Here is a 144,179-nt window from a genome sequence, read left to right as displayed (position 1 = left end):
TATGGCCACCAGATGAAAAATACTTTGCTGGAGAATATACCTTTTCTTTTAAAAAAATGAATCAATGTTTACCTTTGTAATAGTAAAATGCTTCTTGCTGAGATTCAATTATGCCAATGAATTATTCATTCACAGGATTATTTGAATCATAATTATGATTTATTCATTCACATGGTTAACTATTGAGAAATCCTTTAAAAACAGCTTTTGGGAGGGATGGAAGAGCTTCTAAGGTTTATAAGAGGATACAGGGCATGTTTCCATCGCAATCACTGCTGCAATTGAGCTCATCCTGTACCGGGTTTAAACGAGCAAGCTTCAAGCAGCACAGCAGAGACAGTGTGGAGCTCTGCAACGATTTGCAGGACGATTTTCCAGCCCACGCAGACTTTTCATGCTGCCACAGCTCTGGTCTTCACGTTACCTGAGCTAGCAGTGTTACAGATAGCTGAGGGGCCTCCACGTGAGCTGCAGTCCCATCCGGCCATGTCTACCTGTTCTGCCCACCTCCTACCGCAGTCCGTCTCTGAGGAGGCACCCAGGCTGCTATGTACTGCTTGTGCTTGCTCCTGAAAGCCCTTAAAAAGTCACTGTGTTTCTCTTAGTGTACTTAAGCTGCACCTCAGACTCAGTATTAAACCCATGAGCCTTTGCAATGTGCAACTAAACTCTTTTTAGCACACAGCCTGTTCCAAACTGATCTGCACCACACTGCCTGAGCAGCCACACCCCTCACTGCTATATTAAGAGGCGATGCCAGCTGCCACCGTTCAGCCTCCGTGCGGATCTTGCTGGGCCAGCATCTTGAGATGGTACACAATTTGCAAAGCTGAAGAAGAACAGCAAGGAAGATCCAGAGATGTCAGGGAGGATCAAGAAGTGAACCCCGAAGCAGCACTCAAGAAAGCCACACAGCAGTACCATGACACTCCCTGCAGAGTTATTCGGCTGCTAGGTCTGAAGCCGACACCACAAGACCAGTGCCACCTAAAGGTGCCACTAAGCTTCTCTTTGAGGTGGTGACTGTGTTCACATCTCCAAGCTCAGGTATGTTGCTGTGCTTCAAGAGTTTAGGATGACCACATCCTCCCCCAGGCCTTATCACAGAATCCCAGAATGGTAGGGTTGGAAGGGACCTCTGGAGATCATCTAATCCAACCCCCCTGCCAGAGCAGGGTCACCTAGAGCAGGTTGCACAAGAACGCGTCCAGGCGGGTTTTGAATGTCTCCAGAGACGGAGACTCCACCACCTCTCTGGGCAGCCTGTGCCAGTGCTCTGCCACCCTCAAAGTAAAGAAGTTCCTCCTCATGTTTAGGTGGAACTTTCTATGCTCAAGTTTGTGCCTGTTACCTCTTGTCCTGTCCCCGGGCACCACTGAAAAGAGCCTGGCCCCATCAGTCAGTAATATTGGTCATATTGGTCACTAATTCCAAGATGCACAAAACCCCCTTTATAGATACATGGGAAAAACTGTTGCTGACTCTAGCACAGGAGGACACCTGATTCTGGGATCCCATCCTACTCCAGAAGCTGGAGGGACATTGTCTCCCTGGAGCCTGGTCCTAACAGGCACCTATCAATATACGGTACAGCAGAGCAGCTTCAACAAGCCAAACAGTTCCTTGGATTTTTAATTGACCCCTGAATGTGGGTCATCATTTTGGGTAACACTGCCACCCTTTAGATTCCTTTTAGCTCCCTTTCATTGGCTTTGATGTGCTCAGCACTGCAGCTGCCACAAAATTATGGGAATGTAGCATTTTCTCAGGAAAGCCAAACTCAGAGACCCTCAAGGTAAGCGCTCCAGAACTGAGATACCCCAAGTGGGTATCTAGATTTGCATCTAGCACATGCAGAACTTCTTATCCACTTCCTGCCTTTCTGGGTTTGCCAGGCACTCCATCTTCTCCTGAACTTTCCAGTTCTCTCCTCCATGGCTCCTGTGCTAACCTTATCTCCTGCTTCGCACATGCAGGTACTTTTCCCAGTTATGGAGCATATCCTCCCTCTGACCCTACTAGTTCCGTCACTTACTTGCAGACCAGTGGCCTCTGGTATCAAAGTCGGTATACTTTTCATATCCCTTTTGCAAAAATTCTATTGGGATGGGACCTGCCCAGTAAGCACTGAAGATGGTGGCTGACTTCCCGACTCACTAGAAGGAGACACTGGGCAACCAGGAGAATAGCTAGAGATGCTTTGCTCATGTGACCTCTTGTAATTCTCACCCAGTCCAGAAGAAAAACGAACAATCCTTCATACTTGCTGTAACTTTAGTGAACTACGGAGCTCTGAAATGCATCATAAACACCTTATCATGCAGTCTAAGAGGTACAATATAACCCCCCCCAGTCTTGAGGCCCTGGCTCCCAGAAGCCAAATTATCCCACGTGTAAAACAAATCCCAATGGTCTAAAAAAACCAATAGCCAGGGAAATTAAAAAAAATGTAATAGCTGGCAAAGCATCCACATCTGAAATGGTCATTTACATTTATGCACAGTACCAATTACAGCCAACTTCGTACCTCCTCCCTACTTACTCAGAGTCATAAATCTATAAAGGAGAGTGCTAAACAGGAGAGGGAAGCAGAATTAGGTTATGCCCTGAAGCCATTAGCCATACCACTCAGAAACAGAAGTTCTCCTGTTTTGTTCTCTTACCAGAAACCAGGAACAAACCTATGTGTTTATTAACCTCTTTTCAGGCACCAGAACAGCCAACCGATATGCTATCAAATGTTAATGGCCAAATTCTTTAGTGCCTTCAGCCCTCTTTATCCTAGTCTGAGTGAAGGCATAGGTCTGAAATATTACTGTCTTCATCTGGCAGAATGCTAGACAGACTTATGATATGAAAGATGAGTGACTTCACTGAATATGGGAAATGAAGCATTGTCTTTCATACTCACATTACACTGTAACAGGGAAGAAAATACTTGAGGACTTCTCAGTTTGTGTAACTGCAGGTGTCCAAGCATCAGATGGAAACAGGGTGAGTGGGGTTCGGGCAGTTAACAATACGCTCTTCACCTATCTGCTGCGCTGCTGTTGCCCCCGTTACCCAAATGGCCAGTGATAAGACTTCCCAGTTTTCCATGACAGAAGCAACCCTGACTATTCTCTGGTAGGAAACCTTCCATCCCAGTTCTCTGAGCTGCTGTCTCCTTTCATTCATTTCATATAAAGTCCCCTCCTTTCACCATTAGTTACATATTTGCAGCAAAGCCAGCAAACTCAGTGGAGATGTTACTATATAGATATGGCATCAGCCATAGCACAACGAATTCACACGTGTGTGCGCGCACACACACATACACGTGTGTTCACACACGCACACTCGAACAGTCTCCCTGTACCATTAAGATTACAGTTCTAATTTCATAACCAAACAGTGTATAGCTTCCGATGCTCTCATATTTACAAAACACTACACAGGCTGTCTCTGCACTATGCTTTGAATGGGATGCTTGTGCCACCGTTAGCTGATGGAGGAAGAATTACACTTCCATGATAAGCTGAAGATGACAGTCTCATTCACTATATTACCCAGGACTATTCCTGGAGCACGATCTTTTCTGTGCATTGAATGAGGACAGGTTCTTGTACTGGGAAAAATATACCACTGTGTAACTAAAAATTGTGTCACAATACTGGAAGAATAAAGGGAAAAGGGGAAGGGAAATCAGGTTGTGCCAGAAACTTTCATCCGAGCATTTCCTAGCTTTCAAGTACTTACCTCAGTAAAAATAAAGTGCCTTTAATGCTGTGTTTGTCTTGGGCTTTCAAAAAAAACTAAAATTGAAAATAAAATTCCCCAACTTTTGTCCTACAGACGAGTAACTTTTCAACCTCTTTTAAACATTTTTTAAGCCTCTATTTCCAAATCCTTTAAGTATTTTCCGTGTAAACCTGTTTTTTCTCAGATGCCTTCCAGGGAGAGAGACCCCCTAGAAGTATTCCAGGGACTCCAGGGCTCTATTTATCACAGGATGAAAAACACGCTGGCGTGCCAGACAGTCACAATTTTTAGGCTCACAACACAACCCCCTGCTGTGTAAGCAAATGAATGAGCGGGACAGAAGATAACAACAGTATGCAGACCCATGACCAGAAAGAAAATGGAGGGTTTCGCAACTATTTGATAGGGATCTTAGAGTTACCGAGGCATACAAACGCTATGTCCAAATTCAGGTACTGTGGTGTCAGACACAACTCCTCTGAGATGTCTGTCCACCCTTCATCTGGACTTTGTCCTCTTTTGGTTCCATTCAACCCCTTTTGGTCCTGGAGTCTGCCATTCAATTTCCATCCCTTACTTTATTTCTGTCCTACAGTCCCTGAGCTGGTCCCAAATTTTTATCCTGCCATCATGTGCCTCGCTTCCTGCCCATGACCGCTCATCCTGTTCCCATCCTCTATCCTCTCCAAACCTTTTCAATTCATTGTTCTTATCCCAACTCGTTTCCCCAGCCCTTCTGCTTCTAATCCTTCTGTATAAGTCTGGCTCAGTTCCCCAAATCCCAAATATTTCAACACAGCCCCCCTTCTGTGCCAGAGAAGAGCATTATTTCCAAAATGACAGCACTTCTTTAAAATCCTCTGTGACATTTGATACATCTGCGTTTGTGTGCAAGTGATATTTACAGCCCTTCTAGTTCTTCCAAATGTATAGTGAGGAAAATTATTTTAGCGCGGGTACAGAAAGCCCTTGCTAGGAGTCTTGGCTAAGAGCAGATTGCACACGCTGCCAGTGGCACCTCTAATGCTTTTTAGCTGGCGGTGTTTGCAACAGAAGGTTTTATTGTAGCCTTGTGTTTGCATGCATATAATGCAGTGGAGGTTTGAGAAAGCAGTATTGTACAAAACAACAACACTACCCGTTACTCATTATTGAGCTCGTATTAACAAAATGAGAATATGTAGCTGTATGTTGGGAAAGAGAAATAAGTGACATCGTTACCTTGTAAGGGATCCTGTAACTTTCTCCTAAGTCCTCCTGTTAGCGATTCCTCTCAGTGCCAGATACCCAGTGTAAGGGTATGTGGAAGGAGAAAGCATCTGCCTCATTAAGATAATGAATCAAGGCCCCTTTCAATGCAAAGGTGATAAAGGGGAAGAGAGAAAGAACAGAGGCACAAATCTGTTAGATAAGTGTTGCGTGAAACGGGGCCAAGCGGTTTTGGCAGAAGATAAACCCCCTTGTGTTCTAACACTCCTCACCGAGGTGGGAGGCTAGGTGCGGCTAGGTTTAAATTCTGAGTGATGCCCAATTCAGCACCATCAGTCCAATCGCGTTTAATATGTATTAAACTGTTACGATTTGGATACACTAATAGTGGACTGCACCTTCAGTCTAGTCGTGCTCCTGAACTAGCACGGCCACTCTCGAGTCTTTGGTCGCGTTCAGTGAGAAAGCGAAACGACTAGCTACTTAAACAGTGCAGTTTATTTAAACAACAGATATACAGGTTCTTAGGATTGCCGGTGATAAATACACTGTCTGCAAAGCACGTGCAAATAAAGATATTGTTAAGTATACAAAACGCGTGACAAAGTTATAAACAACGCAGCCTGGCTATAAATGTAGGAGAGAGATTCTCTAGAGAAATTTCTAAGTTCCCTGAGGAAACACTCGGTATCATCTAAGTCTTACCCAACGGCCTCCCTATTGTGGGGGTGGGGGAAGAAAGGCTCAGCCCGTTGACTGGTTCTGGAAGTCAGTGATGGGAGTTTTCCTCAATTTGTTCGCGACGGTATCTTCCCTGGGTATCCCCCCTCTCTCTGGCTATTTTTATACTATTTTTTTATCTTCACAGTGGAGTTTGAGTGACTTTAGTCATAAATACTTTTATTATGATTGGTGTACTAAAGGAGGAGTGGTCGCACCTTGCGGGGGGGAGCCTCTGGGATGGAGGTGTGTTTTGGTACATTGTAATGAGCAAAGTTCGCACAAAGGACAGCATTTCATCAACATTTGATGAAATGTTGGCTCGGGTAGCGAGTAGGGCGCTTATCTGTTTCATAGTAAGCAAGTAGGCCGCTTATCAGTTCCGTAGTACCATCTCGTCCCCATATCTGCTATTCGTCACAAGGGAAGGCCACGGAACAAGCGCATTCCGTTCCACCCCTTGTGTAGGTAGTTTCGCAAACAACCTTGTACAGGGAATCACAGATGTTGCATTCTTCGCATGCCAGCTGTGGCTGTATTCTATCTCAGAAGCCTCTTGATTTTATGACTTTCCTTAATGTGTGAACAATGCTGTATTTTTGTACTCTTGGCCAATTTAGTAATTATTCCACAATAAGGGGTAATGGAGGCAATGGCAAAGGCCAGAAGTCTTCATCCACTAATTAATGGGCCATTAAGAAACTCCTTGGAGAGGGGCAGCTTGGGCTTTGTAAGTGATAAGAACAAGGAAGCAAGCAGAACAGGAGAATTTGGGATGTTCCAGAGGGGCCTGTGGGACTGTGTAAAACTTGTCGAGGAAAGTTTAGGGGAAGGGGTGTGACCAGAGAGGAGGGGTCATAACAAGGTGTGGATCATGTGTGAGCAGTTGCTGATGGTGCGTAAGAACTTGTCAGACCCAGCCGTGCCCTTGATCACCGCAGTCTGTCCTGGCTTCTCACTGAACCCTTCCTTCACTCTCTCTCCCCGCCATCTCACTCCCTGCCCCGTGTGTGTCAGTGCTGTAAGGACGAGGGGCCAGCAACCAGGGGCACCCTGCGAGTGGATGTGGTCAGAGGGGGGTGCAGGACGCCGGGCGGTGATGCCAGGCGCTGGGGCAGGCGAGGGGACTCAGCCCAGCCCTGGGGTTGGGACCGGTGTCCATGTGCCCTGGGCACAGCTGCTGGGGGGGCCGGGGCGAGTGAGGGGCTCAGCGCCGACGGCTGGAGCGGGACCGTGGGTCACAGCCCGTCTGCCGGGTGCTGGGGGGAGAGTGCTTGAGTCCTCCCCCAGCCTGGGGTGCGTGGGCTGTGCCTCTGCAATTCCCTAGCAAGCTCCAAGCCGGCGAGTAGGAGGTCCTGGTGTCGGGGCAGGGGTATCAGGTGGGCAGAGGGTCTGTGCTGGTGTTGGGAGGGAGTCCCATAAGTGTGGGGTGCCTGTGAGATGAGTGTGTGAGTGTGTCTGCTTGCTAGCGAGCACTGAGCTGGACCCGCTGGTGATTAGGGGACCTGTGTGTCAGGTAAGAGGGGCTGGGATCTGGGCAGGGGCGTCGGATGAACAGCAGGGCCGTGCTGGTAATCAGGGAATCCATGAGTGTGTGCGTGTGTGTGCCCTTCTGAACGTGGAGGGTGTTGTGTATGTGTCTTCACTAGTGACCTTCAGTCCTGAGCAGCTGGAGAGGTGGAAGGGAACTCACCTGCCTACAGCTGTGTTTTGGGTGAGTGTTACCTGCGGGTGCTGCGAAAGGAAAGTAGTGCCTTGTCTGTGGCAGTCGGTGCAGCCAGCCATGTCAGGGCATGTGTCTCTGGGGCGCGCATTCAGCCTCGCTACTGGTTCAACCTGCAAATGGAAAAGGCAGCAGCCACGTCCATGGCCCAGGACAGAGACCTCCTGGGTCCTCTGGGCACGTGGGGCTGTGCTCCAGCATCCGGGCAGGAGGAATCGCTGGGTCCTGGAGCTGCTGGAGGTGGTGGCCACTTACAGCATCCCTTAGCGTCCATCTCTAAGAGCTTGGGTCAGCCAGCTGAACTTCCACTGAGTGCATCTCTATAGACACATGCACATGCAGCGTGTTTGAACATTATCTAAAAAAACCTCAAACCAGAAACAATCCCCCCAAAAAAACCTAGAAAGTTGTTACATTTAAATAGTTACTCGTTATAACACGTTAGATGTTGCCTGTATTGCAATGTCACATCCTTTATTTTATGCCACCACAGAGTGTTACTATTGAGAGAGAATGATAAAGAAAGATTTTAATGATATTTTTATAACTCTGGTGTGAAGGGAACTCACTATCCCCACGGTAAGCCCCCGTCCCATTTCCCCCCAGCACACACATGCACAGTGCTATAAGGAATATCCCATCTGAACAAAGATCTCCCCCACATCGTGATTCCATATGAGTCATTTGTCCCCCAAACAGCATGTCTGTCTGTCCTCATCCTACTGACAGATCATCCCTCTGTACATGTAAGTACTGTGTGTCTCAGCCCCACATCTGCCCTGACCTGTGAGGCATCTTCACTACCCTGTCTTTGAGTGGAGGGTCTCTGTAAAGGTCATCTTTCCATTTTTCTCACTAGGCATTGCTAGGGTGAGCATAGGCAGTAGACTGACCAGTTGCACGGAAGAGGGAAAGGAGAAAGGCGCTCCCTGGAGCCACACAGCTCTTTCTACTTGCTCTCCCTGTCCATCCCAATCCCACCCGCCAAGGGGAGGGAAAGAATTTGGCCTTTCCATAACTTCTAACTGCCCTTCACAGGGATTTCTGTTCGCCCCTGGAATGGAAATGATGAGAGTCCTAGAGATCATCTGGCCCTGCGTTCCTTCTCTCGTCTCAGGCTGCCTCTCCCTTCCTCCCACTCCGTGCACTTCCACACCTGACACATGCACCTTCCCACTTCCCCAGTATCCTGCCTGTGGGCACGGAGAGCACTGGAGAAACATCTCTCAGGTCTGCCACCTGGTACCCCATCCATCCCACACAGACAGGAGCAGCAAGGTCTTGGTTAGCCAGTACTCCTCCCACTGACGTGGAAACATCTGTTCTTCTCAGTGGAAGGAAATCCTCAGGGATTTTGGTAGTAAATCTCTGACAAGTCCCTAAGGAAATCCATCTTAAGGAATATATTTGAGCAAATTTCCTCAAGGATGGCAAAAAGCACATGATGACATCAGAACAACCTCCCTGCCAAATTTTCCATCTCTGCTCAAAAAGTAGTAGAGCTTTGCAGCAAAATGAGTGTAATAATTTTTGACAGGCAAAGCAAAACATTTTCCAACAACTTTGTTTCAGAGGCAGCCAAATAGTTTTTTCTTCCCTTTGTTTGTTTTAGCAGAAGCTTTCCAAATAAAACCAAACAAGCAAATTAGCCCCGAGGTAGACAACCAACACGAAAAAATGCTATTTGTACAGTCTTAAGATCGACAAGAAACCCTCTAGCTGGAGCAGACAGGGCTTTACCAGACTCTTCTAAGATAACAGTAATATGATCATGGTGCTCAGTGGCAATATTTTAGGGCTTTTTTCATATATTTTTGACTATAGACCAAATAGGTACTAAACCCAATTAAAACCCAACAGAGGAACCTGATGTATAAAAACCAGTACACAGACTAATTCCATTCACACAGTCCCCCAATCTTAATTGCTATAAAGAATAGAAATAACTTCCCCTCCTCTTGACCACTGGAACAATAAGATGATCTTTGAATATGAAGCAATAAGAAACAGATGTAAACATCAGCCTTGTAACATGAGCTGTCTCTTCCCCTGGATTAAAATTGCTGAAAATCAGTGGGCCATTGCAGAGAAGCTGAATGAAAACCATAAGGGCCGCTGATAAGGTGAGAATGAAAGGTCTGGTGGGAATGACCCATGCAAAATAATCTCCATTCACTCCTGGGCTTTCTGGAAACCACTGGAGAACCACAAGCTTTCAATCTGAATCAGACTTCGGAGCAAAGGGAATGGGCTCAGTAAGTAAACAGGCAGCAAAAAGAAGGCTAGTAGATAAATGATCCCATTGCTCAGTGAGGCAGGGGTTGTAGGGACAAAGGTCAAGAAAAAAACTGGGGTATTCATTGCTTTTTCTTTGCATTAGTTGTTACCAGCAAAGTTTGACCTCAGGCCTCTGAGGACGCTGAACATAATAGCAGAATCTGTGGGAGTGAAGCATTAGCCACAACAGAGGAAGGTGGAGTTAGGGAGCACTTAAGCCAACTGGACATACACAGGTCTATGGGGTCAGCCAGGATGCTTTTTATGGTGCTGATGGAGGCTGCCAGTGCCATTCAAAGACCAGTTTCTGTCATCTTCAAAGGTCATGGTGACCAGGGAGAGGTTCCTGCTGTCTGAAAGGCAAATACAAACCCCATTTTCAAGAAAAGGGATTCAGGTAGCTGCAGGCCAGTCAGCCTCACTGCCATCCCTGGGAAGGTTATAGAGCAAATCCTGCTTGAAGCCTTTTCCAGCCGGATGAAGGATGAGAAGGTGACTGGGAGAAGCCAGAATGAATTTATCAAAGGCAAATCATGGGTGACCGACTTTATTCCCTTTTATGATGAAAAGACTGGTTCACTGGAGGAAGAGAAAGCAGTGGATGTTGCTTGCCTTCTTTTATCAGCAAAATAGTGTTCCCTCGTGCTTAAATGTACATTATATAGGAAACAATGCTACGTTTTCCTCACTATATATACCAGCACTGTGCTGCAACTTAATGAATCCTGAAAAATGTGTTAAACAGCAACGGAAATAGAGAGATACACTGCAGATCTTTCTGATATGGGTCCTCCAGTTTTAGGATTTTTTAAGATTTGGAGCTTGGCAGAATCACTTTAAGCATTAGATGCGTTTCAAAGTCTTGTGTGTTAATCTGGGAAGCAGGTCTGAGGTAACTTCGTTATAAAACTTCTTCGAGAGTAGGTAAGGAGTTCTAAGGAAAGGGTGCATTTTCCAAGCTCCAGCTGCTTCCTGCAGAGCACGTGTACAGCACTGATATCTGTCTAACTGGAATGTGATCAGCCTGAGACATTCAGGAAAGGCGCCTCAAAAGGGGAGGAAGAGTTTCAGGATCAGCAAGAGCAAAGGAGAAAAAGCGATCTCTCCCAGTCCTGGTGTCAAACTATAGATATGTAGTTTGGCACCTAACACCAAATTAAACCAAGTGCTTGAGCTCTGTGCACAGCTCAAAGCAATGAATCACACTCTTTCCATGACATCTCTCCTATTAGAGCTGTCTTATCCACTTATATCCAACAGTTTCCTAATGGCTGCCAAACCAAGCTTCAGCTCTTGTGAGGAGGAATAACAGCAGCACCACTCTTTTTTTAAAACAAAACCCAACACTGAACAGGCAAAAGCTGCCTGCAAAATAAGACAGGGACCTTCCCGAATCACCCTTCGGAGTTTAATGAGATATACATACAGTTAACCTTGTATATCCTTGCCGGGTCACGGCTTGCTGTGAAGATGTCAACACCCAATGGATTATGATTGTAACTAACAAATACTACGCCATCTTGTACTCGTGGGAAGCCTTATATAGTAACTTAGGTACTGTTGCAGGGACAGGCACGGGAGCAGGCTGGTGGAATCCCGCTAACCTCTTTGGGATTGCTCGGAAGGAGCCCAGCACATCAGCGTTCATGGAGCTAGGCTCTAACTCCGCTGAGGGTTTTTCTGACGAGCGGTCTTGCCGTTCCGGCACAGGGGATGTGCCCATAAAGGTGTCAAAAAAAATTCCTTAATTATAATGTTGATGCTTGCTTCTTTAGACAACAGGGGAAAGAAAAGAGGGAGAACACCTTCTCACAGCCTCTGTTCTCTCTCCCAAGACTGAACAGATTTTAATTTTTTACTCTAATAACCAGAACTATAAAAGTCTTTTTCCTTTCAAAATACCGAACATCTGTTTAATAACATGTAATGAAGAGGCTGTGGTTAAATAATGCAGTTCTTTTGCCCCAGTTCTGATACTTTTTTTATAGTGCTCATCTAAGTCACTAAAAGGAATTAATATTTTATTGCTTTCTATGAAAAATGCATAATGCCTCTCCCCTAGCTTTTCAGCAAGGTTTCAAACTCTCGTCACTGCAGTTCAGAACAGGATTTCTTTCTGATTTTGCTCTCGCTGGAGTCAATTAGGCCCTGCGGGAAAAATCCCTAAATTATTTGTTAAAAAGTTAAGAGGAGCCTTAGATTTGTCATGGAAACAGGTTTTGAACTTGCACGATTAAGCTACTGTCATGTTTTAACTTCACAGCCCTGAAGAAACAGAAATTTCAGTTTCTGCTTTTATACATCATCATATACTGTGAGCCTTTCTAGAACTCCGGATTGAGTAGCCCCCGATTTTTAGGAAGGAGGCTTTCTTTACAAAAATATAATCTCCTAAACCTTTTCTGTTGTACCCTGTCTGTGCAATGGGCCAGCCAAACCCTGAGAACTAAGTATTTGCAAACAAGACTTCATCAGACCAACACTGTCAATTAAGCAAACATAACTGAACTGACAGGTCTGTGTAATCAAAACTATTGTTGACATCTTGACGTTGGATGCAAAATAAGCAACCTCACTTGATTATATGAAGAGCTTAAGCATCCCTAAAGCAGACAGATTAATTGCCAGAGAACTAAAAATAAAGGAAGTATTTCAGGCTTTTAAAAACAAACAAAACCCCTCTCATTTCCAGTAGTTTCTCAGGAGCAGATTCTCTAGGATTTTTCCCAAGGGAACCATTTCACGTAATGATAGTGATTCTTATCCTGCAGTTTTTTACCCAGTTGAGAAGCTTTCCTTTAGCCTTTTTTGCATAAATAGCACCTAGTGTGATGAATGGTTTGACTAAATGATTGGTAATTGTGGAATTCTGGACTTTGGATCTTTTATAGAGATGTTGCTATTAATATTTAAGAATAATAAAAAACCCCGTAGATTAGCTCAGGACAGAAATAGCATTAACTGTATTTCATTTTGTAAGGCATTTTGAGCTGTCATCAGAGCCAGCTATTGGAATGGAGCCTTAAGGATCCAATCTATTTTTGTGAGCCCAAAGTGACCAATAATTCTGCAAAGAAAGAAGCTCAGGTATTTGCAACACCTGATGCCCAGGCTGTAGGGACCACAGTAGCCCAGTGAAATGCTTGGTGTATGCTCCACAAAAAGCGTACAAGGAAGGCTGAACAAGAAAAAGGTTTTCCAAGCCTCCCGAGGAGGGCTTTTGCACAGATTTGTTTTTCTGTAGCCAGCCGGTGTTCTCTACCAAGCAGGAGTACCCACATCCCAAGCGAACATTGTAAGGATCAGAATGCTTTCCACTCCAGTGGGCATCCTTGGCAGATGTTTCTGTAAGGTAATGCAAGTACATGTTCTGAAAGAGGAATCCTCCTCCTCCAGTCTCCTTGACATCTTCTACGGGCAACACTGGCCTGAGATTCATTCCTCTGCCTGTATTATTAGAAGGACAACAGTGCTACTGAAAACCCATTAAATGCATTTACTTCCAGCATTCTTTCAATTACATGTAAGCCTATCCAGCTTATACTGATAGATTCAGAGATATCCACGGCCATGCTATATACTGCTATGAGGAGATGTCTCATCGGCTCTTTTATTTCTGAGTTATGCGGAAAATTGCAGATGGATCTAGCAGAGGCAGAACACTGTAGCAACAAAGCAGTATCAAACCGCACAGGCTGCTCCTGCCCCATGTCAGGTGAATTCACCTGACCTCTTACACCCTACCAAGTGATAACCTGAAGGAACACCATGTGCCTGTCTTCCACTTTTTCTTCGTTCCCCGCATCAGAAACACAAGGGTGGAAATTCTGACTTACTAGATGCATGCCATTAAGGGGTTCGGTGCCTTACCTATGCATTTATTGCTTCCCCCATTTTCCCTGGCTGCTTCTAAGGAGAAAGAGAATTTGACAGTAGCTCTTTATAGAAACCATAAGGCTGAGCAACAATGTCCTTTGTCTTTCTGCTTCTCCTCTTTCCCAGTGCTTGGCTGCCAGAGGTGTTGCTGAGTGGGACAGACAGGGAGGTTGCTGCTGTGCATCCCCACTTGAGAAGTGCTCCTGCTGAAGCTGGAACCTTCTGAGCAGACAACCAAGGATGCCTCCCTCCAGTCATCCCAGGGGAGAGAGGGGGAAATAAAAAGCTTTCTCCCCATTAAATCACAATGCCTGACAACACTCATTTTCCATCGGAAGACTGTTCTCACAGAATATTCCCAGTTAGCCCTGGTTAAAACGTGATTTCCAAATCCTCATAAACAAATAAGGGCTACCATCTTAATGGTCTGAAAGAAAGAATGTCCGATCCCCATTTTTTCATTCATAGGAAGACAAATGAAGGAGGGTCTGGTAAAGAATCACTCAGCTTCTGAACCCAGAGTGTTATTATCCCTGGGTAAACATGCAGACATTTGACTGTGGCCATCAGGATTACGGCGAGTCAACATGAGGGTAACTAAAGTCCAAGAGACCCACAGAGCAGCAGGGAAGACTGCTCAGTCCCTGGTTGATATCCCAGGTGTAGAATTTGATCCTAGATCAGAAGTGAAAATGAATAGACTAAGACCTTTTAGCAGACTCAAATTTAAATTAAAAATATAAACTAGATAGTTACTTAAAGCCTGGCAGGGTGGTTTCTGCAGAGTCCAGCCACAGCTGCTGTTCTTTTCAAGGGTATTATAAAAGGTAAAATTCATGGTAAGGTTACTGAAAACCTAAATGCTTCTGAGGGTCAGCATTTATGTGCTCCAAAATCAGAGCAATGGGTGTACTGCACACAAAATCAGAGGCACAAGCCAATATTGCAATTCAGATAAATGTGTGAGGAAGAAAAAGGAAGGATCATCACGAAATGCGTTTCTTTCTCTGCTGTTCCCAGTTGATCGCCATTAAGTGCAAAAGCAGAACCACACCAGGGAATTCCATGAGGACTTCCAAGCATTACACCTTGCCAAACCATCTAATTGACATCTTAGGAAGCATACCAATGTCTCCACAGGGGGAACAACAACAATAACAACAACAACAACAAAAGTAAAAAAAACCAAAAAGTAGAGACTTACTTTTTTCCTTCTATGCTTATTACAGAGGCACTACACTCGGTCTCAAGTTCAGATTCTTACCCTAGACACAGAGAGTGCTGCTTCCAGAGACAGTTGAACTTACACATGAGCTCATTAGTACATTTCCACAAGGAATTGCTGCCTTTGTGTATTCTTGGTACACGCTGAAAAAAAAGGAAGCCTGCTTTTTCAAAACAGGCTCTTACCACTTGTCAGGATCACACTCTTCAAGGCGCCTGACTTTAGATATTCAAAATGAATGCGCTTCTGAATCATTAGTCCCTTTTTTCAAAACTGAGATGCACAAATCATGCCAACATGACTGGCATTAAAGGGAACATTCTGCCGAGTACAAAGATCTTCTGATCAACTTATAAAGGAGGTAAAACACTTTGCCAGTAAAGTGACAGCAGGTGAATACCTCAGGCTCCATGTAAAACAAAAGGTGCATTGAGCCTGAGTGCCTCAGATGAAAGAATCCTTTCATTTTGGGGTAGTTTGGGAACAAATTAAGTGGGTAGGCTCTTTCTCAGAATATAACCATCTTTTCTCTCTCTGTTACATTAAGTCAGGTCAGATTTAGTGTTGAAAGTTTTGTCGAACTGTCTGCAAGTCCCTATTTTGAAGGGTCTTTCATGAAATAATTATTCTATGTTTCAGAAATGCCTTCCACCCAAACTTCTTGACTCACCTGTAGAATTGCTGTTGGATTCAACTTTACTCTGTTGAGATATGTGGGTAGTTATTAAAGCCAAATGACTGTAGGATTTGTACAAATCTTTGGGTGTATGGGTGCAGGTTACATGTACATGTTTGGTTGCAGGGCCGTACTTACTTACAGAATTACTCACTGATCATAGAAATATGCATCCTTGTAAATTTATGGAATAGAAGGATTCTGAATCATTTAGAGAGTTTTTGCAGAATGTATCTGAAAATTAATGTTAAAAACGTTGCATTCACTATTCTCTTTTCATGGATTACTTTCCTGCTTTAGTGGTTTCAGACATTGGAGAGAAAACAACCAACACACAGCAAGAACAGCGAAGGGTGGAAGGCTTACCTTGCTTTAGCAAGCAGTTCAGAGACAGTCTGTAAAATAACATGATTTCACATCTGCTTTTCACTGTGACGTTTCAAATATTTATTTCAAGAGAGATCAGGACTGGATGGCTCCAGAGTACGAGGAAGATTTGTTCTATAATTTACTCACAGAAAACATCTCAGTGGGCTTTAAATCAAGGCTTTAGAAGATGAGCAGTCCTATTTTTGGTGCAGGGATATTCAGCACTATCTGTAAGTTAGCCCCATTGCTATTTTCTCCAGATGAACTACCAAAAAACAGATGTTTCCCTAAAAAGCGTACAGCTTTGGAACAGGCCAGCCTTAGCGATAGTCCCCTTTTCATAGATGGGGAAAAGACCCATCAAGCTCAGGACCCAAGGACGCAAAGCATGTCAGTGGCAGAGGGTGCCCCAGAGCTGAGGTTGTCTTGCCTCAATCCAATGGTCTAATAAAACCATATCCATGTGCGGCCACGTGCCATCACTCTCTCGTCACATAGAGGGCATCTCGGCTGGCCATTTCTGGATGCAGCATTCAGCTAAGGGGCCCCTAGCTAGAGAGGTGGGGGCAGATAGAGATTTGTGCCCTGACCTCCCCCAAAAGCCCTGTTCTCCTCCTGGAGATCTCCAACTTGCAAGTGTCTTGCAGGCAGAAACAATGATAAAAAAACGCTATAAAACTACAGAAATCTTTCCCAGCCATTAATGTGATCAGAGCGGAAGTCAAGAAATTAGATATTGGAAACAACATATCTCTCCCTTCAGAGAAAGATGCAATGTTTTTCCCATACCACAGAGGATACCTGCTCGCACTTATACCACCATCACTCAGAAGTGATTCACCTGAAATGAACAGAGCAGCGTAAGTGCTGAACCCAGTGAAAACAGGATCAGGCCCACAGCCTCTTTAAAGGACAAAGGCAAGAGTATATTCTGAGACTCGGCTCCCATTTCACAACAGCCGGATGGAAAGAAAGCAAAGCCTTCAAGTCTGCCACACTTCTCAGAGCTTCAGAGACACTAAAGAGAACGTGAGAGTACCAAGTATAGGTTTTGTAATTTAATTTATGTTTATTTTGGTCCAAGGTTGAGGTCAATGCACAATGAGGAGGTTATCAGATGACTCATATTAGCCCGAGCGCTGCGCTGGGATAAAGTTAGTACTGTGCCTACTGGGAAGATGTAAGATTGTCAGATGGCCAGGGTACAGCCTTATATAATTCATTTCTATTCCTGAAGTAATTTTCTTGACCAAGTCTGAGAAGGGAAGGAACATTCTTTTGTAGAGGTGTGGAGGGGAAATCTGGGCTTTACACACAATGTGCTCAGCTGAATTGACGGGAAATCTCATTCAATTGCATTACTCGTTTGAACTGCTTGTGCTGTTTAACACTTACCGTGATGACAAGACATAAACAGTGATATCCAGATTTTTTTCTTCTACCTGACAAAACACAGATGTGCGTTTCTAAGCAGCAGTTCCTTGCTGTTTTGCCTAATTAATAAAATAAGCAGTAGGAGTAGGACAAAAACTTAGGGACCCCATTTTTTTTGCTTCATTTAAGTCCAAAGCAAAATCTCTGTGTTTTCTTCATGAAAACATAATGGAACTCCTGGGTGTCATGGGGGAGACACAAAAATAAAAAGATGACCCAGACAGGATGTCAGGAAAATGTGAAACAGATACTGTATTCATATATTTGAACATAGACCTATAGGAAATCCAGTCAAAATGTTTTAGTCATAATAATCCATCCTTTTAGATTAAACATACAAATTTCTTAAAGGACAAATAGCTATTTCAGGGACTTTTAAAAATAGATTAATGTTCATCAGGAAGCAATACCTGCAAATATTGGGGTTTTTTTATTAATTGGTCAGAAAATGTGTTTCTCTGCTGCACTGTAGACAGGGTCATCCTACTACATGGACTGTATTTTTGCTGACAGGTATTACACCAGACTCACGGGAGCAAGAGACTGAAGTCCACAACTCTTGTGTAAGGAATCTGAAACTCCCCAGCTGGGGTTGCTCTTCAGAGCTGGAAATGGGACAGGTCCGACATCTCTGTGAGGAGTTGCTCTCTCCAAAATTCCCTGACGAGACCCGTGAAGAGCTTTTGAGTATTTGGAGATACTTCTTACTTCAATGCCATGCCCAAGTCTACTACATAGGTGTTCTTTGTGTGTAGCGTGGCACCTTACAGGCTCGCACAGGTGAGCGCGCATAACTGTATCAGCATAGAGAGATATCAGCATAGGTGCTGCATCCAGCCCATTCTTACGAGATTGACTTTGCTCGTGGGGAATGCACCAAATACACAGTGCATGGACACTTCTTTCATTGCTTTCCATATCTGGTTCTGACCAGAAGCTTCACAACTCTTCACTTATGTCCCAACAGGAACTTTCTGAGACCTCCGCTATACTGGAGCTGCTGTTAATGTTACTCTTTGGCCCTTTTTTGATGAATAAGTATCGCTGCCTATGTCCAGAGCTGGAGTATGATTAGCTTCAGTCCAGCTGCAAGGAATGAAATTAAGTCCCTGTCCAGAAAATTGCTTTTCTTTGCTCTGCCTGTCCTCATTTTCATAATGCCTGGTCCCTCCACCCCAAGTTTCACAGCTTCTGAGATACAGTATGCCTTCTTTGTCTTGGTCTTCACTGACAAGCTCTTTCAGGTCTCTGTGCCTGGAGGGACAGGTCAGGGAGACACAAGTCATGGATCTCTTCAGAAGTCTCAACCCACACAAGTCCATGGGACCAGACTGTGTGGATCTGAAGGTGCTGAGGAAGCTGGATGATGTCATAGTGGGAACAGTCTCATCATGTCTGAAAGGCAGATTGGGGGGTTTCCAGGTGACTGGAGAAAGGTGAATATTGCACTTACCTTCAAAAAGAGCAAGAACTATCCAGTGCACTACAAGTCAGTCAGCCTCACACCAGCTCCTGGGAAAATTTAGAAGCAGGTCCTGTTGGAAGCCATTTCTGAGCTTATGAAGGAGAAAAAGGTGGCTGGGAACAATCAGCATGGATTTACCAAAGACAAATCAAACTTGAACAACCTGATTAGGTTCTGTGGGGAAAAAACTAGATAGACAGTGAGGGCAAGGCTGTGGATGTTGTTTATCTTGACTTTAGCAAAGCTTTCAATGTGCTCTCCCACAACATCTTTATTTCCAAGTTGGGAAGTTACAGTCTACACAGACAGACAATTGGCTGGGTGAAAGACTGGTTGTAGTGTTTCGATCAAAAAGGTGTTTGTTAATGACTTGTACTCTACCTGGAGGCTGGTTACAAGCAGAGTGTTGAAGGAATCTATTCTAGCCAATAGCCCTGTCCTGTTGTGTTCTATATCTTCATCAAAGGTGTGCAAGAGGTGTGCCCAGTTTTGCTGTCTCTATCCTTAAAGGTTTACAAGACCCAACTTGACAGAGTTCTGCACAATCTGGTCTGACTTCAGAGTCAATCTTGCTTTGGGCAGCTAGTTGGACTACTGGCGTACAGAAACCCCTCCTAACCCAAATCATTCTGTGATTCTAAGCTATGGCCCTGAATCATGCCATAAAGCAGTAGCTGCTTAGAAGCCTGTGCAGCACTGAATTGCTTTGCGGTCTGTGCAAGCATACAGAAACTGATACAGAACAGCATAGGGCTCCCCTGCTTCTGAAGCTTCCCAAAACCATCACCTGGAAACACACTGGGAAACTAAGGCCACAAGGCTTTTTCTTGAAACAATGCACCCATAGTGTAATATTCACATTTTCAGGCAAAACTTTAGGTTTTAAGGCTTTCAAAAGACAGGCAAAAAATCTGGGCCACTCAGTTTTTAAACAAGCGGTAACTCCCGTAACCAATTCTGCATGTCCTGATCTCCAATTTGAAGCCTGATTATCCTAAGGATCAGTGGAACAAAAGCCTTTTAATCTTCTCTAGAAGTATAGGTGCCAAATATAGAACTGGCTTAAACTATTGAAGTATAATATGCTAATTCATTTTAAAAGCAACAAACCAATTAATCTTTATTTCTGCAGTTGTAGGCACATTCTCTTCTTTAGTCGTGGATTCCTGCAACGCTACTTCATGCTACCTATTGTGAGATGATGTTAACACAGATGACAGGGTATAATTTTCAAGGGCTCCTGTGTCACAGAAACTCCATCTTTGGAGGTCTTCAAGATTCAGACAGGCAAAGCCATGACTGATGTGACCTAGTGTTGGCTGGCAGTTTGCCCTTGCAGGAGGAGAGACTAGAGATTTCCAGAGGCATCCTCCAGCTAACACTCCCATGATTTTTCAAAAGCCCCTCAACATAACTCTGGTAACTCACTGGTCATATAGAAGTGCATATAGAAGTCATATAGACTGGACCTTTTAAAAGTCTGCAACATTTACCACTTACCATCCTAATGACAAAAATCGTTTTCTCCAACACACATATTTTCCAGCAGTAACATGGGGAATCAAATCTGCATGAACAAGAGTAAACTCTGGAGTCAAGGGACTGGTATCTCCTTGTGCAGTTTCTGTTAAGGGGTCAGATAGAAAAATTGATGTGCATGTCAGCTTGAGAAAAGGTCTTTTTCTGCTAAGTTTCCTTGCCCTCATTGAAAAAAAAAAAAAAAGTAAAAAAAAGTGCTATTTGAAAAGTCTCCTGGGTACATCTGTATAAAACAGATTGTGCTTCTTTTTCATTAATTTCAGATCAAAGCCCTTCATTTTTTTAAGTAGGGAACCAAAGGGATCAGGTAGAGTAAATATCCTCTTCTCACCAATTTCATGTGCAAACAACTGAGTTTTCAGGCTGGGAAGACATGATTTAGTAGCCTTACTGCAAAAGAAAAATCTGCATTTATGTCCTGTTCTTCACATGGATGACTTCGCTCTTTCTGAGTATTTTTTTTAGTGTGATGATTATATCTAACTAGGCATGGCCTGGGCTGATATTGTCACAGTCCTGGAGATCACTACCAGGGACAGACTGAATAGAACAGAGGGGAACAGGCTTGTACCATTGGGGTAGGTCTCGTACAATGCATTGTATTGGTCACTGCTAATGGGGGCATAAGTCCCATCCTTGCATGTAGGACATACCTACACCTTCTCCCTCCCCTTGTAGTCACATGAATAATGCCTCATTAATTACAAAAGCATTCCTGGTTCTACTTTTCTGTCTATAGTTCAATATCTTTTCTCCTATTTTCTGTTCGGTCTTCTCCATCAGTCCATCCTGTAGAAGGCAGTTTGCCTTGCACACAGGACTTTGTGTGGTTGATCAAATCAAGTAATGTTAGAGAGGTTAGGAATTGCACAGCCATTTTGTGCTGATAAGCTGTTATGGCCAGCTCAAAGGGGAATATATTGTGCTGTGAGGTAGTGTCCTAACAACTATTTCTTCGTGTCCTGGGAGACCTAGTCACAGCCCCTGCCAGAACTCTGCTGGGACATCGTGATTCCACATCTATTAATACTCTAAGCTGTTTCTGTAAGACACCAGCCTCTTCCAAGTTCTTAGTAACTTCCTAAGTACTCAGATATCCTAGAAAGATTTAGGTTGGAAAGGATCTCTAGAAGTCTCTATTCAAACCCACTGCAATCAGCAGGATCGATTTCAAAGCTAGAATAGGTTGCTCAGGGCTGTGTCCAGTTGAATTTTGAGTATTTCCTAGCATGGAGATTGCACAGTATCTCCGAGCGCCTGTTCCAGTTCTGCAGCACTCCTGGGGTAGGGGGACAGGTGGAAGGAGAGTCCTTCTGTCTGGTGAGAATTTCCTTTATTGTAGCTTGTGCCCATCTCTACTTTTCCTTTCACTGTGCACCTCTGCAGAACCTGTCTCTGTCTTCTCTATAACTTCCCTCCCTTTCCATTTCATAGAGGAGAACTGTAATTAGAGCTCCCACATACCTTCTCTAATTCAGGCTGAACAAGCCCGGCACCGTCAGCATCTCCTGGTATATCACGTGCTCCAGCCCCCAGGCGTTTTAGCTGCTCTCCATTGGAGTCACTCCGGTTAGTTGATACCTCCCTTGCATGGGGAGGCCCAAAACTGAGCACAGCGCTCCAGAGGTGACCAAGTGCCGAGTAGAGGGGAGTGATCATTTCCTCTGAGGTGCTGGCTATGCTTTTGATGACACATTTCAGTGTTCAGCTGTCCCTCCTCACTGCAACTGCTGACTCACGTTCAACTTGTTGTCCAGCAGGAATCCCGAGATTTTCCCTGCAAAGCTGCTCGCTAGCCAGTCAGTGCCCAGCTCATACAGACGCGTGGTGTCATCCCATCCCAGAGCTTCACAGTTGTCTTTGTTGAACCTAATGAGGTTGTGGTTGACCCAGTCCATCAACTCATGAAAGTTTACGTTATGTTCATGGTTCAATAAGTTCTTAGGCTTAATACAGGAAGACTAGATGAAGTGACATACCCACCATCATTAAACATGTTAGACTAGACATACTATTCTATGACATCTGCAAAAATAAAGTGAGTAGGTACTTCAAGTCCATAGTAAAATATTACCCAAAAGTCCCAAGAAACGTACAGGCTATATTATGCTCCACTGCTGTACAAACACTGACAGAGATTGTTCCTGTCCAAACCAGTCATTCAGATTTAAATCCCATGCAGCTGAGGTCTGTCATACTCCTATTTTGAAATTTGTCTGCTAATGAGAAGTGCACAACCAGTCAAGTTTTGCTCCCAACAGTTGTATCAAAAATAAAAGTTTGATCATGACATCAGACCAACGTTTTTGTACCACCTGCCAACCTTGAATGAACTTTCCTAACCAAGGCAGAAAACCTTAAGACTAAAGATTTATAGTAAGAATGCTATTACAAAATTTTACTCCACAAGGGCGTGGAGCTCTTCCCACCTAGAAGAGGGGAACTATACAAGTGTATGTTTGCAGACTCAGCTTCAATCAGCTCCATTATGGAGCTGGATTTATTACTGGGGATGGGGGAGAAATCCATTTCAGACATGTTGTCTGTTATCTATTCCTCAGCTTTCTACTAGTTTGATAATAATCTGCTAATGCTACATTTTTTTATGTTGGCTTCCACAGTTGTCAAAAACTATCATTTGAAGCCTAGATAAGATCATGGCCTTGTACACAAAGTCATATATTCCACTGAGAGGCCCTCTGATTTATTTGGTAACTGAAATGTGGTAATCCTGGAAGTTAGGCAGCAAGATTAAAGTGAAAACTATCCAACAAGCCACAGATTTGTCAAGTTCATTGTAAATAGCATAGCTTTAGGAGAAGATAGGTCGAACTTTCAATCTGGCAAACTTTATGTTAGCATAAATTGGGCCTGTCTACATTGATGTTTTTAGAACAGTTTCCCAAACTTGATAGGAGCATATGCAAAGTTACCATTTGCCTAAGAATGTCAAGGCACCAACCACTCACAGCCAAGCTCCAGCAACTTCTCGTATCTGTGATATGAGAAAGACTCCCCAGGAGCACCGATGCTCCCATGTGGGATGCAGTGGGCTTCCGTAAGATGCTGAACAGCATCTGAACAAAATCAGCCTTAGAAACCCTCACTGGCTCACTTCCTGGCAGCTCTCATGCCAGCATGTCTACAAACAGGTCATAAAACATGCTAAAAATACTCAAGAACTGCTTTTTTGCTGAAGTGCCACCTGATGTCTCTCTGACCAAATGGCTGCCCTTGTCTCTCTAGCAGCCATCACTGCCACACTGGCCAATTTCAACAAAATGTGACAGAAAGGCATAAATCACTGATACAGCAAGTTTCTACGTTTTCCACAGAGGAGAGAAAACCTAGAAATTTCCCTTCTGAAGGAAAAAACCTCAATCCTTATTAACATAGAAGAATACTTACACAATTCATCCTTGAATGCATGCAGAAGAAAGTTGTTTTGGTTGATTCCAGTGGTCAGATTGCTCCTGATGTGTATAGTGGGTTGTTTGTATGTGTGTTCCTTAGAAAAATATGAGGTTTGTAGTGGTTAGACAAGTGGCTAGTCAGCATGAAAAGCAACACACAGAGCCCACATTTTGATCTGTATTTAAGAAATTCAGCAAAGGGTTTTCCTGCTGGATGGCCACATTTTAAGCCTGCTGTGAGCTTGTGTAAGCGTTAATATTTTTGAAAGCTAGGGAGATGCATTTGGGGCTGAAATCTTGTCTGCCTGTTTCACTGCATGTTCCTGGCTTTAGTCAGTGGATGAATACAGACAGAACCGGGGGGCAGGTGAGATGATAGATACAACTCAACTATTTGGAAAACAGAATTACTTTTCTGATTAATTATCTAGCTTTCCTGTATAGTTTTCAAGTACTTACAAGGAATGAGTGGGAGTTATGTTTCTCAACCTGAAAAGACCTAAGGCTTTGGGGAAACCTGGTCTCAGAAGGGAACTCAAGGTGAAATACCCCTTCCACACACAGAGGCATGTATTTCAAGGTTGTAGGAATGCTTCTAGAAGCACAGGGATAATTTTATTTGTATATGGTAGTAGGCTTCTTTTCTTACCTAAAAGGTTGTTCAAGGGCAGTGGGGGGCAGGGGGAGAAAGAAAAAACCCAACAAAGCACTTTATTTTAGAATTCTCCAAGTGAGATTTGGAAAAGTTTAACAACAACAAAAAAAAACCAAAACAACATGAAACTTCATGGAAAATAAAAATAAATAAATAGGCACTTCCTCATGGAAAAAGAACACAACCCTACCACAAATAAATTCTGAAGTTCGTCTACAGTTTCTGGAGCAAGTGTATCTCTTCAGTACCTACAGTAAACTATACTGTTGGAACTAAGGAGGTTTGCCAGCAATTTCAGCCAGGTGCAGTAAACCACAGGGATTAAAAAACACTTCAGCACTGAGCACTTCTAATACCGAGCTGATCCCTGAGAAATCTGAAGATAAGCAGCAGCTGAGGCAGAGCAGCCTCAGGGTGGTTTAAAGTGATTAAACAAGAGCACAGACAGCTAGGGAGAAAAGAAAATCTCTTAAATTAAAAGGATGGCTAGTGAGCTCCTGTCCTTTAGCAGATTTGTTTTCCCCTGAAGGGTGCTGGAGAGCACAGGCAGAGCCCGGTGCCTGTCCTGGCCTCAGGGTGGCACAGCAGGTACAGGAACTCCATCTCCTGGGTGAAGTCCAGCTCCCTGTACACAAGAGCCAAGGGAGAGCTGGCCTCCTTACCTCTGCCCCATGGGGGAAAGCCTGGAGCTGTCGGTCACAACAGCGCCCTGCAGCCAGGGATGGGTGGGCTCAGTCTGTCTGGTCTGGGGGGTGAAAAGAACGGACCTAGGCAGGTGCACAAGCAAGCTTCGTGAACACTTGCAGAGTGAGAACTCGTAACGGCTAAGGAAGAGAAATTCACCAGGAGGAGAGAGGTGTCTTTTACTTTTTTCCATTTCGGTTCTTTAGGACGCCTCAGTTTTTACTGTTGTGCTGCCTCTTGTAAAGAAGGGTATTGCTTATGGGCAGATGTCCTTTGTCATCCAGTAGCAGCCTCTGCCTGGAGAGTCTAAGACAAAAAATGGGTTCATGGAGCCCAGTTTCCTCTCTCTGCAGCACCGGTAAAGAATTGTATTAGACTGTCCTTCAATTTAAAGCCTGCACCAGCGCCCACCCTCACTTGTTCAGCCATCAGGCTGTCTCACAACTGTATGCTGAAAACATGCTGTCTAAATTGTGATATAGAAATACCTTCAGGTTCTGTTTAGACTGTTAACATCCCTGGGTGACCACCATCCACTGCAAACACAGATGTAGATGTCATTGCTTGGTACCTAACTCCTTGTTTTCCCAGCAGCCGCAGTAAACACCCCATCACTCAATACGTCACAGAGGTTTGATTTAAATTAAGCTTTTTCAAATGAAGAAAGTAAGCAGGGTGGTACCTTTCCTTCCTGTAAGAGCACACCCTACAGGGCAGATCACAACATTCTCAATGGAGAGGCCCGAGCAAGAGGCAGCCGCTATACAACAAAATCACTTAGTACTTCTTTGGGAATTAAGGTAGAAAGGGACTTCTTAAGGTCATCTAGGTCAATTACCTAGGCCATAACTCCAAACTTAGATCTGGTTGCTCAAAGCTTACCTATGTTTGAAACTCTCCAAGAGTGGAGATTTCACTGCTTCTTGGATCTTTGCTAACATTGAACCACTCCAATAGTGAATATGTTTTTTTCTTACATCATGTCGGAAGAGATACAGTAGCCATCATTATAAACTTGAAAATGCAGGCTCAGAACTTTCTACTTCCCACACAAGAAGATTTAGACTAGAGCTATGCATAGCTACATATCTGGACAGAAATCTAAAATTAGTAATATCTCCTCTAGTTTCAAATCCACATTAAGATCCTCTCCTGCTGAAAATGTCTAAAATACACAGGTTCCTGCCTGAAGACAGCATGCTAGGGTTTGCAGATAAAAAAATTAAAAAAAACCCAAATAATCAAAACTTCCTAGTCACAATCCATTGTCATCAGTGCTCTCCAGGAACCTCCTGGATTGCTTATGTCCTGCTGTGTTACACCTTCAGCAAATATTGGCGTGGTTGAAGTCCTCCATGAGGACCAGGGCCTGGTAATATGAGGCTGCTCCTGTCTCTCTACAGAGGGCCTCATCCACTTGTTCTTCCTGGTCAGATGGCCTACAGCAGATGCCCACTACAATGTCACCCTTATCTGTGCTCTCTTTAATCCTCACACGTAAGGTCTCAGTTGGCCCCTCATCCATTTCCAGGCAGAGCTCCAGGCATTCCAGCTGCTCTCTCACATAAAGGGGAGCTCCAAGTCTTCCCAGCCTGTCCTTCCTAAAGAACCTGTATCTCACCATTGCAACACTCGAGTCTCTGTGATCCCAGTGGGGTCATAGGCCTGGAACTGCACGCATGTCTCTTAACTCATGTTGATTCCCCATGCCACATACGTTGGTACACAGGTTCTTCAGAGAGACACCCTGACATGCTCATTTGCCAGAAAAAGTCTGTTTCCCTTCCCTCATGCCTCAGCAGAGCCTCTTGGGAGCTTCCTTGCTTACATGCAAATATTAGAGGTCACCCCACTTAAGCCTTAATTTGTTGATTTTGTCTTCTCTTTCTTACACATCACATTTGCTTGTCAGTCCTGTCCATCACTCCTTCACAGGGCTGCTGTTAAATTAGGAATTATGTGGGAGGGAGAGTTAAGACCTTCTTACAAAGTCGCCATCCTGCTGGCAAAGATGCCTTTGTCCTGCTTAGTGAGGAAGATTCCATCTCTCCCAAGTAGATGTTGATCCTCAAACAGGGTTCCATTGTCCAAATCAAAACCCTGTTACTGTTGTTGACACACAGTTCTCTCCTCTTCCCCTCACCAGCAGGATGGAAGAGTCCCCCATGTCTCTCTCATCCTCTCTGATGCTGCACAGACAGATGATTTCCTCCCATCACTCCTCCACTTGGCGACGCAGCTCTTCAACAGCAACACCTCCTGCAAAACAGAAGGCCACCTCTTCCAGCCTCAGAGACGCCACAGAGACTCCCTGCAGCCTGGGACTTGCAAGGCTGCGTTCACCATCCAAACCTCCACCTGGGTAGCGGCCTCTGCCCTGTCAGGAGCTGGAGCTCCTGCTCCACCTCCATGTAGTGGCACATCACCACCACACCCGAAGTGTTTAAGCTGACCTCAACTCAGATGAGGGCCTCTTCTTTGCATCCTGCCCAACAAGCTGCTGTCCCTGTTGGCGGCGGTCAAGATCTGGCTCTCATATATGTCCCTCCCTTGCACTAGCTGAAAGGGCGCTGGACCCTCCCTAATCAGGGGGCAGCTCCAACAAGGCTTCAGGCAGCCTTGGATCAAGGGCAGCTAACCAAGCTTATTAGCAGCTGCTAGAACTTCTAACACAACAGGTTTTTATTTTGTGGCTGCAGAATAGTTTGATGCAATGAAACTTGCATTTTCTGCTGGAAAAACTGTTCTGCTAACACACATCATCAGCCAAATGTATTGTGGATCGTTGATAAAATGTGCAACCTGAGAACTACCTTTTCAGGGTTTTGGGTTTTTTTATTTGTATTGTTTCATAGGGCTGATAATATCAGCGTTAAAGCTGTCAAGAACACAAGGGAACCTTTCAGGGAAGAAAAAGACAAATCTCTGGGTTACCCAAGAACTTAGGCAATGCAAAACTGCCATAAATGCAATGAAGTAATGCCTCTGTTTTCTGAATGTTTCTTTAAGTCTTGCAAATATTTAAGTGTTTTGCTTTGCATTTACTTCACCTGCACTGGGACAACCTGTTTGACCTGTTGCCTTGCATTCACCTAGGCCTACAGTTACCTCCAAATAATTATGTCCCTTTTGGCAACTGGTGGACTCCACCAGTTAGCTGACAAGAGTCCCCAGTCCGACAATTCACTCTCTATACTTGCTCCATGTGGCACCTGTTAGTGCTAAGGAATGGAATTACCTTCTTTTTCCATGGGATGTTTCTCCAGCGAGAGCTGGCTTGAGGCTGCTCTTTCAGCTGAGCAGCACCCATCTGAGAGCATGCAGCTTTTCACCGTCTCCCTCCAGCGACAGTAGTAGCTGACCCCACAGCGAAAAGGAGCAGGTGGCAGCAGTACAGTGGGTGGTTGTGTTAATAATGGAAGAAACAAGGGAGAGCTTTTTAAAGGATATGCTAAGTGAAGTTTCTGCACTGCAATTTGTCACAATCCAAAATTCCCCAGCTGGAAAATGTTGCTGTTTTGTGCAGAACTTTTCATTTCAAAATTAAACATTTCAGTGACACAGTCTGAATCCTGAATCTTACCCAGCTCTAAAGTGCCTCATGTGTGCAACATAGCACAGACTTTCTGTGCCATGAAGAACTGATTCAAAACCTCCTGGGGTCTTGCTGTAGAGAGTTGCCAGTAAGTAATCAGGAAACCCTTTGCCTTTCCCCTTGAGACAGGCCACAAAGTTTGCCCTAGAGCCATGGACTGCAGGAGCCAGAGGCCTCCAAGCCTTGGGACTGGGTTGAAGTGAGGCCAACTTCTGCTTATGTTTTTGCAGGAGTTTTCTGAAAGCAATATGCCATCAGATGCTGTATTTTCAAAGCTAATATTTTTTTCTGTCTTGATATTTCTTCTACAGAGAAAGGTCGACCTTCCACCCCTCAAGAAACTCTAGCTACGCTGGCACAGGACTGACAGACAGGAATGCTGCAGGCTCAAGTGTTTACATGGGTAAAAACTAATTTTGCAAAAATCAATAGTTCCTTCTAAGGTTTCTCAGTCCTATTGACAATCGATTGTAATGTCCTTGCCTGTGCACTCAATAGGCATTTCATTCAACCTGGCAGAAACAAACTCTCCTTCCACTCCAAAACTGCCTCAGGTAGATGCTAATTTGTACATTCACCAACCTCCCTGCCCCCATAACCTTATTTTCAAAGCTGATGACCACCCAGATGAAGCCAAACTTTTTCCAAACCTTTTTTTAAGGACTTATGTACCTTTTCATCTTTTTTACAGAGAGTGTCTTGCATAAAACGTTGTCTTTTTAGGTGAAGAGGGCGAGGGGAGCTGGTTGCTTTGTGGTTTTGTTTGTTTTTTTTCTTATTGCCAAAAATATCTGGAGTTGAAACCAGAAACTGTCACTTCTAGAAGGACTGCTTATTTGACTATGATAATGAAAGGCGATAGCACTAGTTCATTAAACAAGCTTCTTCAGAAAGATTGGGAAATCAATCAGAAAACTGGGTAAACTGAAGGACTAGAATTAAAGAAAGGAGATGAAATAGATTAAGCATAAGCATGTATACTTAGAGATCAATAAGAATTTTTTCTCTCTGTTATGTGTTCATGGACTGGAAAAGAATGAAGATGAGGACTCCATATACGGCTTGATTAGAGGATTATTACAAGAGATCAATAGGATAAGACTATGAAAGCAGTTAAGAAAATCCTAGAATGCATCAAGAAAGGTATTTCCAGCATATAGCACAATACAAATTACTTTACACTAGGTATTGGTAAATCTTCCTTTGCAATACTGTGTATATGAATCTAATCCCAGTGTTTGAAGAGGATGAATTATAACTGTAACAGATGCAGAACAAACACAAGTAGGATGATCTGGGAAGGAGATCATATGAAAAAAAAACAACTTAAAAAAATACTTACTTTATTTAGCCTAAAAATTGAACTTGAAAAGGGGGTATGATTCCTTCTTTATTTTCCCAGGAGGGAAAATACAAAGGAGGAGGAACTTCTGAGCTAAAAGACAATGTTGGCAGAAGAGCATATGGCCTGTTTATTTATACTCCCCAAGGAAGGATGTGGGCTGAAAATCTGGGAGAAGTTTCTAATGATCAGAGCTATGAAGTTCTGGAACAGTCTTCCAGGATTTGGGGGCAAAAAAGCTATTTTTGATATAGAGCTTGACCATTTCTTAAATGGCAGGATTTAAGAGACGACTTGCAATAATGGGAACACAGATATGATGATTAAAGAAGCCATAGGAGGCCTTGTATTCCTGCTCAGACTCCTGGTCCTCAACACTGCATTAAAGTTTTAAAAAGGAGTGTCGGGGGTGGGGGACGGGGACAGGAGAGAAGAGAGGGGGAGAGAGAATAGTGAATGCGTTAAATTTCAAAAAAATCACGCTCTGAACACCACCAATGTTTCTTACAGGCAAGTCCTTTTTAAATAACTTTGCTCATTAAGGTAAAATGAGTCAGAAAGCATAGATCAAGCTTTTTTTCTTATTGTCAATAATATGGGCCACACATATATTTTTATAAGACTGTAGCTGAGAAAAATTCAGGCTGGTAAAGAGCAAATGAGCCAACCAACTAAAACACTTGAAAACAGAGAAATTTAAGACACCTTGCAACAACAAATCTCAAGCATAATCTGATTTCTTTTTCTGTACACTCCGAAGGCTGCAAACACCACCTACATAGCAGTGGACAGAAAATAGCAAAAGTGGCAGACAGCCTTCAGCCAGGCCCTAGTACAGTTGCTGCCATCTTTCTTTTTCCACTTGGTCTCTCAGCCTTTTCCATCTGCTTCTTTTTATCTCTTTCTTACACCTTTTTTTTTTTTTATGGGGTTGGCTTTTTTGAGTTTTCTTCTTTTGGTCTTCTCTTGCTGCAAAGCAGTTTGGAACAGGGAAAGATGTGAAAACTCATATAAAGGAAAAGATCATGAGACTAGAGTAGATGATCATAGGCCTACAGGCTGCATGGACTGTGTGTGCATGAGAAAATACTGTAACCAGTATTACTGGAAACTACTATAAAGCAGAGCTGGGAAACACTTGCACAGGTTTTTCCGCATTATGTTTATCAGTCAAAGTTAACTGAATCTTTCCTGTTACTACTAATCCACTTGAGGTGATGAAATCCCCAGAGGTAAACAAAGGTAAGCCAGGCCCTTTGCCAGAACTGCTACATTTTGCCTAAAGACACAGTAGGAAGCCAGTAAAGCCTTTGTTCAATCTACAGCGTAGATTAACATGGTTCTGCCTAATGTGCAAATATTTAATATGTGTGTGACAGCATTCTACATACCACAGCACTTTGAATGTGAAAAGCAAGAAATTTTGTATACTACCACCGGTCTCACTTGACCAAGCACATGTACACGTTGTGTACACATCTAGTAGTACCTGAAGACAAACACATCCCAGGTCAGCATAGTATTGATATTATATTACTAGAGTCCTGTACAAGGATATTGAGTATGGAATATCAGAGAGGCAGCACAAATATAATAAATATAATAGGACTTTGTTTCCAGAAGCAGGTTTCCTGTGAACTTGAACAATTATTTCTTTGATGAGACAACACAAAGGCAACTCTTCACATGAACTTAAATAACCCAAAGGACTGAGAAGTAACAACATTCAAGAAGCAATAGGAGTTCCCCAGGAGAAACTAAGACCCTGATCATTGTAGAGAGGCTGACAGGGCTTGTCCATCCCTCAGGCTATCACTCCCACCCTGCTCTTGCATGTGAGCACCAATGATACTGCCAAGAAAAACCTGAAGCATATCAAGCATGATCACGTGGTTCAGGGGGCAATGATCAAGGGCATGGGGACCCAGGTGGTGGTCCCCTTGATCCTGCCAGTGAGATGGAAGGTCTTGAGGAGGAGCAGATAGATCCTGCAGGTTAGCAACTGTTTGTACGGCTGGTGTTGGCTTCTATGACTATGGGACCCTCTCTGAAGATCAACGATAGCTTGGAAGGGACAAGATCCATGCGCCTAAGTGGGGAAAAAGTGTCTTTGCCAACAAATCTGGTCTAATAAGAGCTTTAAAGCAAGAACGATGAAGGAGGGAGAGAGTGACGAGCAATCAAATGAAGAAGTAGTGGATGGGATTAGCAAGCAAAGAGTCTGGGATGATGTGAACAGGGACCTTGTAACCAACAAAAGTGGGATGAAGTGGGATCACCTCAAGCATATGCACATAAACAAGGAAGTGTCTATGGAACAGCATTATGTGGAAAGATCTCATACCTTTTCTGGGAAACCAGCATGCCAGGGTGCCTTTGTGATGTGCCAATACACCAGTGCATGCACCACAGGGTGCAGCAGGAGGAATTAGAAGTCTACGTACAGTTGCTGGGGTACAGTCTCATTGGTATCACAGAGGCACGAGACAGCTCACATGACTCAAATGCTGCAAAAGAAGGATCCAGGCTCTTTAGGAAGGACAGGCCAGGAAGGTGAGGAGAAGGTACCCTTTATATGAGAGGACCACGGGGATGCATGGAGCTCTGTCTAGGAAAGGGTGATGAGATGGCTGGGAGCTTATGGGTCAGGACTAGTGAGCAGACCAACATAGGTGACATTGTTGTGGATGTCTGCTACAGACCGCCTGATAAGTGGGAGTATATGAGGCCTTCTTCAGACAAGTAGAAGAAGCCCCACGTTCATAGTCCTCATGGGGGGCTTTTACCACCCCGATAGCTTCTGGAGGGACAACACAGCAGGGCATGAGCAATCCAGGGGGTCTCTGGAAGGCATCCATAACAATTTCCTAACCTAGGTGATTGAGGAGAAAACAAGGCAAGTCACTCTGCTAGACCAAGAGAGGAAGGATTGATCAGGAATGTGAAGGCTAGGAGCAGTCTTGGCTGCTGTGATGAGAAGACAGAGTTCAGGATTCTGAGAGGAGGGAGCAGGGCAAAAAGCAGGGTAACGACCTTGGACTTCAGGAGAGCAGACTTTGGCTTCTTCAGGTATGTACTTGGAAGAATCCCATGGGATACAGCCCTGCAGAAAAGAAAGGTCCAAGAGATGACCAAGAGATTCAAGGATCACCTACTCCATGCTCAGGAATGGTCCATCCTAAGAAGAGGAAAATCAAGCAGAGGCAGCAAAATCCATCTGGAGTGATGCATCCTAGGGGTCAGTACTGGGTCTGATATTGTTTAAGATCTCCATTAATGACCTGGATGATGAGAAAGAGTGCATCCTCACCAAGTTTGCAGATAATACAAAACTTAGAGGAGAGGATGATATATCAGATGATTGTGCTGCCATTCAGAGGCACATGAACTGGAAACATGAACTGAACATCCAGAGAGACACGGAAAACTGGATAGAGAGGGACTTTGTGAAGTTGAACAAAGGGAAATGCAAAGTCCTGCTCCTTGGGAGGATAACTCCATGCACCGACACACTGTGGGTGGACTGTCTGGAAAGCAGATTTGCAGAAAGCATTCTGAGTTTCATGGTAGACAGCAGGTTGATCATGAGCCAGCAATGTGCCGTTATAGCAGAGAAAGCCAACAGCATCCTGCATTATGTTAGGAAGACCTTTGCCAGCAGTTTGGGGTAGTTTCCTCTCTGCTCACAACTGATGTAGTGATCCTGACCAAGAGAGCACTGTACATGGAAGAGTTACTGATCAACATATCGATTAACCCGAGCAGGTGCAGGTCTGTGCTGTGCTGTACCTGCAGCGTGGCCTTCAGGCTGTGTCATGCTGCGCAAACCCCTTGGCTGCAGGGTGAGCTCAGCCAGCTTATGGCGACAGAGGACCCTGCAAGCAGCTCCCAATAGTCACTGGTGATTGCACCACCTGCCTGTCCTTGCCTTTATCTAAACGTGCAGCGAGAAGTTCTTGTGCAAACATCCCTTTTGTTTGATGGTAGAAATGCTGAATAGAGTTGTTGTTTTTTAAGAAAATCCTACAGTAACTCAAATGACCAAAATGGGGTAACTCCATTCTATGGATGGGGTCTGCATGGCATGCTGATTGGAAGCCCGTTTGATGCTACGCAGCTTGGGGTTCCCAGCATCTGAAGGGACCTAAGATGACCTATGCTTTCTTTATGGCATTAGCTCTATTAAATAGCATTTTAAATGACACTTTGCAAAGTCTGACTGCCTTTCTTACTGGGATCACACAAACCCAGCACCTCCTGTTGCAAAACAGCTGGTGAAGACATATATGCAGTGCTGTGCTCTGGGGTCCCCAGTACAAGAGAGGAATAGACTTGCTGGAGCAAGTAGAGTGCAGGGCCACAAAGACAGCTAAGGAACAGCCCAGCCTGAAGAAGTGAAGACTTGGGTTGCAGGGTCTCATCACTGTGTACAAATATCTGATGGGAGGGTATAAAGAAGACGGAGCCAGATTCTTCTTCGTGGTGACATGTGACTGGACAAGAAGCAGTGGGATCAAACTGAAATACGATTCTATCAGAAGGTAAGAAAAAACTTTTTTACTACAAGGGTGGACAAACACCGGAGCAGGTTGCCCAGAGAGTCTGTGGAGCCTCCATCCTTACAGATATTCAAAACCCAGTTGGACAAGGTCCTGGGCAACCTGCAGTAGCTGAAGCTTCTTTGAGAAGGAGGACTGGACTGGACAATCTCCAAAGGTCACTTTCAACCTCAATCGTTCTGTGAACTCGCTGCTGGTGATGTGTCAGCACAAAGCAGCAAAAGAAAGAAAAAGGTGTCACAAAGCTGCTGGTGAGGTACAGAGCTGGTCTCAGCCACGCTGTCCCGTGAGATGTCTGACAGTGAACTCAGGTCCCCCTGGGGATACAACCTGGAAAAAGATGGAAAGGTCAAGCAGTCTCAATGTTTCCTTTCTGGATAGAATCATAGAATCGTTTTGGTTGGAATAGACTTTTAAGATCATTAAGTCCGACCGTTAACCTAACGCTGCCAAATTACTACTAAACCATGTCGCTCAGTACTACATCTACATGTCTTTTAAATACCTGTAGGGATGGTGACTCAACCACTTCCCTGGGCAGCCTGTTCCAATGCCTGACAACCCTTTCAGTGAACAAATTTTTCCTAATATCCAATCTAAACCTCCCCTGATGCAATTTGAGGCCATTTCCTCTTGTCTTATCACCTGTTACTTGGAAGAAGAGACCAACCCCCACCTCTCTACAACCTCTTTTCAGTGCCAAGTACAGGGGGACAATCAGTTCCCTAGTCCTGCTGGCCACACTATTTCTGATACAGGCCTGTTTGCTGTTGGCCTTCTTGGCCACCTGGGCACACTGCTGGCTTATATTCAGCTGGCTGTTGACCAACACCCTCAGGTCCTTTTCTGCCAGGCAGCTCTCCAGCCACTCCTCCCCAATCCTGTAGCGCTGCATGGGGTTGTTGTGACCCAAGTGCAGGACCCGGCACTTGGCCTTGTTGAACCTCATACCATTGGCCTTGGCCCATCGATCCAGCCTGTCCAGATCCCTCTGCAGAGCCTTTCTACCCTCAAGCAGATCAGCACTCCCACCTAACTTGGTGTCATCTGCAAACTTACCAAGGGTGCATTCAATCCCCTCGTCCAGATCATTGATAAAGATACTAGAGACAACATGCCCCAATACCGAGCCCTGGGGAACACCACTCATGACTGGCTGCCAACTGGATTTAACTCCATTCACCACCACTCTTTGGGCCCAGACCTCCAGCCAGTTTTTTACCCAGCGAAGCATATGCCCATCCAAGCCATGAGCAGCCAGTTTCTCCAAGAGAATTCTGTGGGAAATGGTGTCAAAAGCTTTACTAAAGTCTAGGTAGACAATATCCACAGCCTTTCCCTTGTCCACTAAGTGGGTCGCCTTGTTAGTCAAGCAGGATCTGCCTTTCATAAACCCATGCTGACTGGGCCTGATAGGCCACTCTTTAGATGCCCCTACATGCATCACAAGACCAGGATGGTTTGAACAGTCAAGGAACTGAGGCCTTTAGAAAGCTGCTGGGGATACTGTCACAGAACAATGCAGGAACATGCCATGGTCCATTGCATGATGAGAGCAACATCAAAGCACTTACAGATATCAAGAACAACAAAAGAAACAAGGTGTTTTTCTGTGTCAGCAGGCACCCTAGAGCAGCATGAAGGATAACTTGGGACAGTCTGTCCGGGTAGACAAGTCAGAGACTGAGAGATGAAAGGAGCAGTCGCTGAAACAAACTGATAAAATAAATAGCTGCAGGCAGGTATTTAAATCTCTGAAAGGATTTAAGGATTAAGCGTCTGTGCTTTTAACGAAAGCGGGTAAATCTAATTAAAACTAGTGGCACTGCTATAGAACAGGGAATATCAAACACTGTACTTAACCTCCTGGCAAGGTGAAACATGCCCTGGACTCCAGTGATTAGGAGTTGCATTTTAACTAGCAATTACAGTGTTAAAGTTTTACCTTGGTTTCCTGGAATAATTTTAATAAATCTGACTAAATAACCCTTATTTCTTCAGCTGTTTGGACTGAATGGTTTAACTACATCAGGAATAATTGTATGAGTCATGAGAGTAACTGCATAAAGGTCCAACAAATGTCCAGTAAGTTTTACAAACCAAAGGTGTGTAAAGTCACAGAAATACCTCCCACTTCTTCCTCTCCAGAGCTACACCCATACTTCATACACAACGGAGAGGTGTCGCTTCCTCTTTCCCGCCCCATGAAAGGCACAGTCAATCAGCATCTGTTGTGACCTGCAAACTAGCCATGGTTGGCATACTGGCAGAAGATGGAGGGTTGTGGCATTACACCACCACCAGAGACTGCTTGAGATCCCTGCATTGGTCAAAGCCCTCACTCAAGCTATTTTCCCATCCCTAATGCAACAAAGCCGACACTCTCGTCTTCACAGGTTTGACTTTGTATGTTGGTGTTTCATGAGTCAAGCCAGAAGAAAGTTAGCAGACCCACTTAGCCTTTGGGTTTTTCCCTCTTATCCCTCGTGAGCGACTCAGACACATTTTGCTTGCAATGCTGCTGTGAGGTTTCAGCGCTGCTCTCTTTCTTGGTTTATACGTAGGGACATAAGATGGGGTGATTCGTACAGCGGTAAGCTTTGTGGGTCTGAAGCCTACTACTGAGTGCGAATGAGACAAGTTGTGAAGCGCATGTACAGGACATCAATTCTTAAAGACACAGCAAATTCTTAAAGGCACCCTGTCATATGAAACCTTGCAATGTTCATCATTCAGTATGGAGTGATGCAGGGGTTACAGCTGGGGTCATTTTTACAAGCCCAGGTGAAATAAAATATTGATGTTTTTACAGACAAATGATGAACTCTGCCATCACATTCACAAAATAAGAATTGTAGTGTGGTATGTCCATTGTATATTGGGGGCTACAACCCAAGAGATGCCAGGGAATGGACAGACCTGTAACAGGTACAGAGACAGTGTCAGCCAGTTTAGCTCCTTCGTTCACCCTCAAGGTCTGCACTCCTGACTGTCCAGGTTCGCAGCCTCCCTTTTGGAGTGAACTGATTGGCTTCTTCTGAACAGAAACCCAGGAACAATTCTGGGGTGCCATACTCACTCCTTGGCACTGTGGATGAGATGTCACCCCTTCAAGACGCATGCGCTTCCATACAGCCCAGAACAAGCCTATATATGCTTCATGTCACCTTCCCAGGACTGCAGCACACCCCATGATAACCTGTATTTTGGCAGAGCTGTAATACAATGTTTAAATTTTTTTGTGTGATATGGAAAAAAAAACCCAAACCCAAATAAATTCTTAGAACTCAATTACCTCAGGGACGTGTGGCACAAGGGCTTCATCAGGTGGACATGACCAGTCCTAGGCAAGGTAGATCAAGGTCCTCGCCTTTGGTTGGCCTGGGGTCAGGCATGGAATAGATATCCCCATGTTCATTATCCTCTCAGTTAAGCCTTGAGTTTCAAAAACCACAAGTCAGACCCCAAAAATAGGCAAACCCCAAGACTAGCTTAGCCGATTCAAGAGTCTTCCGAGATTGTATGTATCTGGACTAACTTTCCTTCTGGTTTCTGAACCTTTAATTCACACTAGCTTCAACCTTTCCAGCATTTCACCTTATTTCTTTAATTGAACAAAGAGTTGTAATTTTATTGCAAGGTCTGGTATTAGCGACAGAGCTGAGAACAGCAGCAACTATCACATCATTCCTAATAAAATCAAGAGAGCTGGTCCAGCATGCATTGACTTCTCCAATAGTCTACCCCCCTGCCTTGGGATAGACTGAACTGAAAAGTCTGTTTAGAAGCATTTTTATTTTTGTTCAATTAAATCCACATTGCTGAAATATAGATATAAGTCTGAAAAGAGCTGTCTAAAAGTCTAAGTGCTGGACACAAATTTGCATGGGAAATTAAAGAAATACTTTGCAACAGAAGAAAGGAAATGCATCAAAGATATACCAATTTTTTTTGGAGTAATTTCTTCAGGAAACAAGACTTACACATGCAGTCCACGTGGAGGTTAGTGCAGACATCTACATGCTCCATCATTCTTTCCAATTGCTTATGGACCCATGGACGATTCCAGCCTAGCCTGATACACATTTAAAGGTTTCAATGCTAATTAAGTTTGTGCATCCTTCCTGAAAATAATCAGGAAGAAAAGGGTTTTGTCAAGACACTCACTGAGAAAACAGAGTTTATAATATGTAAACATTAAAAAAAGAAAAGGACAATTTCTCTTTCTCTCCTTCAGTTTATGCCCCTAAACGTAGCGGTTATTGTTGGGAAATGTGTTTACATTGTCCTGAGCCAGAGTCATGATACCTATAATTAACATTAGAAGTCAATGTTAAAATGCATAAAAGAGCACATAAATATGTTCTTTTACACACAATATCCTAACTTGAAAGAATCAAGATAATCAACAAATCATCAGTTTGCAGAATGAACTGGACTCATACCCCATTTATTAACATGTTTAATACCTCCTTTATTAATGCATCATTTAATTGTCCTACTTATTCCTTAACAACCTATGTAGAGTACCCCTAGCTTGGGATATATTCTTGCAATATATTCTGTTTGGTCTGTATAACTTTGTACTTACACCACAATATCATTCGTGCTCATGCTTACTCTATTGCTCTAGCAAGTCAAAAGAATTTTCCTTCACAAAATATGATCAGTGGATGATGTCAAAAAATGTTAATAGTCTAATATCATCTCAGATATGGCGAACAAGCACGTCAGAACTTTCACCACTTTGTTGCCTGAGTAGCCAGAAAAACACACGCTTTGTATGTCATTGAAATTTCATGCCATCCCATCCTAGTCTAATAAAAATTGTCAACGTTTTCAAACTAAATAAAAATCATCGCAGGCCTCAAAGCCCTATTTTCCCATTTTTATATAGCTACATTTTTATATATATATATTCCCATTTATATATTTTTTTCCATTTTTATATAATAGCAGCAGAAAATTAAAACTCACTTCATCCTCAGCAACTAGAAACAACTTTTCACATTCTCACAGAATGATTTCTTTTCCTTTTTAATGTATCTAAGAGTTCTAGGAATAATTATATGGAAAAGAGAATGGGTAAAGAACTAAAGGATTAAGAGAGACATAAGCAGTCCACTTGATAAAATTAATCTTAAAGGCATTTCTGTAGACATTGGCTGCTGAAGCCAGTAGCTAAAATATTTAACAATTAGCTCGACGCCACCATGGAAGCTGGTGTGAGTAATGACTAAAAAACCTTATTAGGAATAATAGATTTTTGTTAATAACTCAAATGTTACACTTTTGTCTGTGTAGTAAGATAAGATATGCAATCATACATAGTATTGAACCAACTAGTAATTTATCACAGAAGATAATGGATTATCTTACTCAAGGCAGCAGAAGTGGACTTCTAGTGAGAGTTCAGGAGGGATGAATGATAATAAATACCTAGAAAATAAAGGCGTCGTAGAAATTGTAGACTGCCATTCACTGTGCCACACTTAAGCAAGCTTTGGTTGTATTTGCCAAGGTAATATTCTATTCTGTGCTAGAGCTGGTTGGAAAAACTTTGCCAAAGGTGTTGATTTTGTGAGGTTTTTGTAAACAAAAACTTCTGATCTGAAATAAGGAGACTTCTTGTAGTAAGCCATTTTTTGTCTTCTCTTTTAGCGGAGAAAAGCAGAAGAGCATTCCAAAAAATTGGAAACACCTGGTTTGACATATTAGAACAAAATGTTTCAGTTTTATTTTGAACTAAGTTTTTTTGAATAGTTTTATTTCGGTTTGTGTTAAATTGAGACTGAAATATTTTTAATGAATAACAATCTTTATAAAAATTTTCTTTCACAGAAAATCTCTAAATACCAAGCTTGTAATGATTTTTACCTTGCAATGCTTCCCTAAAGCTTCTTAAAGTGAGGAATAACCATTTTCTGCCCACCACCAGTTGTGTCTACAATTGATTTGAAACAACCTAAATATTTCACAGAGGGCAGCCAATCTCCTCCAGTTTGTCCGCTACATCTCTCTGACAGTATTTCTTTTTTTCACTGTTGTATATTATTTTCTATTTTTCTCCCACAATATTCTTCCTGGGGGTTTCTAAAAAATTGGTGTTATCCAGGATTTAATTAAAAGCATACAAACAGAGAGGACCCTCAAGTGAAAGCGGCCCTTCAGTAAGTAATAAAGTCCCCCAATTAAAGCATAAAAAGCCTGAAAAATATTAGCATGGATATGGATTTCAACCTATTCCAGCATACTGATGTATAAATGAATTAAAAGTGGTCTGAGTTAAAATACGGAAGGGTGTACTTTTTAATCATTTGAGAGGTGTAAACTAGACCCAAGTTTTCCTTGTGGCGATGTAACTTGTGCATGTTCTCTCCTTTGTGTTGCTTCTGGTAGACTACACCTTCATTTGAGTCACATCTCTCCCTTGTTCTCTACCTCACTGTATGTTTTCACAAAACTTGGAGCCTCTTAACTGTAAGACCTCTGTGCCTCTAGGTGAGATCTGCTTCAGGTTCAGTGGAAACTGAAGAGCAAAAGTACATAGAGCCTGACTTTGTGAAATCTCTCTCCACCCGAGAGAAAATTGCATGGACTGACTGATAAATTGTTTTTCTCCTGCAGGTATATTTACATTTTAAAAACAATTATTTCATTTCTTTCAAAATAACTTGTGTTTTCCCAAAGAGAAAAAAAAAAAGCCCATGAAGAATGGGTACCATTCCCTGCATTCATGTGCACGCATACAGATTTTTGTGAAACTTTTCACTGTTATTTTGTTTTGAAGGCAGGGAAGGAAGGTGAGTGGTTCAATTTGGGAACAGGTGTACTCAGTTGTGATGGGCTGTACAAATCACCACCCTAAAACCAAAGACAACACGCATGAAACTAAGCCTACTATAGCATGAAACTACCACAATATATATTTTCTTTCAGATGTGTTTCTGCTCCAGTTGGCCTATCTTTATGAAATTTATGCTTTAAATCTATTGTTTCCAAAACCAATATCTGTCGTTATTTTAACAACGAACTCTACTCTGCATAGGATCAGTCAGCCCCATTGCTGGGATGACAGAACATAAGAGAAAGTCCACCTCAAGAAGGTTCCTTCCACGGTATTTTTTTCCTCTTCACGTTTGGCATCCAGGGAATATGTTTTACTTGTCTGAAGGTGATGCATAACGCTTTCCTGGTAATTTTGCTCTGTTTTATGCCAGACCACACTTCCCTATGGGACCAGCAGAGCAGTCCCATGGACAGGGCAGACCAGGAGCAGCCTGCAGCATTAATTAATTGCTGTCCATTAGGCAAGTGGTACCAAGCCCAGGTGTACCTAGCTTCTCAAAACAAAACATTATTACACAATCAAGGGTCAGCATCCATTAAACAGGCTTTTACTAGCAGATTCTGCCTGTTTTATGGCCACCCTTTTGTATTTCTGCTTTCAGGTCCACCTTGCCTCAATCACTTTTGTGCTTAGTGAAGTCTCATAACCCAAGACTGTAACCAGCTAGGGCCATTCCCCATGCCTGATGGCACCCGCTGCTGTTTCCTTTAAGAGGTGCTTTGTCACAGACTCTTGTCTGTCAGCTAACTTCCCTCTCCCTTCCATTCTCTCCAGTTTTGCTCATTCCTCCAGTGAAGCTTAGTGAAAAGTTGTAGATCACCTTCTCCTGACACACTCACCTTAAGCAGCAGCACAGTTAACAACATACACTCCTAAATATTGGTGTTTCTCAGTGAAAAATGTCATCACTCATCTTCACAGTATCATAGCAGCGTCTGTACAAATGCAATCTGCCATATATGCACCAGCAAGATGTTGTGAAGGATTCTTCCCTTACAGTGAGGAAATATTGGCTTATGTTTCTGGTATGTTTAAAAGTCCAGACAATTTGACATAATCCTTGAAATACTGCTTATTATAGTGCCATGACTTGGGAAAAACCCTATCTGCGGAGGCTTCGAGCAGTCAGCTGCTTTTACAGTTTCTGTATAGGAAAGAAGCAGAAGAACAATATGAGAAAGAAAATTTTTGTTCCCGTTTATTCATTTTGTTTCAAAGAGAAGGATGGGAGGATTTCTCTGTGAAGGCCTAGCAGAGAATAGATGGTAGATGCTAGTTTGTGCCCTGTGTCTCAGAGAGCTGTCAACTGCCCTGGATGGAGTATGAAGAAAAACAGTGGTGGAACTGTCAGAACATATACCTCCTGAGGCCTGCAGGGTGGGATGCTGGGGACGATGGAAGGCAAAAGCAAACTATGAATGGGGACCGGCTTCTTTTCCTTCATGACATGCATACGCTGCTGGGGAGCCAAAGAAGCCGCTTCAAACCAATGCTTCTCTCCTGCACAATACCTTCTCTCCTTAAGAAATGTGAAGCTTGCCTCCCTTCTGTTCACCTTACACACCCTTTTGGTAATGTACTGAGCTCTTGGGACTTGCAGATGAGTTGGAAAAAAGCATGAGAGTCACACCTCGGGGTCTCAGTATTACAGAGCTGGGATAATGAAGGGGAAGCCGCTGAGGAGCACATCTGCTTCTACTGCTGCTCACATTCAAGAATGCATGCTATGAGGCTGTGAGGTATAAAACTAAGCAGGTGCTTCTTTTCAAGTCCATCATAATAGATCAAAGCGTCCAACTTTGAGAATTATTTCAGTTCAGTATCTTCAGGGGGGAAGGAAGAAACTGTTGCTGTCCAGTTACCTGCCAGTTCCCTTGGATCTTTGCAGTCCTCCACCAGAACAAATAAAATTCATATTGATTAATTTCATAATCCCATTGCAACCTATTGCAACACACTTGTCTGATGATAATAGCTTAAGTTTGTCACAGCAGGGCTGGTCCAAGCCGGGCATCCCTCAGAAAGTCTCCTAATCTGCAGTCTCTGAATAATGGCTCCTAACACTTGTATTGCTTATCCAAAAATGCTGCTCTAGTTTTTCATGTGGATGGATCTCTATTCCAAGCAAATAGTTTGATTTGGTGATTCATTTTTTCGAGATAATCATGTATTTTCATATTTATCACGCAATCACCAGCTTCCATACTGTACATGAACGTAAACTTATCTAAATGTCAGGAATCGGGGAACTGCCAAATTACAAAACTAACAGTTTACCTTTTGTCCAACATTACCAAACAAATAACGGTAATGAACGTTCATATTGCCTTTACTTAGACTTCTACTCGTAGCTGCCAGCCCAAGGTAAATGAAGTAGGGCAACTCTTGTTTCCTTGTTCTAGAGAGCCCTGCCTTCTTTTGCGCTCATTTCATAGGCTTTAAAGACCATCCGATAAGCAGCAGTGAAAATCATTTTAACGTTTTAGGAACAAATACTTTTATTCCAAAACATGCTATCGTTTTAGAAGAACAATGTTAAATAAAGGCTATTACATATTTGCCTACGCACACAAGCAGTGCCCACCACACGCGTGGTTTTAAGGCAGATTTAAGGTACATAATGAAAATACTTTGAAGTGAGGTATGCAGTAGAATAGAAAGTAACAGCATATTTGCCCATGTGAAGTAGGAGACAATTCATCCCTTGAACGCAGAGATATAAGCTATCTCAGTGCAGTGCAAGGTCTCGCAACCGGGCAGCTACCCCAGAACCCACACGGTGAACTTTCCTATCTTTGGTTATCCCACAGCAGTAAGTGTGTGTGCCGCCATCGTCTTGTTCTAAGGGCTTTTTCCTTGCAAGCCCAAAGGTATACTTTTAATTGGGTGGTGTTGACCACAGACACTTAACAAACAGTGATTACTGCAGTTTTAATCAGTTCTGCGGGTTCTTCTAAAAGGAGCTCACACGTTCAGGGAGAAAAAAAATCAACCCTCATGATACTTTTCTAAGTTACAACCAGAAGAATATTTTTCCCTACTAAAGAGCAACAAGCCCTGGCTCAGTGTGACATAGGTAACAAACTGTGACTCTAATTAAGTGTGTAATTATACAGCAGATTGCAGCACAGTATGCTATTACTTCAATCAACTGACTTGCATGCCAGCAGCATGGCAGTCCCAGAAACCCAGCGCTCATTGCAGACTGAGCTGAACACATTAGGGACCATTTACAGTGGGGGTGAAGAGCGAGCCAGCCTCACTTCACCCAGGCTAATGGCACCTGCACGCATCCAACGAAAAAGGCAGCAGACACACAGAAATTCAAAGTCTATAGGAGACTCAGAAGCAAACTCGGGCAACCCTGTGCTGTGGCAGCTGCCACGCAGAGTTTCCTTGCGTCATAGGTTAGTACCTATTTGTCTCGGTCTATTTTTTGATGTGGCTGTCAGTGTAGAGCTCCAATGCTGCATCTCTCTTCCTTGAAATATGGTGAATTGACAATATCTTTGAAAGCTTTCTGTGTAAGAAAGACAAGTATTTGCCTTCTATCAAACTCCCCTTCCCAAAATAGTAGTTTTGGGATGTATGCCATTACACCAGGCAGTTGTTAGATTTGAATACTGACACTTGCATAAATGACATTTACAGTGAGAATTTCTGTTAAATAATCCACACAAAACTGACCTACATTTGCAAATCTCCTTTGAACCACTGTAACAGAAATACACACGGCATTGAAAGCAAACCGCTATCAAGATACTGAATTCGGAGCTCTGTGCATCCACCACGGTAGGGCTCAAGTAAACATGGCTTTGCTTCAAAGCTGCTGCCATTATCATTGTTGCTTTGGACGCTTCTCAACAGATGGCGCATTTCTGGGGAATTTTGCAGGCAAACACGCACACTGTAAGGTACCATTTTGCCTTGTCTGGGAGGGGAGGTTGGGAAGACCGTGATTCCGTGATTCCGTGACTAGGGACTGCAAGCAACTTCACAGGGAACAGATGGAAAAACATGCTCTGAAGTAACAGCGAATCTCCCAAAAATCAGAAAAAGCAGCCTGAAAACTAATCTGCAATTACAAACAGGACTATGATAACGACCATATCTGAGTAGACAGGATTTACCGAAGTTGTGAAAGCATAAAACAACTGCTGAAATCCCATTTGCCACGGGGAGTTGAGCTGAATACTGAAGGGCGGTTAGTGCCTGGTTTCAAGCATGAAGCTTTATGCAAAGCCCCAGCGCCACGCTTTCCAGGCAGAAGGGACAGGACATGACCCTGGTCTACCCTGTGTGGCCAATGGACCCTCTATTTCATTGTCAGTCTTCAGGCTTGCGTGGTTTACTAAGGGTGTCTGGGTGGATGACTGTGAGCAGCTCTACCCTTTGGTCCTCTCGCTGCCAGCAATTAATTGTCAAACTGGTGGATGTCCTCACCTCACCTGGATCTCTCAGCAGAAGGTAGAAAGGCTCTTGGTCTGACGAAGATTTCAAAAAACATGCGTTCTTAGGGTATGTAGCAGAAAAAAAAAAAAGAGAAAACCACACTGTGCTGGAAGATGCGTGCAGGAAAATAGGTATATAGCAGTTTAAATAGGGTGAATAATCCCCAGGAATATTAAATAAAACCAGAGAACAAAGTGAGTCTTGTGTGGGACTGGAAAAATTGTGCTGTGACAGGGATGGGCATAGGAGCAAACAGGTGAAACCCGTAGAAAATCATTTAACTTTCTGAAAATTATAATTTTTCTGTCAAACTTTTCTGTACCTAACAATCTACTCTTGCTTTTGACATAAGATAGGTAAACTTTAAATAATAATTTGGTTAAAGGTTGCTCACTTGATCTGACTCAATTGCTCTCAATGCAAGCAGAGCGCTATACCCCACTGATAACACATACAATTAATGCTTCAAAAGGGCTAATTTCACAAGGGGAGGGGGGGAAATGAAGAAATAAATTTAGATGGGGAAAAGTCAGGCAAAAAATGTGAATGAAAATGGTGGGAGTTATTATTATCTTATTATTGATTATCACAGTTCCACCACACGGGGCTTAGCCAGGACTAAACAAATCCCCCAGCGACAGATTAAATGATTCTGTCTGTTCTCTGATTTAGTTTCCCCTTAAAGAGGTTGACAATTAATAGTCCTTTAAATAGTTCCTGTCTCCAGACTGGCTCTTCTCTCCGTTTCACCAGACAGTACAGAAAAAAACCTTTTTTTCCCTTCTTCTAATTCTTCCTCCCAAGGTGGATTCCTGTTGCACGTGCAGTAAAGCCAAGCTTTCTTGAGCACAAAACCCAGGAGGAAAGCTTTACTGTTCTGCAGCGGCCAGTAGGGCCTGCCTGCACAGTGGTATGTGCCTCGATCGTTTTGTTTATATTTGCTCTGAATTAAGCTGTCCCATTCTTTGCAAACGCACACCCATTAAAATCTCCTGCCTATTATGTTATTATTTATTACCTTTTTTCAGTAAACAACACTGCGTTTTTTCAGTAAACAACACTACTCCCGCGTCATTTTGCAGAAGCTGAGGTGATTTTCTGCGTTTCTGAAAGTTTGGCTAATGATTGGTTTTCAGGTCAAGAAGAGATCCCACTCTTTATACTGTTCCGCAGTCGTAGCTGCCTTCTTGTCATACACCATGTCAGTAAAGTCCTTATCTGTCCTGCAGACTTGCTGAGGAACCATGCACCAGTTGCTTCATCATGCAGTGAATTTCCAAGTTCAAAAGTATCACTAGTGAGAGCAATGTATTGCTCCTGTAGCACCAAAAAACATGGAGTTGCTATTTATATCACAACAAGCATCACCAGAAAGCACTAGTCTGAAAATTGAGTTCTTCTCTTATGGTTACTATCTTTTCTCATTACAAAATTAGCCAAAAAGCAACATTTGTGGAGAGGCTTCAGGAAATCAAAACAACTTATACTTAAGATAAATCAAAATATTTGAAGCATTTTTTTCCCAGTGTTGACTCCTGGGTATAACCAGAGGCTGTACATTAAGAACCAGAAAATCTAGACTTTCTGGAACATTTTAATGTTTCCCCCCAGCTCTTAAGTTCAAAACAAAATTGTCCAAATGTCCACTACATTTTGATTCTATTGAAGTGGCACATTAAGATGGAAAAATGATTACGTGAACACTTTTTATTCATCATCACCAGTAGGCCAGTTCATCATTTTAGTTCTGCTGGCAAAGTTCCCACTCTTCATTGTGCTTGCCAAGATATGAATCCTTTGACTTTGGTAAGAGACACTGTTGAAGATGCACAAAACCACCAGAGCACGTATTCCTCTTTCTTTGGTGTTTTTGGCTTTGATCCAGGCCATGGGAAAGAAAAAGTTTGATTTTGCTAGTTTAAACTCAATCTGGTTCAAATATGGCATTTTTAGGAATCAGTTTGCAGAACAGAAAAATACAGACGCTAAGAACCAAAGACTGTCCTATAAGAAGAGCCTAAGAGCCTGTCCAATTCCAATCCCGAATATCAGGGCCAGATCAATCACGTCAAGTTTACAGAGAAATTAGAAAGGAAAAACAACAATCATATTGGATTATATTCAAACCAATATTGAAGCAAACCCTGAATACACTTTCCACTCAGATAAAATGCTTGGCACCCTTTTGATAACAAAATATCTTCAGGCTAAAACTCTATCTAGTTTTAATGAGTTTATTTCACAGGAGTTCCCTTTAACAAAAAAGTATAGGTCCTAGGAGTGCTTACTCTAAGAAGCAGGACAGCCAGTTCCACCTAACCCTATTTCTACAATAACTCATATCATGTCTGCCTGGCAGTTGTCTCCCAGCAGCAACTCATGCCATGTTTTGCCCAGTTTCTTCAACAGACATATGCTATTGCACTGGCCTTGCGTTGGTTTGTGGAATCCACGGAGTCGAATCTCCCTGTTTCCAAGGGGACTTTATCCATGCTGCCAGCTGGCTAGCACAAACCAACCTCACGTAGGTAAACATAAACCAGCCTTAGTATGGCACACTACTGAATCGAATAAGCTTCACTGAAAAACTGAACCGTGTCTAGGCAATTTGTAGGGACAGGTGAACACGGATGTATTTCATTTCGCCCATTAGCCTGAGCACATCTTGACAAGAAGTTTTGCATTATTTATGTGACAAAAGACAAGAAAAATGGTTCCATTCAGCCTGAGATAAACTCTGGGTACAAGAGAAAGTCAGATCCACTTTCATTTCTTCTGGATTTTCATATCGAAAAATGCCAAAGTTAGAAAGTTAGAGACTGTACACCTGTCTTTCATTAACGAGCAGAGAAAAGCACTTCCAAAGGACAACATAAGAAACTCAGGTGTGTCAAAACACTCTTAAATGTAACTGCGCCTCTCCAGTGATAATAAAAGAGACCAAAGACAATCCCTCTTGTAATGGAGGAAACTCAGTGGGGTGATGCTCCAAGAATGTGAGGAGATGAACCTGCACCTTTTTAGGCAACTTGAGTAGCTCATAGCTCCTGCAATAACTCCCACGTTGCAACATCCCATGTAGGAAAACCTCTTGAAAACATTGCATTCAGTGCTGCATTATGAACATAGCCATTTTCAAGGAAAAACGTCCTCTAGTCAATGCTTTGAGTGCAGTGTCTTCTGTTTCAGGTCTTTTGTCTTTCCCCAGTCCCACGCAGTTAAGTGCGTTGGGTATTCCACCTTTGTCCTGTGCCGGTCAGCATTACAAGTGTATGAAACTGGATCATCTGCTGTGATTTTGAGGCATCTTTTAGTGCTCCTGTTGATTTTGGCTGATCCCTACAAGAGGAAAGGAATTATGGGAGAAGCTGAGGGCCTATGAATTTAGTGCTCAGTCAGAAAGCAATTCTTTTGGCCTCTACAAACATGCCTGAGAAACACTAGTAGGTATAGACCTGAAAGAAAAGTATTGCATTTTCCTTATGACAGCATGACAGTTTATGGATCTCTCCAAGGCATATTGAAATATATTTAGAGGTTTATTTTGTGTCTGTTTGTTGGAGTTGAGGGAGAAGGGGAGTAGAGTCTGGGTTTTGTGGTGTGTTGGTGTTGGTTTTTTACAGGTCAAAAAAACCATTTTAGTAAATTTTAATACTGCATCCTGTCTAAAAAAAAAAAAAAAAAGAGAGCTAATAACAGGTTAGAGAATATTAATCTTTTATCTCTAATTCAATATTTTGGTACCAACTATTGTCAATGGGGTAGGGTGTGATTAAGTCAACACATCACACTGAAAATGAGGATTTTCATACAAGGTTGGGCTCCAGAACAAGGAGGATCTTAACCAGCTCCTTCAGGCAGCCATTTTTCTTCACTGACAGAGCTTGATGCACAAAAGGAACTGAAGGTTTACTTTTAAGAGGGGTCGAAATCTTCCAGAAACAAACCTTTCTAAGTTTTGTGGTTACAGATCAGACTAAAGACAAAGGAAAGCTGATGTTAGTAGAAGTTCTGCAGCCCATGTAGGTCCATGTCGTTTGGCACGCACCGCTGAAATCTTTGTCTTTCACAAATTCAACTCCTGTATTTTCTACCGCTCTGTCACAAGATTTGTCTCCTGCTTAGTTTTTCCCTGAGAGAGGGATACAGTAAGCAAGCCCATACATTACATGTAAAATTAACTATTTATTAATTACATAAAGCTAATAAGTTTTGAACTGCCTGAGAGGGGAGAAGGTTCCAAGATGGGACCTTCCCATGGGCTGCAGTTCTTCAAGAACTGCTCCAGAATGGCTCTTTTTCCACAGGGTACAGTTCTTCAGGAGAAGACTACTCCAGCATGAGTCCCACACAGGCTGCAGCTCCCATCAGGAATCTGCTCCATTGTGGGCTCTCCACAGGTTGCATCTTTCTTCACGACACATCCACCTGCTCTGGTGTGGGGTCCTCCACGGGCTGCTGTGTGGATATCTGGCCTGCATAGTCCTCCACATGCTGCAGGGGGGCAACCTGCTTCACTATGTTCTTCTCCACAAGCTGCAGGGGAATCTCTACTCCAGTGCCAGGAGCACCTCCTGCCCCTCCTTCTTCACTGGACTCAGTCTCTGCAGGGCTGTTTCTCTTATATTTCTCGTAGCCTTTTTTACCCTATTTTAAAGATGTTGTTGCAGAGGCACCACCAGCGCTGCTGGTTGGCTCAGCACCGTGTGCATGTCGGAGTCAGCTGGAACAGGCTGTGTTCAACGTTGGGGCCGCCCCTCACCTCTTCTCACGGAAGCCACCCCTGCAGCATCCCCCACTACCAAAACCTTTCCACATAAACCCAATGAAATAAGATGAAATAGAAAAATGTGATGACTACATCTTATCTCTTGTTAGATTTTTTTTTTTTTAATATTGTTTGATAGATCACTGTCAATAGCCAAGGGGCAGTCAACAACATCTGACATCCTTGTAGAACAAGGAAACAAACGGATTTATATATTCACCACAAGATGGCTGCTGGTATCATAGTACCAGCAATACCAGCAACCATCTTGTGTGGAATACATAAACTAATCTGAGCAGTTAAGGAAGGATTCAGGAACAGAAGCAAATATATTGGATCCTAAGCCTAGCAGTAAGGGGTCACTTCAAGTATAACAGCTGTGTGTATTGTCTTCATGGCTTTTCCTTGCTTTTGTGTGAAACACAAGTGACAAGGATTGAAAAAGCCTGTCCAAGATCACTGTAATCTCATGTCACTCCAACATCTCCAAAAAAAGAACTGCACAACTTGAATCCATGTGAGTCCTCACAGCTCAGACATGCAATTGTCCAACACAGATTGACTCCATATTCTTGGGCAAGCATGGAGAGGGGCTACAGTTCATCTTGTACAGTCAACAAATAATGCTACCACACTCGTAGCTAAGGAACATAAGACAGAAAAATCAGTGACTTAGGGATTGCCTGAAAATCTGACAGCAGGATGAGCACAGGGCAGATTCTGTAGTAGCACCCTGCAACTGATATACTGAGATTTTCAGGGCTGCTAAAGAACCCACACTTCCAAACCAACTACCTAGACATAATGTGCTTCGTAGGTGGTACCCCACCACCTATGAAACATCTTCTTCTCTCTGCTAGCTCTACATTGGATATCACGTATCTTGGCTCACTCTCAACTGCTATTCATACTTACTGGGCTGGAGCTGTTTCATCTTTAAGAGTGTATCATGCAGCTGGTAAAAGTTCAGAGTGCCCAGTCAAATCCATCTAGAGCCACTGAACAAGCTCAAAGTCACCAAAACTAATATTTTCAAATACTAGTGATATTATAACAATGTGATCTCCTTTTATTCAAGACAAAATAGGTTCAGCCTTACCAAAATTAACAGAGTCTATTCAGCTTGAAAAAGTGAAATTCTAATGAACAATCCTAAACTTTCCTACCTGTTTCTAAAACTGTGTTAGCTACTTTATTTAAGTCATTGCCTCTGGCCTCTACAAAAAGTTTAGTCTTGGAGTGCTAGTAACCCGAATTGCTAATGTGATGGCTCAATTCTCCCTTCCATTAGGCACCTTCTGCATTTTGACTGTCGCTAATCATACCATCTGTAAGTTCCACGCTTAACTTGCTGGGTTTATTACTACCTGGGTCTGCTTCCTACAGGCTCTAGAGAGTCTTCCCTATCTGCATGAAGAGACAAGAAGGCAGGGAAAAGGAAGGGAAGGAGACCCTGAGAGGTGTTGCAACCCCTGAGGTTGATCATTCACTCTCCCCTGTGCATTGATGGCACAGCTGCTGTATGAGGGAAAGGGTGGGACCAATAAATGAACCCCTATGATGGAAGAAGGCAGAAATGGGATGTTGGGCTTAAGACATATAGTGAAAATCAGCATAAGAGTGGAAAAAACACAATTCTCAAAGTTTCATCATTCACTTGAGTTGCATTATGTATGTATATAAACGATCAGGGAAAGTTAAAATTTCTGTTAAGACAATAAGAACAATTACTGTTTCTTAATCCAAAATGCTTATAAAATATTGAAACTAAAGAATACAGTTAACTCAGCCAGAGATGCTTAGCTTACAAGGCAGTGGACATGTGAGTTGAAATCTGGCTTTTTACACTTAAAGAAGGAAATGATAATGGCCAAACTTGACAGCAGACAAAAGCAAACTAGATAACCCCTTTGTATGCACAAAGAAGAAGAACAAGGCAGGTCTACCTATACTTATAAACTGACATGGGAGAAGGATTACCTTGGACAAGGGCTCTCTTTAGGAAATTCTTGAAAGAATTTCAAAAATACTTACAGAGTAAACGAGGCCTTGTAGAACTCCATGCTACCCTAGAATAAATTGTTTCTGGTACTGAAATAAACTTGTTTTGTGCTATTTGGACACCTCTGGACTTCCTGCTTACCGTCAAGAGATTTTTAATATTTTTTTTTTTTTAAGTATACATTTGGGATATTTGTCAGTTCTGCTAATTAGCATCCCAGCCACCAGGCAGCTGGTGAGTCTTCTTCATAGTGCTAAGCACCAACTCCCCCTAGAGCAGACAAGAGAGCATAGCGGGATTCTCAGGCTGATCATTCCCTCCTCTTAGAAACACACTCAGGAAAGCAATACTCAGACTGTGAATTGTGTGGCTACATAACGCAGCCCTCAGAGCCAGGCTCATGCTCCAGGTGGACCTCTACAGTGGCAATTGTGCACAAATGGAACGCATTTTTGTTGGAATTTCTCCATTAGCTTTATTCTCCATTAGCCCAAGAGCCTGCATGAGTAATATCTGCAAAAGGCAGTCTCTGTAAATACATCTTTAAGATGTATTTGTATTTCTTTATGATGCTAAGGAGAAGAGTGCCGGGCACCGCATCCATTCTTTGGAACCACGTAGACTAATCACACGCTTCCTCCAGCCACCTCTGTGGCAGCTGCTCCAGATAGCTCTCCAAAATGATCCCCCAGCAGAGCGGGGCTCAGGGCAGCCTCAGGAGGGTCTATGGCTGGCTCACCACTGCACAAGGTCTGTCTCCCTCAACCTTCTTCTCCGCAACAGTGCCCCGCACACACTCGCACAACTCCGCCTCCTCCTCCTGAGCACCCCAAGACACGCTGCACAGAAAGCCCTAAGAAACTCACTCTGGAAGCTACTACACAGTCCTCGCGCTACTTCAGACACAATGAACCGAGAAACACATGCAAAGTGTCATTATGTGCCAGAGTCAAGGCTTGATCCAAGACTCAGAGGACACCCACAGTCAAGGGCAAGGTATTACGGTCTGCCCTAGATGTAGCCAGCTCCATCCAAGCAGTACAATGAGGACCCCGTTGCACAACCTGCTCTACACCTTCCAAAGGGCTGCCAGTAAGACTTTTCCCAAGTGCGACATTGTTAATTCGCACACAGTTTGCAATTCACTCTGCCCCCCACATCCTTTTCTGAAACGCTCCATCAGATTTAGCAGAAGTGACCACAGGTACAACTGCGTAGGCTTGCCGTATGACATTCTTCCATGTTTACACCAGTTAATTGCTGTAAAGGTTACTATTATCTTTTGCAATAAATTGTGTATTTTAACATACTATATAGAAAAAAACCGTGCTTCCTCTTTTAACAGCTACTTGTTCCTAATGAGGTTTTTAATGGTTACTCATGTCAGCTCCCATAGTACCACTGGTCTGCTTAAAAAAATATTATCTATTGGCTTCAAGAACCAACTAATTTCTGGAAAAATCCCTTAAGTTTCCTCTTCCAAAGTGGACCGCTTACCTACGTCTTCATCCTTTAGATGTTTACCCCGCTATATTTTCCATGCAATTAATCCTCAGACTCTTTGATAATTTGAGAGGGAAACAGAGAGAGAAAATAAGGCTGTAGCCCATTACGGCTATGCCTACAATCCTAAAGACGAGAGCGCCAGGGATTCAGCTCAAGCACTGAATCATCCCTCACCCTTCATCAGACCCACTGGCCAATAATTAGTTCCAGCCACATCTCCTGTTTGATTCCTAATCATCTTTTAATAAGCAGTATAGGTATTCCCCACTTACGGCCTGCAACATAGCTAAGAAAAACAAGCATTTTGTTAAAAAGGACAGAATTTTACGATGTAACGTTTACTTATTCATTGATTATATTTTAGGGGTTTTCCAAAGGGTGTGTGTGTGTGTGTTACAAACCACCACTTTGGATATCTCAGCATATAAGAGGCTTACATAAGACAACGTAAGAGACACGAGAAAGCATGGCTTCAGATGTCCTGCCCTTGGGGCTTAAATAGAATGTAAACAGACCAGAAGGTCTCATATCTTCTGAATATCTTCTGGTAAGTTTTTCCCCTTTTTACAGACCATTAGAAGTCCTACATCAATTATAATATTAACTTTATATTCTTTTTCCTTAGTGTCTTCTCTACACCGTGACTTCTTTTCGCAGTCTTTGGAGTATTACAAGTCTGAGAAGGATTTGGAAGAAAATGATAGAAAAAAAAAACCCTAAACAAACAAAGCACAAACTGAGATCAATGCAGATCCCTTTCCCCTTAATTTCTTGTCTCCTTGTGAATGTAGAGAGGGCTTATACTGTCCCTGGGAGAGGTGGTGTTTCTGATAGGTCAGTCTAGAGGTAGGTAATCACTGAGATATACATTATGCCCATCGCTTAAGAATAGATTCTGTGCAACAGTTTGCTCCTCTTCCCTTAAATCTTCACCCCAGTGTCTGAACAAAACTGAGTCTGGATACAGCAAATGGTGTACAATCTTCTTTTCCTCCTTCGCATTATCAGCTCTGTGTACTTCAGTTTTGGAACTATCTTGCAGCTTCAGATCATGTTCTATTTGTTTTGTATTTTCACAGAACGCTTCCACTGATTTTGCCGATTGAAAATAAAAGAGATTTGATGAAAACAGCAATTGAGAATGCTCTCCATCATCATAACTGAGACGGATTTTCCTTATAATGCTGTAGGTCAAGAGATCTGTAAGTTACAGCTAAGATGATAGTCACATGAGAGTAGCATCAGACGCTCTCTCTCCCACGTAAGAACATTTTTAAACAGCACATTTCACAATACCCTGTGAAAGATTCTGCTCTCAGTTGCACAAGTGCAGAGCAAGGGACACTGTGCTGGCATCAGTGGGGAAATCTGGGAGTAGAGGCAACACACAGATTGTTATATCAGGGCCAAGTCATTTCCATGATGTTATGCTTGAGTTACATTTACGTGTTAATGATCCATATCGGGATTCTCATCTAAGTCAGGCTGATGATACCATATTGATCTTGAAGGTAAATACAGTAAATAAGCCCTTTGGATCTCCTTTAAATAAGCTTACTAGAATCTTTTGACTTCTGCTTAGAAAGATTTGAACAGGGTGAACCCTGATGTCTCAAGGTTTTGTTAGGTTCACAGTATTGTTCCATAAAGAAAAGGCACAGACAGCCTGTGTGAGGTTGTTTAGGACATACTGTTCCTGGAGGTAAATACAATAAACGAGCCCTTTGCAGCACCTCTTAAAAAGCTTATTGTCAGTTTTAACTTCTGCTCTATCAAAAGCTTTGAACAGATTGAATGCTAATCTCTCAAGGTCTCGTTAAGTTTACGATATTGGACTGTGCTATATAAAAAAGGCACAGAAAACCTGGGCGAGTTAAAGCTTTCTACAATTAAATTACTGTCTCGGTGAATGAGGGGAGAGAAGCGGATGTTGTTTAAACTCAAGTAAGGCTTCTGACCCTGCCTCTCATGCACAAGCTGAGGAAGTACACACTAGATAAGTGGATAGCAAGGGGTACTGAATGGCCGAGAAGGTTGTTATCAGTGGCACAAAGTCCAGATGGAGGCCGGTCACTAGCAGTTTACCCCAGGGGTCAATACTGGTTCCAATACTGTTTTAATATGGTCATTAATTAATTCTGTGATTAATGACCTTGAAAGTGGGGCAGAGCGCACCCTCATTGAATCTTTGTATGATACCAAACTGTGAGGAATGGATGATAGAGCAGAGTCCTGCTACCATTCAGAGGGACCTGAAGAGGCTAGAGAAACAGGCCAACAGAAAGCTCATGAAGTTCAACACAGGCAGGTGCAAAGTCCTGCACCTGTGGAGCAACAACCCCATGGACCAGCACCAGCTGAAAGGCAGCTTTGCAGAAAAGGACCAGGGGGTCTTGGTAGGCACCAAGTTTGAACACGAGCCAACAGTGCGTCCTTGTGGCAAAGGTGGCCAATGGCACCCTGGGCTGCATTAGGAAAAGCATTGCCAGCAGGTCGAAGGAGGTGATCCTTCCCCTCACCACTGGTGAGGCCACACCTGGAGTACTGTGACCAGTCCTGCCCTCCTCAGTACAAGACAGACATGGACATACTGGAGCAAATTCTACAAAGAGCCACCAAGATGCTTCTGAGATTGGAGCATCCGTTACACAAGGAGAGGCTGAGAGAGCCTGAGAAGGCTTGGGGATGGGGGGTAGACTTATTGATGCATATGTATATCTTATGAGAGGGGCTAACAAAGATGGAGGGAGAGACTTCTAGTGTCCAGTGAAAGGACAAGAGACAGTCTTGGGCATAGACTGAAATACAGGGAATTCCATTTAAACATTTTTTTTTCTTTTTTAATCATTTGTTAACTGCTGGAGTGACTGAAAACTGGAAGAGGTAGAGCAGATAGATAGGTTGTTAAGTCTTCATCCTCAGAGATACTCAGACCCTGACTGAACAATATCCTGGGAAACCTGCTCTAGCTGATGGTGCTTTGAGCAGGGGAATAGAATAGACCATCTCCAGAGGTGACCTCCAACCTCAACTATTATGCAATTCCATGACTAAGCACTGAAGTGAAGACTTCAGCTTTCTTTCAAATGGCTCTAAAATAATCATCAAAAACTAAGCCCAGCTATTGATGCCATGAGAATAGGTGCCAGTGAAGATGATGTAGGCAATAACAGTGGTGTTACGGGATAGGGGATATTAAACGTGATCAAGCTGTACAGGGAAAATTCCTTATCAAGTTCAAGGGTGCCCCAAGGGGCATTTCAAACAGCTAGTTTCAGACTTGGATGATCGAGAGATTCTAAGTTTCTTCTTCTGTTCTACCTACCACACATCTAGCTCTAATGTGAGGAGATGTTGACAACATGACAGTCAAAGCAATGCCAGCCAGCAGGGTTCTGGCTACTTTAGCCCTCCTACCACTGCTATGACGTGATGAGATTCAAACAAGATGAAAAAAGTGGAAAATCAAGGGGTCCAAAGGAAATAAAGAGGTGGATTCTTCAGCCTTTATTCAGATAGCTCTATTGTGCCCACCTCCCAACAGTCCAACCTACAACGGATACCTGAAAGCAAGATCAAAATTGACAAACCCTGCTGCGAGAGAGAAAAGGCCCTTTCTAAATTAATATTGCTCATACACAAGCACATCTGCTGGGATGCTGTTGGCCTTTCACTGCGATGGGATGAGAGAGAAACAGCCCTGCCAGCAGATTTCAGCCAATGCTGCTTGGGAACACAGTCCAATTGAGCAGGTGATGCAGGGTTCATTGATGTCTTCACCCCACAGCAACTCCATTGTGTCTACGCTCAAGGTACACAAAGGAAAAAAGACTGAGTGAATCACAGTTCCCCTTGTTGCTCACCCACACAGCAGAGGCAGAGGAAACGGGGCATTTCCAGTTTCTCTCAAAAGTATCTTTTTATGGAAAATAAAATAATGACAAGAATAAGAGCCACCTGAGATTAGTACGCCAGTACAATCACCTTAAAATTGCTTAACGCTTCTAAAAGAGTTCAGGGTCAGGAGCTGTCTAATATGCAAAAAACACGTTAAGACTGTGAAAGACTTTATTGGTTTGTGTGTAAGTAGAGAAGCTATCAAATCTTTTTTCAAGATTGCAAGTAAAAGAAAAAAAAAAATAAATCAAAAGCGTCCAGGGGAACCCAAACAAACGTCGCTGCTATCTACTATTCTATCCTTCAGGAAATCTAGATACCTAACCCTCTAAAAGATAAGCAGCGTGGTATTTTACTTACAGAGGTTCTGAATGTTCCGGTCCAAGTGGTCCGCCCACTGAAGGATGTTACTTTCTTAGTTCAGAGATTGAGGATTATCTTCCAAAGAATCAAGTCTTCCCTTTCTTTGATCTTGCAGTAAGTGCACCAGACAACACACAAAACCTGCGTCCATGATCAATAGTGCAACTTTATGTGGGCTCTTCCAGGGTGGCATTGTAAGCTTAAAGCAGCTCGATGTTCTGCTAATGGTCGGAGTTTGTCTGTCCGCACTGCGTCTTCTTTCCAAATGCACTGGTTCAAACTGCCTCTACTTGACTGAGAGCTAAGACTGCTCAGATGAAGTAATTAACAGAAATTAATAAGTCGTAGAACTGATGATGACAATGTACAGCTTACAGGTGTTTTCACTTGCGTGCTTGTATGTACCTGTGCCAGTTATCAAGAGGAAAACACCGCTCTCTGGTTGTGTAATGAGTCAGTGAACTGGGCGAGCAGCTGGGGTGATGCTGTAGGAGGCGCAGGGCTGCTGGGGACATGTCAGAAAGGTGACCCATGCAACGAAGCACATATACACACAAAGACAGTTGGAATAAACCGCAAGCCAATTCTATGTTTCCTGGTCATTGGCAGCTGGGGAACTGTGAATCTAATTAAACAAAAATGTGAAGACACATTAAAATGGATTTTCCAGTGGTTTTTGAGCTGGCTGGAAGCAACTGTAACTGGCATAGGGCACTTCGCAGCCCTCTCCCACAGAGGCCATTCCTGCAGCTCACCGCTTCCAAACCCCTGCCAGTTATGCCCAGTACACATTGGCAAATTTGAAGTAGCGCTCACAACAATAACTAACATACGGAGCTTTCCTTTCCATAAAAATCCCAAACTACCTCACGCTTCCTGGTGCTGCCATCCCAGTGCGGGTCATCTGCTGGCCACATTCCCTCAGGGCTATCCCTGCCCTGGTGTGTCTCCCCCACCATGGGCCACACAGTCCGTTCAGAAGTGTCTCCTTCCAAGAGTGCGTCTGCAGCCCACTCAGCAGTCCCCTCCGGGTGCCTCCTACCTTAAGGGCTGACGCTTTTTCTTATGTGTATCAGTTCATGGCCTTTTCCACCACAGGGAGCCCTGCAGAAACCTTAACAGTTATGCCAGGTACATATTGCTGTAAACATGACTTCAAATTCACATCACTAGTGTATAATCCTTTTTTTTTTTTAATTCCCCCCTGTAAAAAAACATCAAGATTTAGCCCGATTCATGTGAAAACTGAAGAACCAAGACTACTGAAAAACAAATCAGTCAGGTATGCCAAGATCTCTCTACTGTGTTAAATGCTAATGTGATAGAAAAAGGATGGGGGGAGGATAAAAAAAAAAAAAAAAAAAAAAGACTGATATCCTCCCTCAAGCAATAAAAGGCAGGCTATGTGGATCTATGGATCTCCTTGCTATTCACTTGCACTTCTTTGTCCTTATAGGTCTTCCCAAGACCTGGGTACTGTAAATGCTCCTAGGCAGTATGACTATTCATCTGTCAAGTCCACCTGGCACAGAATCACAGGACGGTTGAGATTGGAAGGGACCTCTGGAGGTAATCTTGTCCAGCTTCCCTGCTCAAGCAGGGGCATCTAGAACTGGTTGTCCAGGGCTATTGTCCAGATGGCAACATTTCCATCTTGAATATCTCCAAGGATGGAAACTCCACAACCTGTCTGGGCAACTTGGGCCAGTAAACAGTCACCCTCACAGGAAGCATTTCCTGAAGTTCAGATGCTGTCCGAGTCACAGGTGGGTTACTTCCTAGGGGTACGGGAAAAACTGTCATACTAGGAAGAGCATTTGGGGATTGTACAAGACTTATTATGCTTAGGAAAGGAACTAAAGGCAGGGGAGAAAAAATAAAAAAAAAAAAGAACAAGATGGTTTGTGGAGGAACAAACACAGAAGAATGACTGGCTGGTCAGTATGCTTGTCTGGACATGCCCTGCACCTGATCTGTCCTGTCATCTTATTAAACTCAATTTCTAAGTCTATTCTGTGTGCATTTGTGTGCTTGGAGGTCTAAGTGACAGCAACTGGAGATCATAGGTCAGAGGGACCGTGTGCCTGTGGTGCCAGCAACGGAAGTGATCGGAGTGGGCGAAATCAAGTCTTTGCAACTGAGCTGGTGACCTGGGGTTTATCACAAACTGACAGCTAAATCTCTCTTTCCTACACAAAACCTACCTAAGGTTATAAAACATAGGAGCGTACATAAGAGAAACAGGCAAGGATCACGCCAGCAAAGCTGGAGACAGGCGAACACCTTTTGTTTTCGTTTTCTCTCAGTTCTGCCACTGTGCCGAGTGACTGCTCTGTTCAACACGCTCCTGCAACACAACCTTGCACTTTGCCCACGATGGCCTCAGCCTTCAGAACCTCACCAAATGCAGTGGTAGCTTCAGCTTTAACTGACAGCAGTATTACTTTGAGGTGGAGTTCCTAAGAAAATTGTATCTATAGAATGTGTACGTGTTCCCGTTTATCCTCCCTTCCCCTAATAAGTCCCAATGCTGTTGGACAAAGTTGGTAAGCAACTTCACAGAGAAGAGGCCCTGCCGTTTACCCACTTGCAGAAAAACTATAGCACACATCTAAGCCGTACACACCAGTTAATTCAACAGCAGGGAGGCATCACAAACACTGTAACAGGGACAAAATGAACCACTGATGCCCTGTTAGACAGCTGAGAAACCAAACGCAAGGCTGAATCCAGAAGAAATTAGATTTCTTTAGGTGAGAATCCTGCAGCTGCACACTGAAGCCCGTTTACAAAACACCCCAGGCCAAGGAAGCTTAACAACCTTCCTGATTCTGTAACTCCCATGGCCAATTTCTTACCTAGCAAAAAGTCAAAAGACTGACTTACCACGTGCACTGCTGGCTGACGGGATGCAGGAGCTCCAGGAATAGCACGCAAACGGAAGGTGATAGTACCTTCACAGAGCTCCCAACGCTGTATTGCTAGAGAGCCAAGCTGACTCCTTTCCACACGTCTGACTCCCTTTCCACCAAGTAGGGCTTCTGTAAGTAACTTGTACTCACCTTTGCTCTCAGCCTTCCCGACAGCCACACCTGACCACACCGGAAAGCCTCCCCAGCTGCAGGCAGTTGGACAAATCAAGCCAATTACACCACTGGGTTTCTGCTCTTGACAGGTCTGCTTTGACCAGGCACCTGAAGCTGAGGGGCATCTCCCTAAGCACAGTTTGCAATAGCCACATTCAGGGATAATCTTCGAGACAAGCGAACTCAATAGTTTTAAAGCAAGGAACATGAACCCTCTATTGCCAAAATCAACAAGATGTGCTTGTCAAAGTTTGCTGTTGGCCAAGACCAGCAAGTCCACAGTAGAGAAAAAACCATAGAATACAACCACATCACTAAATAAAACTTCGTCAAGGCACAGGGTCGTTTATTTCCCAATTATCGCCAACGCTGTAATTGCTCATGTGTTCCCACCTGCATAATCTAGGGCTTTCCCACAGAATACTTGCCACAATTTGCAGAGTAAGACGTACCAGAGACTTTTCCCCATGGGAATAACTTGAGCTTGGTGAGTGTGTTCCAGCCAGCACATGGGAGAGAGGAGCTGGGTGTGCCAACAACAGTTGTGTCCTTTCACTTGCACTTCCAAAGCCCGAGAACAATTCCTCAGCTGGTCTTGCAGGATAACATAGAGGTAACTCTGTATGCAAAACACTGCATGCCCCTCTGCTCAATGATGCTGGCCAAACCAGAAAAATCAGATACCTTACATTTCACCAATGATACAAAGGAATCGCAAATAAAATACGCAAGGGAATAGTTTGTTTTTTTACAGATACAAGAATACACAACTTAAGACATGACAACAAGTTGCCATTTGAAGGTGATCTTCAAATGGGAAGGAACAATTAATCTGATTTTTTTTCCTGATGCATAAAAGAAAGTGTGCTTACCTGTGCTAAGATACTCCTGATTCTTTTAGACTTTCAGAACCCTTTTTTGTTTGTATTTTGGTGTTTCTTTGCGGGGGTGGGGGGGGAGAGGAAAGAGGGGGGAGCAGGCAATCAGAAATAAAGAGATTAATCCCACCATCACATTATGTTGATTGTTCAAAATAAAAAATATTAAATTTTACTTTTTCCATAAACAAAAAGAGAAGACAAAGCTAAGATTATGTCAAAGTTTCACGGAAATGCAGGAAAGGGAAAAATAAAAGGCCTCAGGACAGAAACAGGGCTAGAAAAAATGACAGAATGAGATTCATCCTGGGAAAGAAAAAAAATAAGCTAGCAAGAACATAGTAGATTGTATTGTGAAGTCCAATAAACACTGTAACAAGAAATGAAAGACCGTCATCCAATTAACTACAGTGTGAAATGCTAGGAAGGTGGGAGAGTTCAGGATTCATGTGCCACCACACACAGCAAAGTAAGTCTGCTGTAAACTCTGATCAGACTGCGGCTGAATTATTACGCTGATATTATTGCACAGACCATTTTAAAGCCATAAAAAAAAGAAAAAAACCCAAAAAAACCCCCAAAAAAACAGAACCGGAGGAAGCAGGGGGCACCTTGTACTGTAAATGTTGCGATTAAACCATGGCAAGTACTGTACTACACACTGTAAATGCAAAAGAATACCTTGATTAAGGTGCAAGTGTAGTACAACAGTATTTATGACACTACAAGTGCAATACAACAGTATTTAAATACTGCGGTTTTAAAAATATTTATTTTTCAATACTAAGTATTTGCTTAAAAGTACAAACAAAATACCGCTTTGGTAATATGAATTTTTTTCTGCATGGTTTGGGTATACTGGAGTGGACAGGAGAGAAGCGTACCTACAAGAGCTGTACTATTCCACCCACTTTCAGGACCAAAGAATGATCCTTTACAGCCCAGATGATAGCGCCGTGACACACTGAAGAGAGGAGGGAGGGCAAACGATTTCTAAGATGCAAAATTTCTGGGGGTTGCTGGTAAGCACACTCCGCACCCTCCACAGCTAACAAGGAAACACTGAGCGAAAGTCTCATGCTAGCTGAAGGCGGTGGCATTTTTACCAAACTCAGGAATTCTTATCCTCCATGGTAGAAACCTCCCCATGGAAGGCTCCTAAGGACACCAGGAGCCTTCCATTACAAGAAAGGACAGTGCATCAGAACTGGAACAGAAAGAGATGGTCCAACCCAAGATTTTGTTAACGTCCTTTTGTATTCTGGGTTATATAGAAAGCCCTATCGTATAAAGAACCCTATGGTATCCCAGTCTGCATAAAAAATGTGGCCAGCAGCCTGAGGGAGGTGATTCAGCCCCTCTAACTCTGCTCTTGTGAGACCCCACCTGGAGTATTGCATCCAGCTCTGGGGTCCCCAGTACAAGAAAGACATGGGCCTGTTATAGCGGGTCCAGAGGGCCACAAAAACGGCCAGAGGGATGGGACACCTCTCCTATGAAGAAAGACTGAGAGAGTTGGGGTTGTTCGGAGAAGAGATGGCTCTGGGAAGACCTTCTGTACTTAAAGAGGGCTTACGAGAAAGATATAGCTTATAAGAGATGTCAGGGTCTGTAGTGACAGGACAAGGGGCAACAGTTTTAAAGTGAAAGAGGTTTAGATCAGACACAAGGAAAAAAAAAAAAAGTTACGATGAGGATGGTGAGATACCATAAGAGCTTGCCCAGAGAAGTTGTGGATGTCCCATCGTTGGAAGTGTTCAAGGTCAGGCTGAACAGGGCTCTGTGCAAGCTGATCTAGTGAAAAATGTCGCTGCTTATGGTAGGGGAGTTGCACTAGGTGACCTTCAAAGGTCCCTTCCAACCCAAACCATTCTATGATTGTTTTTTTCCACTCTATGTAGAGGAAAAAGTAGTGGCATAAGAAGATGAACAGAGTACAAATACAGCCGTGATAAAACTTGTCCCATAAATTTACATTCCTGTTTTTCTCACTGTTCTGCAGAAGCCATTATTTTATCTCCTTCCTTTCTCCTTGGAAGTCCTACTTTCTTGTACTACACCAGCAAAGCTGAAGTATTAAAAAAACTCCTATCACACATACATATCTACACACAAAACATAAAACTTTGAAGGAAAGTATTTAATGCCTTTAAAATCAGTTTTATCAGCCCAGAGGATAAGTGTTGGTCGATGAAGTTGCAGGAGTGGAAAACCTAGAAAAGCATTTTCTAAGCAGTAGCTCTGACTACTGGCCGATTTAATTCTTATCAAGACTGTTGCAATCCAGAGTGTAAACTGATGCACACACATTGCTGTATGTGCTTCTTAAACTGGGCACTCTATGCCCTTCTCCAGAACCCCAACAACAAAATCCCTGGGATCTGGAAGAGATTCCCTAGTGACAATGAGAAAGATGATTTCCGTTTTCTACTTTTAGCCCCCTCACCCCCAAAAAAACAACCCAAAAAAACCCCACAATCAAATAAGCTTTGCCCATTAACATTAAACGACTCTCCAAAATCTTGGAAGTAGATCAGCTGTGATTTATTGTTGCTGATTTATATACAAGCCAAAGTGGAAATGTGTGTCAAAACAGGCCTAAGAAAACATGAAGAAAAGCAAGAGCAGTGATTCACAGGAATCCAGAACTGGCTTCATTCATATTTCTCCTCCAAAAGGTCTCATTTGTTTATTACAAAAATTTTGATACTACCACCTTTGTAAGCTTTTTTCAAGAAAGAATGGTGTTTTGGGCGAGTAAGTCCCGGGCTATAACTAGTCATTAAAAGGATAGAAAGAAGCCATAGCAGTACACTGACACTCTATTCTCAGCTCAGCCACCAGCTTTCCTTTGCCACTTCGTCAGTGTCCTTCACCTTCTGCCTCCATATCTGAATTACACCATCATGAATTACTTGTGACTTCTTATAACACTTTGAATTCCTTTAAATGTAGCAGAATTCCTTTAAATATAGCAGAATTCCTTTAAATATAGCAGAATTCCTTTAAATATAGCAGAATTCCTTTAAATATAGCAGAATTCCTTTAAATATAGCAGTCCTCTGATCTCCTCATTTCATATAATGCGTATCCATGCATATCACTTAGGGCAGGGAGAAAGGAAGAAGAGAAACCAGCAGGGAGACAGAGGTAACTACAGAGTAATTACTACCAGCGTGAATGTTCTTCTCAGTCGTTAACCATCTGCCCTCTAAGCAACTGAAGAAAGTTTTAAGGCTTTCCAAGTAAGCCAAGAAAGAAAAATTAAAAGGCAAGAATAAAGCAGCAGACAGACAGGAAGGCTTAATTCTATGCCCATCACCTCTTCCAACTTGGAGCGATATACTATGAACAGTGTAATTTAAGAGTTATCATATTTTCAGCATAAATATGCACGTAATTAGCAGTTAAGTCCAAACCAGAGTCCTAATTGCTTAGGATATACACAGTCTTTGAACAAACATAAGGTCCAAATCCTTCTCTCCACCGTTAGATGCAGACACTAGTCTCACCCACACAAGCTGTTCCTAAAACGCAAGTATCCTCCAGTCCTACCTGCATGGGGATCTCAAAAAGCAAAGTAGGTTGTTTTCTGCTTTTGCCATCTCCTTTCTCCATACCTACCGCCTTTCATACTGAAAAATAACAATAGCAGTTATCTTCCCAATAAAGAATAACACCTATCAATATTTCCCCCATGAACTCAAAATATAGAGGTGCTGTAATTTATATGAATAAGCCCGTTACCATTAGAGTAATCCCTCACGATATTCTCCTAATCCTTACAATTTCTCTTCGCATCATCCAAGATATACTGGTGCCCCGAGGCAGAACACGAATCAAATTAGTGGCACTTCTGCTAAATGTCACTTTTTCCTTTCAGGCCACCTGAGTGCCAGATGTGAGAAATGATGTTTTAGCAACACCTTTTTTCTTCTCAGTCCCACGGAAATGCATATACTTCCCATCAGACTGTCCAAGGCTGGGAGGGGTGTGTATACATCCACATCTACGTACATGCACACACAGAGATATATACACACATACGCACATATTTGCAACATGACTGCCAGCATGATTATCTTCACCGACTCTCCAGCCCTTACTGGTCCTTAACTATCCGTCTCCTAAGTGCACACATACGCTCACACAGCCATGCAAATAATTCATCTGGCCCATAAACAGATGCTGCCCAGCGTCTACTTTCTCACAAGACCCTCTAGAGAGGGTTGAAGGTGGGCTATAGGTTAGATTATTACACTGGGTGCTGGGAAAGGACCAAAGCAAGGCTCCCTTTCAGCCAGAGACTGTAACAGTCCCATATTTTATCATGCCACCGTACCTAAATTTGTCAATGTACAGTTTTGGGCCTGAGCTGAAAAATCCCTCTCTGGACAGTCTTCTGTCTGTGGGCAGGCAAGGAACAGAGGGGAGAAATGGCAAAGCTTGAGCAAGAGACAGGTTGCAAAAAGTGGGAGCACCCAGCACGCTTGGAGACCATTGCAACTTTCTGCTCTACCAGTGACCTCTTGTGGGGAGGGTGGAAAACAACAGCCCCCTCTTTCCACGCCTCTTGGAGTGACATCCCTCACAAAGGCGTTACACGGAAGTGTCCAGTCCATACTTATCAAGGACCTTAAGTACTTTGCAAATTGCTGAAAAACTATCACAAGCTGAGAAACTAGGGACAGGGTAAGTAGGAAGACCCTCTCATTTATAAACGAGTAAGGATAAAAAACACAGATGAAACTGAATTTTAGTATTCTGGACGGTATTACAAAATAAGTGACTTTTTTTTTTTTTAAAACATTGGCGAATCCTACAGAAATTGCTTTGGAAAGATAAATAATGAGAAAACACACTGTAATTTCTACAACTTAGGAAGCAGAAGTGCTACGGAAGGCAAAATATTGTGGAAAATTAAACTTTCAGCAGCTCAGCACTGATGTGATGCTCTGTTTCGCTAGTATTCCCACCTGCTGTGGAGCAAACTGCTTAAAGCAAACTTTTCATGGATATTCATCACCTGCATGTCCTCCGTCTAATGTTTGTCTGAATTAAGATCCTGTAGGAGTGGTCTGTGGCAGAACTGAAGCTGTGCTTTGAATAGAAAAAAAAAACCAAACGATCGCATTATGGTAAGCATTTCAACATCAGCACCTAACATCACAGCATTAGCTTTGACAGTTTTTTCTGTCTCAGTTTGCCATCTTAAAAAAGGAAACTGCTTGTTATCCGTGCAGGACTATCATAACAATTGTGTATCTCTGTACTCTATGTGGCACTTGCAAAACAGTTCAGGAATACTACTGTTTTCATGACAGGATGTGAATAAAATGCAAGAAATCAAGATTAGGGCCACACATATTAAATGAGCATTAACAAGGCTACTTATTTACAGTTAGGTTCTTATGGAAAAAAGCTTGCAGTCAGAAAAATAATAAAACTTAAGGATCAAATTATTAACAATATGCACTTCACTACTAGTTTGCCCTAACTTTTGAATGTTTGATTCAGAAGACTTTTTTTTAAAACAACTGAGCTTATATTATCAAAAGAAAAATAAACAATCTATGAGACCCAAATTAAACACATAGTAGGCAGGATCAAAAAATTCATATTATCACAAGAGCCTAACTCTTCCCAACAGAATAAACATAGCAGCATAGGTTTTATGTGGAAGAGCAAAATGTGGAATGTTTTACCATTATTATGCAATTATAGAAACGCTTTGCCCAGGAGTTTCATGGTAGTTTGGCAACGACACAGAAATAGTAAGATTCTGATATTTGGCTCTAGCAATCAGTGTGATTTAATGAAGAGACTTCTGTGCTTTCCCTAACCTTGACCTTTTTGTTCTTCTCAATCTGTCTGTTCTCTCTTTGCTACTCTCTTTTCTCACCACCTATCCATCCCAGTCTCCACTTCAGATTTCCGCTCCACCATTAGACTCCCACCTTTGATACCCATTTGTTCAACTTATTCCAGTTCCTTCCCTCCAATTTCACATCCAACAACAGCAAGTAGTAGCAAGCTTAGAGGTGAAAACATAGAACGTTCCATCACTAATTTTATCCCCTCTCAGACTCACTTTAAAACCAGTTTCCTCACCAATCTCAACTCATTCTAGTTATGCGATTTGGCCTTCTCCCAGAATTAGCTGCTCACTCCTTGATTCAAGAAATGGCTTCTTTCACATCTTGAAGCCATCAGAACACTGCACTGCATATAGAAGATCTGTATCTCTGCTCAGTTCTGTGCACAGACGTACTCATCTCTAAGCTGCACCCTACCTGCCAAATTGAACCAAAATCCTCCAGCAGCTCTTCCAACATGGAAACAGAAAGCACAGTTATTGATCACATCAGGCAGGGATCTTTCTTTGATCTTAAAACAGCTGAAAATATTTAATCCTGAAGCAAAGCTGACCCCTCTTACCAAAAGAAAGATGATGTCCCAGAACATAAAAGCTTTGAGGATCTAAAAATGATTAGACTTTCTCACAAAAAAATGGAAGAAATGACACATTTCCTCATGTCTATGAGCCACAGCACACATAATGATCACAAGAGATCAGATGACATGTAGCAACTTGTTTACATGTCTGACTGACACTTCTTGACCTTAGAAACAGCTTGTGCCATTTTGGTTGGCATTTTCTGTAACAGTTCTGCTCAGGGCAGAAAACAAAGCTCAGAAGAGTCAAGAACTTAAAAACAGGGTTCTATCTGAGACCTCATGACCTGAATAGGTGGCAGTACCAGCTCTCCCTATTGAAAGGATATATACTAGGCCACATAGTCCTGAACTGCAATGTTCTTCAAAACACTTGAGCACTTACTAAAGCTCAGTGATATGCTTGCTTTGAGAGCCAAGGGAAAAACTGACTAATGTTAAGACACCTTCAAAATATTTTAATGCTCATGAGCTAAGCAACAAACATAAATTTGCTTTCATGACCTTTTAAAGAGCAAAACTGCATTTCAATGACTGTCTTCCATAATTAAAAAGACAACACTGGTGAAATATAGTTTACATGATTCATGTATTTTACTCAGTATGTACACAGTTCTCCAAACAAATTGGGTCATACAAAGGCAGTTTAAGAAGTGTTAAGTAACCACCTTATCAACTGTTACATGGGATATGTCTTAGCTGGTTTTGCTTCCTCCAGCTCAGCGTCCAACCAGCGGTATCTGCGGTGACGGCGCAGAACTTCAATCGCTTTTTGTTCTAGTGATGTTGGTTGAATACCCAGGTCTTCCAAACCAGGAAGATCAGGAAACTTCATGTCTGTTGTGTGAAACTTTAAAAAGAAAAAAAAAAAAAAAAAAAAAAAAAAAGAGATGGAATTCACTTGATAGAATGAACAGCATTACAGCCAATGCAACTATTCACGTACTAAAAAAAAGTATCATGTACTTATATCTGAAGTCGCCTTTTTTCTTTTACACAAACAAACCAGCATAAATACCTAGTACTAGCAACATTTTAATAAGTCTCAAAACAATTTTCTACAAATGGCAGCTCTTGGGAGATTCTACTGCAATTTCAAGGCTGCTTATGCAAGAGTGTTTCCCCCAAGAAGAACCACGCAATACAATGCCCTGCCGCATCTTGTACTGGATCTAAAGAACTATTCAAACACAAATGTGGACTCAGCCAGCTATGTGTCAGTCCCAGTTCCTCCATCATAATTTTGTCTCAGTGTTTGTCCTTGGGAGGATGTAAAGATTCAATGTGGCCCTACAGAACTATAGCATGATTATACAAGGTATTGAGTACCCGGTGTATTTCAACAGGAGATACAGATGTTCTGCATCTGACAAAAAGTCCTTCAGGGTTCAGATTTAGATTCAGGAATAAATAGCGGTGAGACATGCAGGAAGTGTCTTCATTTTCTCTCCATCAGGTATACATTATCAGGAAGATTACTACATTGCAACCACAAGATTAAAGCAAGCTTATACGTGCATATTTGCATGGCAGTTATACGTATTCTGCTTTGTCAAGAAAACGTATGTTGAATTATCACCATCGGTAGGTTGTTTTTCTCTGTTCATGGTTTACAACAGGTTCATGTGCAGGACAAATATTTAATTCTATTACTGTATTTGCAACACACATGCCCTAAATCTCAGAAAATGGAAACTTCTCTTATGTTATTATTCCTTGAAAGGTCTTTAAGTCAACCACATCTAATTTTGTGTAGATTACTTAAGGATGAAAAGCTGGGAAAGAGGAATGATCAGACACAGGAACGACATGGAGAAACTCCCTCTTACACTACCCATGCTCTAGCTGAACTGCAGTAGTTTTAGTGATTTTGTTCAGGCTTATTTTATGAAGCGTAACTCTATAAACTACAAAGGTAGCTAGCAGTAAGGTTTTCAGGAGATGTTATATCTACATCCTAGGTCAAGACAGCCAACAGAACTACAATGCCAACTCTCTCTAGTACGGGGGAAGGGGGGAAGCTTTGCACTAGACTGTGAATAAGCTTAACTCCTTTATTACACATTGTCCACAGTTTTTCACAATTATTTCTCAACAGAACAGGAAACTGGTTTATTTCACAGATGGAGGAATGTAAACATAGAAATTAATTGCTCACAGCTATTTAGTGAGCAGCTTTAAATATAGGACCCAGTTCTCCCAGATCCATGACAGTAGCCTCTCTCAAATTAATTCGGGGACAGTCAGGTCAAAAAAGGCTATTGATAGAGCATCATAAACAAGGCATTAAAACTCCAAATCTGCAAATTAGTTGGGAGAGTACCTGCAGCCTTCAGAGAGCAGCAAGCTTAGAGTCTGGCAAAGGGCATGACCCTATCATTGCTAACCTACACATATACCAACTGTTTTGACATTAATACTTGCTAAATTACTGCTTTTTCCTCACTTGCGGTTGGGTTTTTTGCAAGATATTTCTCCACCCCCACTTAGACACTCTGAGCAGTTATGAATAAACGTGACGTTGCAACATGTTCACAAGAAATGCATTCTAATGTTAAGTCAGAATCTGGGCTGTATCCAGCGCTGTCAGTTCAACTTTTGTTAAAAATGCTGTTATCTGGATGGTGTAAGTGATTTTAATGCATCTAGAGGTACATAAACTCACTAGTTACCTAAAAGCGGGGAGCACTCCCCTGAATGAGTTAGCTGCACATTGCACATCCAATCTCTACTTTGGCTTTGCTGTTGTCAATAGCATGTGTTTTGGGGGCAGGGGACATGGGAACAGCAAAGCATGCAGCCTTGACCACTTTTAACACTTAAGAAGGCTGGGCCCTTTTCCCGCCCCCATCATGTTACTTCTTGCTATATAACCCTCTCACCAATTGTTTCAACTACTTTCTTAAACATATTTAAAGAAATATGTTAGCTATTCTTCCTTCACTAATGCTAGTGGAAAGACTACATCATAAGGATGCCTTTTAAACAAAAATTCTGCTAGTCCCTCTCTCTTACTAAGCCTTTGTAAGACTGCACCAGAGGAATCTCCAGATTCCTTGGACAGTGTATCCCCTTGGCACTGTTAACAGTTTTGGACAAATAAGAGCGAGATTGCAGAACAGCAGCTGCAGCAATTGTATGACAGGAACTGTAACCATTTCTGAGGAAGGTTATACACAGACACCTTTAAAAATTCAATTTTTGTAGTGTCCAAACAGTACGAAAGCAATTCTTTATAATCGAATTCTAGCCACTGAACTGACTGAAATACTACACAACATGATGTACACATATTTCAGCACTCCTTGAATGCAAAACTACAAGTGCAAGTTACAAATACACAATGACACATTTCCCAAGAAGAACTTGTGGATTGTCCTACACTTACCCGGTCCACTTTGTCTCGTGTTAACCATGGTTCAAACGGATTAATCTCAAAGAATCTTGCAACTAAACTGTAATCAGAAAGAGTATTGCAAAAGTACAGTCGTTATCCAGATGCACAGAAGAAAACAAGAACGGGTAAAAATATTTCACACTTAATAGACAGTGAGCAAGAGCTTGTTCTGTAGCTGTTCTTGCAAGCTATGCATTCATTAAAGCAGTGAACGTGCCAACCAGCAAGTTCTTAGTCGTGTTTCTGGTAACTTTAACAGCCTGCTACTGAACTATTCTTTTACCTTGGAAGGGAATGGAGGAGCAGATATCTAGAAGTAAAAGTGAGCATTAGCGGGTGGGAAAATAAACCTCCACGTCCAATTCCTCACACACCAGAGGGTTCAGTCTTGCCCCTTTCCTCCAAACTCTGTTCCCTAGTAGTGTAGGCAGTAATCCAATTAGTCACAAAGTTTGATTCAATGCCTCCATGAGAAAACACGCTTGCTGACAACTAAATGAGTTAACAGCCGTACAAACAAGATGATGGAATCTAGAGCAATCTGCATCTATAAAAAGGATGAGGATTAGTATATTTGCAGTTTCCAGAAATTAAGTTTCCCTTGTAAAAAAGAAAATCTACCAGAGAAAAGAAAATAACACTACAGCTCTTGCTCAGTGTCTTGGGACCAACAGTATTCAAGGTAGAATCTCTTACTGAAGTGCTCACCCGGCGGACTAGGGTGTTACCAAGTTACTGCACATAAATAGAACTAGGCGTATCCCCCTTTTTAGATGCACTCTTTTCTCAAAAATATAAAATACCACTTAGTTTAGCCCATAAAGGAAAAAAAAAACCACAATAAAGACCGCAGCAAGTGTGAATAAAACTAATCATCACCCACACAGTTACCTTTTAACAAGCTGCCCTGCGTCAGCTGAGCCACGTTAACCCGATGCCTCTACAACCAATTCAGAAACAGCCACAACAGTTCAAGATCTTGTCACCAGTTACACGAATCCAATGTTGAGTCCTATTAGCAGATTGGTAGGAGGCTTCTAACACTGGTGACTTTTTTAGCTTAGTAGTTTGCATTGCACTAAAATTGAGGAGGACCAGCGCATTAACACATCTCAACCATGCTGAGGGCAGCTTCTGAAACAGCATTTGCTGTTTGACGGAGCTTTTTAAAAGGATGTGATTATGCCTTAAAGGACTAGGCCCAGGCTCAGATTTATACTGAACATTTTCATGCACTATTACTCACTCAGTAGCTGCAATTCAGCAAATCAGCTTCTGTCCTCAGTGCCCCCTGAGGCCAAAATGTACAGCTGCAGTTCAGTGCAGGCAAACAGAGCACAGTACATCCACTGTAGTCAACTGAAGTGATGCTACACCTTTCTCTGATTACCCCCCCTTTTACTACTATCTTCTAAAAGATGTCACTGCCCTCATATCACAGACAAAGAAGTGCATGCTCGCAACTGCACTGCTCAAATTCCCAGGCCAACATCTCAATACAAACTTATTTCCAACACTGACTCAAATCAATACAAAGGGCTGAACTGGAAAGTCAGTCAATACCCACACCCACCCTTATCCCAACTCTGTTTCCAAGGTGGCAGTGCTCACCAGACTGCAAGGACAGCTGACAGTAGCAATACCTTAATCTGCTGCAGAAGAATCTGTCAGGGCCTGTGGTCAGCAACATACACACAGATTTTCCCTGTGGTACTATGAAAAGTTCATTTAATTTGCTTCCGATTGTCTCTACTGAGGACCTTTTGCTACTTCTTGACTCAGCAAAGCCATTCAATGACTTTGGAATAAATAGTTATACTAAGTTTATTACAAGTACACCTTTGATACACTAGTTCATCAAATGCAGGCCTGTGCCTGAGCATAAGGCTCAAGCTAGCTAAAGAGTACCTAGGGAAAGCCAGTTTCTACAATCCTACTGCATTAAGCAATTGACAACATTAAATAACCAAGGCAACAGTTATTTATGCCTCTGTGCCGCCTGGTGGATCCCATGTTCTTCATGAAGGAAGGGTCTCACTTACTGATAGAGAGGACGAGGAAGCGGATAGGGAAGAAAGGTTCGAAAGGAAACGGCATAGATGTACTCTACCATGTCGTAAAGGAGGTATCTCTTAGGTCTGGAAAAAAAAAAAAAAGTAAAAATCAACAAACATTACCAGTATGTCAGGTATATATATTTGCAGCAAGAGACAACATTTTTAAAGCCCTCCACCATCCAAGCCTACCAAGGACATGTTTTCTTTAAATGATTTTCCAGATTTGTCATTTTACTCACGAGAGGGGAAAAAATCTGGCTGTCCAGATTCTGTGTCGTTTGAAATAGAGAGGGATTAAGTTAGAAAAACATATCATCTGACACCAGTGATGCTTAACAGTGTAAGTCAAAAAATCGCAAAACTGCTTCGTCAGCGTGTTGGGTGCTGGTGCCCAGGCACTGGTGGGGGAGCTGCAGGGGTCGGGGCTGCCCCATGCTGGGCACACTCGGCTCCAGTAGACCCACTGCAGGGCACAGTTGAGCCCCTCAGACAAGATGGTGGCACCTCTGGAAAAACATATTTAAGGAAGACCAAAAATGCCACACGGGCAGAGAGGAGTGAGGAAAAAAGTGGGATAAACAGCCCTGCAGACACCAAGGCGAGAGGAGTAGGAGGGGGAGGAGGTGCTCCAGGCGCTCGAGCAGAGGTTCCCCTGCAGCCCCTGTAGAGCCCAGGCTGGAGCAGGTTTAATCCTACAGCCCGTGGAAGGGCCCATGATGGAGCAGGGGAACAGTGCGAGGAGGAAGGAGAGGCAGAGAGAAGCTGTTACGGACTGAGCCCCTAACCCGCCCTTTCCCATTCCTATGCACCGCTCAGGAAGAGGGAGCAGAGGAGTTGGGAGTGAAGGACTGAAGCCGAGCTTGGGAAAAGGGTGGAGGGGAAAAGGTGTTGCTTTATTCTTTTTGTCTTTATTTCACACTATTCAAATCCATTTTAATTGACAGTGAATTAAATTAATTTTTCCCAAGTCAAGTCATTTTGGCCCATGACAGTAACTGTTAAGCAATTCTCCCTGTCTTCATCTCAACTCATAAGCTTTTCAGCCTATTTTCTCCCGCTGTCCTGTTGAGGAGCGGGAGTGAGCAGCTGGGTGGGCATCTCTCTGCTTGCCAAGGCTAACCACCAGAATCATACTGAATAAAGTGTATTCTGTGTACTTTTAAAGCACACCTTTAATGTGCCTCCTCCATGAGATAACCACTGACTCAAATTCTGAATAAAAGATTTTCAGTGCTGGGACAGGACTGAATTTGTACAAGCCCACTTGGCAGTTTGTAATAGAAGGAAGCCAGAAAGCAAATGGTAAAATTAAGAAGGGTTTGTTAACAAGACACCCCATTTCTGGTAGCAAATGGCTGCAAGGAAATTGATTCACTTGCCTTCGCTCAACTAAGAACACACCGTTCTCTTCAAAAGCAAGAGGAAGAAACTAAGATAAATTCTCCCAAAAGGATGCATTCCCCCTCTCAAGATGAAAGGAAGGAAGCAGTCAGTCTTCTATACACCTGTAGTAGTTTAAGAGAAACATATACCATTGGCAGTTCCCATTACTTTTTTGTTCAGTCTTTGCCTTAGGATTTTAATACTCTATAGATGTCTCAGATATCTCCCTTGGCTTTTAAGGCAACTTGCTGGTATTCCAAAACATTCTGAAAATCTTCATGACAACACACAAGGGCACACAGCTGAGCACTGGTGTGTCACTTGGTGTTTGAACCTTCAAAATTACATCCTGCTAATCACGATCAAACCAGCAAACGTGTGTGTCTCCGAAGGATTTGCTATACTTTTCAGCTAAAGCAGAGACCTCATTGACATGACAACGATCGTGAAACTGATTGCTTCCCAGGTAGGGCCCCCCTAAAAATAAGACTCTGTAGGGTTGGGTTTTTTTTCATTTCCAGTCTCCCTTTTGTTTTTTAAAGTAGGAGACACTGAATTACTGTTGGAATTTAAACCTCCACAAAAATGAAACCATGCCTAGAGTAAGACTGTGTAAGTATGTAAAGCTTCACACAGTCCAAAAATTCAGGACTATGATACAAAGAACATGAATTTCAGTTTGATAAACCCCAGATTTCAAAGATATCAAGGTCTGATGTTGCATGCATGAAAACTGAGCCTTCAATTGACATATTCCTCAGAAAGAACAGCAATGCTAATAACCACAAACAAAATTTGTTAATAGATGCTGGAAAAAAGACAGAACCCCAAATTACTACTACTATAGTTTGTAGAAACAAATTAGGGCAAAATATTCTAATGGATATATTTAAAGGTAGATCAGCAATATTTGGGAGAATTCAAAAGAATTCAACACTCGAAACTCCTTATCAACTTCATCCAGGTGGCTGGATTACAGAACCTGAGAGGGAGATCTGCATTTATGAAGTTACACTAAAGGACTACCATCAAAAACAAGATACTAAGCTTTCTTCAGTTAATAGTACTTACAAAAGAAACACAGCAAAAAGTTTTAATGTCAAATTTACTTACTCAGCCGAGGAAAAAAACCAAAACAACCAAACCTCATTTTCATTAGTTATTAGCAGGTTTTTTTAGCAATTTTTTTGCCCTTACACTTTAACTTCCTCATGTCTATCCAAAGGTACTATAAGCCAATTCCACTTTTATCCTGATACATAAGAATCATGTAAGGATGTATAGTGTAGCCAAACTTAAAAATGTGAAAATAAGATAAACACTCTTTAGATTTAACAAGTGGATGAAGCAAAACCAATGCCACTGAGGAAAGAGTGGAAGAGGTAAAAAAACATACCAAATCTTTGGTCATTCAGAAACAGCAATGACACCACTGCCATTAAAACTCTATTCCACCACAGAGTAGGAAGGAAGCCAAGGGAGGGGTGGGGGGACGACACGACACGGACATGGGACCCAACCAAAACCCAAAAACAGAAATAGAATGCTCTTTTACAAAATTAGTATTTTAAACTCAAACTGGTAACTCCGTTTAGAAAAATAAAAAAGCGTCTCATACAGCTTTAGTCAAGGGTTATGCTGCAGAGTTCCTTTGGTTCTACAACACTGGTTTGGATCTTCACTTTAGACCATCATTTATTCAAAGTTTTTTCAGTCACTGTTAGGTGCCTGGAACTCTGTATTTCTTGCAGTGAGAATCTGGCATCCTTGCTTGAATTCCTACCTCGGAAACCTGGGCACCGAACTTCTGGCCCTCTGTAAATTGCCAAAAAATGAGACTTTGAAACTGTAAGAATACATTCAAAGTTTAGCCAATTGCCCTTCCATCTGGCTGCCAACAGTGTTCTATTTAGTGTGCAAATCTCAGTTTCTCCTGCAGTTGGAGCAGTTGCTTCTGCTCAGGCAGCAATGAACCTAGAAACAGGTGCCTCTCCTTCCTTTTGTGGCAGGCGGCTTTGGATACGTATTGACCCATCTACAAGTTTGCCCCCAAGAGATCAAACAGTCACCCAAAGGGTTAATTATGTTATATTTTGTGGTTTTGCGTTAGCTGTGTCCATCTGACATCTATGTATCTATTCTCTTTGATTAAAAAAGTGGTTTTGAATGGCTGTCTAGCATTTGTTTCCACTTGTTCTTTAGTGTGACAGTTCATATCATCCCAGTGATCTGAAAGCAACTTCAAGTTACTTATTGTAACCTTACTGTTGCCTTAGTAGTCCTTTCAGACCAGCTTCTTTCTCTTATTTTGCTAGTTTTTGAGCAGAAGTTCCTCAGCATGATCCAAAAGAATTTGAAGACCTGTTTGCTGCCTTTTCAGGCACACTGCACATCTAGCCCAGCTGCCAAGATAACACCTTCCTCAACAGCTCAGTTACAGCACTGAAGAAAGTGACATCATGTGAGTAAAAGACAAACCATCAGCCAACTCTGCACTGCGAGAATAAAGAGCTGTCACTGCAACAGCATCACAAAACAAACATGGAAAAAAACAATGTAATCTCAGATAAACATTTTGCAAAATCCTGATCCCATGCATGTTTTCAGCGTATAAGGGGAGAAGACAGTGGTATACATGCAATAGTAAAAAAGAGAGCTGCTCAGCATCATTTGTATCTTGACTAATTAATGAATCTAATCTTCCTTTTACCACATATATTGTATGAAGACCATTTCCAGTGCTGTTACAGCATCAAAACATGGACCCATTACCTTGGTATTTGCCATGGTGTTTATTCTTAATGCTAATGACCTATTCTGACTTAGAGCTTTTGTATACAAAGCATTTCAAAAGATCCACAGTCTCTATCCATTCTAATTCCAGGTGGTTTCCACACAGCTTTAGCAGAATTTTCTCCAAATCTATGTTGTCTAGCATGTTTCTCAAGACTGTCTATTTCTTTGTGTGCACATACATAACATTAAATGCAATGGGGCCCAAACTAGGATTTTCAGAGTACTCATAGTAACAGCTTGAGTCATTTTTCCTCCCAAAAAGGAGGTGGAATTTACTGCAGCTCAAACTGTGTGCATGGATAGAGAAATTAAATGTACTGTGCAGCATGCCAAAAAATGACACCAAAAAGAAGTGCTGGGAGTTAATTAGAATCAGAAAAGTAACCTACCCAGCCAAGGCGTATGTTTTTCCTTTAGCATCAGGATCCTGAATTGCATTCATAATTGCCTTTGCTACATCAACCACCTGTGAGAAACAAATTCAGACAATTACCAATAGAAAAAAGGAATGCATGCACACACTCCTCTTTCAGAAGTGATTTACAAGGGGAAAAGAAAAAAAAACTAATATACACACACAGAGGATGTGGGATTGTCTTGTTTTCAATTAAACTTACATAGACCGGTTGCTTCACTGTTTTTTTGCCCAGAGAAATAAGAGGCACACCACCAAACCAGCGCATGTCTGATAGAAAGACACATACATAGCTTGAGAATAAAATCTGTGAATCCTTTCAGTAAGCAAACAACCAATACCTTTTGCACTACACTGAGTGTGGATCTCTTCTGAAAATTGACTTAACTTTCAAAAAAACAACCAAACAAGCAACAGAATTGGGAAGAATGACCATCAAATTTCAGTAGCGCTTATCGCAATGCACATTTAGTTTTCTTATTAACAATCATGGGAAGCCGGTATTTTCTACTGTTTACCTAGAGTGGGTCAGAGATACCTCAGCTTTGCAAGACAGAAACAGATTCCACTCTTCCCTGTCCAACAATTTTGTTGGTGTCATATTAGTCATTGCTGTTGCTTCTGAGACCAGAACAACTCAGGTCATTTTTTTACATTCCAGCATTACCAATTTGAAAAAATACTTTCAGGGTTAAGATGACCAGACCGTAGCTCAGAACAATCTAAATTAAAAAACAGTGGTACGCCACCACCCCGGAGGGGTGGGGGAATCAAACAGCAAAGTTTAACTAGATTCAGAAAGAATTCAGTCATGAGATGAAAATTTATTATGTTTCCATTACACACCTTCAGCTAAGAAAATACGGCTCATTTCTGATCAAAACATACCTCTTCGCCTTTCAAAAGCAAGTCACATTTTCACTCTGTTCTCTCTAGACAAGTGTACAAATCATACATGGCTTTATCATTTCAAGAGTACATACTTGCGTAATGATTGAGAAATCGGTCCTCTCTCCCAAACATCTCAGAGGGCTTCAGAATTATAGCATTTGGAAATTCTTCCCTCACTGCTTTCTCTCCAACAGCCTATCGTTCAATTAAAATGAACACACCCATTAGATCCATTCTGAACAGACTAGAAGAGAACGCCTTTTCAGAACTTAATGCATCCTGACTACAGCACTTTTGATGGTGTAATTAAGAAATTACACCATCAGTAGCACAAAAATTGTTTATATCTGAACAATTTGATCTTTGATATCCTATGCTAAGATAAAGGTCTCACAGAACATCCCAAAAGTCCCATAAACATGTAGGTCATTTCTTCTATTTAAAGTACAATGCAGTCTCTCTAATGAAGTGACACAAATTTAAAATTACAAAGTTCAAAAAGGAAGAAGCCTAACCTAAGTACTTCTCTTGCTTATGTCAGACCAGAGCTTGGAAGCAAGCAGAAGGTTTACATAACTCCTACTACATTATCAGAACAGTCCAAGAACTGCTTAAGTACAGCTAGACATTTCAGTGGCAGCTATCTACTTTCCACATGACAGTGGTCGATACAGTAACAGCTATCTATCCTATAGAGTTGTTACACATTGAGAGCTACCAAATTTTAACCCTGGTTTTAAAAAATGTTTATAGTAAAGACAAGGCAGAGTACAGCAAGCTCAAATAAAACAAAAATAGCTGAAACTACAACAGTTCCATTAAAAAGAGAAAATTATATCTCCTAATAAGGAAAAAAATAATAGGATACCAAAACCAGATTTTCTTTTCTTTTTTTGGTACAAGAGCAGGTAACAGTCCCACTCCAAAGGCCTGTAATCACGATAATCGTCTGTCTTTGCAGCATTCATTGTGGTGTCAACTGCTTACTTTGCGAGGTCATTCCAGCCTTAGATGTTAGGCCTGATATCAGATCCCAAACCACCAAGCTAGTTCCTCTTTCTTAATGACAGTAATTTTGGATGCAAAGATATTAAACGGAAGAAAGGAAGAGTTTTCAGAAACACAAGATCTATTTCCCTTCAAAGCACATGAAGTACTAAAGAGGATTTCTAGCTGCAATAAGCACAGTAACTCAAAAATTCCTCAGCTGCAGAAAACATTCCATAGTAAATTCATACACTGATTTCCTTCAAACAGATCCAGTTGGGGGGGGATGGGGGGGGCGAAGAACAACCAAAAAGTTCACTCTTGTAAAATATATTCAAAAAAAAGTTTCAGACTTACTTTACTCCTGAGGTATTTGGAAGGACTCTTCATGCTAGCATTCAGGTGAGAGATATGAACGAGTGTTTCCACACCAGCTTCCCTAGTTATCTGCGCAATACTTTTCGGAATATTTACAAATTCATCTTCAAAACTGAAATTTCTAAAACAAGGCAAAAACCAAATTTTAGAGCAATCAACAGTGGTTGCCCACCAACCAATAGCAATCATTACATACTACTTGAATATATTTCAAAAACCTATCTTGATGCTCTTTGTTAGAAAGTTTCTCTTCATGAGGGACTCTTCATAGAATAAAAACATGAGGCAAGTGAAATGCAACAGTAAGCTTCAATTACAGCAATAGTACTGTCTGCTTTTTCACCAGTTAAGATTAAATCAGCAGGAAAAATCCTCTTGCCCCCTAGTCTGTGACAAACAGGAAACTCTTCCAAGTGAAAACAGATTATCTTTTTTAAGAGAAGTGCTGCATCCTGAAATCTTAGCAAAGCTGTCTTTTTACAACACCTGTTTGAAATTTGTCTCAATTACACTACAAAGGAGCTCAAAAATTCTGAGCATCCTAAGTTATGGCAGATGCTAGGCACTGGGAAAGTGGACAAAACCAGAGCAAAGAACTCACAGGTGCCTATGCAAATGGAAAATTTTACATTGACAGAAGAGTTAGAACCATTTCCTAGCAGCGCTAAGAGACTTCAAGGAGACGCATGCAAAAAGAACACCTCACTTTATAGCATTCAAGGGGCCTAAATTAGGGGGGTTCAACTGTAATCTAGTTTGGCATCTGATCAAGAACAATGCAGAAGTTCCGTCTCCAAGCAGAACTGACACTATAGGCTGGCAACAATCCCAAAATTCTTTACAAATATCCCAAGACTGCAAGAAAGAGAACTGGCTTCTCATGTCTTTATACTGTCCTTGTAAACACCCCGCTCCGTCTTTTCCATTTGCTTTGGGTAACAAACATCTTGTCTAAATGCCTCTCTCTGTCCTTATCTACTCCCACAGCTCTTCAGATCCCACTGGAGTCTAAAGAAAGCCTTAAAAATAAGAAGTTATTTTTGACCCTTCAGTAACTAATCTGATCCTGGGAACCATCACTCCTGTTCTACTCACAAAAATAGATTTTAGAAACACACAAGAACGAACAACATCCTCTTGTAACTATGGAGTTTTCAAACAACATAGTATACACAGATGAGACTGTACACTAATACTAGGCAAAGGGGAAAGTATTTAATGGCAGGCTTTACTTTTTTTTTTTTTTTACTGATCTCTACTTCTAATCTTACTCTTTTTTTTTTTTCCCCTGCTTAAGTTTTTCATAGACTTTTGGATGATTACAATGGTTAGTCTGACCTCATGTTTAACAGACCATAGAATTCTATCTCAGGGTTCCAGCACCACCATCGATATCAACATGGTAGATAAAATAAATTATAAGAACATTTGTGAAATACAGTGGTAAGTTTTCTTAACATGTACCAAAACTCCTCTGCTTTTCAATCTGTTGAAACCAAATGGAGATTTGGGATTTTTAAAATAGAATCTAACTTTTTGTTGTTGTCATCACACTTCCTTTCAATAACAAAGAAACCCTCTCTTATATAAATCGTACTTTTTTACGTTAGTCCAGAAATTTTCAAGGAGGAAGTACATATGAAATATCTATCTGAAAGATAACAAGAGGTTACATTGTCCTTGGTCCAACTGTACAGACTTTCTTTTCTTCCCTCACTCCCACATTATGAAGAAATTTCTTCTAACAGCAACAGACTTTTGAACTGTAATGTTCATAATTTAGTAACAGTGCAAAACAATCCTGACAGATTGGTTTCTACATTTTTACCTATACCCCAAACTCTGAAGAAGATATAGAAAGAACTAAAAACCTCGTCAGATACACAAGACCAAAATCAATTTAGATTGGGTAAGCTCTTGCCCAGTTAAACTACGTTATAGACTCCAACAGTGCGACAAGGAGCTAAGCGACTATCGGAAAAAGTACCTCTACAAATTTGAATGCAAAATCAAAGTGTCTCTCAGAAGTTATGTATGATATTTGACTAGACAATATTTGACTAGACAAGAAACAGCTGAAATGGGTGCTTGCCAACAGACATACTATTTTAGGAAAAATAATTGTACAATTTGAGAATACAACACCAAATGGCTACTCACAAAAAAAGAACAACAAAGGCGTTAGGCTTGTAAATGCAGATGAAACCGATATCTACGTTTGTTTCTGTCTATTACGATAGCAAAATTATGTACCATATAAAGGCAAATCACACAACTAATGAGTTTTTGTCTGGAAGTTCTGCACAAGGCTTTAAATAAAGAGGACAGAAGTGCACACACGTAAAAAAAAAAAAAAGGCTATTACAGGTATTGTAACCAAAAATAAATAAGGCATTTTTAAAATAGATTTCAAAAAGGAACTATTTTTAACAATTATTACCAAAAAATGCTTATGTAGCTGTTAGTGTCTATGCCAAAATTCTATCAAGGAATGATGTTATTAATCATAATCTTAGGGATTCTCCATTAGCTATTCCTGTTTATTAACATCTACCAGAGAACAGGAAAAGCTTGATTACAGCTTATTCTAGTAGGCCACAATTTATCACTATGCCGACATGACACGATGAAAGCCCACTTCTGTAACAACACAAATAGGAGCTCACAGAAACTGGTGAGCCTCTGTCAGCTATAGGAAGGCACCCACAAACATCTTTCAGATGTATGAAAACAGTACACTGAACTCTCTGACAGAAAAAAAGCTATAGACTAGAAAATTATAGAAAGAATGCGCTTTTCAAGAGCAGATCACAACCAGGATTCTAGTTAACCATTTAAAGAAAGGGAAGAACTTTTATATGCAAAATTCAGTTCTGCTTTTTTGTAGAAACCAAGAATAATGTCAGTGTCACTGCATATTGCATGCATGCTGTAAAATACAGCTACAATGTCCAATACCTGGTACAAAACTATAATCTATCTATATAGGGAGGGGGAAAAAAAAGGAAAATTACTTTGTTTCCCATTCCTTTCCAACAAGATTAATGACCACATTGCTGTGTTCCACGGCTCTTCGGATAGAGTCTTTGTCCTTAGAGTCCCACTCCTGTAACCAGAGCATCAAATGGGAAAAAGATGAGATAATGTGTAAATAGGCATAATCAAAGAAAGATCTTTCACACCATTTCCATTTAGAGGCTAAACAATAGCTGAAGTTCTGACTTTGAGAATGATTAACAGACTTCCTTGTATAGCGATGGTATTGTATTTGATCTAAAGCCAAAGCAAAAGACTTACTAAGAAGAGAAGTTGCCCCAGGTCACCCATCGGTCGCAGATACATGAGGTCATACTGATCACAGCGATAGGGTATGATTACTTGAGATCCAATGCGACCTAAGCATTCAAAAAAAAAAAGTTTCATTTATCTCAAACCACTACTTAACTTTAAGTAGATGAACTTCTGAATATACAAAACTTCTTTTTTTCCCTGGCAGTAAAGCACAACAAATACACATAGATATTTTGAATAGTTATCTGCAAAGCTAAAAGTAGCACAGAAGTAAGTTTTTGAACCAACAACACTGGATACAGCAAGGACATACTTGAATATTTGAGCTTGTAAGACAAACAATATAAGCTCGTTAACAAACAACAACAAAAAAAGTCACAGTGTGTGCTATAAAATAGTCTAATACCTAAAAATGTGTCACATCTAAGGATATTTGCATTTTTTTTGAAGTTGCAGGGAGAGAAGGAAAAAAAAAAAAAGCGAGAATTATCTTCTGAAACTCAAATTCAAAAGGGCAATTCTAAAGAATTCCAACCAAATTCCTGCAAACGTTTTAGTAAAATGTCCTAATTAAGCTAAAACTAGAAGAATCAAGTAAGTGCTGTACCTCTCCTAAGATATGCATTTTACAGACTGGAAAAACAGTACTTGAAGGAGAATGACTTATTTTAATTACTTTAATCATGTTCTAAAGCTTCTAAATTTCCTAGATTAAAACAGTTTTACTAATTGTCACATCTTGGCACTTTAGCATTATGAAAGTATCACTCAAAATATTTCTTCACTTTTAAGATACAAGATGCCAAAGATTTCTAGATAATCCTGCAACCTGAAAAAAACCTAAGAGTTTTGTTAAACGCTTAACTTTTTTAATTAGTGCTCCTAGGGAACGTTACCTAAACGGTTGACAACATATCGTCCCAGGAAACCTGTAGCCCCAAAGACAGTGGCCACAATGCCACTAACAGAGGATCGTCCACTTCTTCCACGAGGGATTACCGCATGATGAACTTGGCGGTGCTGATGCAACACAGATGGTGCTGCAGCTAACACAGAAATGCCAGGGCCTACAACACAAAACAGGAGAGAGCATGTGATATAAGCTAAAATTTACAGTGTCAAACCCTAGTTGATGCTATTTTTCATATTAAAGATACATTTTCTCTCTTCTCCCTCAGCAAAATTTCCCATGTCAAGACTCCTGCCAGGCTATTTTGGAAATATCTGGACAGGCCAGAGGACAGTAGGCTTGATGGAGCTGGTTTTTTTTGTTTGGTTGGTTGGTTTTTTTTGTGTGTGTATGGTTGGACTCGATGATCTCAAAGGTCCTTTCCAACCATGAAGATTCTATGATTCTATGATAAAAGTCAAAGACTTTATTCTAAGACAGAAAAGGAGCAGACTAAGGTTATCAGTTCCTAAAGCACAACTAAAGCTTAACTGTCTAGCATTAGTCCTTGATGTATAAGGTGAAGCACAGAGGTTAAGCAAATAAAGAATACTTGCTACAGGTCTTACAGGCAGGTCCCACCCAAGTACATCCACATCCTGCTTCCAGGTCTGGGAACTGCAGGACGAAGACCTTAGAATCACTCCAGGTGCAGTTAACCAAACTTTCTACCTCAGTCTAAATATAGCAGACTCAAATGTTGGAGGAGCAGCGATCCCCCTATATCATAGCTCTGGAGTGAAGGGAAATGAAGAGATGCAAAGAGCCAGATCCATGATGCACAAAATATTGCCTCAAAGCTGTTCCTTTTTGAAAGGAGCTATGAAAAGCTGAAAGCCATGGAAACAGAAGATCAGTAAGATATTCGCATATATTGACAAGGTAGCTCCAATAGGGAGTTTGAGGAGAAGAAACACGCCCTCTCCAACAAAGTTAGCCAAAAGCAGGAAATAAAGTGCTTGTAAGAGATTTTTGAAATTAGAAGTATTCAACACCACTACGTGTCCATGCTCATAAAAAGAAAGGAACAGATGAGATGTAGAGTGCATTAACACATTACAGACACATGGTTGTTGACAAGAGCAAATTACAAGAGCTGTCACTGGAAAACTAGCTTGAGAATGTTATAGAAAACCAGTAACTGACCTTCCAACTTTCAGTGAGTCATGGCCATAAGCATTTTCTAGATAAGAATAAGCAAGTTTCATCTTCCCCATATAAAACTAAGTAGCAAGAATCATAATGAAAACAAGACTAGCATTTGATATCAGAATGACGGATGCATTGGGAAACAACAACAAAATAATCTCACTTGTACACTAAAGCAGTCCGTTTTATCCTGATATGGTTAGGTATTACCAGTTACACAGTGGCACTGATGTAGCCGTGATGTTAAGAAGACAGAAAGGACAGGGTATGTTTGGTCATAAATTCAATTTTGTTAGAATTCAAACCAGAAAATCCAGCAAGATTTTAGTGCCCGAAGGAAGTGTTTCTCTACCCAGAAGTTTGTCTACCCCTCCTCTCTCCATACCAAAGTGGAATAATAAAAGATACCAAATCTCCAATTTTGTCCTGAAAGGTAGTTTGACACTCACTTCACTAAATAAAGCAATTGCACGCATACTTGCGCTCAAACTAATGTACTGTGCCTAGAAACTATACTCCAATTGGCTGATAGAAAAAGGACAAGATAAGATATTACCTATCTTCAAGTAGTTATATGACTTCCTAAAAAGCAACTCTCCTACAAAATAGGTCCAAGCTCAGGAACCGAGCATGAACTGGTCCAAGCTCAGAAACTGGGCATGGCATTTGTCTTAAAGTAGCAGATATGTAGGGCCTCTCCATTACTGAAGCCAAGACCATGAGACTAACTAAGAGAAAGAAGGAAAATACAACCTATGATAAGCATCCATCAAAAAAAACACCAAAAAAAAAAGTCACCAAAACCACCCAAAAAATCCCCCCAAACCCTGTTCCATTTGTCAAAGATCTGCTGGAGTTTACAGAAGTACACACTGCTGAGGCACCCAATTAATGTCTAAAAACATGGCATGCAGTTTTAAAAGTGAGACAATATGTTCATATTAAAGTTACTCACTAAAACTTACAACACTTCAAACTGAAGTTTTAAAGAATATGCCAACTCCTCACTGCCATATTTACCACCTATCTTCACTCTCTGCTTTTCCCATCATCCAGTTAATTTAACATTGCCCTCTAAAATCTCTGTGTATACTTCTGCAGAATTACAGCGGAGGTGAAGATAGTAATTTCAATGGATTTTTAATACAGGATGTCTTAAAACACATTACCACACTATCCTTCCAATGTTATCGACAGAGACTACAACAAACACACCCTAGTCCCTAGGTTTTTACATTCAAAACTCTTGGAGAGGAGGGCTGCTTTTTTTTTCTTTATTCTTTTAAATTACAATAGAACAAACTTGCAAATGAAATCAGGAGTGTACACTGAATACTCTATGCAGAATAAGGCTGGTAGCTATGTAATGGGTACCCGGAGAATGGAGATTAACCAAACTCAGTATGAGTGAAAGCATAAAGGATAACACTGAGGGAGACGGTTGGATAAACTTGTTACCTTGATTTGTGTTCTAATAAATAAGGTTTTGTTATTTACTTTATTTTTCAGGACTGGGTTCTTTATAAGCAGCAGGATTCCTTCAAGTATGCAAAAAAGCTACATGGTATGCTGAGATGGTGAAAGAGAAAGCTTGATGACCCATACTCCTTCTCAGTACTTTGTTTATATAGAATTCTCTTTCTAAAGGTTTGTAAAAAAAAACCAAACAAAAAACCAAAAAAACCCCCCCAAAACCCCAAAAAACTACACAATATCCATATTTACAGAATTAACACTATTTCTATTACTTTTAGATAGGAACATTTCAATCCTTATAACGTAAAACCTAAAAGCAACAAGATTTTAGTCCACGGTGAGTACCTGTTGAAAAAAGTATTATTAGATTAACACATGTAAAAAAAGACAAGTAAGTTAATCTGAAAAAAATTCTACATGTCTTTCAACTGCTTCATGGCTTTTTTGGTGTTATTTCTCAAAAAATTATTGATTACACTCTTCAGGATGCTGTAACTGTCACACTAACAAATAACATCCAATTACTGTCTTATATTCTCCCACCTGTGTGTATACACCTGTTACTGCTTGCCTTATGCTGTAAGGTCTTTATGGGTGTACATCTTTTCTTTTTCCATAACTGTACAATATCTGTCACAATATATCACCATCTATGGCTAAATGCCCAATGCCTACTGTATTACCAAAAAAAGTTGAGTTTTAAGTATCCTTAAAACCACGAGAGCCAAGGTACCCAGGCTAGAGAGATCCTCACCATGATTCACAACCAGTACAGGACCTTCCACATGGCATGGAGCCGTCATAACACAACCCTTATTAACTCCAGACTACATAACTTAATAGAGCCATACAGCTTTCACAGCCCATGTTAATATCTCTAGACTGAGTGGCACTGCTTAAAACTCTGTGCTTCTGTGTAACACAGACTTGCTCAGAGCTCCTTTCCGCAGGGCAGTAAGATTTCATCTTCTCCACTAACCAGAGTCTGCTTATCATTGGAAATTTACTTCTACAATCCGTATCTGAAGCAGTTTAAAAACACTGATTTGAATTAAATATCCACAATAAACCAGAACCATCTTCTTGAAAAGACACACTGCTCCCATTAAAAGTGTGTTAAATTCCTTCCTCACCTTTATAAGCCAACAAACCCTGTTTGCCATCTCCCCACTTACTCAACAGAGGAGCACATACGGCACCAATTTATCTAAAAAATCGGTTCTGTTTTGGCAGCAAAGGCCCAAATACAAGCTTTAAATACAATTTCGGTGCTTCAGCATGCTTACAGACCATGGCCAGTATGTCAAGGTCGCCCAAGAAATCGTAAAAGGAATCCAAACGTTTAGCCTGCAGGACAGCACTTCCCTTGGTGAGATTTTAACGGTCCCAGTGAGACAAGCTACTGTGCGGCTGTGACAGCAGTCTGCAACCCTTTGGGCTACAAACCGCCGTTCCCTACAGAGAAGGCAGGCAGAAAACGGACCATTTCTGCCGCAAACAGTTAATTTAACCATCTGATTTCCAGGCGCCGGCCTGCCGGCTCCCTCACTCGTCTCTCCTCCGAGGACGCCGCGGTGAAAGAAGGGCGGCCCGCGGGCTGGTAGCTGGCTTAGCACCGTATAGGCTCGGGTGGAAAGCGCAAGGGCAGCCGTTTCCCCGCGGGGAGGGGAGGACAAGGGCGGCCCCCCGGCGGCGGCCCCTCGCCGGCGGTGACACTCACCTGCCCTTGGCAGCAAGAGGCCGCGGGGAGCCCAAGAGCAGCGAGCCACGGCCGCCATCTTGCCTTACCCACCAGCCCCCGCTTCGGACGGCACGCCGACAGGGTCAAACCTTGCGCACGCAGGGAGGGCAGGGAAGTGCGCCTGCGCAGGCCCCCTCTGACACAGCGCGCATGCGCCTAGAGGGGACCGTGCTTCTCCCCCCGCCGCGGGGCGGAGCTGCGGCACGTGCGGCCTCTGCGCGCGGGCGGCCCCGCCCCTGGCCAACCTTCCTCTGAGGGGAGGCGGCGGCGGTGGGTAGCGGCTCCCCTCGGCCGATGCGGGCCCATGGTTCTGCTCGGGATCTTGCCGGCCCTGCCGAGCCCCCGTCTTCGGTCCCTGAGCAGAGCCGCGGGCGGTCGTAGCCCCTGGCAGCGCAGCAGCTGCCGAGCTGGTGGGCTGGAGCCCAGCCGGCCCGTGGGGGACGGGGAGGCCGCGGCGGGGTGAGCGTCGTGGGAGGCTGTGGCGCGCAGTTGGGGCCTGGCTGGGGAAGGACGCTTGAGGTCGTAGACGCATAGCTCTGGAGGGGGAGTTCTAGAAGCCCCCAAGAGCGGAATTTCGGAGGGAGGCTGACACACACCCCCCAACTCGTGCAGGTGCATTTGAAAATCCCAAGCTTAAATACTTATTCATCTCTATTGAGAAACTGCTGTTTCACAGGTCCTTGCGCCTACTTCCGATTGCCCGTCTAGTGGGAAACGAGCCAAGTCCAACAATTAAATGACAGTAACTTTGGCCACTACTAAGCTGGACTGATTGAAAACATTTTCAGTAACTCATTACTTAACGCCTTGAATTACCTGGCCTCATTAAATTAGCCTTAAAGGGGAATAAAACAGTTTTACGATTACAGACATGCAACCACTCTAAAATTCCTAACTCCCTCTGTCATCCTCGGTCTTCGACATTTCACTGAGACTTTTTCCCCTAAGCAAGCGCTGCTGTGAATGTTGCATCACGATCACACACAGGGCACTCTAAATCTGCCACTCGCACTATTATAGCCTCGTTTTTCCCATGGGTTCCCATTGGTTTTTAGTCTGCATTGAATACAAATGGCCATTCTTTTTGTAACCTGGCTTACACCACTGTAGCCAGTGCTCATGTTCACCAAAAAGTCTTTAAAACATCAGCACTGTAAAAGGCAGAACAGTCAGGGAATAATTCTGGCAATTTAGCACAGATTCCAATATAATTGATTTTAACTCAACTTTTGTTCTGACATAAATCCAAATGGCAGTTCTGCCAGATCCATGGCATAGCAGGTGATGTGCTGTTTGGGGCAAAAATTTGGATGCTCCGTGAGCTCTAGCCATCTCCAGTTCTCAGCCACAGCACACTTTTTTTCGTTGATGTGTAAGGCAGGTGCACACCAAACTAAAAGTGCTCATCTCTTTTTGCTGGTATCCGGGAACCAAGGCAGCAGGCCCCTTTCACTTCTCACCCCCAAAACTACCGACCCACCACTGCTCTCTTCACCTTCATCCTGCCTGACGGTCTCACCACAGCTTTTCTGACCGGCCCAGTCTGGATCACCACCTTCGGGAAATCTAGTTTGTACGGTTGTGCTTAGATACGGTACAAAAAAGCCGAGGCTCACAATCTGTATTTGTATCTCCATGTATCTCATGGAAAGCGGTGGGAATTTACCAAGCAGAACTTGGTGCCTAGCCTCATTTCAGAACTGGTGCAAAGCTACATGAAAGGTGTTCCAGCATCTCACAGGGACAGCTTGTTCTTGATCCAAGTCAGAACACCTTGATGTGGAGACCTGACCCTTACCTGTTTTTTTCTGGTGATGTAAGTGTCCATGGAAAGTGATTTTATAACAGATTCTAAGCTTGGCCTAGAAAGAGAAGGATGAATTAAGGCAATGGAGTACAAATCAGGAGACGTGTCTTCTGCTCCAGGCTTGCCACCCTATGATTTTATGAGAGATGAACCAGAGCTCTGTGGTTTCCACTCTCCATTTTTAAAAGAATATTTTCCTGTTTCAGCAGTGCTGTTGTAGGGATAAGATGGGCTAGTTGGCCAGAGATGCTTTTGTCTTATGGTGATGTAATCATAAAAAAAAGCAGTAAGGTAATGGACACATCCGACTTGTTACAGCTCCAATTACAAGTTAAGTAGGTTAAATGTGCAATTTACAGGGAGCTGAATTTGATTTTAAAACCAATTTGGAACATCATATTGCTGATTACTGTATCTTACTATCTTACTGTATTTGAATCGCAGGGAAGTTTGAGCCAAACGTCTAAAAGCAGCCTCAGGGCTACTGATCACCTGAAACGTGTGAGGATTTATGAGAGTCCCATGCTGAGTGTTTCTGGCATCTCTCAGCTCTCCCACATCAGGGAAAGACAGGCTCGTTGCAAACGCTGACGTTAAGGGCTGGCAGGTGTAAATGACATGCCTCAGTTTCCACACACCCCAGCACTCTTGGTCTCCATATGGCCTTAACTGTTGTTACAGAAATACTGATGTCACTCTGCTTTCTGGCTGGTGCAAGACGAGCAGGAGACCAAAGAGCCTGGCTGGTGAGAATGACCCAACTGTTTAGTTATAGAACCGTGCTTTGAAAGCTCTCTGGGCCCAACAAACACATCGGTGCTGTTGGGGTAGGAATGTCCAATCGACAAATAAGAACATGAGTTAATGCCTGGAGACCCCATTTGTTTTCTGATTTCATTATCCTTTGAATTCATCCGGATGTTTCTGCTGCCTAAGAAACCTCTTTGAAATAGTTCTAGAGTATTTGCTTCTGAGAATTCCCCTCACCGTAGTCTCCCTTGTCCCTAATTGGGTTTTTTAGAGAGATGTGTGAAGAACAGACGGTAGATATTCTCCTTCTGAAAACTCCTTCTTCCTCTTCTGCTGGGTTTCTCTGCTTAGGCCAGCAGTCATGAGGGGTGTGGGGTGGAAGGCAGGAAGTACCTCTGCTCCATACATGCGATGTTGCATCTGCTTCATGCTGTCTTGCATCTACTTCATATGTTAACTCCCTGAACAGTGTTAGATTTTTAAGATGTTATGCAATTTCCCCAGTTTAACTCCTCATGCTGCAATTAAAGCACCCCATGAATCAGAATGAAAGCCATTTCTGAGTGCAAGAAAGCAAACGTGCTGCAGAGATCTTTGCGTGATAGGTTGTTTCCTGTGAAGCTACTTGTGAGTTTGACTTAGATGAAGCTAGACGATATACTGTAGATGGCAGAAGGGGATCACAGCGTTGCCAGTGCATCAAGCACAGGGTTAGCACTCCGGGGACCAAGGGCGAGTTTCCAGTTTTGCTGGTGGTCCGTTCCACCGCATATAGATGTCACGTCACATTGTCACATCTCAGCTTCCCCATCCATAAAAAGGAATAATGATGCCTGCTTTGTGAAACACTTAGAAATATACTAATGACAAGCATTATATTAGACTAAAGTATTGATATTGTTAGTGGTTAACTTTATCTCCTACAGGTAGCGTATTTTTAGATTAATATCCCAATCCTACAGCTTCCTCTGTTCATATAGACTTATAACTTTTATAATACTTGTTTTGCTTTTTTTTAAAATTGTTTCTTAGTAGTGGGATACTGTTACTTTTCTTTATCCTTGTAAGAGCGGTACTCTAAGTTACCCCAGCTTCCCCACAAATTGTCTTTCTCATAGTATACAACAATAAATAACTTTGAGAAAAAAAGATGTGACCATCTCACATTCAGACCCACACAGACAAAATATTTTAATGCTGACAATAAAAGCTTGTTCTCAGATAAACTAAAAGCTACATCAGGTTAAGTTCAGCCTTGATTGAAATTGATGTTACACCTACATGTGGGGCCACTGGGACAGAAGCGTCATAGGAGGAGGAAGGTGAGGGCACACAGCAGCTACATCTCCTGGAACTCAGAGCAAGGGGCAGAGGGAACAGTGGGCGGCCACAGTATTGTTATGTCACTGATTTAAATTTGTGGCTACTTTGGTCCAGTGGTAATCCCAGGGAAAACAAAGAACACCAACATCCGTTGCCCTTCCAGTAGATCTTGGATGTATGCTAAGAGACAGTTGATACTTGCACTACCGTGGATCCCACTCAACACATCTGACCCAGTATCAGAGTCCAATACTGTCTAATTTGCTGCCTTTAGATATTCTGCACGTGGTGGGGGGAGGAAGGTGTGTTGATACCAGGTGTAGTACCAGGTATTTACTACCAGGTATGTTAATACCATGTTTACTTGCCTGAAATTATTTGATGTTCCATGGGCATTTGATTCAGCAGAATGATACAGCAATGCACGTAAATCACAATACAAACACAAATTACACTTAGCAGACTATAGCAATTGCGGTAGACAGCTGAATCACAATACAAATGTGTTTCCCATCATGGATCTCTATAATACACTCACCGTCATGGTAGAGGGCATCCACAGCTGCTGGGAAGTCATACGTGGTTGAAAGGCAGCTCAAACCCAGGACAAGGGAGACTGGTGAGAAGGAGTCTCAGAAGTCTAGAACTATTTCAAAGAGGTTTCTCATATATATGCTCCTCATCCTGGTCTGGCTAACGCAGGAAGACGTTTGTGGTCTTTTGATTAAGTCAGGGATGAGCAGTTCTACAGCTGGTTGATTCACGCAGCTGATGTAGCCATTTATCTAGAACAAAGGCCACCCTCCAGTCCCCTTTGTGCCGAGGGAAGTTCAGCCTTCTGTGCAACAGCTGTGGTCAGTCACTCCATGCGTTCTTCCCTGAGCTTCATGAGCACGCTGCCCTTGCCTATCTCTTCAGAGGCTTTTTCCATCATTGGGGTTCAGTGATGGGTCACACCCAGGATCTGTGTAAAATACTGCTTCAGACAATTATCAGAATGCTTCTATTTATGTTGTCTGTAATCCATAACTCTGTATTTCCAGCAACTCTTCCTCAGCGAGCACTAATTGCCTTATCTGGTAAGAGATTCACTTTCTGAGTAGGTCGGGGTGAATTAATCTTCCTTTACAGTTAGTTTCAATGACAGCAAGACATCCCTGAGGCTTCCCATTCCCATTTATCCTCTTGCTGAATTGCACTGACAGAACTGTTTTTCTTGGTCCACTTTGCTCTCCAGCAAGGTAGGCTTCATGCCACCATAAATGGGTGGAATTAATTGAGGTGTTTGTTTGTTGGTTTTTTTTTGTCTCATTTAAAGGGATATAGTCAACTTGAAAATTAGTCATTTTCAAAGTAAGATGAATAAAAAGAATTACATGTACCATATCCGTTGTTGAGATTTCCTTATCGGGATTTTGTAATCCAAGTTGTAAGCATTTTGTCCCACCTCTAGCAATATGGAACACTCAAATAAAGTAGCAAATTGGATGAGAAGATGATACGATTGAAAAAGCAATCAAAATGTATGTAAAATGAACAAAATACTTAATAGAGAATTCAAATTCCCCTCATGGCTACTGTTAGTAATATTAGATGGTTTTTTTGTAACATTAAGTAAATGAAAAACATCCATGGAAAAGAAAACAACTATGCAGTTGGCACAGTTCTTCCTCTTTCTGTATTGATAACCAAGCCGTTGCAGCAAAATTAATCCAAATTTTGCAGCAGTAGTACTGCAGACTAGAATTTCTGTGGCATTTTATGGTATTTTAAAAAAATGAGATTTCATAAGTGTAGTAGGAGAAGACAGCGTGTGTTATGTGAATGCGGTAGCATTCTCTTTCAAACATGAACATTTGCCGAAGTACCCTTCATGGACAGGCTCACTGAAATCAAGAGAAAATCTTCAAAATTGAAAAATTAACCATCTGCATAAGACTTTGAAGGATCTGGAGCATTTAAAACTTTGGAGCCCAATTCTTTCTCAACACTGTTGAATAACACTAGTGATATAATGTCTGCTCAGTTAATTATATTTTCGTTTATACTTTGCCATAATTGCAGTAGTTTTCAGGTAGTTTATATAGAAAATGGAAAAAAAACACTCCTAGAAAATTCCTTTGGAGAAAGATGAACAGAGGATATTAGGGCAAAAGTATTTTACACAGCGTGAGAGGCAGTTGGCATTTGAATTACGCATGCTGAGAAAGAAGAGACTATCATAACATTTAGGAAAGTGGGCGCTCTCTCTGCAGAGACTGATTTTCACACGACACTTATCAGAGCTACTGTTTATGCATCTGGGAAGGTAGATAGATACCTCAGTATGCACAAGGCTAGGTTTCGGGAGTACATTGCTTCAGCAAATTCATGCCCATGGAGTAAATGAGAGCCCAATTAAAGCCAGCAGATTACCTACATCTAAGCCGTCACTTTTTACCAACAGAGAACAAGAGAGGATTTGACAGATTCTTGTTTTGCTGCCTTTCTCTTCTTCACACTCCTCAGTTACTATTTCAGCATCTAATGAGATTTTCCAAATACGATTTGCTGCATTTGATTTATGTTGTTCTCAAATGTATTGTGTCACCCTAGTAAAGATAAAAATTAGCAAAAGTAGAGTGCTAGTGTTGCCATTCACAAAGATATCTTCAAAACAATCTTTGTTCGTTTTAGAATCTAATTGTAGATGGCTGCCTACAGGAGTTTTTCTTGGACATACTGAGGAAAAATCACAATCTTTCAGCCTGTTGCAGGAACAAAAAGGTAAGTTATTTCAAAAACTTAATTTAAATACGGTTCATCTCCAGAAGAGGCAAAGAGGCATTTTCTGGAGCTAAGGCATTACATTACGACTTTCTACTCCTTTAGAAATCTGTGTGTAATATACTTGCTTGCATGAATTAAAAAAATTACAAGCTCAGCCTACAAAAGCTTCCTTTATTTTTGGTACTTGTATTTTCATTCAGACAGAGATTTTTGGAAGACCTTTGTTTTCTCTGAAAAATCCCAGTTTCACTGTATGAGTCTGTCCATAAACGCAAATAAAATATAAAGCTACCACATTGAATTTTGACTTTTCTCTGGTGAAAAATTGAAAACTTCATATTTTCATAATTCACTACATACTGCAAGCACTTCTTTTCTTTTCATATCCATGCCTTTCTTGGATTTTTATTTTTTTAATCGTTGATATCTGATCATATTGACTGGCTGCAGAGCTAGAGAGCTCTGTGAAATGGATCTTTATATTCTTGGAGGTAAGACAGGACAGAATTGGACAGTAAGAAATGTGTTTCTTTTAATTATTTTGTATGTGCATCTGCATGTAGAAAAAGTGCCCAAGAAAGCAAGAAAGACGATTGTGTCTGGTTAAATATTTTTTTTAAAAGTTACACCATCTCCTTGTTAAATTTGCTAATAAACTGAACATTCTCTGATACCGTATACCAAATTTTGGACATGTGCAACACAACTTTGGACTCTTCTCACTGCTTAACTCTAGGACTGCCATCCCTTGAATGTAGGAATGTCACTGTTGCTTACATACAGTAGTTACTGCTGCTTTGCAGTAAGGATTTGTTGTCTAAATAAGGGAAAGCCAAATTCTCCGTTTTTTTATACTGCAAATTGGGTAAGCACATGCAGAGAACTGAGACTTTGAATTCCTCATCTGATATATACATGTTTTCTTATCAGCCAAAGTAAACCATTGCATACTTTTTCAGACCATGTTCCTCAATGCTTAATAACGTTATCCTTGGCACAAGCCAGAAGTATTTGAATTAAGATTTATTGTGTAAATCCAAATAAAGTAATTTTGAGTTGAAGCAAGACCTGTGTGAGTCTGGAGTAGCTCTTCCAGACCACTCAGCAAAGGTGCTCTAGTTTCTTAGAGGAACTATAAAGGTTCATTTCCTGTAAATGAGGATTTGTACGTCAACAGGGCACATTTCTAGAAGCATGCATAGTTCCATCTGCCTTCTCTGTGTAGTGATCACATATTCAAAACTTTGACATAACATTCTTTGACACAGATTTTCTCTCTTCAAACTCATGCAGCTGCATACCCTGAGTTTAACAGAATGTTTGGGTTTTGTTTAACTTCCAAATACTGATACAAAGATCGATAAGAAAAAAATTGGCAGAGCTCTGTGTTGTGGGTTGCTTGCAATGGCTTTAGAGAGAAACTAGATACAGGATAACTGGAAAATCCCATTTCTAAGTAGAAATTAAAGAAAGAACAGGTGAGAGGAAAAAGAGGTAGAAAGAAGCAGCAGCAGCCATGGACAAATAATGTTTTCTCCACTGAACCCCTATGATAATCTCTGGTATTTCAGGTATTTCAGCTTGCAATAAATATACACCTTTCACAAACGACAGAAAAGGTGGTGGAGTGTGAAAGGAGCTGGTCTGAGGAAGGTAGGAGAAAGGAGATCTCGCTATTCAAAGGAGTCACTGAAAGAGGATAGTTGAGAAAATAAAATGGAACATAATGAAGGATTGCAATTCTTTATCCTATGTCCACTGGTGCATGCCAGGGTAACCAGAAAATCTACAACACTCAAACAGCCAGGTAGGCATATAAATCCATACTTTATGACAGAAACATAAGGAGGAACATAATCATTTGTGGCACAGCCACAGTGTTGAAGGTATCTAGCTGAGAAGATGCAGCTGACTGCTGAAGTGGATGCCAAACATACTGACTGTTCCAGCTAGTGCAAATAGGTCTTTAAGTGCAGAGGGACCCAAATATTGTTTAATGCCAGTCTGAAAAAACTGAAGCTTTCAGACAACAAGGAGTGGCACAGCTGTACGCTGCCTCATATTTCTGCTGTGGCTGTGGAAATACTGTGTGGATGAGAGTGTCCCTGGTAAAATGGCTTATCCTGGACTCTAGCAGGCTAAATCAAGTCCCTGCCATTCTCTTGTTACCTAACTGAGCTATGAATACATAAATAAGCTCCTGCCTATATTGATGAGCATACGTGTAGGTATGCCTACAATTGTGAAGTCAACCACAAAATTATGCTTGTGTCAGTACTAAGTGTAAAAGATATTCTCCAGATGCAAACCCTTCTTATGACAAAGGCATTTTTAGGCATTCCGAGGGGTTGAGCCCAGGAAATTTTGCCACTAGAATTAATGCTGTCTGCTGAAATGGAAGGAGTGGGCATATGGCATACCCGCATGCTGTGTCCCCACATTTTTCCCAGTACTCACTGCACTATTTATACTGACATGTACACAGTTTTTCACACAATCTTGCTGCAGATGAGCAATTATAGGCAAAAGGACTAGTTGTTTCAAGTCCCCAGACAGGTTGAGGAAACGCAAAGTATTCTGAGATACCTGTCCATAAATACCCTCACTGTTCTGGGCTTCTCCTGTCACTCTTTCCTTTTTAAATGCGTCTCTCCTTCATTCTGTGGAAAGATATACAGTTGGAGTAGCAAGCGGACTGTGCAATGATTGTAGGAAACAAAACCACAGATAAGTAGTGATTTAGAGTCTATGCTTTTAATCTAACCTGAAATTGGAAGTGTCCTCAGTAATGAGGCTGCATTAGAGCCTACCAGATAGCAGTAACCACCACTTACAGAGCAACAGTAGCCCTCAACAGAAAAAAATAAGATAAGCTTTAGTGGCATGATGGCAAAACCACCTAACCTTTATTCATATTAGTATTCATGTGGTTTACACCACTGGTGGAACTAGTTGCTACCATTGACAGCATACCGCTAAGATCAATATATGTACTGATTCTTTAGTCGCTAAGACCAATCAGAATTTCACCTGGTACTCACACACAACTTTTTGACATGGAAAGAGCCTTTCTGCCAATGGACAAAGATGTGGATAACGAATCATTGTGCATTTCCATTTTGCGTTATTCCTGGGACTGATTAAGGAATCTGATCCACTCAAGATCTTGAGCTGGTTTCAAAAGGTGTGCATTCAGTGCATTGAGGATGCACTGAAAAGCATAAGAGTGATGGAAATTCAATACAACCGCCTGCTGAGGGGCAGAGCTTCCAACAGTGCAGTATATCACCAGGACGACTTAGTGTCTGTGGTGAACACATTAGCGTGGATGCCACCAGATTTTCACTTGAAGATGAAAAATGCTCCAAATCCAAGGGAGCCAAAGGGCGCAGTGGATAAAGCCCCTACTTGAAGACAAGTGAGAGTTAGAAGAGTTTTTCTTTTATGCTGACAGACTCTCTAACCTTATCATTGCAATGGCACATAAAAAGATTAATGAAAAGTCAGATGGCCCTGACCCATGTTTTGCTGTTCTTGGAAAGCCTAGTCATAAATCTGTTAGACTGTGTACAAATAAAGACAAAAATAATCCATCAGCAAATGTTACTCATGTCAATGTGAAAGAAACTAAATATGAAGAGAGTCCACCTTCCAAGGAGATATTTTTTATAAAGAAATAAACCAGTCTTCCAACAGAAATGAGCTTTTCCAGAAGAGAAGGTTAGGACAACAGGAGAAGGAAAAATGCTATCACAAAAACATTTTGGCCAAGATGAATTTGCAAATAATTTCAGTCATGGTGATCTCAGTTATGAAGACCATGAAAGGTCAGGCAAATATATTGCGCCGAAAACTTGTTACTGAAGTACTCTTAAGACTGTGGTTTCAGACTTAATAGTCTCCTTGGCCTGGGTTGAGCAACACAGGACTAGTTTATCTTCTAATGCTGGGGAAAACTCCACTTTTGGAAGACTCTAGTGCCTGAACTCGTGAAAATATTTACTTTATAGCCAACTAGGCTATGTGGGATTCAAGGTCTCAGTGTTTTCGAGCCTTGCCAGAAGCGGGGATGAGGAGGAGTGAGGCCTGGGCATTTGACCCAGGCTGGCCAACAGGATTATTTCATACCATGAACATCACATTCAGTATAAATTAGAAAGTTTGCTGCGTAGTTGCTCTCTCCTTTGATGGCAACAGTCCAGAGAACTTCTTGCCCCGGTGCCGGACCCCTGAGCTCTTCCCTTCCTCCTGAAGCTGTAGCACTCACAATGTCCGACGTTTGCTGTCCAATGCCGGGACAGTTTCCTGCTGATATAACTGCATATAATCCTTGTATATCTTCTATTAGTATCGGGACCAATATTGGTTCTTTAGTATTATTGTTAATTATTTAGTTTTATCATATTAAATCTATTTATATTTCAACCCTCGTGTTTCCTTGTTTTCCCCGATTCCCCTTTCCAGGTGGGGAGGGGTCATCAGGTGATAGAATGGTTGTCTAAACAACAACAAATTGTTATGGGTTTTCTAAAACCATAACACTCCTGTATGAAAACCTTACGTGACATAGCAGGCAAGCTCTTGACTAATTCAGATTTTGCTTCTTCAGTGAAGCCGACTCTCTTCACCCTAGACAGTCGTAAGGCTGCAGAAATCGTACAAGCAATGTTGAATCATTTTCGTTCTACCTTGATAGTGCAGACACCTGGAGAAGATGACGCCTAGCACATGCCTCTGTGAAGACAGGTTCAAGAACAGATGCAAAGGCTCAGAACTGAGGTCTGCAACAACAAGGAGTGAAACATTGCCAACAGAAAAAGAAATGACCTGTGCAGATGCAGTGGGTAACCACATTATTAAGCAAGGATTTACCCTCTGGCATGAAAACCAAACCTGATGCATCCAATGCTCAAAATCACAACCAAGAAGGGAGTTGAAACAAGATCAGCAAAGAACATGCCCTGGAGTTCAGAAATTTGAAGTGTAGCCAAAATGTTAGCAGATTCATGGGCTTGATTGTAATTCCATTATCGCCCATAGTCAACTAATGTAGCAGAAGAATGCCAATAAGAAAGCAACAGAAAGCGGCAATGTTAGCAAAGCAGGTCCCACTGCCTTTGGGTTGTTATTACAGGAGTCCCATGATCCCACCTTTCAAACATTTTCAGAAAGATGTCAGTATCGATCAAAAGAAGCTGAAGAACCAGATTCACAGAAGTCAGACACTGAAAGGCAGAAGCCCAAAAATGACATCTCCAGTGTTACGTTAACGCTAATCCAAAAGTTAATAAACAAAAATAGAAGAGGCAGTTGTTTTTTTTGCAAAGTAGGTCAGCCTGGAAATCCAATTGATGATTAAACAAACCAAAATACTGGCAAAACCACTATGGGACATGTGGGCCTTTCAGACACTGAGCAATCCTGTGAAGAGGCCATATCTCGATTGACTAAAATGCTTACTGATAGACTTGACCCGAGCAGAGAAGACAGCAGCAGCACACAATTTATTGGCTGTCTGGTGGATACAGTGCTAAAGTTATGTCTTACAATTGTTAAATACAGCAATCCTGAGTCAATTCTGGCAGAGTCAGGGAACAGGGAGGACCCATAGACTATAAAGAGTCCCGATGGGATGCACCCGAGAGTACTGAGGGAGCTGGGAGAAGTCATTGCTGGGCCACTCTCCATCATCTTCGAAAGGTCTTGGAGAACAGGCGAGGTGCCTGAGGACTAGAGGAAAGCCATTGTCACTCCAGTCTTCAAAAAGGGCAAGAAGGAGGACCCAGGGAACTACAGACCGGTCAGCCTCACCTCCATCCCTGGTAAGATGATGGAACAGCTCGTTCTTTTTGTTCGTCTCAAGGCATGTGGAGGAAAAGAAAGCTATCAGAAGTACTCAACATGGATTCACCAAGGGGAAATCATGTCTGACTAATCTGGTAGCCTACTATGATGGCATGACTGGATGGATAGATGACGGGAGGGCAGTGGATGTTGTCTACCTTGACTTCAGCAAGGCGTTCAACAGGGTCTCCTACAGCATCCTCATAGGGAAGCTTAGGAAGAGTGGGTTAGATGAATGGACAGCGGGGTGGGTAGAAAACTGGTTCAAAGACAGAGCTCAGAGGGTTGTGATTAGGGGCACAGGGTCTAGTTGGAGGTCAGTGACAAATGGTGTTCCCCAGGGGTCAGTACTGGGTCCAGTCCTCTTCAATATATTCATCAATGACCTGGATGAAGGGATAGAATAGAATAGAATCATAGAATCTTCATAGTTGGAAAGGACCTTTGAGATCATTGAGTCCAACCGTACACACACAAAAAAAACTCCTACAATCTCTGTCACTAGAGCATGCCCTGAAGTGCCAAATCTAGACGTTTCTTAAATACCTCTAGGGATGGTGACTCAACCACCTCCGTGGGCAGGCTGTTCCAGTGCCTGACCACTCTTTCAGTAAAGTAATTCTTCCTAATGTCTAACCTAAACCTCCCCTGCTGCAACTTCTGACCATTTCCTCTGGTCCTGTCATTGTCCACTTGGGAGAAGAGGCCAACCCCCACCTCTCTACAACCTCCTTTCAGGTAGTTGTAGAGGGCAATGAGGTCTCCCCTCAGCCTCCTCTTCTCCAAACTAAACATGCCCAGCTCCCTCAGCCTCTCCTTAAATGACCTGGTCTCCAGACCCCTCCCCAGCCTGGTAGCTCTCCTCTGGACCCGCTCCAGCACTTCAATGTCCCTCTTGTACAGAGGGGCCCAGAACTGAACACAGCACTCGAGGTGAGGCCTCACCAGTGCTGAGTACAGAGGCACGATCACTTCCCTGCTCCTGCTGGCCATGTTATTCCTGATACAAGCCAGAATGCTGTTGGCCTTCTTGGCCACCTGGGCACACTGCTGGCTCATGTTAAGCTGGCTCCACCAGCACCCCCAGGTCCTTTTCTGCCGGGCAGCTTTCCAGCCACTCTTCCCCAAGCCTGTTGCGTTGCTTGGGGTTGTTGTGACCAAAATGCAGGACCCGGCACTTGGCCTTATTAAACCTCATACAGTTGGCCTTGACCCATCGATGCAGCCTGTCCAGGTCCCTCTGTAGAGCCTTCCTACCCTCAAGCAGATCAACACTCCCACCTAGCTTGGTGTCGTCTGCAAACTTACCGAGGGTGCACTCAATCCCCTCATCCAGATCATCGATAAAGATATTAAACAAAAACGGCCCCGAAACTGAGCCCTGAGGGACACCACTGGTGACCGGCCGCCAAGAGGATTTCACCCCATTAATCACAACTCTCTGGGCATGGCCATCCAGACAGTTTTTTACCCAGTGAAGAGTACACTTGTCTATGCCATGATTCGCCAGCTTCTCCAGGAGAATGCTGTGGAGGACGGTGTCAAAAGCCTTACCAAAGTCCAGATAGACAACATCCACAGCCTTCCCCGCATCCAGAAGACGGGTCACATGGTCACAGAAAGAGATCAGGTTGGTTAAGCAGGATCTCCCTTTCCTAAACCCATGCTGGCTGGCCCTGATCTGTTGGCTGCCCTGCACTTGCCATGAGAGCTCACTCAAGATGATCCTCTCCATGATCTTTCCTGGTACCGAGGTCAGGCTGACAGGCCTGTAGTTTCCCGGATCCTCCTTCCGACCCTTCTTGTAGATGGGTGTCACATTAGCCACCCTCCAGTCATCTGGTACCTCCCCTGTTGGCCAAGATTGTTGATAAATGATGGAGAGAGGCTTGGTGAGCTCTCCCGCCAGCTCCCTGAGTACTCTTGGGTGAATCCCATCTGGCCCCATAGACTTATGTGTGTCTAGGTGCAGAAGCAGATCATTGACTACTTCCTCCTGGATAATGGGTGGGTTGTTCTGCTCTCCATCCTTATCTTCCAGCTCAGGAGGTTGAACACCCTGGGGATAGCTGGTCTGACTATTGAAGACGGAGGCAAAGTAGGCATTAAGTATCTCAGCCTTCTCTTCATCCTTGGTTTCAACTTTCCTCCCCACATCCAGTAAAGGATGGAGATTCTCCCTGGCTCTCCTTTTGTTGATGTATTTATAGAAACTTTTTTTGTTGTCCTTAATGTTAGTGGCCAAGTTGAGCTCCAGCTGGGCTTTTGCCTTCCTAATTTTCTCTCTGTATAACCTAACGAGATCTCTGTATTCCTCCTGAGTTGCTTGACCCTTCTTCCAAAGGTGATAAACCCTCCTTTTATTCCTAAGTCCCATCAGAAGTTCCTTATTCATCCAGACTGGCCATTTTCCCCGCCCTTTAGACTTGCGACACTTGGGGACAGCCTGCTCCTGGGCCTTTAAGATTTCCTTCTTGAAGAGCGTCCAGCCTTCCTGGACCCCTTTGCCCTTCAGGACTATCTCCCAAGGGACTCTCTCAACCAGTGTTCTGAACAGGCCAAAGTCCGCCCTCCAGAAGTCCAAGGTGGAGGTTTTGCTAAGCGTCCTCCTTACATCACTAAGAATTGAAAACTTGACCATTTCATGATCACTAAACTGAAGACGACCTCCGACCACCACATCTCCCACTAGTCCTTCACTGTTTGTGAACAGTAGGTCTAGCAAGGCACCTCCCCTGGTAGGCTCACCTACCATTTGTGTCAAGAAGTTATCTTCCATGCACTCGAGGAACCTCCTAGCCTGCCTGCTCTCTGCTGTGTTGTATTTCCAGCAGATTCCTGGCAGGTTGAAGTCCCCAACCAGAACAAGGGCTGGCGACTGGGGGACTTCAGCCAGCCGCTTATCGAATACTTCATCTGTCTCCTCATCCTGGTTGGGTGGTCTATAGCATACTCCCAGCACAAGATCTCCCTTATTTGCCTTCCCCTTCATCCTTACCCATAAATGCTTGACTTTATGATCACTGGAATCTAGCTCTATACAATCAAAACATTCCCTAATGTACAGAGCCGCACCCCCGCCACTCCTTCCTTGCCTATCCCTTCTGAAGAGCTTATAGACATTCATTGCAGCATTCCAGTCATGACAGTCATCCCACCACGTTTCCGTGATGGTGACTATATCATAGCTGTCCTGCTGCACAATGGCTTCCAGCTCATCCTGTTTGTTGCCCATGCTACGTGCATTCGTGTAGATGCACTTGAGCTGGGCTACCGATCTCACCCCCATCCTTGGCTCTTTATCCCTAGGCTCATTACTAGTGGGCCTGGTTTTATCTCCTTACCCCTTCAATTCTAGTTTAAAGCCCTGTCCATGAGCCTTGCTAACTCTGCCTAGTACCATTTTCCCGTTTTGGGATGGAGTCTCCCTTTGGGATAGATGATAGAGTGCACCCTCAGCTGATAACACAAAGCTGGGAGGGGTGGCTGACACAGCAGAAGGCTGTGCTGCCATACAGGGAGACCTGGACAGGCTGGAGAGCTGGGCGGAGAGAAACCTTATGAAACTCAATAAGGGCAAGTGTAGGGTGCTGCACCTGGGGAGGAATAACCCCATGCACCAGTACAGGTTGGGGGCTGACCTGCTGGAGAGCAGCTCAGCTGAAAGAGACCTGGGAGTCCTGGTGGACAACAGGATGACCATGAGCCAGCAATGTGCCCTTGTGGCCAAGAAGGCCAATGGCATCCTGGGGTGCATCAAGAAGAGTGTGGCCAGCAGGTCGAGGGAGGTCATCCTCCCCCTCTACTCTGCCTTAGTGAGGTCGCATCTGGAGTATTGTGTCCAGTTCTGGGCTCCCCAGTTCAAGAAGGACAGGGAACTGCTGGAGAGGGTGCAGCAGAGAGCTACCAAGATGATTAGGGGACTGGAACACCTCTCTGATGAAGAAAGGCTGAGGGATTTGGGTCTCTTCAGTCTGGAAAAAAGACGGCTGAGGGGGGACCTTATCAAACACTTATAAATACTTAAAGGGTGGGTGTCAGGAGGATGGGGCCAGGCTCTTTTCAGTGGTGCCCGGGGACAGGACAAGAGGTAACGAGCACAAACTTGAGCATAGAAAGTTCCACCTAAACGTGAGGAGGAACATCTTTACTTTGAGGGTGGCAGAGCACTGGCACAGGCTGCCCAGAGAGGTGGTGGAGTCTCCGTCTCTGGAGACATTCAAAACCCACCTGGATGCGTTCCTGTGCAACCTGCTCTAGGTGACCCTGCTCTGGCAGGGGGGTTGGACTAGATGATCTCTGAAGGTCCCTTCCAACCCTACCATTCTGTGATTCTGTGGTTCTGTGTAAAGGCATGGGAACTGCTGACTCTGTGGCTGGATCCAGTAAAGGTAGTGTAGCAGGACACAGGGTGGTAATGGTGCATCAGAATCCTTCTGAAAATGTGTGTAACAGCTCTGAGCCCTCTTGCAGTGGATGATTGCCTCTCAGGCGCTCCACTTCTCAGATGGCAATGAACTCATGAGTAAGCAAGGTAGAAATTAGAACGCAATTGGACTTAGTTATTTGGTTGGTTCCCCCAATCTTGCTGCCTTACGGGGAACAAAAATCTTTTTCTAAAGAAAATCTTTTCCTGAAGAGAATCTTTTCTAGAAGTTTCTTTTTTTAAGCTAGTGCCCTGAGCAGCAATGTGGGCTACTACTAATCTACTGTCTTGTTACAAAATAGTAAACTAACAGGAAATAAAGGTGCACAGAAAGATATGTGCCTTTAGCTCAGCACAAAGGTTTTGCAAAATTATCTTATATGCTGTATTTCCCACAAATTCAGTGGGTCTGATTTTAAAGGTAACAAATACATTTACTTTCAACATTTATTATATAAATTAAGAAGTTTACTTTCAGAAATGTTCTAATGGCAATGCCATTTAATAACGTTAATATTTACATTATAAACATTATGAGTTGTTCACAAACATTTGTACCCATGTCACTGAATTGCTCTGGATTCTGAGTATCAAAATAATTCAGAATCACTCTTCACTCTGTATTTATTGTATTTCTTTCAATTTGGACAACGAAGAGCAGTCGGAGTTGTGTTTAGAGTCTTCTCACCTTTACTAATGACCTAGCAGACAGCAGTTCTTCACCTCTTGTGATCATCCTCTTACAGAATCCATCCATGGAGAACCTAAGCCTCTAACAGCAGGATGGAAGTAGAGGACTGAGAGGTATCTGCTAAATCATGCTCATTCACACACGTGGACACATGCATGTGCAGTCTCTTCAGTTCCCCTTCAAAATAACAGACCTTATCAGTACATCTGGTATATCATACCTGTATATCCCTTCTGGTTTACAACACACTTCTGTTGTGTTTCTGGTTTTCCGCAGCTTCAGAAACTGTCATCAGTAGCAGTGGAGAAGGGATACGAAGTAGGAGAATTTTTACAAGCAATGCTGAAATACAAGAAGGAAAGGCAGTCTGGTGAGTCTATAGGCAACTCTGTTCAGTTGCCAGTCTTGAACTGGCTGCCTAGTAACTCGTGAGCAGAGCCATTGCCTGTCATGTCATAGGATCATAGAATGGTTCAGGTTGGAAAGGACCTTAAAGATCATCTAGTTCCAACCCCCGGCCTTGGGCAGGGACACCTCCCACTAGACCAGGCTGCTCAAAGCCCCATCCAGCCTGGCCTTGAACACCTCCAGGGATGGGGTATCCACAGCCTCCCTGGGCAAACGGTTCCAGTGCCTCACCACCTTCACAGTAAAGAATTTCTTCCTAATATCCAATCTAAATCTACCCTCCTTCAGTTTGAAACCATTACCCCTCGTCCTATCATTACACTCCCTGATAAAGAGAAGGTCTCCCCGGAGCCTTCTCTTCTCCAGGCTGAACAACCTAAACTCTCTCAGCCTGTCCTTGTAGCATAGGTGCTGACCATCTGATCATCTTCGTGGCCCCTCCGCTGGACCCGTTCCAACAGGTCCTCACCAGCAGCATGATGCTGGGACAGCAAAGCACAGCATGCTGATTTCAGCTAAACACTTAGTAGAACTTCATCATCTCTGGCTCATTTATACACCAGTGATTTGTATAAGCTGATATCAGTTGTACTACTCCTGCTTGACAAACGTAAGAATTAAAAAAGCATGCAAAATAGATGGGGAAATCTGACTGAAAAAACATTGGTCACAAAAACTACCATTTACCTACCTCCTTGGAGAAAATTTTGTGTGCCTTTCTTGCCTGCCTCCACCACAGTGTTCCTATCCTTCCTAAGTGTTATTCTTCGGGCAGAGTTTGGCCCAGTGCAGAGGGACATAAGCTCTTTACCTCGAGTTTTCACTGAGTGTGGAGTCAAGCCCAGGAGACACTGGGTCGTTACCAGGTTTGCTTCTCTTCTGAACTTACTGAATGCAATACAGCTTGATTCTCCCTCCATTTGTCAGATAACTGCCCATGAATGGAATGAGAAAGTGGGAGCATCCAAGGAAAAGTAAACTCCTTGCTCTCTGGAGGGACTCAGGGCTTGCAGCAAACCAGCCTGTCACTCACACATTCCAGCCATCCTTGTCCCCCAGCAAGCGCTATGGTTTTAGCATTCCTCAGACTTAGCTCTTCATCAACTTGAAAGCATTTGCAAGTTTGAGATTGGTGTCTAAACAACCACCTTTTTTGCTCTCTAATGCATAGTCTGTTCTTTAGAAATCCACATAGTGACATGATAAAAATCACAGAGATCTGGGAAGAGCATGTTGTGACACAAATCTAGGGACTGGAGGTTAAGAGTGATTTTATGTGATGTGGAAAATAGAGAAAATAGTATATTGCTGAAATTTTTAAATAATGCCAATAAGAAAAAGACAAAAAATACCACTGAGGGCATAGAATATGACCCAGAAAAAAAATAAATTTATAACATCAGGAGAGATTGCATAAAGTGTCAGGAGAGAGAGAAAAATACGATATTTATAATATAATTTATAATATTGGGAAAGACAGAATTTAGAAAAATGCAAGGCAGCTGTAAAGAAAGCTGAGATACAAATACACAGTGGAAAGCAGAAGCCAGGAAAACAGCACCAAAAGAGACCAAGGAGTGACACGGAAGACGAAGTGAGATGTATTTTCAATACACTATTATATAGAGGAAGAGAGACTATAGGGAAATATGTTAAGACCTGACTTAACAAAGTACAAGGGTATCGTAGCTCTCAGTGGTACGCCCCAGTAAGATTGCTCCTTGCAAAGTAAATCTAGTCCAAGAAACTACTTTAACAGAAAAATATTGAAACAATGGAGCAAATTTAGAAGACAGAAAATTGAAAATGGGCTACAAGATGTGGGTTTTTTTAATTACTATATGTATCTATCTGGGTTACAAGATTTCATGCGAATGGACATATAACATGATGTCTGCTTGTGCAAGAGATCTTTAAATATTAAAACAAGAAGGGGATTTATTTAGAAATGTACTAGAAGGCACAACTAAAATAACAGAAGTAAAATAAATACCAGTAAGTAATCACTACACTTCATCAGAATTTATAACTGTGTACTTCATAGCTGATCCTGGCCAGTCATTTGTGTTATTTTATGAACACTTACACAGCCGGTAGATATACATCAAGGTTACAAAGAAGTGAATTGAGAACTCCCGCATTTCTGTTGCTTGCAGCCTATGGAATGCATTTTTGCCCAAGTTTGGTCGAGTTTGCACTAGCGTTACATCTGGAATGACTCCATTGAGTTCAGTAAACAAACTGACCCTCTGCACCCTAAAGGGCTCCTGCAACAGGACTAGGATCACAGTGGGGAGACAGCATGAGTCTTGGGTGACCTGGGCTGTGTCTTCCCAGGTGGCTCAGCTCCCTGCATGGGCAGAGTTTTCAATACAGTATTTCTCAGCAGAAAACTGCTATGGCTTGTGCCAGTAGTCATGTTGTATTTTCCTCCACTGAAGGCCCTCAGAGAGGATCCTGCACAACGAACTCAGTAAATGATTTTGTCCAACACAGCTTCTCTGTGCTTAATCTGGTGAAGCCCAACATCAGACCCTTTGCATGTGTTCATAAGATACAGAGATAGGAAGAAAAAATATCAGATAACACGATTCCTTTCACAGTGAACAGGAAAAGCTTCATGGAGAAAAGCACTCTGCACAGCTGGAGGACCACACAGATGAATCTCATTTGCCAGAGTATAGCGATGATCTCATTTCCGTGCATGATGTAGTTAAAACAGGGAGGTCTAATTAAAGCTTGCTTTGGATGGAGAAATACTATCAGGAGCAGGGAGAAGTGGAAGGATTGGTTCACTCTGTGGCTATCATCTTAACAGAGCTAGAAGACGGACTTCTCAGATGGTAGAGGTGTTCCTTTGGAAACATTACCTTCTGTTTCCTTCCAAATGGACAAGTAAGAGCTGTCAAGAGCCTGTGGGAACATCCAATTGGAGTAGGTAGGAGAGGACACAACAATCATAAAGTGAGTATTGGAGGCAAAGGGAACCAAGCTAATTTTTATATCTGGTAATGGGACATCTAACTGCTGTGTATAAGTACAAATAGGTTCACTAAGGGAGTTCGTAGATCTCACACAGAGCAAACACAGACTTTCCCGCTGCTGCCATCAGCTGATGTAAGGTCTTTCATGAAGTCGTACTGTGCTTGGACTTGTGCTTATGGCAGGAGCTGCTGAGTGTGCCACTGACAGAATGGAAAACTTTGTGTGAAAGAAAACATCTAAAACAAAATTATTGCTCCTGGACTCTGAGGAAATAGAAGTCTGAAATTAATATGTTGTTTTTCTCTGTAACTAGGTAAAAAGGTGCTGCCAACAGCACACCAGGTGGGGTGTAGTATTTCTGTCATCTCTGTCTAGCCACATTTTAAAGTTCCTTGCATAAGCAAGGGTCTGGAGTTCGGATTGGTTGCTATTATCAGGTGTAGAAGGACTTTTCCTCAATGGCTTTAGATCTCCTTGTGAACAGACAGGTAGGGCACATAGCTGGTAGCTAAGGCAGGTAAAAGAGACTATGTCTAATAATTTGCAAGAATTGAAAACAAAAAGATTGTCAATATCTGCATTCATAATTTTTTTACCAGTTCTTCATGCCGCTTTCTATTATTTATCTCATCATCCAAATTCTCCCCCACCTACTTGCCTGTTTTTTGATTCCAGCTAATCGAAGATATTTTGAATATCCACTTCTGGTGCAATTCTGTGCCCATAGAAGCCAGCAAGAGGAATCATAATGTTTACTGATGTCAGTGAACCAAGACCTTGCTCAGACTGCCTTACTATGCATAAATTGGGGAAGGGTGGAAGGGTGCCTGTTACCTTACTCTGTTGGAAAACAGTGTTCGGCCGTATCTCTAGAGCTGGCTGTTGGTGTCTCCACGTGAAGCCTCAGGGACTCAACACCAAAGCTATTTACCAAGGCAGGTGGTGAGTTTAATTTCGCATTGTGAAATAGCATGAATTTCTAAACACTTCCAGCCCAATTTTCAATGGAGGTATAAATCAGCTGGTAGACTATTACTGTGAGTGCTAGGGGATTTATTTGTGTGCCTCAGTTGCAGCAGCAGCAAACCTGAATTTGAAAGTCCCAGCTGAGCTCCGTCCATTACGGTGGTGTTTCAAACACATCAATCTAATTCGTTGTCCTCAATCAGCCAGAAGACTCCTTTGTAACGTAAATGATTTCCAGGTTTCGCTTTCCCACTGAGGATATTATTTCAGATTATATTTCCCCAAGTATGTTAGCATGCATTTTCCAAGCTGAATCCTGTTTTATTTTCGGCCCGCATTTCAAATGCCTGTGTGTTATTTCTCTGTCATCTTTCATTTGCAGTTCTTCATCTCATGTGTATATTTTCTTAAACTTTAGTTTGTATATAAGTGAATTTAAAACATTACTGTACACCTTCCCAAGTTTAGCATGTTCTTGGCTAACAGTCCTTTCTGTTTGTAGGCACAGAATCAAAGAAGATAAATTTACAGGAGACCTGAAGAGGTGTCCTGGTCTATTCCCCTGTTCCACCATAGCATCAGCACTACCTAAGTTGTTCCTAGAAAACATTCGCCTGGTCTCTGCTTAAAAGTCTCCAAAATTAAAAATTCCATGATTTCTCTCGGCAATGTATTCTGTCCGATTCTATTAACCAGGCTTACCAATAGAAAAAGTGTCTCAGTGTTTAGCCTAACTTTCTCCCGAAAGCCTTGCAGTGGCTGAATAATCACCACTTTGACCCTTTGTCTTAACCAGTTTTCATTCCAGTGTCTTCTTTCAGGTTGACCTGGAATCTGTGCCCCCTTAAAGACATGCTTATGAGTAATTTTCAGTGAGGGTGAAAGAAAGGAATATTACCCATTCCTTAACAGTTTCATTATTACTGTTTGTTTGTTTGTTTGTTTGTTTGTTTGTTTGTTTTCCAGGTTTAGCTTGAGAGTGGTCCATAACAAAAGAGGATTTCAGAAGAGATCTCAAGGAGATGCTTTGATTTACCATTTCAAAAAGTTTAACAGCACAGCAACTACAATAGCTAATAGCCACACAAAGACATCTCAGGAAACATTTCACACAAAAGACACAGTGAGAGCAGATTCTAAGAAATCTCAGCTGTATTTGGCAGTGTAGTGGTTGTAGGTCAATTCTTGGATTTTTGTTTTAAAGCAGCAGTTCACTGCTGGTCAGAAAGGGAGTCAGCCTGACAGGCGCAGTGACTTCAGCCTGCAGCCCTCTGGACCAAATACCTTTCAGAAAACAAGAGTGGGGTTTACATTCATCTGACTGTTCCTCCAGACCCCTCGGTGGGGGGCACACAGGGACTGATAAATTCATTATTATTGCCTTCATGCCCTTTCCTTCCTGGTCTTCTGACCCCAGACCACTATGAAGAATGAAAAATATTTTGTGTCTGCAGCCATTGGTCACTAAGCACGTTACTGCAACCATCTTTTCCCTTAATGTGACTCACTGAATAGCCATTGGTTGGTAGCAACTTCTGGTAACTATGGGCCTCAATTGGATCTCATCCAGTCTCTCGCAGACCAATTCAACACTCAGAGAGACAGAGAAATCTTTCCATTGACTTTAAAAAGCATTAGCTTGGGCCGTCTCCATAGACTGCACCTTCTATCGCAGTATTGTGAGCCACTTAGCTGTTACTTGTAACCTTTTAGAGCCTGTCTATCACTTAGCCACAAGTAAAGCTAAAGACTTCTTCTCAAAATGCCTGAAAATTACGTTTTAATTTTATCTTAACCATAAATATTTCACACTGGTGTGTTGCTGAAGACACTCAGGCCCCAGACACAACAGAAGGCTTTAGCAGGATTACATTAGCACAAGTCAAAGATGACCCCTGGAGGACTAATAAATGCTGGCATAACAGCGTGCTGGGGATATAGCTGTGCTGGGTCTTTAAGGAGAGATTCCACTGCCTTTAACCAAGTGTCTTACAGGTTCAGATTGCTAAACGCTTTTTAGGAGTTCACAAACAGGGGACCAGGGTTGGCAGAGAGCGGGTGAAGGGCAGGATGGCATTAGCACTAGTTCTCTTACTGAGGTCAAGGGAAAGCTTTGCTTAGCCTGTTCACCCCTTTCTCTGAGCCACTTCCAGATCTCTCTCTGGACAGTGGGAAACTGCATGCATCGGCTGATCCCACAATGGCCAGTGTCTGTCTATGTTCGGTTTCTCTTCTATCCTTTGTTTACTCCCTTTTCTCACTTTCTTCCTTTCAGACCATTCTTTCTCCCTGTCTTTTCTGCTCCTTCACAGACTTTCACCCATATCTTTTTTTGCTCCCACCTGCAATCTTCCACCAGTTGATTTGTTTCTTTGCTATAATGTATTTATTTACATGTTATTCTAATTGCAGTAGCAGCAACGGGCCTGAACTAAGACCGAGTTCCCATTGTACTGTTCAAATGTATAACAAGAGACGGTCCCCACCCTGAAGAGTTTATACTATGAGTGGGCAAGAAAAGAGAAGCAAAATGAGTTTCCCAAGGTCCTGCAGCGTGTCAGTGGCAGAGCAGAAATCAGTGCTCAAGTCTCTCAGATCGGTCTCCCGAGTCTCACACTAGTCCCTGTCTATTATATCTGTTACTTTTCTTCCTCTTTTTGTATGTAAAAATACGTATTTTGTTCCTGGCAGTCTTGATCATCTGTTCATGCAGGACCAACCAACCTGGGGAATGGTCGGCAGAGTTTTTGCGTTATTACTGTATGGTGTTGTCTTTCCACACCTTTTCCCAGAACTTTCTCCCCAAAGTTGAGGCACGTCCTGAGATTTGCATATAAAAGTGCTACATGCTCTGCCTGCTTTTGGTCCAAAGCCTTGATACACTTGTGCTCTTATGAGGAAGGCTGAGCCTGTTCTCAAAGCCGAACTTGTCCATTGCTTTTCAAGCATGCTTATAAGCTTTCAGCACTTTATGGAGGAGGTGAGTCTGAATGATTTCTGCTCCAGAAGGTGTGTCATAGTTCCTTTATGTAAGGTATGTGACACAGGGATAAGGAGAAACAATACAACCTAAGCTATTTACACAGCTTGGGTTCAGCTTGCTTAATCACAGAGTAGACACTCTGGGCCCTTGTTACAACCAGTCCTATGGGTAGAAAGTCACTGAGCCTGGCTTGCTTAACCCTGCTTCTCACCTCACAACACACCTATAACACCAGCCGTTCCTCCGCTTACTACAGCGAGTGGGAAAACTCAGGAATTAACACATTTCTGGAATAAATTGCTTCAGAGCTCTGTTTCCCTTTGAGAATGAGGGATTCTTAACCTCTTTCACCTTGCCTTTGCCACCTTTGCCACCTCAGCTTTTGGTGGAAACTCTGCATGTGCGCTTCCGAGAGCTCATATGTGAAATAACCAGGGAGGCCCATGCAAAAAAGCACCTTCACAAGACTAATCCTGAGAGATTTTCCCCTCTTCCTTTTTCTTCAGTGTTCTCCTCACTGGATCTAAATACAGGGTATTATCACTTCAACAGTCACCAGGTAAAAAAAAAAAAGCCTGTATTTTTCAGTCACTTGAGCAAGTGCTTGTTTAAATGGTCCTTTTCCAGCCCTGTGGAAAGAAAGTTGAATTTATAGTCAGTAACTTTGTCAAATTCAGTCTGGGTCGTACTAGCATCTAAGAAAGCAAAACAAAGAAAAACCCCAAACCCAGCACACAAGCTTATTTGAGTGGCAAAAAGAAGGCATAAAATTAAGAAAGAATCTCTGTGGACCGTTTCCTCTCCAGAGAAAATCCTGAGCTTGGAGACATTTTGACAAGCCAAATGCTGGGGTTGTATGATTATAGGTGCTGCTGTCAGTAGATTTATTTTGTGGGTCTCTTCAGAGATTATCTCCAGTTCCGTGGTTTTGTATTCTGATGCAGGGCGCGTTTTGTATTTCGATTGCGTATGTGTTGGAGATATTCATTAGGCTTTCAGAAGGATATTCCATAGCTGTAAGCCTTTTAAATCACATACAATGTGTTTCTTATTTCCCTATGGCATTCTGCTTGCATCTGCTTGGTATGTGGAACGTCCAGGCCAGCCGCATTTCAGTGCACCGTTTGTCTCCCAGTGATGGAGCACGTGGCCGATAATACAGGGACATGTAAGCATTCATGGTGCTTTTCTTTTGAAAGCACGTGCCTAGTGTTTAACACAGTGAATACTTTTAGGGACAAAAACAAGACAGAATTGTCCTCTGTACCCAAGAAGAAGGGAAAATATTGGAGCATTTGTGCTTGCGGAAACTTCGTATTTAAGGTTCATAAAAAATAGACTTGAAATTCCTCCTTCTAAGGCAACGATGAGGATTCACAAAGAATGTTGATTATGTTTGCTAGTTTATTTGCTAGCGAAAACCCTGGATCTGTCTCGGTGGCTACAGAATCAGTGCATTCCTGCTTCACAATGAAATAGTTTACCGAGGGCTGCAGCAGGCAAGCAGGGTGAAGCCTGAGGAGAGAAATGCTGCAAGAATATCCGAGAGAGAAATCCTCCTGTTCTTCCTTTTTTTTTTTTCTTTTCTGCACTCATCGCAAAAGAGCAAGGAGAAAGGCCTAAGACATGGGCTGAGATTCCTTAAATTCCTCAAACACCACGCAGCTGCCTAAATGCCCTTGCCTCTACCAAGTGTTTTCCCACAGGTCACTAAGCATCTGAACATCTGCTGCTGGATAGATGTACTTCACTCCTTTCCCTGGCCAGGGTGAGTGCATTGAACTCTAGTTAAGCTCCATTAGTCTCCACAGGAGATCTCCGTGTAGTTCAGCTGCAGAGTTGAGTCTTATCAATGTGTTCAGAGCACACTTCCTAGGTGAGGCTCCACACACAGAAGCCAGAAAAGGAGTTTCTTTCCTTGCCTTGTGCTGGGCACTTGGATGAAATAGCTAACCTCCAGGGTCAGATCTCTCTTCAGCCCAAGCATATGTGTATTTATCTCTCCAAAGCAGATGGTGAATACTCAGGTCAACTGCTTCAGACGAATAGACCAAGACAGCTTCCCTTCCACAGATGATAGCTCTGTGGTTGGATGTTCAGCTCAAAGGCGTTAATCATAACACGCAGAGCAGGGGCTCAATCTGAACCTGACATAGGCTGTTCCTCTTGTAGAATGCTGTACCTTGCAAGCTTTCTTGGCTCAAACACAAAGCTCGAGAAGAGAGCTCATTGGTGGGAAGCCCAAACAGGGATGCATGCTCTCCTATAGAAGACTGGCTTTACGTCACTTCCCATTTATTGGTGACTACATAGGTGTCTCCTCTAGTTTTTTTGGATGCCGTGTTTTGGTATGCCTGACTCTCCATATACGTTATTTTCTGGGTGCCTTGCTCGATCAAGGACTCTGAATTTGATAAACGCTTTGGGTGCCTAAAAGCTATGAATCCTTTCATGTATCTAGCACAGAAAGCTTCCTCATGGGACTGGGCGGACCTGCTAGAAGAACTCCACAGAGTTATCGGGACAGCTGTTCTGCCTGCCTTCCCTTTTCAGCAGTTTCCAGTTTTATGCAAAAGGGACACTGGGTGTATAGTTTGCTGTTTCCAAAATGAAGACATTTAACGAGACGGAGATTCAGCTGCACAGTGCTTCATAAAAATTGTGAATGTCAGTTCATATTCACTGAGGAACTGCCATGGTTTTAATCTTTTTACTGCTTATTAATGTTATTCAAAGATTAAAAAATCCTGATATCGTGCTTTTTAATGGGGAAAACTGTGGTGTTTTAGTAACTCAGAATCTTAACGAGACATAACTGTACCCATTTTGTTCCCCACTTAAAATTTTGCACGGCATGACGGAGCAGGAGGCGCCATCAAATGGGCTCAGTATCCCCTTTCACAAATAAAGCGTGTACAAAGTGTGTCAGCATTTCAACTGGGGCCCTTCTCCTGAAGGCCGTTAATTAGTGCAGAACGCAGACTTCAGTTCTTTTGCCAGGGTAGATGAAAATGATTTTGGAAGACAGCCCAGACAGAGGAATTTGTCATAGGTTAGAACTGTTCCAACTCTAAGAACCAAGTGTACAGTTTATGCAAATCACTTTGCCAAACACAGATTCTGTGTTAATTTTTTTAAGGCTTTTTCTTTGACTAGCAACAAGAGCTCACTTGCCAGATCTTGTCTGAAATCAAAAAGAAGTGATTCCTTCTCTGCGCCCAAAAAAAAAAAGAAAAATGTTTCTAGTCTAAAACATGTCGAGAAAGAGCCGAGATGTAAGAATAAGGCAAATGTTCATAGGAAGTGGAGATGGAAAAGCCCGATGACATCACCGCTCCATCTGCCCAGGGCCGTCAGATTCCTCAGTACAATGTGCTCCACAGTACATTGGAGATGAGGCTGGAAGAAGCACTGAGCAGTGTCTCAGACTGCACTGAAGAAATGGCTCTACAAATTGAATGTCAGACCGTTTTCCTGATAACAGGCAGGTGCCGTCACCATTCCCTCCAATAGACCTATTCATAGCCCATGAATTCAAATTATTAACGCTGAATTTTGTCAACTGTTATCAAGTTTTTTGGTGCTTTAAAATTTGCCAAAGCAACGTTTAAAATATTGACAAAATCAGCAAGAAGGCAAAGCTTGAATGTGAATTGCCCAGTTTCACATTTTAGGTGTTCCAAATGTCAGTACATACTTGGATTGGAGATTAAATTCAGCTCCAAAAGCAAGACCTGATATACCTCGTTCGACCACAGGACTATTATGACTCCTTTTAGAAGTTCCTCAAAATGCCTCAAAATGGCAATACTCTGCAGGGATTTGCAGTCACTAGTGTTCAAGTCAGTACAGAGCATCGGAGAGACTCAGGGCGTGATCATTTGCAGTAGAAAGTTTCTGCTTATTTTCTTTAGATAGCACGTTAAATCAGAGTTGAGTAGCTTTGTCACCCCGGAGTACAAAACCTCATTAGGTGAAATTTTTTTTGATGTTTCCATCATACCACCTTAAAAAACTGCTTTTGAACCCTAAGAGGCGATAATTTCACTTTGTATCCACACAAAAACTAAATCACCCTATCCTTGATAAATCTGGAGATTCAAATGGGAAATTGTCCTCAAAATATAAAAGTTGTGTATATTTTAAAGTGTAATGTATAAGCCACCTGTATAAGGATTTAAGTATCTCTTAATTTCTTACTAACCATAAAATACAGAGTAAATATATCTAGTAAAACACTTTCAAATGATTAAAATATCTATCTTACTATCTTTGGGAGTCAAGGCTTTGACAATTCCATATGAATTAGACATAGTCTCGTATGCGTTCTTTTTAAATAAATATTTGTTATTTTCCAAAAAATATGAGGGATATGACAGAAACAGAGATCGTACTTAACACATTCTTCTACTTTTACATTCCCTACAAGCTTGTGAATCTAATTTCTACAGTAATTTCCAGATCTAATTACTACAATAATTTCCAGTTACAAGGTTATATTTTAGATTGAAAATATTAAAAAAATAAGACCTTCCTTTGCCACTGTGACTCCCTGTTCCCACAGTTCTTTACTTATTAAAATCTTGCGCTGAGGTCTACAGGAAAAGAGTTTGGTTATACTGTCACAGACTGATAACTGCTTCCTGCTCTGGATCTTACGCAAGCTTGAGGAAACGCTGCCATCTTTCATTGCTGCTATTTTTCATCCCAGTCTTTTTCTGTCTTCTCCATTTGAACTCAGTGGCCTCCCGAGCAGAAGAAATCTGTTTATGCAGGACTTGGACGGTAGGACTCAAGTCATATTGGCTGCTTGTGTGGCTGTTGTAAAGCTAATGAATAGAATCATAGAATGGTTTGGGTTGGAAGGGACCTTTAAAGGTCATCTAGTCCAACCCCCCTGCAGTGAGCAGGGACATCTTCAGCCAGATCAGGTCACTCAGAGCCTCATCCAGCCTGACCTTGAATGTTTCTGGGCACGAGGCATCTACCACCACCTCTCTGGGCAACCTGTGCCAGTGTTTCACCACTCTCATTGTAAAAAACTTCTTCCTGATAACTAGTCTGAATCTACCTTCTTTTAGTTTAAAACCATTCTCCCTTGTCCTGTCGCAAAATACCTTCATTAATCTTTTTAGTCTCAGCACCAAACTGTACAGAGGCTTTTATAATTGCCTGGAATTTTGTCTTCATCTCAGTAAGGCTCGAGAAACGGTTCCCTGCCTTTGATCCCTAGGCGCTCCTTAGGCTCCTTAAGTAGCTGGCTGCGTTTGATGCCCCTTGCGCTGCAGAAGCCAGCGAACCCACCCGCATCCTGAAAGCCAGCCGTGTGCCTTCCTTACCTTGTGTGCCAGGCTCACCAAAGCCTGTTAGGAGAGGAAAGAAGTGGAAAAAGAGCGGGGGTGGTTTTGAGCCGCCCGCCCCCGGTAGGGAGCAGGAGTGCGGGGGAGCGGCGGCCGGAGGGCAGCAGGGAGCCGGGGCGGCGCTCGGAGCCGCATCCCGGGCATCGCACCCCCCGGGAGAAGGAGACTCCCTGCCCCCGGGCAGGGCCCGGAACGGAGGTGGGGAGTTGCTGAGGCCTCGGGGATTCAAATCTAAACCCAGACGAGGTGCATCTGGGGAAAAAAAGAAAGAAAAAAAAAAAAAAAAGAAAGTACTCATACCGGTCAAGCTGGGAATATTTGGTGTGTTTATAGGTGCGAGGACTGAAATCCCAATATTACCGGTTGCAGTGACAAAAATCCCAGCAGATGGTGCCAGCACTTCCCACGATGAAAAAAATGACACAAAATTCCAAAAGCAGGCACTGAGCGTTCATCAAAAAGAAACTGGATAAAGGGTTCAGGCTTCGCAGCCTGTCTGGTTCAGTAGAGGCCATGAAGTCATGACACTGGTGTGCATAATGCCAGGATAAATACAAAAAAGAAATATTCTCCTTTTTAAAAATTTAAATATTTTTGGAAATGTGTTTGTTTCTTGGCTTTTTTTAAAACAACTTGATTTTTTTTTCTTTTTTTTTTTTTTTAATCCACAGCATTTTTTCAGGAGAGGGCTGAGTTCGGCGAAAGAAGACTGACCTGGCTTTGAAGCAAAGATACTGCTGTTGAAAGTAGGATTGTCACCACAAGCAGTATGCCGTAAACACATCAAGGCTTAAGCGAAAAATCACTGGTTGAGGTTAAACCTTAGACTTAACTATGGTCAGAAAATATGTTTTTAAAGTTGATTGATAGCTTTACGCTAGATGCTGGTTAGCATTTAAAGCTCTATTAAGTAACCGTGCTTAACTACTGCAGGGGTTTTGTTCGTCTGGTTGCTTGTTTTTTCTCAAATCCAACACTAGCAAAATTTCAGAAATGCCATTTTTGTACTCTTTTAAGGCAGTGGGAGGAGAAAAAACTTTATTCAGATTTAACCAGAGCTCTGTGATGGGGCTTTAGAGGAATATTGTCTTAGTTTCTTTGCTTCCCATGGTGTTTTCTACCATAAGGGTTAAGTATTTCCTTCTTTCCTGCTTCATCTTTCACAGATCACCAGAGATCTGAAGCAAAACCTCCAGTTACATCAGTGAGGCCACGTTTTGTCTCAACGTGCAACATGTGAACTCGCCCCTTCCCTTACTGCATTTAAGCCATTTCAGCTGATTGAACTTACAGACATTTCAGATGAAGAAAACATAGGTACTGACTGCTGCTAGAGACCTAAAAAAAAGACATCAGATTCTGCCTTTTGCAAAGGAAACACGTTGGTCGGAGAATAAGCTGCATTCCCAGTAGGATCTTTGAAGTTGACACAAAGCATTTCTAGGAATTATGCGTGTTTCTTTCGATGGCAATTCAATGCATTTCTCTCTCGCTCTCCCCCACCTGCCCAAATCTTTAGCTTCAGTTCGACAGAGTGGCTGAGAACAGCCACTGACATCCTTCCCCAGACATATAAATGTTAAAAAAACCCTGAGGCCTGATTGTATCTGTCATTTGTACCAACACTTGTCGGCTGCGAAGGCTGAAAACAATCCTCCCCCCTCCTGTGCCAGGGCCGCGCGGTTATTGTTGTTCTCGCTGTTTTGTCCTGCGGCGATGCCCCCAGGATCTCCTGCATGGAGCGCAGAGAGACAGGGAGCAAGACCCAGCCCAAGCAGTGAACGTCTTGCAAATCGGTTGAGCAGATAAACAAGAAGGAGATGATATTTGTTATTTCCCTTTTGGAATCAGTGAAGCAAGACCCAGGGGCAGTGGCACTGAAGGCACCCAGAGGCAGGAGCTGAGCCCAGAGCTTGTAGGTCCCAGCCAGCTCAGTTGGCCAAAGGTGTCATCGATCTCTCTTGGAACGGCTCCTACCTCTCCAGTGTATGGCTGCTGCTCCCTGACAGCACTTCCCAGGGCCCCGGGCCTGGCGGGTAGACAAGTCTGCGGGAGGTCGGCTGCAGCACGAGGCTCTTCACGGCGGCTGCCAGCCACCTCTGGCAGCTCCCTGACATTCCCTCAGCCTGGGCCGAGGCAAGCGAGGACAGGTATCTGCCCGAGGGCTGCGGCAGGACCAGTCTTCTGGAGGAGCAGCTTCTGTGTGTCAAGAACAGTCGCCAGGTCCCCCACGTCCTCAAGAAGAGCATGGGTACCTCTTCAGTTCCTAGCCAGGTCAAGTCAGCTGCCATTTGCCACCAGTTTGCACAGTGTGACCAGACTTTCCAACTCAACCTGAGCAGGTGTCTCCCCTCCTCTCCTTCCCCTGCTTGGCAGGGCTCCCCACTAGCTGTTGTTTGCAGTGAGGGCTCCTCCTTTCCCCCTTCCCAACTCCTGGACCTTCCCGGGTGTTATCTCACCTCTCTGTGTCAACAGTCCTCCTTTTCACTTGCCCCATAACCCCTTCCACGTAGCAGGCACTGGCATTTTGGGCACTGTGGTGGTTATTTTGCACTTGGGCTGATGTGACTGTGGAGAGAGTGCAGACTCCCTGCCTTGCGCTCCTGGACTTGTCCGTTGCTTGGATAAGAGTGTTCCCCCCCTGCACCACGGCAGCTTGCTTATATCTGTGCCTCCATCTCTTCCCTGGTCTCATTTTACAACATACAAACTATACCTTCCCCCTTTCTTTAATTTTCTTTTCTGCTGTTCTTCAACTTTCTGCCTTGTGCATATCTGATACTTGTATTAGTCTTGTATTTTCTATTTATGATCTATGTACAGTTTAATTCCTATTATGTCTCTTTGGTTCCTATATAAAGCGAAGTTTATTGTTGAGGCTGATCCAAAACTGGAAGGAAAATGTCATCGCTTCTTTTTCTCCCCATCAAAATTTGAGGTTTCACATTCAGCACTCTGAGTGGGTTAAGAGCTTTGCTATTTTCAGAAACACTTTAGTCAAAACCTCCAACTCTGTTGTCCAACAAAATCTGAAATCGTGCTGAAAGTTTTCACTGAAGCTTTGAGTTCTAGGCAGCTCTGCTCTACTGCTGCAGGTCTAAGACAATGTCACTTTGTGGCCATTTCCTAATAAATAGCTGCCGGTTTGGGAGGGGAACAGTCCATTCTTTTCAAAAGCACTGACTGCCCTGCAGAGTCCATCTCACACAATAACAATAAGGTGCCTAAAAGAAACCAGAAAGATGCCCCAGGTTCAACAGACCCAAATTTTGACGGGAATATCAAGATTGGTAAACTCTGTCAACAGGCAGAGCAAGGCTCTTTGCAAGCAGTGTGCGTTCTGTTTCCTGTGTTAGCTATGCGCATTTAGCACAGGAAAAACACTTTGAAATGTCATCAATTGACAGCTCTCAAAAGACGAAGCAGAACTTCTCAGGAGGTAACAAAAGCAAAAGCAGCACAAGTTCGGAGAGGTTATATCATGGGTAAAACCTGCTTTTTTGCTGTATTCATAGCCTTGCTTCATTACAGTGTGGCTGAAGTACCCAGAAAAAATGGGCTGGATGGACACATGAAAGGATCACTTGGGGGTACACCACAATGGGCTTGGGAGGGTTTTGTTACCTCATGGCTTTGAACTTCATCCCTGCACCTCCCTGGCCCGTGTTGCAGCTCTCACTTCCGTGTTTCAGAGCCGGACGTCCCAGGTGGCAGGCATACAAAATGGCATTATTGGTAGAGACAAATGCACAGGTATTGCACAGTGGATCATTTTAAGAAGTGTGAGTTGCTATGCGCCGTGTTTCCAAGAGGACCAAAAGAATCGAACCTTAAATCAGGTCGTAAGAGTTCCAGGTATTAAGGCAATGAACAGCAAGCACATAAGGTGTGACGCCTTCATTGCTTTTCCTGGTTGCGGAAAAAAATATGTGTGATACTGCTCACATGCATAATGCTGAGGAGATCTGACCACAACAGCAATGAAAGACCCAACTTAGCACTTAAGCACACGCTGAATTTCGTGAAGGTGCTTAATTGCCGTTGTTTTCTGTGGGCTGGTTAAACCTTTAGAGTGCTCTACCAAACTGAGGGACTCAAACCACACAACTGAGCTTTCCCCAAGACAGGCGGTAAGAGCACCTCGCCTAGAGTCCTAGTGAACCCACTATTCCTACCTATAGAAGAAATGACTGGAAAAGCCCCAAACCCCATCATGGTCTTTGTCACACGAGGTTCTCGCCGGGCGCAGCAATGTCCCAGCTTTGCATGCTGCTCGTGGCTCTCAGGGCAGCTGCTTACAACAACGGAGGCTCTGTTCCGTCTCGCCCAGGCAGGAAAACAGAAGCATGGTGAAAACATAAGCTACTCAGACAAGATTAAATGCAAGCCATGTAGTGATGAACGCCACAAGGAGCATTCAGGTTTCCATTCTCGGGTCTGTGCCCTACTGCTGCGAGCAGATGCCGCTCTAGGACTACTGAGCTCACCTCCACCTGTATGCCCGTTTGTGTGTTCCTCATCCCCGCTACAGATATGGAAATACGCTGGAGTCCTACCTAAATTCGGCTAGCAGAGGTTTCACAGTAAATCTGTGAACGCGTTTGCAGCTGAGTGCAAGGAAAGCAGAATTTCCACCACTACTACTGTGAAAAAAGTCACCAGGACAGAGCCCAGAGCCCTGCCAGTTCATACCAACCCTTGATCAGACTGACTGGGCTTTCCTCTAAAGCAGAAAACAAAGTCATTTTCACAAATCAGCAGAGGTGTCGGGAGAAAAAAATTCCATTAAGGTAGAAATTTTCAGGCTATTTCAGATTCCAGCTTTTACGCAGAAGCAATTAATAAGCAAATACACATCATATGTCTGATCTTGGCAAATTCTGTCCCAAATCAGCACAGCGCTGTGATTAACTGCATGGGTTGCACTGCTTAGTCTGCCTTGTAACAGTTGGAAGAGCAGTCTTTTCCCTTGATAATGCCTGAGTGTCAGGTTCAGGGAGCCCGCGTAGATTTGGTGGCCATGCCTTCTCCCGTGACTGAGATTAGCTACCATCTGGTAATGCTTCAGAGGAGAACCTTTCCCCATTGTCACTTCCTTTGTCTGATGGTCTGCAACATCTGACCTCTGCTTCACAGGTCGTGGCCTTCACCTCCTTTCTTTCCAATAGGAATAACGACAGCAGGGTTAAGTTTATATGATACCTCTGGTAAGTGCTGCTTGTTAGCGCTGGGCTCTCGCAGCACTCCTCCTTTCTTTGATGCTAAAGTTTCTGTTTTGACCTCCTTGTAACATTAAATCGGTCTGCCCTATCTGCCACCAATCTGGCCCCCTGGTTTGCAGGGGTCTGCACTTCTATTTCTCTCTTCTGCCTCATGGTCTGTGAAAACCCTGAGCTGAAGGTCCCAGTTTTCTTCGCAAGGGCAATTTTTTTTTCTTTTCCCTTAATCAGAGACTTAAATTCTCTCTCTCTCGTTCAATTATATAGCTCTTATTCCTTGTTCCATGTGTAACTGATGGACTAAAGGGCCACCAACCATCACAGCAAGAGACAGTCTCAGCCCCAAAGCACTTCCTCTCTGATGTCAAACAGAGGAAATCTTTCGTTTTTGTTTATTAAAGGACTGAATTCCATGGCAGGACTCCCATCGGCTACTGTGAGAACAAGATTTCATGTTAAATGACTTCCCTAAATTAATGGCAGAATGTTCTGGCAAGGCAAGCATGCTGCCCTAAATTCCTGAATGTCTGTCCTGGCTTGTAACAGCGCAAGTGCATCCCTCCTTTTACAGACCCTGCACCAGTGCCACCGAGAAGAGGAGCATTTCTACTTGTGGGCTTCAGTAGTAGCAGGACTCTCCATGGTCTACCAGTGTCACTCTTCCTACCTCTATGCAGTGTCTTCCCAGTCTCTTTACACAGACTAAGAAGCTCAAGCTGACAAAGAAGTCTTCTGCAGAGAATTTAGGGTCCACATAAACGATAAGCTTGGCAGCCTTGGAAGCAAACATCTAGCCACATGTAAGAGGTATAGACATGGGAACAGAAATACAAATGCTCCTTGCATGAACCTGCCAATTCCTCGTCTTGGGGTGGAAGCTCTTCCTGTACAATGATAGGAGTTTACTTTCTGCCGCCATTCAGGCATGTGTTTCTGAAGAATTCAGACAGATGCTCATGCTCCATTCCCCTGGAAATCACTACAGGTGAGACACCTAATTGCTTTTAGGTCCCTTAACTGCCATGAGAGTGGTAAAAAGAGTTGCTGAATGCATTGGAAGTTCAATGATATACCTGCTAGTAACCTGGAAACTAGACCATGCAAGTCCCACAGCCATCTCTTGCTAGTCACTGCTGCTGCCTGGGGTCACAGAGCGTAAGCAACATTTGGCTGACAAGCTCTACAAGTGTGTGGCTTCACTGCGTGGCCAGCAGCAAGACCGTAATTATGCAGGCACGGCTGAGCAACCTGAATCCCTAGTTCTGGGAGAAAGCAAGGCAGGAGAGGTGAGAGCAACCATCCCTAGGTCACCTTGGGAAGAAGCCGCAGGCCAAGGCCTGCCTCAGCCCGTGATGGAGCGGGAACCCTCAGGCACCCATTGCCTACCTCTGTCTGATTTGGTCCCAGGGCACCTCTTCCCTGGTCCTCTGAGGTGTGGTTAGCTGTCATTCTGTTTTCAGTCATGAAATTGGGTATGGTTTTGGTATGCAGCTCCTGGCTGGGGAAGGCTGGAAACTCCTGAGGCACGATTCACCACAAAGATGCCTTTAAGAAGGATGGCCAGATAGTGCCGTCACTGAGACGCGGGGCTGCATCAGGTGCAATTTCCTTTCTAGGCACTTTTCAGCCTTGTTTCTCTGACACAGCTATGTAAGTGCCACACAGTCCGTTGAAAAAAAGGGTGTTCTCAGCGCTGTTACTGTCTCTTGGTGGACATTTTGCGTTTCGTTCCCCGCTCTCTCATTGCTGGGAGCGGGGCTGGAATGCTGCCACCGCCCCTGTGGCTGGTGGGGGAAATCTCTTCCAGGCGTCCTTCCTTATTTCTGAAAATATTTTCCAGACTGTTACTGAAGAGGCTTTTAAAATTTTAAAACTTTCAAAACAGAACTCTTTCCGATCGTTTCGACAGACATGAAAATAGCTCGCATTAAATTTTGGAGGAAAAGAAAAGAAGAAAAGAAAAACAAAACAAAACAAAACAAAACAAAACAAAAAACAACCCCAAAACCCAAACAGGATTCTTGACGTTTTGAAGTAACAACCGCTGTTTCTTAAACTCGACCGACAGCATCCACCTCTCTCCAGCAGCTTCCCCGAGGGGTCCGGCTCTTGGGCGGCCCAGGCAGCAGAGCCCCGGCGCTGCCGCTGCCGCTGCCGGCAGAGGGCGCCCGCGCTTCGCCGCCGCCGCCGCCGCGGCATGGAGCCGCCGCCGCCGCCGGCGCGCCCCCCCCGGCCCCCGCCGCCCTGAGCGCTTGGTCCCCCCTGGGGCGGGGGTGCCGAGACCCTGGCTCCCCGTTCTGCTCCCCGTTCCTGCCGAAACCACGAAGTGACAGACATGTAATGTTATATGTCCGACGGCCGGCAGCCGGAGAGGGATGCTCCACCGTTGGCGTTGCGCCTTGGCAGCTGGGGGTTGAAGCTACCTGGTCGGCCTGAACTTTGTCGCCAGGCCGTGCCTGGGGACTTCGTAGCTAAAATTGTCCCGGCCGCATCTCATTCCCAGCACAGCAGAGCCCTGGCCGCGGCAGGGGCCTCTGGCTACTACTGTAGCACCAAAATACAACGTCGAGAGCAGCCTATAGCTGAGATTTTTTGGAGAGACGAGTCCTCTGTGTTGTCTATTCCATCTGCTTTTGCTCCTTCTCTGCTTCCACTTACCTGCTGAAACATGAGCCGCTGAGACAGATTCTGTTCTGCAACCAGCCTCCCTTCAGCAGAAGACCGCAGCGTAAAATGGCTTACTTCTCCTGAAGGGCTCCGGTTTGCAGCCAGCGGGACTGGGGGAACGTTAACAGAGAACGAAGCCCACTGTTTTATGACTGCTTTAGTCTGATGCCTCAGAGCGTTGGCTGGCATTACGCACAGGCCGACCCAGAGAAGCGAAGATGCTAGAATTGCGTGTGAGTAACGCAAGGCATGCAAATATTTACTTGTCATCTTAGCTAGGGGATACCCACTTAATGGGTACTTAATATATGTTGTACACAAGGTCCCTTTTTGCCAGAATGGATAGTGTGACCTTTTTTCTGCATGTCCAAGAACTTAAAAAACCTAGGGGGAAATATTACAGGGCATCCCTCTTTGAATTTGGCATTTACTGTAGCATTCAGAAGTTAACCACACAGCTAATAAAAGAATGTGCAGTAATTCATTTTTAATGATCATTTCCTGGGTGTGGTAAGCGGTTTTGTCGCTTTAAATTCTTATGCAAATAAAATCAAGCTAATCTTCTTAAATAGGTAGCTGTAGCTGTGTCAGCCTATTCTGAGCTGGCAGGAGAGCTGCATAATACTTGGAATTCTCTAAATTGTTCATGTCAGTGGGATATCAACAATCGGCACAATAATAATGATAATAGGCATGTGTTTGCTTGCAAAGAAATTATTGCATAACTAAGGGCCTCATTAAGTGTTTTCAATACCTCAGAAGAATGCCCCTAACTTTCTGATTGTTTTCATCCTATTAATGCCAACATCACACAAGCCACTCCCCAAGAGACTTCTAACAAGCATGTTGTTTTAATCACTGGTTAGTTAGGAAACTCAGATGCAGCGACATATTTGAAATGAATTAACAGTACAGTTATGCCTGGAGTGCTTCGATTAACAGAGGAGTGCCTGCTATGAGACTGCCATCTCTCCAAAGTAATGCTCTCTCATTCCAGCTCTCTTGGATCACACAACGATGCTCCTAATGTGACTCCAGTCATCCTGCAGAAGGGGTAGAGGAACAGTCGTTGTTAAGTGTAACCCTTCTGGTAATTTCTACAAGGTCCCACTAAAAAAAGCAAACAGTACCAAATCGGCCCCACCCAGCAACACAGGAAACCAAATGAGAGCTCTGTGGCACTCCGGTAAGATCACCCACATCAACAGGTCCAGGGTATCGCAGTCACAAGCGTCCTGCAGTCTTGAGAAGTTCCAGGGAGTATCCATACCCTCTCCTCCCACAGCTGTGTCACAAAATGCTTCATCACGCAAAACAATCTGAAAACCTTTGCCACCGCCAAACCTGCTGTGCCATAGGGAAAGAACCAGAGAGATGAACAGCATGGCCAGATTTCCAAATCGCACCTTTACAGGGGTAAGAGATGCCCAGACGACGGGGCAATCTGAAGGACGCTGACAGCCCGGAGTATGCTTCTGAGACTGGAGTCTCTGCACGCGGCCACAAAGCGTCTGAAGGCTTATAGAAGGCAGGCCTGAGACCTGCAGGGTTGGATCTGCTTTTCCACTGGTGGGCCCAAAGCCTGGGTCTTTAGCATTTCTTAAGATGGCAGTAGATAATCTAAGAAGCCAACCGCAACCCACACGGCAAAGCAAGGAAAACAAAAACAACACAATAATCCCTGCCAATGTGACCTAGGGCAAAATTCCTTCCTGACCCTAGATCTGGCGATTGGTTTAACCCAAGTATGTGAGCCACACCTGCCCACAGGTACTTGAGAAATTTTCCAATACCACTACAAGCATAAGCATGCTTGTCCAGCCTCCTTTTCTTCCAGCCAGGGCAACGCTGGTGCTTCAAAAGTGAAATTAAACTCTACAGTGCAGGTGATAAATCATAGCAGTTGTGAAGACGATTTCTTCCTAGTCCTCAGGCAGCCGGCAGAAGCATGAAGCATGTGACTGACACAGGATAAATACGGTACAGAAAATGGCAACCGAGTCACCTTGGAGCTCCTTTTCCCCCCTTCCCCGTCACAACCTTGAGAACGACAACAAATCAACCCTCGCGTACCCCAGCCACGTCCAGATGTGCTTCCCACTTGCAAATACAAAACAAAGGGATGAAACAAAGCTACCTGACAGGGAAAGTAAAACAGCAACCTGGAAAGAGCAGAATGAGCCAGGGCTATGTTAGCTAGCTGTCAGCCCTAATCCTGTACCGCCAGCGCAACTTCTTCTAGCGTCTTGTACCAGCCCTCCTGTTGCAGCCATCAGTGGTCATGGATGCAGCCACCCAGCAGCTTCCCCTCCTTGTTACGCTCCGAAGTCTGCAGATGAAACCAGTTGCTGTCCCACTCCCCTGGTTTACTCTGCCGAGGCATCCTGCCAGCGCTCTCCAAGTTATCCCCCATGAAGTCTTCATGCAGACTTTGTAGAATCCAGCGGGTTTAGGGCTATTTTTGCTTCCAGAGAGGCACAGTTTACACCAGGGCTGTGCTACACATCCAAAATAAAGAGACCACAGCCCCCCACACTATAGGGAAAGCCTAGGCAGGGCCCTCTGCCTGCACTGTTGCTTTCAGCCAAAGACCTCAGGTTCTCCCCAGTACCTCAGTGCAGCCTGTGTACTACCGTTTTGTAGGCAAAAGAAACTCTAATGGCACAGAATTCCTCAAAAGAGTCTTTAGCACAAATATTGCCTGATAAAACTTCTACCATCCTTTCTAAGGTTGCTGCCTTCAGGACTCCTTAACCGGGAGTTAGTTGCGGGCTGGGGTGAGCTTTACGGCCAGAAACATTAGACACAATTTTTCTGTCTATTCATATGCAGTGTGAATAACGGCATTGTGTCCACTCCATCTTCACATCCTAGAACAAGTGTGTGAAAAAGCAGCATAACCGCATGCAGCTGAAGTTTGACCCATCCGATCAGTTCCTCACTCATGCCAACCGGAGCCAACAGACAGTTCCCACCACGGAGGGCGCAGAGTTGGGATTTCTCTACTTCTGAGTCCTTCTCAGCCTCTGCTCCACCAGCATCTTTGAAAGGATTGCAGATAGGGCCAGATTCTCTCCCCTTCGAAGTCAAGAGCAAAACCACTTTTGTCTTTGCTTCTGAACAGGCTCAGACCGCATGAAGTCTGTGGGATGAAGGCTCCTAAAAGCTTAAGTCACGCGTGAAATTGATACTTCAGCTCCAAGGTAAGTCGGCTGCTTTTGAAAGTTTCTGGGTCTGTCCCTCAGTTAAGGCTCTCTGGCTGTTGGCAGCTCATGGGACACACAATGTGTCAGTCATTTACACCTTTGTTCCTTGTCCTTCTCTTCACCTGAACTTGCCAGGGACTCATATAACACCTAGCACAACCATAACTGTGTAGTAACTACTACAGGCATTGTGCCACCAGCTATGAACTTGCAATACAGCCATTACAATAAAGGACAATGACAAAAAACAAGTTAATGTTTTATCATTCTCTCAACTTTGGTTACCCTCTGTCTGTAGGCATGAATACCAGCCCTACCAATACAGCTTTTACCATGTTTGCTCTCTAAATGGAGGATATCCCCCTCTTTTCTCTTAAATTAAAATAGGTGTATAGACATTAAAAACACACAAAGCAGATAGGCAATCACAGCAGTTTGTGATAATGGGAAGATCTGCGTCCCGCGTTTTAAGACTATCAAGCTGTATTAAAAAAAATAAAATAAAATAAAAGGAAACTGACTGCATATTTGTTTTCAAACTTTCATTCTGACAGCCTAGGAGAAGGTCAGGGCTGGAGGCAGGAGCAAGGCTGGAGAAAGAATTATGGTTGAAGATAAACACATCCGGGACTTCAGAAGTGAGGCAAAACGAGCACGCGCAGTTCTCATTAGGTTATCAGGGATCTCCACTGGTAATCCTGAATAGGCAAAAGAGGCCAGGTGGACGGCAAATAGAAACTGGATCATGTTATTAATGAAACTGTAATTTTCATACATCTTACAAACCAGGTTCGGTGTTATAGCAACAGGCAGGAAAATCATAACCTCCTGATCAGTGCAAGGGGGTTTGGGAAGCGGACCCATGCCAATCATTTCAAGCAGGGTGTAAGGTGTTTGGACTCAGTTCCACCTTGGCCATGGGCTTGCTGTAGGAACTCATCAAGTCCCTGACCCAGGCTCCTGCTTTCCCCCCACCTCTGGTCTGGTTTTATTTAGTCTGAAAGCCTGGGAACAGGCACTATCTATTAACATGTGTCGTCTTCAGCACCTGCCATGACAAAGTCTGATTTCACAAGGAGAGTCTCTACATCCTACAGAAAACACAGACAAAAGCTGTACTAAAAGAACATCATTTATACTGTGATTATCTGGAACACTGTGGAACACCAGTAAATAAAAAGTGGGCAAAGTCATCTCCCAGGAAGGAAAGGGGATAGATTCTGCCTTGTCTAGAAACAAATGAGCTTCCCTGCCCTCCCTTTATCCCTATTTCCACTGTTTGGAATATCAGGATCTGTCACTTCCTCACTTTCAGACACGTGGTTCTGCCAGTTCAGTAAGACTGTTTCTTTTACCTAGTTCCCTTGGATTTATTTAAAGATAACCCCCTACAAATTCTGCTATGTCAGAATCCTGCTTATCAGTCTTACCAGGGAAGAGATTTATACCCAGAATACGTAGGACTGCAGCATCCGTCTTTAGGGCTTTGTCTTCGAGACCACCTATGTTCAGTATCGGCAGAAATACACTTCAGTCCCAGAAGCTCAGGAATGGTTTCTACATGCTGTCTCAGTAGGCCTAGGATGGAAAACTAAGGCCAGCTGTCTCTGTAAGAAGCTACCACCAGATATTCCCAGAGGAACACCGCTCTGAAGTGACGTTTCATACGGCTCTGGGGAAGCACAAGTGTTCATGTTCAGTGGTATCATGTGAGGTTCCGGGATTTTCCTGACAATCACAGGGAAAGAACAAAAAGATTTTTAAAACCATCTCTATACCAGCTAAATCTATGTGGGATTCTGTAGGATACAACAGGGTTTCCCATGTCAAAACTTCCCTCGGGTAGATTTCAAATATCCACCATAACCAAGGAAAACACAAATAGAGGTCATCATTTCTCCATCCTGCAACGTCAGCAACAATAGCAGCAATGCTGAGACCCGAAGGCATATCCAGCAAGGTCAACAGACCCGATTTGGAGCTCACAGTGTTACTCCGTTGAAGCCAGTGGAGTTATTTCTGTGTAAATGAGAGGAGAAACCAGCCGGTATTTTGTCCTGTGGAGCTGAGGCACCACCAAGAATACAGCTGTCTCCTGCTTTCTCTGCAGGACCACAGGTAACATCGCAGTGGCAACAGCAGCCACGCTGTAACTAAACCCAAATACTTAGATTTGGCAACAGAGAAAAATAGCATGTCTCGAAGATAACGCCTGTGATGAAGTCTTCAGCAGCTCAGTCTTTCAGGCACTGCATGAGTAGAAAGCTATCAACTTAGCGCCTTACGCACTGAGATGTTCCAAAGATAATGTCTTCTTAGAAAGAGATCAAATGCGAACCTGTTTTGCACAGCTGTGTTTTGCACCGGTGCTTCCAGAATTCTGCAGCTCTTTCTTCTTTGTTTTGCTCCAGATTGTACGGATGAGGGTCTCACATCAGGTACTTCTCAGGGGCCCTTTTAATAGGAACAGGATGTTTGAAGCATCAAATTGTATCCCATGGGAGTTGCAGGATTAGGCCATAGAGCAGTTTATGTTCTATGTCCTAAAGGAACAATAGCATTTTATGTTTTCTCTGTTCACTTAGCTATGAAATGGTGCTCCACTTCACCAAATTCTGGCAATTGTTTGCCTTATCACGTTCTCCTAGACTGTCACACCCCTTGTGGTTTATGCTAGGATGGTATATTATACTCATCGTCTCCTAATGCAGCGAATACGTGGGAGCAAGAACAACATGGCGTGTTGTTCATCAAGGATTCAGTATCTGGTCTTTTCAAACATTCGGTCTGAATAATCAGATGGTTGACTCTGAACTTCCCTCTGCATTGCACACAGATCAAAGCAGGAAAACCACGAACCCTCCCGATCACTGAAGGACTGCCCTGAAGAATTTGTCTTTTCCCCTTATGCAGCATGTTAAGCTTCTGGCTTTTGCCCTGCCAGACCAGAGGCTGGTGAATAGTTATGGTAATTTTTGTGGCTGATGAATTATTCTGTGGAAGAATTCTTGTACTGTTACTATTATTTATTATTTGCTGAGTGCTGGCAACATGCTTCCATCCTGAAAGAGAGACTTTACGTGGGGAAACTTCTTTATCTGCATATGCACATGAATACATACATGAATATGCCCTCACTTCTACCTTGAATTCCAGTGAGTTGTTGGTTCCCTGTGTTCCTGCATGAAGTCCCCCTACAGGAGCAATGCCTGGATGGAGAGACAGCCCAAGACGGTACGTATGGACTTGATCAAGAACATTAGTGTCTATCTTCTGGAATGAGTGCTCTCATGTGGCAGAAACTCATCAGACCCGCCTCCTCCAGCTGTGCAGAGCAGCCCCAAACAGGAGCCACATTTTGTGCAGTCATGGCTGACTGCACGCCAGATGTAGCCACTCTGCCCATCTCCAGGCCCACACCAAGAACAATGGCAATCTCATTGTGACGTCTCTCGGAGGAGATGCAATGGTCTCAGGGCACTTGGAGACCCACAAGAGGAACGGTGGGAAGAGGAACAGCTCTTACCAGTGTAGGCTTCACATTACGCCTGATGTAATTTTAGAGTACTGTACTCAAAACCATGTGTGCCCATGGACAAGACCAGACATTATTCATGACAGAGCTCCCTTGGTCCTTCTGGACTTGGGAGTGACAGCCTAAAAGCTCTGGGGCAGCTCTCTTTAAACCCAAACTGGAATCCAGTATGAACATGAATAATACAAGCTGCACATTAGCCTCTATTATTTATTTTGATACTGAAGTACATTTATCTTAGCCTTTCCCTAAACATCCTCAGCAGTCTTCCACTGAAGTGGGAAGAGCAGCGCAAGGAATACCGCAAATACCAAGGTAATGTTATCTGTTTTTTCTAAAGCAAACTTGGCAGATTTTGAAAGGACACCCACTGTGGCAAATTCCAGGCTTCAGTAAAACCTTTTGATAATGAAAATATGAAATCTCAGATATCGATAATGAAGGCCAGATTCTGCGTTTATTTGCGGCCTTTTCAGACTGGGGCAGAAAAGGAACCACGCAGCTTTGCAGCAAGGGAGCGGTGGGAGAGAAGCTCAGGGACATGCCCTCCCCTGCAGCTCCCGAAACAAGGGGCACACCAGGGAGGTATGGAGACGTGATGGGAACACATAACTTCAGCTGGTGAAACAGCTCATGAAGGACTGGTACAAATTGGCTAGAGAGGCATCAATAATGTTTTCTCTTTGCACCACCACCCCACCCAAGCCCCATCATTTCCAACTGGGCAATATATGGACATTAGGCTGGATGGAGAATCTGGCCCCTGAACTGCAAATTAAATATTTCAGAAAATTTTAGACTTTGTTAATTCTACCACTTACACTCAGGGTAGTGATAATTGCGAATATTTGCTCCCTCCTTTTCAGGCAAACAGATGCAAATGCAGCACGTTATCAAAATGGAGAAAATTTAGGCAGAAGACTAGGGAAAACCCAATAAATGATGAGACATTTGCCTCCTGAGTAGCGTCAGTGTATGAAGAAGATGCTGCATTTGAGTAACCGGGGACTGCAGTATGTAAAACCCTAGAGCCCGTGCTGAGCCAAAACAGTCCTGCCTCGACTGGAAGTGGACGGTCACCCCGTGTGCCCTGCTGAATTTTTCTCTCCCAGAACTTGCCATGTAGACAGCTCTGAGGAAGAAACCTCCGTCTCTGTTGCCTTTTTGTACACGAGGGCTATTGTATGCGTGCTGAAAGTAGGCTGTGTTTGAGTTGGCCGGAGAGAAACCAGTCCCTTTGCATCCATCGGCATGTTTGTTTTCACCTCTACCTAGCCACGGGTACCATAGCGAATGTTTCTAAACAGCAGATTATCAGAAAGCACGAGGTGAGGCTGTAGCCAGACTGCGGTTTCTCCCCTCTCTCTTTGAGGCAGAGAGCATTTGTAACCACTTTCCTGTCTTCACAGAGCTGCTGATGACTGCATCTTCTTGGAATTTGCTTGCTCGTGCTGGCGCACAGCGGCAGGCAGAACCACCACAGCCGCCGGGGGCTCGCAGATTGTCTCTCTTCTCCCGCGGCTAGCCGGGGTCACTCCGGTTTCTGCTTCCAGGGAAGGGGAGTCCAGTGGCGCCTGTGTGATCTAGCTCCAGCTAAACTCACGTCGGAGAGCGGAGCCCGAGGGGGGTGGGAGGAAGTGGGAGTGAAGAGGAGATTAACTCCGCTTGAAGCCCGGCGAGGCGCTGAACCGCACTGCAGCAGCTGACGGGCGGCCGGGAGGGTGTGGGATATTTGGCCCTTACCTCTCCACATCAAAGCTCTTGAGAGAAAAAACAGCATCCTGAGATTAAGGGAGGGTAATTCAACAGTGTCACAGTGCCTCTCCTACGGAGAGCGAATGCAAAAGGCAGCTGACCAGGGCAGGGGCAACTGAATGCAACTTCGTGAAGATGTCTTGGGGTTGAGCTTCCTGTGAAATCATTGTGTGGTCTCAAAGGTGTGTGGTTCCTCGACCTCTCCCCCCGCAGGAGGTGGTCACGGACTCAGACGGAAACAGCAGTGCACGGAAGACACGTGGAAAGACTGGCTGTTGCCGTGTGCACACCGGGTCAGGTCTCAGCTGGGATGAGTCCTTAGCCCCATGGGCAGCAGGGCTTTCCCATTTCACCCCAGGTGAGGATGTGGTTCACCGCCTGCAGTGTCCATTCAGTGAAGTTGCATAACCTCTATTTGGAAAAGCATGTCCTGAGGAGTTCCCCCTTTTTGGATGAAATCTAATCTTCCTATCTGTCTCCCTAATCTTGCCTCCTGGGATATAGCTCACCCTATCACTGCTTCCATGTAAAGCTGGTCCAACCATAGTCCGTCCTTTTTTTCTTCTTCATTTTTTTTCTTTTATTTGATCGATTTAATTATATCCAGTTAGAAATACGAGTGCTTGCGCTGGTGCTGCTCCCTGGTGGTGCTCCCCTGTTAGGGGGTGCAGGCTGTTGATGCCCAGAGCAGAATTTAGGAGGCTGGGCGCTCTGGACCGCTTTTTGCCGCTCCTTCTGATGAGGCTGCCCGTGTGAGCTCCTCGCAGGCTCTGTAATGACCGGTGCAACCCACGGGCTCTGAAGAGCAGCAGCTTGTGGTAGTTAAATGACTGCTCGGTTTTGCCCAGGCCTGCTCAGCCTTTAAAGTGTTTTTTGCTTCTTCACGCAGTCTCTTTAAGCACAAGCGCCAGGGTGGGCACGAGCCTCCTCTCACTAATCTGTTAGCTGGGTTAACCTGGGGGAGGGAGCGTGTGAAATGTGTGTGTCCCTGTCTCACTGGCTGATGACAGCCCCTTCCCTGTGCCAGCATCTTGGCTTGAAGAGCTGTGTGGAAGGCGGAGGTAGGACCTGATCCATTGACAGGTAAACCTGGGGTGGTAAATGGTTTGTTTTCAGCCAGGTTAGTTTCCCCATTCAGCTGACCCTGTTGCAGCTTGAGATCTCGCAGAGCTATGACACGGGCAGTGGGAACAAGCAGCCACCACCAAGGGAAAGAAGGAGAGGACCGCCACTTTTAATGGCTAAAAGCCATTCTACCTCATCTGTGAGCACCGCGTCCTTGCTGTCGCCTTCATTCTGAATACCGAGTCCCGAATCCTGCTTCCATTCTCCACACAGTCCTGTTTGTCCTCTCCCATCCAGCCACTCTATATAGCTCATTCTCCTCTAGATTTGGATCTTCTGCCTCCTCATCTTAGATCTTGACTTCTGATGTGTACCTCTTCTCATTCTTTTCCCAGTGAATTACTCCCTGGTGGTTGAATATTACCACAGCTGACACAATTAATTGAAGCTGCACTAGCCAAATTTTCTTCTGTTCTCGACCAAAAACATCCCCAGTCTTTTAGGACAAGAGAATACTTCGTCCTACTGTACCAAGGTAGAGGACAGTATGAGCAATTAATGCCAAGATATGAAATAGGAGAATAAGATTAAAAAAAAAATCCCTGAACCCCCAGTATATTGGGCTAAACACAGGTCTACTGCAAAAAAATAGTGTCTGTGTCTCCATCAATGTCTACTGATGACATATATTAGAATCATAGAATCATAGAATGGTTTGGGTTGGAAGAGACCTTAAAGATCTTCTAGTTCCAACCCCCCTGCTGATAAGCACAATGGGGAAACCAAGATGTAGCCCTAAACGGCACGTGGGAACTTTCAGCTTTCTCATTCTCCAAGCAGTTTCACAAGTTTGCCGTCTTTGAATACTCAGGGTCCAAAGCCCTGCAAAGTCAACAGGAGGAATGCCAATGATTTCAGAGCCTCTTGGATCTTGATTGCCTGCCTTGGCCCCTGAAGGAGAAGGAGAGGCAGAGCTGTTAGGGGAAAAACGATTCTCATGCTTCAAGAATTTTTTCTGGATTCCTCGGGGCTTGTCAGGCTCGCAGCATGCCAGCAGCTGGAAAGTTCACACTCTGAGTGCTCTCCTTTGCCATAACCTCCCATTGCTAATCGTTTGAATAAAGGGCCTTCACTTCATCTGACTTACTCCGCAATGCTGTTGGTGCAAGCCTTGAATGCCTCTGTCGTGGTTTAGCCTCAGATGGCAACAAAGAACCACGTGCCGCTCGCACGTGCCTTCCTAATACAGGAAGGATCGTAAGAAAAGGCAAGACTCTTGGGTTGGGACAAAGGCAGTTTAACAGAACAGCAAAGGGAACAGGCAAACAACAACAACACGGATAGGGGAATATACAAACGCGATTACGGAACCGCCGCTCCCCGCCGCTCGCCGACCGGCCGGACCCGGGACGCCCCAGCCCGCTTTTAAGCAGCGACTTCCTGCCCCCTCCCCCGGCAGCTCAGGGTGGGTGTGGCTCACATGGCATGGAATACCAGGAAAAGTTAACCCTATCCCCACCGGAACCAGGACATTATCCACCCCTTATTCCATACCATCTATGCCATGCCCAGCAGGTTCCAATGAATTGCCACCACTTTCCCCTGTTATATATATATATATACACACATATAATGCCCTTAGTTTATGGGTCATCCCTCCAAAGTGTCCGTTGAGTTCTTTTAATCCACGGCTTTGGGCTCCATTTGTTAGAACAGTCTCTCAGGGCAGGTGAGATGCTAGGTGGTGCTGGTCTGTTGCATGCTGTATTTTTCGGAGCTTGTGACTGGTGCACCTGGTGTGGCTCATGCACGCAGTCCGTGGGCTGAAGATGTAGATCTTGAGGAAACTGCTGGGCGCCAGCTGCTGAGATCAGTTCTTATCCCATCATCCCTGTGCCTTACTTGTAGTACAACTGATATCAATTATAGCAATGAGGACATACAGTGACAGTGTTACTTATCAATTAACAGCACACAATCTGATTCATTGGCTATTCTCGCCCAAAATCAGATCCCCATGAGGTACACATTGGACTTCCCCATCCTGCCGCATCACCCACCAAGTGCACCCAGGTCCTTGGGCAAAAGCAATCCCACGGATGGGTTTGCCTTTGCCTGAGGCAGGACTAACCCAGACTGTCTTCCCTAGCATATTCTTCATGTGCACTACGGGGACTTTATCCCCTTCTACAGTACGTGGAACTTTTGATTGGGCAGGGCCAGCCCGATTGTTAGATCCCCTGGTGTTAACTAGCCAGGTAGCTTTTGCTAAATGTGTATCCCAGTGTTTGAAAGTCCCACCACCCATTGCTCTCAGTGTAGTTTTTAACAGTCCATTGTATCGTTCTATCTTCCCAGAGGCTGGTGCGTGATAGGGGATGTGATACACCCACTCGATACCATGCTCTTTGGCCCAGGTGTCTATGAGGCTGTTTCGGAAATGAGTCCCATTGTCCGACTCAATTCTCTCTGGTACTGGATACCTCTTTCCATGGTAGTCCACTTGCTTGGCTGACATACAACATCCTCACTGAAGGGGTACCTCTCCCTCACACCTAACAGGAGTCGTTTCCAGAGGCTGAGGGCTTGGGTCTTTTTCCCAATCGCCTTGTCAATGCCGCCTTCCCTAGACAGGGATCCCAGCTGCCTGGCCTCCCTACCCTCTAATTCCAGGCTACTGGCCCCATTATCCCAGCACCGGAGCAGCCAGGTGACAATGTGCTCGCCTGAAAGTCGGCTGAAATCTTTTCGCATATCCCGCAGCTCACTCAAGGATAGGGATCGAGTAATTATCTCTGGTTCTGCCTCTTCCTCCTGCTCTCGTGATGGCCCTGGTTCATCATCATCTCTTACTAAGCGAACTGATTTCTTTGTGTACTTCTTCTTCTGTATGGGGGCAACTGATACCGGCACGGGTTGGTTCCCTGGTTCAGTGGCAGTGGCTGCTATGGGGGTTGCAGTAGCCGCAGTGTCTGCCGCAGGGGCTGCAGGGGCCGCCGCAGGGGCTGCAGCAGCCGCAGGGGCCGCCGGTCTGGTTTCCATCTCTTCCCCTTGAGGGTGCTGCATAATTCTGAGCAGTGCCTGGTAGATACTGGCCAGGGCCCAGCACAGCGCGGTGAGTTGTGCCTCTCTAGAATAGCCACAACATTTTCCCTTCAAATATTCTACCACTTTATCAGGGTCCTGTAATTGTTCAGGGGTGAAGTCCCAGACCATTGGAGGTGACTAGTTCTCCAGGTACCTGCCCATGCTCTCCCACATGCCATGCCACCCCTGACTATCCAGCCTCGGAGCAGATCTCCGGGTGGTAGTCTTAAATAGTCGCTTAACCCTAAACAAGACCTGGAACGTATTCAGGAGACATAGCACTAGGAACACGCTGGTTTGAGTATCCCAAGGATATTCAAGATTCTCAAAAGCTGTCATACCTGACCCGAAGGAGAAAAGGGAGGCAAAAGGGCTGGGGAAATTATTAACAAATTCTGAGAGACGGTGTCCAATGTACGGACAGGACAACAAAACCACATAAACACCCCAAAATAACCGTCTGAACAGTGATGTTATCATATCATAAACAGATATCGCACAGGACAGCAGAATGATAATCCTCATCCCTCTTCCAGACATGGTAAACAGCATCGCAGGGAGTACATAAGCCATATAGGAATTTATGTAACACAGCCATGAGAACAAACCAAGCAACATGATGACCAGTGACTACTTACCTAATAAAATAAATGCATACAAGAAAAAAAAAAAACAAAACCGTTTTTTCCACGTTCTAGTTGGATTCTGTCGTTATCTCAACCCTTCAAGCCCCACGTTGGGCGCCAAAAAGGACTGTCGTGGTTTAGCCTCAGATGGCAACAAAGAACCACGTGCCGCTCGCACGTGCCTTCCTAATACGGGAAGGATCGTAAGAAAAGGCAAGACTCTTGGGTTGGGACAAAGGCAGTTTAACAGAACAGCAAAGGGAACAGGCAAACAACAACAACACGGATAGGGGAATATACAAACGCGATTACGGAACCGCCGCTCCCCGACGCTCGCCGACCGGCCGGACCCGGGACGCCCCAGCCCGCTTTTAAGCAGCAACTTCCTGCCCCCTCCCCCGGCAGCTCAGGGTGGGCGTGGCTCACATGGCATGGAATACCAGGAAAAGTTAACCCTATCCCCACCGGAACCAGGACAGCCTCTCTTGAATGGTAAAGTCACTGCATGGTTTTTACCCAAAGTGCTCTCAGCCTGGGAAAAAAATGGTGTTGTCCACTAGATCAAAACACTGTGATCTCTTTTAGAGAAGTACCTTTAGGTCTTGAGAAGTGGAGTGAGGAAAGGAGGCATCCACTGCAAATCCTCTTTTTACTCCATTTCAGCCTTAAGTCCCAGTTCAGAATGTTGGAAATCTGTCTCCCTGTTTTAGGGGCAGAGCCCAATTCTGGATCATCAAAGACAATCCACAGGTTTGCCACCTGCATGCACTAGAAACCTCTTGAGATTTTTGTTATCATACATGATCTCCACTAGCACAAGCAGCAAGGGGAAAAAAAAAAAAAGATATTTCTAAGAGTCTGAGAATGAGAAAGAATGTAAAAATGTACTAGGTCAATGTAAACATAAAATGTAAAAAATGTACCAGGTCAAAATGTCAGACAGATATATGCCCTTTGCACATCAAAGATGCAATACCCTGGAAGGCAACAGCCACCCCAATTCTATTTAACCTCCAGTGGGTGAGGAGAGGAATTCAGGTGTGACTCATGCAGGTGAGTTAAACCACAAGCCACGGACTGTTCCACACTCAGAGTAAAGCGATCAGTAAAGGCAAAAGGCACAAGTGCTGGAGGAGGGGCACAGAAAAATTCCTCTCAGCCTCCATTGGGTTTTCATAGGCGGATACTGATTCCTTCTGAAGTCCAGGATCATTCCCCAGCAGTGGGAAGAGGTTGGGAGTGCTTAACACCTTCCTGCTTGTCCCCTTGAATCCTTTTAAAAGGACTTGCCTCCCCAGGACTGCTCTAATCTACAGCCGGAGCACAGGAAGTATAGCTAAAGGATGCTAAAGGATGCCCAGGATAGATAAACTAAAGAAAGGGAGGAATTTCCATTCAGGAATTTGTAAACAGATAGCTGAGAACACAGTTAAGTGTAAAGGCTCCTTGAGTCAGATTGAACTCCCCTGTAACGGCGTGTGTCTGCGCCGGAGCAGGAGGCACACATGGCCAGCCCTCTCTTTAGAGGGATCGGCACCCTCCGTGTTTGTTCTTGTTTCAGCTCTTCCACGCGCACACCTTCCGGTTTAAGCAAGAGAAGGGAATGGGCGTGTCTGAGACCATATGCCCGTGCTAACACGGGCAGGGGCTAAATCCCACCTGACCGCATATAGCAATACCACTCATACCAATACCAGCAACAACACAGCCAGCAGGAGCAGACAGCGCTGGCCCCCACCGTGGGTGGGCATGCTGGTGGGCCGACGTAAAGCAAGGGTAAGAGCGTGTCAAAACCTGAGTCTACGGCCAGAGAGAAATGGACATTATTTAAATACTTACCGCTAAATCCTGATCAAAACCCTTCTACAAAAATAAAGATTTTATTTATTGGACAGAAAGAGCCCCGTTCCCTCTAAATGTCATGTAACCCCCTCAAGCTACTAACAGCCTCTAAAGTGATACGAATGATATTACTTAGGGTTTCTATAAACTTGGGGAGAGGAGGAGAAAAAAGAGGGAAAACATCCCAAATGAAAACACCTGACCAACTCTCAGTCTCCTTCTGGAATATCTTCTCACCTGAGATCCAAATTCTGCCTTGAACACTAAATGCTCTTAATTTAAGAATAGCCGAAGCAGTTGGCAAGCAAATGACGGTAGCTACATTGTCATCCATCTCTAACTACATATGTAATATGGTAAATATATAAGTTGTGAAAACCTCCAAATGTTGATTATAGTCTGTGTGAACTAGTTGTTTTCTTTAGGTGGAATGAGATCCTTTGATACGCAGCTCTGTCGAACATTGGAGAGCATTAGGCTGCTATATCTGAGCTTCATACACAGCTTAGTGTTATGTTTCCCTCCGGAAGAATTATTCCATACACTAATTTAAGCATCTGAATGCAGAATCTGGAATTAATGAAGATCAACCTCCACATTTCAAAAAACTAAGAGATTAAATTTGAAATGTCTTAATTAAGGTATATGAAATATGCAAAAAAACCCCAGCAGAAACAGGGACTGTGGGGTGCGAAAGTGACGCTCTGCCAGTGTGTGCACGTGTGTGTAATGAGTTGCGCATGTGTAGTCTGCGCTGTGTGTGCGTGCGCGTGAGACGTGCCTGAGCCTCCAGCATTTTGAATGACTTTTTTTCTGCTTTCGCCAGCATGGGAAGGCTGCCTCCCACTGCTCACTGCACCGCTCTCCCCCTCTCTTGCTGCCCCAGCCATGCTGCTAAGGCTTCAGCTGCATCCATCTCACCGATGCAAATATTTAAAGCTGTTAAATTGATGGGTTGAGTAAATAGGATTAGCTCCGTGTGCCCAAGGGGGGAGCGCCGCTGGTTGCACAGACTGATAGGAAGACAAGGGGGAAGGCTGATGAGAAGATTGCTTTCAAGCCAACAAGAATATGCTATATGGGAGGTACACAGATAGCTTCCAATCTGCCGGTGATTGGATTAGACATGCTCTTAAACGTGAAGTGCCTATACAAGTCTGAGGCTTAGCTGGTGCCGCTCTGCTGAGAACCTGCC

General features: G+C 43.4%; 1 protein-coding gene across 4 annotated transcripts; it reads right to left on the bottom strand.

The window, feature by feature from the left end:
• Positions 1 to 34,476: 34,476 nt before the first annotated feature.
• On the bottom strand, positions 34,477 to 89,818 carry NDUFA9 (NADH:ubiquinone oxidoreductase subunit A9). 4 transcript variants are annotated; one of them, XM_074589426.1, is made up of 12 exons: positions 89,650 to 89,788; positions 85,252 to 85,422; positions 84,362 to 84,459; positions 84,079 to 84,170; positions 81,044 to 81,185; positions 79,792 to 79,894; positions 79,011 to 79,078; positions 78,783 to 78,859; positions 74,200 to 74,295; positions 72,149 to 72,215; positions 69,429 to 69,610; positions 34,477 to 34,832 (listed from the first exon to the last, which is right to left on the bottom strand). In XM_074589426.1, the coding sequence occupies exons 1-11, from the start codon at positions 89,705 to 89,707 to the stop codon at positions 69,440 to 69,442; spliced, it is 1,143 nt and encodes a 380-aa protein (XP_074445527.1). In that variant the 5' UTR covers positions 89,708 to 89,788; the 3' UTR covers positions 34,477 to 34,832; positions 69,429 to 69,439. The 4 variants fall into 4 exon arrangements, with proteins under 4 accessions (XP_074445527.1, XP_074445520.1, XP_074445510.1 ...); XM_074589419.1 differs by lacking the exon at positions 34,477 to 34,832 and adding an exon at positions 46,799 to 49,143; XM_074589409.1 differs by lacking the exon at positions 34,477 to 34,832 and adding an exon at positions 64,825 to 67,404.
• Between the last annotated feature and the right edge of the window lie 54,361 nt (positions 89,819 to 144,179).

Source organism: Larus michahellis, chromosome 1 (assembly GCF_964199755.1).
Source record: "Larus michahellis chromosome 1, bLarMic1.1, whole genome shotgun sequence".
Lineage (NCBI taxonomy): Eukaryota > Metazoa > Chordata > Aves > Charadriiformes > Laridae > Larus > Larus michahellis.
This window is presented reverse-complemented; position numbering and strand designations above follow the sequence as displayed.

Excerpts from the sequence above, each read along its gene's own strand:
- NDUFA9 (XM_074589400.1), bottom strand. The coding sequence starts at position 89,707 with ATGGCGGCCGTGGCTCGCTGCTCTTGGGCTCCCCGCGGCCTCTTGCTG. Across the intron at positions 84,171-84,361 it reads TGGGGCAACTTCTCTTCTTA|GAGTGGGACTCTAAGGACAA; the intron begins GTAAGTCTTTTG and ends CTCTGGTTACAG. Across the intron at positions 81,186-84,078 it reads GGAAAGGAATGGGAAACAAA|AAATTTCAGTTTTGAAGATG; the intron begins GTAATTTTCCTT and ends GCCTTGTTTTAG.